This window comes from Cajanus cajan, chromosome 3 (genome assembly GCF_000230855.2).
Source record: "Cajanus cajan strain Asha chromosome 3, NIPB_CcT2T_4, whole genome shotgun sequence".
In the NCBI taxonomy this organism is placed as follows: Eukaryota; Viridiplantae; Streptophyta; class Magnoliopsida; order Fabales; family Fabaceae; genus Cajanus; species Cajanus cajan.
This window is the reverse complement of record NC_138519.1, coordinates 64,187,931-64,331,248: the sequence shown is the minus strand read 5'-3', so window position 1 is coordinate 64,331,248 and position 143,318 is coordinate 64,187,931. Positions and strand designations below refer to the sequence as shown.

Sequence of the window (143,318 nt, the reverse complement as noted above, 5' to 3'; positions counted from 1 at the left end):
CGTATATTGGGTGACCCAATGGGAGCTTCAAAACGTGGTTTCGACACCAAAAGTCAGGGTCAAGCTTAACAAGCAACGTGAGATTGTGTGAATCAAACCACTCTCAACAATCCAAACTCTTCACTTTCCATTGTCATAAAATAAGATATGATTGAAGTAACATCCTGCTTCTGCACCACGTGAACCTGTTTCTCAAAGTCAATTTTCTAATCAAAACTCCAATAAAATTACTAATTTCATTGTCAAACATCCAATATTTTAAATTAACACACTTTAATGTATATATATTATTTTACAAAATAATTGTACTAACTATTACTTTTAAAATAACCATTAAAAACTGATTTTTTTTGTTTGTTTAGTCTTATAGATAAATAGAGAGAGTTATTTTAACTGCTCCGTAAGAATTAAAAAGTAATAATTAATTTAACTACATATCTTTTTTAAAAATTTAACCTAATAGCTCTATAAGTACCTCCTTAAAAAAAAGCTACAAGTACATCATTCTTTTAATCTCTTTTATCCAATTAATTAATGCATATCTACTTAAATAAAAACTTTAATGTTCTATGCAAAGTGTGGTTCAAATATATTTAGTCCCTTACAATTTTTGAAATTTAATTTTAGCCTTCAAAAAAAAATTGTACTACTTTGTTTCTTTAATTTGAAAATACATTACTCTTGATTCTCAAAGCAATTTAAATAACACTTAAAAGTAGTAAAATAAAAATAAATAAAGCACTATCTGTGACATTTTAAAGTCCAAAATGCACACATTTCTAAATCAGTGATCAAAATAGAACAAAATTTTTCAAATGACTAAAATCAAACTTGAAAAAAAAAATTAAGAGACTAAAAATATGTTTTAACATAGACCACCAAATTACCAACACATTTCACCAATTACCTTTTGTGGTGTTTATAGGACTTACCAGAGCATCAGAGAGGAGATGCAGTGAGCAGCATGGTGTATGAAGCAAATGCAAGAGTGAGAGACCCTGTTTATGGCTGTGTTGGGGCCATTTCTTCTCTTCAGCAACAGATTGATCTCTTACAGACCCAATTGGCTGTGGCCCAGGCTGAGGCTGTGCACCTTAGGGTTCGACAAACTGCATCCTTCTGGAACCCAGGGCCCACTAGCCCAACCAATAGTGGCTCTCCATCATCCAAGATCATTGAATCACAGCCCAAGCCCATTTTTGATATGGACATGGTGGTGGACCAGACCACCTATGGTGATTCAATCTGGTGATCCATGCTAGTACTTCATTTAATAGTAATATAAGTATACCTACTTAGATCATCAAAAGATACAAACAATTTAAGGAGGCATTATTTTATCAAGTGATGTCTTCTATATACTTTTACTTTATTAGGTTTATTAGGTTGAAGAGTGTTAGCCACATATTTTCTGATACATTTCTTTTATTTAATTTTTTATTGTTGATCAAAATTTATTGAAAAATACAAAATCACAAGTAATTTTCAATAAATCTCAATCAATAATAAAGAATATGTTTAAAAGAGTGTATTAAAGAGTATGTTGCTAACTTTGCTGGTAGGGTAGAAGTAGAACTATAGAAGCAGTGGTGGCTGCGGCTGCGGCTGGGGCGGTGAGACCGAAGAGAGCTGTGGCGGAGGCCGTTCGCCCGCTTAATTAATTTGTTTGGAAAATAGATTTCTCATTGATGACATGTTGTGTATATATTATTATATATCTCTTTCACTTGACATTGTGTGAAGGGTAAGCCTATATGGTTGGATTGTGGACAATTTGCGAAAGGTTGCGTGCAATTTTTCTGTTGTTTTTCTATTGAGGTTTTGACTTGATCTTTGCAATTTACAAGGGAGAGGCCCCCATAGATAGGCATTGATTTTCATATGAAATGTTGGGGTATTACTTTACTCATTTTGAAGTTTTAAGAATTAATGTGACGATCCAAAAATTCAAATTCATATATTGATTAACTAATTACCAAACTAGACTTATCAATTAAATTAAATTAAAATAATTAGTAATGCAAAGATTTTTTTATGCAATTTAATAATACATTGTTCTATGCAACATAATTATTGATTTTTGAAATGATTATTTTAAGAGTAGTGTTACAACGGACCATATCCTCATGGTCTATCCCTAATCTTTCTTGATCTTGTTCAAGGACTCAGTATATCATTTTTACACTTCTATCCATAGTTTGATAGTAAATACAAAAAAAAAAAAAAAAAAAAAAAAAAAAAAAAAAAATCCAGCGTCGATGGAGTCGTTATCAGCTGAGGGGTGTCGAGAAGAGCAAGGATTCCATTGAGGGGCTTTATTGTTGGCAGCAATGGTAGGAGGAACTTTGTAGACTGTAGAGGAGGATAGAGATACAATTAGATTAGTAGGCATATCTGAAGTGGAAGATGAATTATAGAAATGTGAAAATAAGATTAATCCAAAGGTTCAAAATTATTGGTTACCATAAATCAAATAAAAATGTGACTCGTAACCTGTGTCTTATTAAACATTCTTAACCTTGCTTTACCCGTAAAGTCTTGAGTACTTAAGTGAAGCTCATACTTCTAGTGATAGTTATGAACTTACAAAAAATGTTGACATTTTATTCTTGTGGAGAAAAAAAAAACACTACCAGAACTTTGGAAATCCCGTTCTAAGTTTTAAGAAAACAACATACTCTGCCATTACTTGGCAAAATACATGTATCTTAATGGGGGAAAATCATTAAAAAGACTTGCATTATTTAGCAAGTACCACTCATATTTCGCTCAACAGTAAAAAATAAGCTGATCTGTTTTAAAAAGTCAAGTCTGATCTGACATTTTCATTCCCGTACATCGTTGAAGTATATTACATCTTGATCACCCAATTCAGACGCAATATATTGAGTCCGAAATGGGTGTTTCAGGATACATTGCATCTGATTTGAGTGTTTCGGACACAATAATTGTGTTTAAATCATCCAATATGAACGTACACCATTCATCCAAAAATGTGACCATCCAGACTATCCAGACTTTACAATCCGGATTGATCCATCTTGAACGAAGATAAAAACGGAAAAAATAAAATAAGGCTCGAACGCTGACCTAAAAGGTGACGGAGAATGCAGTGGAGGAGAGTCCGGAGTTGCTGGAAAGAATGGTTGTATGTAGAATATAATGAAGTTTCCGGAGTACAAGATGAGGAAGATGAATGGGAAGGGTATCATTGGAAGTTTAATACAATAAAGGGTTTATGGGGGTACTTGGCTGGGTGCAGGGCGAAACATACAAGTTGCTTAAGATTCATATTTTGGTGATTGCAGGCTGCAGCTCTCAATGATATCAAATCACTGGGCATGCACTAAATATATTCATATGTATTAAATTAAATAAATAGCATAAGATTCTCATACAATCACCCTTCCCCCTGCGGAAAAAATAATAGTTATAAGCCTTTAATGGCACTACCAAAACTGAGGCATCCCGTTCCTTAAATAAGAAATGTATAAGGCAAACAAGAGCATCCAGAATTGTCAATTCTTTAGCAACCGATTAGCCAAATCACAATATGCAAATAAAGGACAGCAGAATATTCACCTCAACAATGATTTTTGCTCCTCGTTCCTTGTGCTTTCCCTGTCTACATAACCAACTCTCCCATTTCCCGGTCTCTTTATTCAGCAAGATCATTGTGATAACTGGAATCAAGCCGCTTTTTCATCTCTGGTTGCCTACCTGGAGGGCTCCCCATCCTTCTCTTGCGGTTGTTCGTCAAGGATGAAGCATCATCTATCATCTCCCCTTCCTCTGCATTGTCTTCATCCATTTCTTTCTGGAATTGCCCCTTCATGCTCATGTGCCTCCCATCTCTCGCTTCCTCGTGGTTCTTGCCATGATGATCTTCACCATCAGACATAGACCAGTTTTGCCTTCTTTCACGCTTATTTTTCTCATCCTCAACAGCTAATTCAACTCCATCTTCTAGCTCCCTCTCAATGAGATCATCCTCATCCATTACATCTTTCTTTAATGTCATTTCCCCTCTTTCCTTTCTCCTTTTCTCCAGTGCAGCCTTTAACTTGTCTTTGTCAATCATCTTGATTGCTTCTTTGGGTGACTGACCTAGTGGACCTTCCCGGCGCTCCAGATTTCGACCAGCATTGCTGCCAGAATTGTATGCTGATTCATCTCTCCTTCCTACTTCTCCAGCCTCCTTAGTTCCAACCATTCTATCTTGGTCTCCTGCAACTATTCGTTCAGTGCCAGATTTAGATCTATTTGACACTTCTCTCTTGTTATCTTTCTGAGTCAACTGTTCTGAATTCTGAGACTCCCTCATGTCTAAGTCCATCTTGTGATCAGTAATGTCACTGCCCATTTCTGCACTCCCGTCATTGCTTTGGTTCTCAGTTCCCCTTTGAGGTACCACATTTCTTTCTGATGAGTGCTGGGGGGCTGGATGAGATGATGTTTGTTTTGAGGCCTGCTCATCATTAACAGCAGAAGCCTTTGTAGCAGCTCGTGTTCCTCCAGCACTCCCTTCTACTTCATTTCCCTGTGCTGGTGGAATTCTATTCTGCTCATAGAGTTCCAACATTTGATTGCTAACTTCTGCAAGAAATAAATACCCACAAGGACTGAGAAGATATACAGAAGAATACAGAGATAAAAAGGATATATCTCATTCTTAAACTACCCATAGCATTAAGCTGGGTTGTCTAATGAAAATGCCTAACTACATCACGAAACAGGGATAAAACCATGCCAGGGATTATCATAATGCATTAAACCAAGGGATCACAAAAGGCTATCCAATAATATCAATTTTGTTAGCATGCAAATGAATTGAGGGGATGACACCAACCCTCCAATTGACGTGGGGTGACATCAAACTCTTGCCACCAAACCTTCTCACCATCTGATGGAAGCTTCACTTTCAAGAACTTGGCAGCAAGGAAAATGGCACCTGCCGCAATATGATGTGGCTTAAATTGCAGGCAGAGCGATGTCCTCAGCCTGAAAGCCACTTTCCAGTGTGTGAACAAATATATTCTGAAAATAAATTCAAGGTAAATTCAAACAAATACCAACTTAATCATACCCATCATTAACAAAGTTCCACGCAACTTGTGCAAGGGCATTCTTTGCAACATTGAATTTCTTTATGGCCTCCACAAGAGGTTTATATGGATGTTGAACATTCAGGTCAAAACCTAAAGTGGCAAGCACAACTCTCTCTCCAAGTAAAATTTGTTCTTTTTGCTGCTCATATACTTCCTGCATCATTTACAAATTCTATTGAACAAATATAAATATATCATGGGTAAAGGAAAGAGACCGACAATAATGAGGAGTGTAAATAAAAAAGGAAGTCAAGAAGGGGCCACGTAGATACTTTACCAATATACAGCAGTTGGAGATGGAATCAGATCAACTATCCAATAGAATAGGGGTATAAGAAAGAACATTTGCTTAATGATAAACATTAAAACTTTAAAATACCAGGTAACAAATTCAAATTATATAGTAATTCTGCACATAAATAGAAAACTTTGATACTTTTTAATAATTTACAAGCCAGATAAACAGTTTATAGGATTTCAATATTTAGGACATGTCTACTATGTTTGACATTATAACCTAGATAGAAGATGGGCTGGCTAGAAACTGACAAATTGGAGGTAGGCACAATCTTGAAGCAAATAGGAAACAAAAACCAAGTCCATTTTAGACAATTGGAGAAAGACAGAAAGCAAGAAAAAGTCACTCGTGTTAAAAGCAGCAGCAATAAGATTTTAAATCCTAAGTCAAAATGTTGATGTATAGGAGTGAACTGGTCAAAAGCACCATCAGTAATAAAACACCTTCTGTTTTATCCTCTGTGCAGCTGCAGGATCCTTCTTGTGAATTATCTCGTACGAAACAAGAATAACATCCTTTAGTGGACGAGGAGTCTCTTCAACCTTCCCAGCAAGGAACATACAGACAGTTGCAATGGTCTGCAAAAAAGTTTATCAAATGAATAATGACATTTTAATAAAGCAATCTTTAAGATTATACTGCTCTCACATCTACCATTCCCTTGATATAAATATGGAACATAACTACACTGTCCTTACATCAAATAGTTTAACAGGACTAAAATGTATAGAAGATTTTGACACTTTACTAAACATAAAAGTTTGAGCAGAAGTTAGAATTTGAAATAAAATGTATGATACAAGAGTTAAATGGAATAAAAAGTTGTTATAAATGATAGTTTTCACAGAACCTTCAAAAGTTGCAAATTTAGATGAGAAGATCTATTATTCACCTTCAAGTACAAAACTTTAAACTTAAAATGGATAGATTGACCTGTTAAAATTTCATACAAAGTAGAAGAACCACCTAAAACAATAATATTGTGTAGAGCAGACAATAGAAATCCTTGATTACAAATTTCTATTGAAAAACAACACATCCTGCACTCAGTACATAGTCTATCTTCTGAAATGTATAGAAGCCCTTACTCCATAGACAATTTCTGTTAGGTCATGGCCAGAGACAGAGAAATTGGAGGGTTTATTCTAGTAAGAAAAAGGGTTCCACTAGTTAGGAAAGGCCCAGTAGGTTGACAGTTATTCTGTCATGATACGTTGTTAAATAGTCAAGGATGTAACAGAATGAGAGGAGGTAATGATTGAGAACAAATAACTATGCTCAGTTGTGTGGGGGCATCCTTTGGAGGACTTCTCTCCTTATGCCCAATTCTATCCAATATCCATCTTTCTGTTATTTTGCTTACCACTCTCCCCACGTAACCTTTCAACTTCACAGAATTTTTGGAAAATTTTCCAGACTGAATGCACCCAAAACATTTTCAATATTGAGAATGGTATAATAGTGTTTGTTAGGATATAGAATAAATGGAATTAGAATAGTTATTAGTTAGAAAGATATCATGGGCTAGGCCCATCACATCTATAAATAGGAGGTTACTTGGTAGAGGGGAGCATTCAGATTTGTTCACATTTGTAAATTGAGCATTAGCTCTTTGTGAAAGGAGAAATCCTTTGTGAAGGGGAAACCCTTGGAGGACAGGACGAGATATTTCTCTCCTATTTTTTGTTCTTTTCAACATATTCAATAAAATCTTTCTTTTCTTTCTCTTTCCTAATTCTTGGTTCCTAACAGTGTTAGACAAATGTAAGGCATACAAACTCGACCATTCCGAGAATAGTTATCATCAAAAACCTGTTGAAATAACCAAAAATGCAGTCCGCATATAAAAACACTCAAATTTCTTAAAGCTTAGGTTTCTATTTTAGTTTTGTTTATCATTAGAACAAAAATATGGCAACACCAGAAAACTTATAGGTGTTCATAATCATATCACAAGCCAATAGAAAGAATAATTTAGTTAGTTTTCATATATTTTAAAAAATAAAATAAAAAAATCCAGCATATGCTTTAGAGTTTAGACAGGAAACTACCAATGTTACAGACAAAAACCATCCACAAAGTATCTGCCGACCAAATGTTGAAAATTAAATTAAGGAAAATAAGTCTGCACAAAACAAACCATCTTCTAGATAGTATTATATTTCTATTACACTTATGATATAATGGTTATCCACAATGAAAGAACACAAACATACAACACTAAATAAAATCGAAACTTAATATGTAAAATGCCTACATAATATCTATTTAAAAGTGCAACAACCCACCCTTCGGTCATTCTTTGCATGAGATTGTCGAAGAAAGAACCGATGACAAAAGATTATGGCTGTTGCTATAGTTACCTGAGGCCTGCAGGAACCAACATTACAATTAATATGTAATCCTCCAATTGAATTTCAAAAACAGGATATAAATATTTACAATAGGGTGAAAAAAGCAACTGAATTCAAAAGGTAAATAGACATATCTATCTTGCAAATACTTCAAATATATAATTGTATGATTATCTCAGAACCAAGTAAAACAGAAAAAGGCAACCGAATTGTAGAAAGAATTAACTATTAAGCAAGCATATGCTCATAATTCATGCAATGTCTGGTTGCATCAGTGGGGTGTATCAGTCAGATAAATAGTTGTATAATTTAGCAAAGGTTTCACATAAAACATTACTGTTAAGAAATTGAAAAGAAAATAAAGGGCTGTAGAAGTGAAAAACTGACAGAAAAGGTAAAACAGCAGGATGAAGCATACAATCCCTCAGAGCAATCCCAAACACAAAGCAAGTATGTGAATCCAGAAAGTAATAATTAAATATTTTTAATAATCAGAAGAGATAAACTCACACTTTAAGTCGCATGCCTAAATCCTGCAAGAATGTGCAGTATGACTTGCGCAGGTATGTCTCTTTCTTCAAGTCAATTCCATCTTTTCTTGATGGGGAATGTTCCTCTATTTCTTTTCTGGACATATACCAGCAACCTAATGATTCCTCTAGCTTGTCCTTGGAACTTTTACCAGAGTTGCCATCAGATGCTCCATGATGTGGCAACTCTCCAGGCATAAGTCCTGCCATATGTACCAGTATTTCTGTGCACGGAATAAATTCTGTATCATTTGTTCAACATCATGTAGCAGAAAGATTCTGGAAGACATAAAAATAAATGAATACCATGTACCTGGAATCATGAACATTATAACAAAAATACGAAAAGAAATTGTAATCCATGATAAAAATTGCAAGGAAAGAAAATGAAGGAAAATGTAGGAACAATGAAAAAAATAGACGGAGAGTTTAGGAGCAGAATCTAAACTGGGTATTCTGATGTTCTCAAATCATCATATGATTTATAGTGGAATCATAGCTGTGGACCAATTATAAGAATTCAGTTCTGTTAACTGACACAGACAGCTCAACCGGATTCTTTTCTGTAACAGAATCCTAACTTTTAACTGATACATAAGCACATTAAGCATGTGCAAGTGCAATAACTGTAACTAATTATAACAATACAATATACTACATCAGATAAATGTTTTTATTTTTTATGCTTAAATATGCTTTTAGTCCCTATTTAATTTTTTGTTATATTCTTAGTCCCTACATTTAACAAAAACAATGTGTTTTAGTCTCTCTCTAGGGGCTAAAAGTGTATTGTTTTCATAATCTCTGAGGATTAAAAACAAATAAAATTTAAATAGGAACTAACTTCAAAAAATTGTCATGTTTAGGGACTAAAAATATACATATGGTAAAAGATTCAGTACCTCTAATCTAAGTAATTAAGGGGGGGCAACAAATGCAGAATATCAAGGTAGTTAAAATAAAGATTCTAGTTAGACTCGAAAAAAGTCAAATTGTAAATTGTGGAACCGTAACATGAAATGTAAGATTCTACTAGATTTATAAAAAATTTAAAAAAAAATCCAAATCCAAATATATAACATCTAAAATAGCATAAATTAGTGGGGAAAAAACCATTATAACACATGGAATACTTAATTAAGATTAAACTCAACCTGGAATGATCAACAAAAACATCTTAAAATACTGCATAGTAGCAAAACAACTTAAAACACCTAGTTTAGACCCAACTAAGACATCTTCTCAATAAAAATAAATAAATTAAAAAAAAAAACAGAACAGAAAGGGAACCAAGTTGGACTTTGGAAAAGAGAAACGGCAGTTGGAACAGTAGGAAAGAGAAACTGCAGTGGGTACAGTAGGAAAGAGAAACTGCAATAGGTGATACTGCGGGTGCAAAACAGATACATTGAGGCAGAGGAGATTCAGGAGAAAAACCAGAATAAGAGAGTGGAACTGTGGCTATATTACCTCCAACTCTTCAAGGCTCCAACAGGGCAGAAAAGAGCTCCACAACGTGCAGCTAAGAACGGAAATGAGAGAGCTTTGCAAAAACAGAAATGCAAAAAAAAAGAAAGAAAAAAAAGGACTCTGGAGAGACTGGAGAGTATCTTCAGACTGAGCAGAGGACAGAAATGAAGAAGGCTAGGACAGTTTTGGGGGAGACTGGGATGGTGTTGGGTTTAGCCGTTTAGGTCAGGATTTTAAAGTCCTGCATTGAAAACGATTCTGATCACAGACAAACTTGCCCACCCATGACAGAAGCATAGAATTGTGTGATTCTACAATGCAACTCACGATACTGTCTACCAAGTAGAATATAAATACAATAACATTCACATCTTAAGAGTTCATTAAGAGTAGTGTAGCTTGACACACATTTCATACTTAATAGTAACTTCCTAATAGTGGAACAAAGACATAAGTAATTCAAAATAAATTTTATATTTCACATACAGACTTTCTTCTTTTGCAGGATTCCTTATCCTCCTCCCAGTTGTATCCTCAAATCCCTTATCTTTCCTCTCTAATATAACTTTCTTTAAAAAAATTAAGCTCTACACAAGTTAAGATCCATTCCATGACAAGCCTTTGAGAAAACCAATAGATCAACACAGTAAAGATGCAAATACAATATCCTATCCAACCCACAGTTATCAATCTCAGATAATGGAACAAAGCCACTAACTCTAAAAAAAACACTATGGCGGGAGGTGTGTGACCACTATTTTAAATATTATAACACAAAAATTAAAGAAAATAATTATAAATAATGTCATAGTTTACACACACAATCACCATCAATTTAGGAGCAATAAGAACACAGCAATGAGGTCAAAAACTGAAAGATAATGGTGAAATGAATAGAAAAAGAACTAAAGAACATGCTAATAGCATCATGTGAACAAGGAGGTCTAAAGGAAGAAGAAAGAAACTACACATAAAATTAAAAAAAAAATAGTCCTATAAACTTTGAATGAATAGAGGTAACCTTTTGTGAAATATTTTACCCAGAAAAAACAAACAAACAAACATTAATGTTCCAGATATTAAAATAGATTTTTCAAGCCCATTGTTAGATAAAATCAAGAGAGGTAAAATGTAAGAAGTTTTATTATCATTGATGCTTACAAAGGAATACAAGGAGAGCTGAATATATAGAGAACCTTTTCTAAATACAGCAGTAAGAGAAAAGAGAGAAAACGGTTGTAAAAGCAACCAGCAGAGAGAGAAAAATTTGAGAGGTGGCAGGACAGCTGTCCACTAAAAAGATTCTGAAGATATCCTAAAGATATCACAGAATGCAAAAAGCAAAAAGGACTAACAAACAAATATTCCCTTTTTGTTGTAACCCATATACACTAACAGCCCCCCTCAAACTCAAGGTGAAGTTTTGACACAAAAACTTTGCACTTTGAGTTTGTTCCTAAGAACTTCAAACCGAGCAGCAGACAAAGGCTTAGTAAGAAGATCAGCCCATTGATCAAGAGCTGGTATGTGATAAACCAGAAGTTGCTTGGATAGGACTTTGTCTCGAACAAAGAACACATCAATCTCCATGTGCTTTGTTTTGCTGTGGAAAACAGGATTGTGAGCAATGGCCACCGCGCTTTGATTGTCACAGAGTAAAGTAGGTGTAGAAAAGGGAACCTTAAGTTCCTGCAGAAGGGCTTGAATCCAAGTTAATTCAGCAGAGGCTTGGGCTATACTGCGATATTCAGCTTCTGTGCTGGACCGAGCAATAACACGTTGTTTCCTGGACCACCAAGATATCAAATTGGGTCCAAAAAAGATAGCAGAACCAGAAGTGGACCTCCTGTCATCAATATCAGAGGCCCAATCAGCATCACAAAAGGCAGTGAGAGATGGGGCCGTTTACAGCAGCAGGTTGCATATGAAGACCATAAGAGAGTGTGCCTTTTAAATACTTGAGGATACGTTTGACAGCCACCCAGTGAGAGTCAAGAGGAGTAGCCATAAATTGACAAACTTTGTTAACAGCAAAACTGATTTCAGGTCTTGTAAGTGTAGCATATTGTAAGGCACCAACAACAGATCGAAAAAGAGTGGGATCATGAAAGAAGTCATTCCCAGACCTGGACAATTTGCAGTTAGAGAACATAGGAGAAGGAGCACCATGAGCTTCAGCCAAATTAGTTTTAAAAAGAGTCTCGAATGTACTTGCTTTGAGTCAGAACCAGAGACTTGTCAGGCAAGTGTTTAACCTCAATACCTAGAAAGTAATCCAAGCTTCCCAATTGCTTTAAAGAGAAAATTGAGTCAAGTTGGTTGGTGATTTGTTGAATGAGCAAAGAAGAGCTGCCAGTGATAATGATGTCGTCCACATAAACTAGAATAAAAATGGTATGAGTTTGATGTTGGTACTGAAACAGAGATGGATCACATTTGCTAGCTTGAAAGCCAAACCGAGTTAGAGTCAATTTTAATTTGTTAAACCATTGACGAGGAGCTTGTTTCAAGCCATAGAGGGCCTTGTTTAGCTTGCAAACCAGACTCTTATCCCCAGCTTCAAATCCAGGAGGCTGCACCATGTAAATAGTTTCTTCCAAAGTGCCATTCAGAAAAGCATTATTTACATCAAGTTGAAATAGATTCCAATTATTGGTGAGAGCAAGAGTAAGAATAATGCGAATAGTTATAGGTTTAATAACAGGGGAGAAAGTCTCATGAAAATCAAAACCATGCACTTGATGAAAACCCTTTGCAACCAGCCGAGCTTTGAGCTTATCTATAGAGCCATCAGCATTTTCCTTGACTCTGAAAACCCATTTACATCCAACTGCTTTGCGATCAGATGGCAGAGAAACTAAATCCCAAGTATGATTGAGCATTAAGGCATTGTACTCTTGTTGCATAGCAGAGAACCAGTTAGGATCAGCAAGAGCTTGCTTAACAGTTTTAGGTTCACTATGAGCTAAGAACAGGGATGGATGTATCCGAGAATTATGAAAGCCAGATTTAGACCTAGTTTGCATAGGATGGTTATTAATGGTTCTTGGTATATTGGCAGTGGCAGTGGAAGAGGTAGGAGAAGAGACATTTTGTGAGGAAGACTCAGGAGATGAAGGAGATACATTTTGGGAAGAAGACACGGAAGGAATGATTGATACACTTGAATCACCAATTTGAGAAGGCAAAGGAGGCTGCTGGGAGAGAACAGTTGAAGTGGTGCAAGGAGGAGACAAATCTGGATTGAGATTGAAATATTGACATGGAGAGACATTTTGTGTGAGGCTTGGCTGAAACAAATCTGTGTAAGGAAACCTATGTTCATTAAAGATGACATCCTTTGAAATGTAAATTCAGCCAGAAGAAGAGAGACATTTATACCCTTTGTGAGAGTTTGAGTATCCCAGAAAAACACACTCCTGGGATCTGAAATTAAGTTTATGACTGGCATATGATCTTAAGAAAGGAAAACAAGCACAACCAAAGGTTCTTAAGAATTTGTAATCTGGTGATTTGTTGAATAAAGTAGTGAAAGGAACATTAAAGTTTAATGCAGCAGAAGGCAATCTATTGATAAGATAAACAGCAGTGGTAAAAGCAAAATCCCAAAATTTTAGAGGTAAGGAGGCATGATGAAAGACCAATTTCAACAATATGTCTATGTTTCCTTTCAACCACGCCATTTTGATGATGTGTGTGGGGACAAATCACTCTATGTTGGATTCCATTTGTGGCAAGAAACGAAGTAAAGGCTCGGTATTCCCCTCCCCAATCAGATTGAACACTTTTAATTTTGGTGTTGAATTGTAATTCAGCCATAGCCTTAAATTGTTGAAAAACAGATAGAGTTTCAGCCTTTGATTTTAAGGGATATATCCAGGTGTATTTAGAGAATGCATCAATAAAGGCAACATAGTAAAGATAACCAGAAAAAGATGTAATGTGAGATGGTCCCCATAAATCAGTGAAAATTACATCCAAGGGGGCAGAATATATAGTTTGAGATGCAGAAGATGGAAGTCTATGAGATTTTCCAACACAACAAGATTATTGGAGTATATCTTTACTCGTATTAGATATGTTATTGTATAGGGCTACTTTTTCAGTTAGTTATGTTCTGTATTTCTGTTTTTACTTTATACCTGTACAACAGGTCATTGTTTCAATAGTCTTCCTTGAAGCTATTGAAACATATAAATAGGACAATTGTATTCTGATTTGTTACCTAAGAAATACAATTCAAATCTTTCTATCAATTCTGCTCTCTCTCTCTGTGTTCTCTTTCTTTTCTGTTTTCTGTTTTCAAGATTGACATAATTCTAATATGGTATCATAGAGCTCATCGATCCTCCTTCGTCTTCTCCTTTTCATCCCTCCTCCCCTCTTTCTCTGTCCCCTTCCTCTCGCTGCCGCTCTCTCCTCATGGCCGACGAAACAGAACCACCGCACTTTCAAGCTGCCCCAGTAAAACCATCTCCGATTATCTTCTCTGCATTCAGACCCTAGTTGACTCTCTCTCAGCCATTGGTGACTCTGTCTCCTCCAAAGAACATTTGGACATTGTTCTTGAAGGCCTACCAGAAGAATATGAGTCCACGGTCTCCCTAATCAGCAGCCGCTTTGATGCTTTGTCCATCGAAGAGGTTGAAACCCTCCTTCTTGCCCATGAATCCCGCCTTGAGAAATTCAAGAAGAAGAATCTTATCTCCGTCAATCTTCTTGAATCCTCTTCTAGCTCTAACACCCCTGCCTCGCAACCCCAAGCCAATCTTGCCCATCAAGATTCTCAATTTCTCTCCTTCCGTGGTCGTCGACCTGGTGCACGCGGTGGGCGCGATGGCCGATCCAACCACCGCTATGGCCGTGGCCGTGGCAGGTTTTCTGGTACTCAATGTCAGGTTTGCCATCGCTATGGTCACATTGCCTCTACTTGTTATTATCGATTTGATAGTAACTTTGTTCCCACCTTACCCCTTGACAACTTCTTCCCCGCCAACACCTCCATCACTCACCCTGTTTTTGGCTACACTACCTCCCCGTCTCAACCTCAATCTGCACCTCACCCTGCTAGCTTCTCCCATGGAATTTTGGGGCCTCGACCACCCAACCCTAACACATCCCAAGCCTATCTTGTCTCTCCTGGGAATCTTCACGCCCCACCTTCAGCTTTGGCAATGCCTTCTCCATCATCTGGTGCAAATATATGGTATCCTGACTCTGGCGCTTCCAATCATGTTACGAACGTATCTCACAATATACAACAATACACCCCTTTTGAAGGGCCGGATCAGATTGTAATTGGCAATGGCCAAGGTATCCCCATAAACTCCTCAGGTGTTACTCATTTCTCTTCTCCTCTCAACCCTCACATTTCTCTCACTCTTCATAATCTCCTTTATGTTCCCACTATTACCAAAAATCTGATTAGTGTGAGTCAATTCTGTAAGGATAACTCTGTTTTCTTTGAATTTCACTCCACCTTTTGCTTGGTTAAATCACAGGCCAATAGCGAAACTCTCCTCCATGGAGTTCTTGGTCCTGATGGCTTATATCAGTTTCCATCTCTGCTTCCGCCAAGTCAACCTTCTGCTCACACAGTCTCCTCTCAATCTGTTTCCTATGCCACTTGGCACTCTAGACTGGGACATCCCCATAATGATGTATTCAAATCTGTATTCAAACTGTGTAACTTTCCCAACATTAATAAAAGCGTTTCTGATTTTTGCACTTCATGTTGTCTTGGCAAATCTCACAAATTACCCTCTCAATTATCTAAAACTGTTTATCATACTCCTTTTGAATTAATCTACAATGATTTATGGGGTCCTGCGCCTGTTTTGTCTGATAATGGTTACCAATATTACGTTACATTTGTTGATGCTCACACTCGGTTTACTTGGATTTTTCTGCTCAAAAGCAAAGCTCATACACTTGATGTTTTCAAACAATTTCACGCCATGGTTCGAAATCAATTTCAGTTGCCTATTAAAGCAATCCAAACTGACTGGGGTGGCGAATTCCGCTCTTTCACCTCTTACCTGGCCCAACATGGTATTCATCATCGCATCATTTGTCCCCACACTCACCATCAAAATGGTGTTGTGGAACGCAAACATCGTCACATTGTTGAGTTAGGCCTCACCTTGCTTGCTCAAGCTCACCTTCCTATGCTTTTTTGGGACTATGCTTTCCTAACAAGTGTCTATCTTATCAATAGACTACCTTCTTCTTCAATCCAACAGGATGTTCCTTTCCGAAAACTATTTCATCATCTCCCTGACTACAACTTTCTCCGTGTCTTTGGCTGCTCGTGCTTTCCTCACCTTAGGCCCTACAATAAAACCAAACTTCAATTTCGCTCTCAAGAATGTGTGTTCTTAGGCTACTCCACTTCGCATAAGGGTTACAAATGTCTTGCTCCATCTGGTAGGGTTTTCATTTCCAAAGATGTCATATTTTGTGAAAATCGTTTTCCCTACCCAACCTTGTTCTCACCATCCACTCCTAGTCCATCCTCCTCATCCATCACTGTTCCTCTTGTTGTCACCAATCCACAGGCTCCTATTACCTCTACCTCTCACACTTCACCCTCGTCACCAATTTTCACTGATTCTTCACCTTCTCAGCCTAGTCACACCTCTCCCACACCCAATCCCTCTGCCTCCACCTCCTTACCCACTCATGTTGAGGCTCCCCCTATCAATCTTCATCCCATGACTACTCGTGCTAAAGCAGGTATTGTCAAACCCCGACTGCAACCCACTCTTTTACTCACACACTTTGAACCCAAGAATACCAAACAAGCTTTGGCTAGCGACACCTGGCTTGCTGCCATGAAGCAGGAATATAATGCATTAATGGCCAATGGCACCTGGACTCTTGTACCGCTTCCCTCCCACAGAACCGCCATTGGTTGCAAGTGGGTATTTCGCATCAAAGAGAACCCTGATGGAACTGTTCACAAACACAAAGCTCGGCTGGTTGCCAAGGGTTTCCATCAGCAGTTTGGGTTTGATTATACCGAGACCTTCTCTCCGGTTGTGAAACCAGTTACCATTCGTCTAATTCTCACTCTTGCTCTCACCCATCACTGGTCCATTCAGCAGTTGGATGTCAACAATGCCTTTCTCAATGGCAATCTTGAAGAAGAAGTTTACATGTCCCAGCCTCCCGGTTTTGAGTCCTCGGACAAGTCCCTGGTCTGCAAACTTCACAAAGCCATCTATGGTCTTAAACAAGCCCCACGTGCCTGGTTTGACAAACTAAAAGCCACCCTGTTTCATCTCAACTTTCAGATCAGCAAGTGTGACCCCTCTCTCTTTGTTTATTCTCATGCCAATAATGTCATCTACATCCTTGTTTATGTGGATGACATTATCATCACTGGCAATAATACTACCTTCTTAAGAAATATTGTTTCCCAACTCAATTCCGCCTTCTCCCTTAAGGACCTTGGTAAATTGGATTACTTCCTTGGCATTGAAGTCAATTCCAATTCTGATGGCTCGCTCATTCTGACTCAAAGCAAATATATTCGTGATCTCCTAAATCGCACCAACATGGAAAACTCTAATTCCATCACTTCACCTATGGTCTCTGGGTGTAAATTCTCTAAGTCTGGTTCTGACAAATTTCTGGATGTGTCCCTATACAGGTCTGTGGTTGGCGCCCTACAGTATGCCACAATCACTCGACCTGAAATTAGTTTTTCGGTTAACAAAGTGTGCCAATTCATGTCCAATCCCTTGGAGCACCATTGGTCTGCTGTCAAGCGTATCCTTCGCTACTTAAGAGGAACCATGTCCCTGGGACTTCATCTTCAACCTGCCCCTCCCAACTCTCCCTTATCTATTCATGCCTACTGTGATGCTGATTGGGCCTCTGATCCTGATGACCGCCGCTCTACCTCTGGTGCTGCCATCTTTGTTGGACCCAATCTCATCTCTTGGTGGTCAAAGAAACAAACTGTAGTTGCCCGCTCCACCACTGAAGCTGAATATCGCAGTCTTGCCCTTGCCACTGCTGAAGTTCTATGGATTCAAACCTTACTCTCCGAATTACATGTCTCTCATCATCCTCCAGTGATTTACTGCAACAATATGAGCACAGTTGCTCTTGCACATAATCCTGTCCTTCATGCTCGAACCAAACATATGGAGCTGGATCTCTTCTTCGTCCGGGAGAAGGTAGCCACCAATCTTCTTCGCGTGGTTCATGTTCCGGCCGCTGATCAATATGCTAATATTCTAACTAAGTCCTTATCTCCTTCACGGTTTTGTGAGCTTCGGTCCAAGCTCAAGTTGGCTGATTCTTCGCCTCACCCTACTTGATCTTGCGGGGGGCTATTGGAGTATATCTTTACTCGTATTAGATATGTTATTGTATAGGGCTACTTTTTCAATTAGTTATGTTCTGTATTTCTATTTTTACTTTATACCTGTACAACAGGTCATTGTTTCAATAGTCTTCCTTGAAGCTATTGAAACATATAAATAGGACAATTGTATTCTGATTTGTTACCTAAGAAATACAATTCAAATCTTTCTATCAATTCTGCTCTCTCTCTCTGTGTTCTCTTTCTTTTCTGTTTTCTGTTTTCAAGATTGACATAATTCTAATAAAGATGAACAAAATTCAGTAACATGTGTAGTTGATGAGAGAAGGTTACATTGTGTAAGAACAAGCTTAAGAACATGAGAATTAGGATGACCAAGTCTAGTATGCCACATAGTGGAAGAACTAGATACATCAGAATTTTTATTGAAATTGAAACTATCTAAGACTGCAGAAGTTGAGACAGCAGACTGAGAGGGTATTTGAGCTGAAGAAGAGACCAATGCCGAGGGACCTTGGCGCTTTAGATTAGGAAAAGAATAAAGCCCATCAGCACCAACAACACCTTGAAGAAGAACCTCATTGGTTTCCTGAGATTTGACAAGACAATGATTAGCATGAAACTCAAAGAAAACACAATTGTCTTTAGCAAACTTACTGACACTCAACAGATTTTTGGTGATAAGAGGAACATGGAGAAGATTATTCAGGTGAAACTTAAATTGAGAGTTGATAGGAGAAACAAAAATGGAAGTACCAGAACCATTGATTTGCAAACCTTGACCATTTCCTATGAAAATTTGGTCTGGACCATCAAAATGCTCAAGCTGATGAATGTTCTGAGGCTCACCAGTAACATGAAATGAAGCACCAGAATCAGGAATCCATGAAGAGTTAGCACCTGGTTGAGAAGTATTAGCAACCATAGCACTTGGTGTGACATTAACACGAGCCTCCTGGCTGGGCTGTTTCGGATTAGGATTCACCCAAGTGTTGGAGCCTTTAAGATTTGAAGAAGAAGTGACCTGCACCGGCTGCAGTGTGGTAGGATCATACAGAACAAGGGATTCTGCAGGTTGATAATTAACATCAGCTCTATAGAAACAAACATTGGCAGTATGGCCATACTTGAAGCAAATCTGGCACTGGAAATTAGCAAAACGACCACCACGGCCTCTGCCCGAACCTCGACCACCACGACGCCCACTGTGACCACCACTAACACTACCACGAGAATAACCCTGAGTGTAATTAATTGAAGGAGAAAAGGATTGCTTACGAAACCGGTTAGCTCTTGACTCATGAGCAAGAAGAAGAGCTTCCACTTCAGCAATAGGAGGAGTGACAAACTTGCTTTCAATAACAGAGACCACAGGTGCATACTCCTGAGGCAGACCTTCAAGAACAGCATCAACATATTCTTCAAGAGACACAGGACTCCCAACTCCAGCAAGTTCATCAGCAATAGTTTTAATTTGAGTCAGAAAATCACGCATAGACTGACCATCAAGAGTGGTGGAACGCAGGTCAGTGCGGAGCTGTCGAGCACGAGCTTTAGTTTGAGTATGAAAATACTCATGAACCTTGTCCCACACTTGATAAGAGTGAACGGAGCCAATGACACGTGAAAGGATAGACTTCGAGAGCGTCGATTGCAGCCATGTGAGAAGCATTTGATCCTGGACCTCCCAGGTTTCATATGCTGGATTAACAATATCAGAATCACGATGAGCATCGGTCAGATACCGGGGTGGAATTTGCGGATTAACCACAAACCGTTGAAGTTTGTGGGATTTGATGACTGGTTCGATCTGCTGCCTCCAGTGAAGATAATTCGAATCATCAAGTTTTTCAGCTATGGAGTTGGAGAAAAATTGTGAAAAGGGAGAGGGATTATTTGAAGTTGCCATAGAAGAGATGAGGAAGAAAAATTAAGATCCGGGTACAGGATCAGAAGGCTCTTGATACCATGTTAGATAAAATCAAGAGAGGTAAAATGTAATAGTGAAGTTTTATTATCATTGATGCTTACGAAGGAATACAAGGAGAGCTGAATATATAGGGAACCTTTTCTAAATACAGCAGTAAGAGAAAAGAGAGAAAACGGTTGTAAAAGCAACCAGCAGAGAGAGAAAAATTTGAGAGGTGGCAGGACAATTGTCCACTAAAAAGATTCTGAAGATATCCTAAAGATATCACAGAATGCAAAAAGCAAAAAGGACTAACAAACAAATATTCCCTTTTTGTTGTAACCCATATACACTAACACCCATACGTGCCTCTATAGCAAGTAAAAAAGACACTATTTTAGCCACTAGCCATTATTGAAAACTACTCAACTTTGTTAAACTCAAGTTTTAACTCGTAAACTCATACAATTTTACGAGCAGGTACACAAAACGAGACCACTTGGATGCAAACTTGCTATCGAGTAAAATCAGATAAACCTGGTGAACTCATAAGCAAACTCACTAGACTCGTGAGTTCATTGTAGTTTTGCGATTTTAGAAAAATCTCAAAATTTGCTGACCCCACCACATCGTATTGAATTGATTTAAACCCTCCCCTATAATCTCTGATTCAATTCACACTGTTGGACATAGAATTGTTCTCCTCCCCATTCTTGAAGGAGGGACACATACACATGAGGCTCTGCTATTCAAGAAATCCACAACTGCCCCTGCTCATTGTTGTTCGATAGATTCACACTATTAGGATCAAACCCTTCTCGTCAGTTAAGGATGATAAAGATGGTTAGTACTGAGGAAGAAGACAATACAGATAAAGACAGTGAAGGTTTGAAAAGTAGAAATTTCTCAGATTACGGAGCTTTTACTTTTTAGATTTTACTTGTGGAATTTTACTTTGATCATCTATGGATAACTTTAATTTGTAATTTTATTACATATGGCTTTATTACTTATGTCTTATGTAGTTATGGCATTTTCACTATTTTGTTAATTTGAATATCTCCGGATAATTTTTAATTATTACTAGTATGATATTTATTGTTTATGCCTTAGGACCAGTATGATATTTTGTTATTCCTGCCTTCGGGTATGTATGAAGTTAGATTTTTAATATTATTTTAATGAGGTAAACTCTCACAAGTTTTTGAGTCGAATTTACAAGTCCTCCTCATGTTTACCTAAACTCTTGAGTTTAACAACCTTGACTATGATCCAACCAAACAGGCAAAACGGATGCTTTGTTACACCCACAATCAAATCAACTTGATCACTCAAAGTTCAAAGTTCCAACATTTTTAGTCCTGCCTCCATCCATGCTAGTCAAAAACACTTGTCAAAAGTAAGATTATATGAGTTTATGATCTTTTACCAAATTCCCAAACCCCTTATTCCTTCGTGAAATTAATCATTGGCTCCATCCCTTTCACTCAAACTACATCTCTCACACGTAGTCCCTCTCATTCTCTCTCACTCCCATCTCCCTCATTCTCTGTTTGCTGCAATTGGAAACCTTGTGGTTTCTCTGGTTCTGTTTGCTGTTTGCTGCTTGCTGCAACTGCAAGACTCTCATGGGTTCTCTGTCTGGTATCTCATCTCTGTGATTCTCTTCTTTTATTTTCTTTACGCAAAGTGTTTTGTTACTTTGTTATTATCAGCTGTGCTTCTGCTGCTATCCTACTTGTCAAATTACTGCACTTGGACTTTTTGTACTTGGGATTGGATGACTTGAGTTGTTTTACTTTCTTATGATTTTGAATGAGTTCAATTAAGTGTTTGAAGTGTGATTTAAAGGTCTTATTTTATTATTTATGATAATTTATATGCACATATACATGAATGTATAGAATATGTTTTTGACTACCATGTCTCCATCCAAATAATGAACATGATGGTGTGTGAAGCGTGAACTAGACTTGATGGAGGGACTAGTATTTGGAGATTTGAAAAATCAAGGATCAAAATTAATTTGCATGGGGCTAAAATAACTAGCATATCTTTCAGTGACTAACACAGAACATGAGCACACAAGATCACTAGATGTATACCCAGTGAATAATTTGCATGGACTAAAATAACTAGCATATTTGATTTTTATGAGTCCTCCAACCAAGTACAAAAGATCCCTTGATGTATATAACATCCCCATAAAAATATAACGAGGAAATTTTTACTCTAGTCAGTTGAAAAAAGAAAACGGCTTTTTTACTTCCTTGTCTTGAAGGACATATCAGAACTTTATACAGCCTAATAATTAGTACTGGGTATACTGGTCTGCATCTCCATGGAAAATAGTAATATAGTACAACCCTATTCTAAGAGGGGCCAGGGTTTCTACATCTATCTATTACCCATTAAAAGAAGGGAACGAAACACAGTCCATTTAACCATGGCCAACCCACAACCTGGTGTAATATGGGGGGGGGGGGGGGGGGGGGGGGGGGGGGGGGAAACAAGTTCCATAGCCATTCATAGTCATGCCCAGCCATGCAACTCATTCACATAGCAGGAGGCTTGAATGTGGAGAATGCAGTCTCACAATGTCATAATGAGATGGATTGCATAGCTAACCTCCTGCTATGGAGAATGCAGACTTTTGGGGACCTCAGCCAACGAGCATCCCACAAACACAGTGCTGTGCTTTGGCATCGCATTGATGCTAATCTGCATCTCACAGAAGACTAGAAGGCTAAAAGCATTCTATAGTAGCTTCTGCGTCATTTAGGTGGTTTAACAGTGTAATACATGGTCTCTAAACATCATTTGACATGCTAATGATCCTCTACCCCACTCACCAAGGCCATGTCCAACACTACAACACGCATCCTCCCTAAGTCTACTCTAACATTAGCTTTCTTGGGTGGTGTATTTGCAAGTAAACCCCCGCCATTCCCTCTTCTGCCATCACGACAGCAAAGGAGGAGCTCTCGGTCACCATGAATCCCACCAGACAAACCCAAAGACTAAACCAGGCATAGATTGTGAAAGTGCTAGGATGGTAGCTACAAACAACCAAACATACATATCACAATTACTAAATACAATGGGTTTCTCTAAATTTAACAAAAGAGAGAATAAGAACGCCACCTTCAATCATTCACACATAGAAAACAGTGAGATCATTAGAGAAAAGAAAAAAGTGAAACCAAATCTTTAATTGCCCTAATGTACCAAACAGCTCGTTTTTTACAAGCAAACCCTAATCCGCTACTCAAATCCAACGAAAATACACAAACAAAAACAAAGATAAAAAAAAAAAAAAAGGACCAATGAAACATCCACAACACCAATTCAATTACCCACATATGAAAAGAAAATTAAAACCTTCGGTTCAATGGGTCCCAAACGTGGGAACACAGTGAGAAACGAGCAAAAGCAGGAACACGACGGCAACGAAATTTGCAATCGTTCGAAAAGGGTTTCAATAAATCGACGTAGGAAAGTGAAATTAGGAAGGAAATGATGCAGAGAAAATCGGGAAAACGATAGATCGATGAAACGCAACATAAAAGAGAAAAGGGTAACGGAAAAGAAAGAAAGAAAGAAAATCGCAGCGACTTACGGATTCGAAAGCGAGGAGATGGAGAAGCGTGGTGTTGTCGGAATGGAATGAAAGCTTAGTCGCAATCGATTCTCTCTCTCTCTCGCAGTCGCAGGTTGCAAGAACCCTTAACTCCACAATCTCCTCACAATTTTCTTTCCTTCTCTGTTCGTCTTTTCGCTTTTTTCTGTTTTTTTTTTCATTCACTCACGTTTTCGCACATATTTTATACACTCTGTCCACTTCAATGTATCTAAACTCTATTATTTTTACATCTTTTAACCATCACTTATCATATAATTAGATTCATTTTTAATAATTATTCTCTTCATCACTCTATAAAATGATATTTATAATTGTAATCAAAATTAAATTTTAGTTTTAAATTAAAAAATACAAGTGTGAATGATTTTTTTCATCTCATTTATTTTACACTTATTATTTGAACAGAATAATTAAAAAAGATTAATATTTTAGATATTATAAAATTAAATCTTATATATTAAATATAAATAAATAAAATATATGAATATTATAAGTCAAAAATCAAAATAAAATGAAAAAATCATTAAAATCAAAATCTATACTAATATATAAAGGGATACCTATTTTAGTAACCACCTTGATTTTTACTTTTTTATCATTACACTCTTTTATTTTTAAAAAATTAAAAAAAATATTTTTTACTCAAATTTAAGAACTTGAAATAATAGATTAATTATAATACTAATTAGATCAATATATCTTTATTATTTAATTTTTAATAGAAGCACGAAGTACCTCAACCTCACTAATATCAAATAAAACGATACGAAAGATGAATTTTAAAAGTCATATTTAAAATAAGTTTTAATTAATTGAGAATATAAAAAAAATCTAATATTACAACTAAATTCATGAATGAAACTCTAAATTGTTAAGTTTTAAAAAATTAATATTTTTCATTTTGAAAAAAATTAATGTTTGTATATTTTTTTCCTTCCTTATTTATCCCTCTTCCTTGATTCATTTACCATTTATGTAATTAAACTAATTGTCCTTTTTCTTATCTCTTTTAACTTTCATACTAGGTGTCAAAAAAAAATTCGATACTAAATTAAATTATTTTTATTTCTTACCTAATTTAAATTATTTTTCGCCTTTCATCTTCAATTATTGGGATAAATAAATAAATTATCTCCAATTTATTAGGAAGAATGATTTATTATTACTGTTCTCCTGTCATAAGAATAATAAATTATACTTCTTCTATTTAAAGTTATCACACTTTGCTATTATCATTAATTGTAATCACAACAACTGAACTATTATTAAATTTTAATTGTTTCGATTTATTATGCTAACAATTATTATACTTAATAGTTTTTATAAATAAATTTATTATACTTTATCGACCTCATTTGATATATGTTTATTTTAGTTATATGTATGAATACTTTTTATATTAAATAATTATAATCATAAAATTTACTTATTATATTTGATTTCTGCAAGGTATATAATAAAATACTAATTATTTTTTAATTAATAAAAAATACTAGTTATTTTAAGAGTCATATTTAAAATAACTTACAATATGTTAATAATATAAACTTTTTATAGTAACTGAATATAAAAAAAATAAAAATAAACTCACCCCTTATGTAAAATGTTTATGAATTTTACACCCTTTTACTTTGATTGTCGTAGAGTAGTTAAATCTTAATTTTGTTTATACTATATTATAATTGTGAATTATTATTTATTTTATCAATAATTAATTTTTACCATGAATATGATCAATTTTCAATGAATTTTTTCTTGTCAATCATGTTTTTTCTCATTCACATTCAAAAGAGAAACTTTGTTTAAAAAATTTAAACTTCATTTTATTCGATTTATTATAATGTGATAAATAATTAGATTTGTACATAAAATATGATATTTTAGATATTATATAATATTATTCAAATCTATACTAATAACTTAAAATAAAATCCTTATACTAATTTTTTCTTTAATATTTGAAAATATTGTTTCTTTGTACACAATACTTGCTATCATACATTTAATATTTCTTCCTAGAGACAAAGTTTACCATATTTTGTTAAAAATCTATAAAAACCATTTAATTGCAAGTTTAAAAATGTCACATTCTAGTCAAGGAAGAACTTTCCCTATTCACTTACAATATTTGAAAAGTTTTTACTCTTTTTTTTATCATGATAAAAATATCTATCAATTTTGTTAAAAATAATTTTCTTTCAAAATTTACACTACATTAATATTATCCAATCTATAATACATTTTTATTTATACAACTTTTTATATAAACTTTCTTACTATTCTACTCTATTAATTATACAAATGTATGTCTATGAAAAAAAATTAGGGGCTAGATATTACATATTGTATAAGACCATTTTTAGGACTATTTTTCGATGGGAGTGTTTTGAGGATTTCTTTTATCTTTTAATATAATTCAATTTTTATTTATTATAATTTTTTAAAATTAAAATTAATTATCAATAATAAGAACAATATTTTGCAGCAATATAAATTATTTATTTTAATATAATTTATATATTTAAAATTATTTATTTATAAAAAATTTAAATATAATTTATATATTCAAATATAATATTTATTCGTAGATATAATTTACCGTAAAATTTAGTTACATTTAATAAATATTTATTATATAAAATATACATACTAAAATTATATTGAATTGACAGTTACTTAAAGTGAGGTATATTTTATTAGATACAATTTCTAACTTCTCTTATATCTTAGATAAGTTCTAATAAAATATAAATAGTGCATTAGATATTAAAATACTATTTTTTTCAAGTAATATTTGATTTTAATAGTTTGCATTTGATTTCATTAATTTTTATTTACTCAAAATATTGATCATGAACTTTAAAGATTATTAAAATTAATAAAAGATATTCTTATTGATAATATAGTTGTGAAATAAGTTAATTATTCCAGCTTTTCACAATTATAAATTACAACATCATCTAAATTTGACATTTTTTTTTTAAATTTTAAACATTATATCTTCCTATAAAGAACACATCAAGTTTATAATCACATCAAGTTTATAATTGTTCTTACTGGAATTTGTCGTAGGGACGATCTTTCAAGTAAGATTGGTGAGCCTCCTTCACGGGTACGCTGGTGCTCCAAGATGGGGGTGGTACCTGCAAAAGAGACTTCGATGCTAAAGTTAGGGTTTGTATGAGTGATAGTCTCGTATAAGTAATGCACGTACCTTGGAGTGAATTAGGTTTGCTCTAGGCTCTGGGCCTGAGATAAGATATGACAGCGGATCTCGTCTGGGGCGAGATCTTCGGTAATCAGTGATTAGATAATGGATCTCGTATGGGCGAGATACTCGGGAATCAGTTGTGATTCACCTGAATGTCGAGCTGACGTCGTATGACGCGTGCCCGAGATCATCTTGCACTGTGGTGCCGAGCTTGGAGCTCGGCCTCGCGGTACGGTCAGTACACTATCCCCCCGAGCTCCGAAGACCGTAGGTCGAGGAGTTAAGGTCGAGCTCGCCAGGGGGAAGTGACCCTTCGCGTATGTCCGCCTGTCAAGATGCCACGCGTGCAAAGGTCGTTTCGTATTTTGAAACGCGAGGTTGGCGCGTTAGTGGTCATGACGGTTATGCAATGATGGCTTCCTCTGTCATAATGGGTCTCATTTAATGCGTGGACAGGCGTGTCCCTTGGGTGACACGTGTCGTGACCGTTTTGAAATTTTGGGGGAGAGTTTTTTCTTTTCTTTCACTCGCGCCTCTTGGCCTTTTTCACTTTGCTCTTTTTCCATTCTTGTGGCTTCTTGTGCACGTCGTTGCTCTCGCTTTCGTCCGTTCTCCGTCTCCGTTTCAGTCACTGTTTCCGGTAACCCCTTCATTGTTAGGGTTATTTTCTGAAGAGGAGTACCAGGTACTTCCTTTTTACTGTCTTCTTTTCTCTTCTTCCCGGTTTTTCTTCGAGTCTTTCTTTTCTTTTTCATGGCTGGGGGGAGTGGTGCCGGTTCTTCTGCGCCTTCTCGGGGTAAGGCGCGTGGTAAGGCGGTGGCTGTCGGGAAGGCTACCGCCGAAAAGAGGGATCCGCCCCGGGGCCCGGAGCCAGGCATTCCTGGTTATGACTGGGTCAAGTGTGAGATGGCGGGGGTCCAAAGCGTCTTTCAGACCTTTCTTGATGTTAATAGGATCTCTAGGTCGTGTAGGGTTTGTGACTCTTCTATCTCCCATATGATTCGGCTTGAGCCTTGTCGGGCCGATGAGGGCGTGTACATGGGGAAGTCTACTGACCCTCCCCATTTCTATATGTACCTAAGCTTTTTTAGGGATTTAGGTGTCTGCCTTCCCTTCACCCGATTTGAGTGCGATTTTTTGAACTTCATCAACTCGGCTCCTTGCCAGTTGCACCCCAATAGTTGGGGTTTTTTGAGGGCTTTTCAAGTCCTGTGTACAGTGCTGGGGATAGAGGTGTCTCTCCGCGTCTTTCTTCATTTTTATCAACTGAAGCTAGGCGCTCTGCCTTATGGTATTTTGTCTTTGAATGGGAGTAGGGATGGGGGTTTGTTTACTCTCTACTCCCAATCATATAAAAACTTCAAACAGGAGTTCTTCCGGGTTGCCCTTGTGGGTATTGACCCCTTGGAGGATGAGGTGTTCCACTTCGGCGGCTTGCCGAAGTTTCCTTTTTACTGGTGTTCCAAACCGTTTAGGTTTCATGGTTTAGGTAACCTGGAGGTGACGGCTTCAGAGGCAGCCGCCATCGAAAACCTTGCCGCGCTCCCTCGCCCGCTGGATTGCAAGCTCGTTCTGTCGCTTGCGAATTCGCCCTACAGGGAGAGGGGCTTAGAGAGTGAGTATCTCATGTTTTGGTGGTTTGCTAGGGTTCGTGTAATTTCCTTTTGTTGATGTGTTTCCGTTTTTGTTTGCAGGCATTATGAAGAAAAACTTGTGGCGCGAGCTTAAGCACCGCTACAACGTTGCTGAGCTCGAGGTTCCCGAGCCTCCGGAGGAGGATGTTACCCCCCTAAAGGCTAGTCGGAAGAGAAAGAGGGGGGGGAAAGAGGTCGGGGAACCTCGGTCCCTCCAGGTGCCGAGGAGGTGACCTCCAAGGCCGCTGATGCTGATGCGGTGGATCTCACTGAGAGTCCACCGCCCCAGGTGGCCTCTGACGAGGTGGCTCAGACTGCTGAGCCTACTGTGCAGGCCGCCGAGGTGAGTGTCCTTTCTCTTTATGCGCGTTTTTTGCGCTGACTTTGTTTGGTTTATTGAGGCGAAGTGTATCTTTTCGCAGGTCGGGGTGACCGCTGCCGAGGTGGGAGACCAGGCTGCTGAGCGAGTTGCTCGAGTTGCCGAGGTGGTGAATATCTTGTTTCTTGGGTTTTTCGTTAATACTTTTATTATGCTTTCTGATCGCTTGACCTGGGGTCATTTTTTGTAGGCAGGAAATGCCCTTGAGGCGGCGACGCAGGCTGTCGAGCGGGTCGCCCAAGCTGCTGAGGTAGGTGGTGTTTGTTTGCTTGATTTTGTGGTTCCCCGTATGTCACCTTGTTTATTTTTGACATGGGGTTGATTTTCGCAGGCAAGGTCGGGGGTCCCCATTGTGGACTTTCTGGATGCCGAGCAGGGGACGCTGGCTTCCGTCGCTGCTGAGGCCCGTGGAGGAGGCCCTAGTCATGAGGTTCCTTCGTCTGCGGCTGCCGCTTCGGCGCCGCCTCTTGGCCCGTCGTAGGAGGCTTCCCGGAGCCGATATCTGACTCACCATTTCGGGAAGGGTCTTTCCAAAGTGCCGCTGGATCACGTGAGCGCCTCCGCCGACATGGATTCGCTGTGGAGCGCGGGGGTGACTGGGGAGAAGTTCTACCCTCAGGGTTCATTGAGCTCCGAGGACCAGGGGTTGATAGACGGGGCCGGTCCCGAAGAGAGTTTTGATGCGGCCCAGGTCTTTCTGCAGAGGGTTATGGGCATATTGGGCCATTGGAAGCCCAAGTGGGGCCAACAGCGGGAGGATTTGGTCAAGCAGCAAGAGGACCTGGCCAAGTTGAGGGGCCGACTTCAACCCTGGAAGGAGGCAAACAAGATTCTGAGGGAGGAGAATAAAGCTCTTAGCGCAGCCCTTGATGAGGCGAAGCAGCGCGAGGCTGAGCTCTGCTCTGCGCGTGGCGACCTTGCACGGGTGCAGAAGTCTCTTGAGATTGCGTTGCGATCCAATGAGGCTTATGCCTCTCAGGTGGGGGAGCTGCAGGAGCTCGTCGCCTTCTCTCGAGGCCGCGCTCGCTCCTTGGAGGATGAGGTGACCTCTTCTCGTGGCCAAGTGCGGGCTCTGGAGGACGTTGTGACCTCCCTTAAGGGAGAGTTGGCGGCGGCGGCTGAGGAGCGCCTCTGTAGCGAGGTCATTCTTGGTGGCCGTGAGGACGAAATTGGCACCTTGAAGGCGGCCACGGACAAGAGGCTCGCGGAGGTCGAACGCTCCGTTGTGGTTGAGCACAAGAGGGGCTTCCAAAAGGCTGCTCGTCAGGCTCGGCTTCTTGCTCCCGGATTCGACTTTTCTTCCATGCATGTGGAGAAAGTCGTCCACTTTAGGAGGCTAGTCAAGGAGGACGATGCCGACGACAGTTCTAGCGGGGGTGCTTCAGCCTAAGCCGCCTTTGTAATAGCTAGGTTTGTTTTTCTTTGGCTTGAATTGATGTACTGAATTTTGAGAACTTTGTTTGTATATATATATATTTTGCTCTATCTTGTCCGTATTTGCGTTCAATTTTGGCTGTTCGCGCTGTTTGAGGCACATGTTTGGTGTCTGTTATATGCTTTTGTATATGGTGATGCTTCGACCTTGAGTTGGTGAAGTCGAGGTTCGAGGTCGGCCTTAGTTTTTTGTTTAGTAGGACTTTTCGTGGGAGTTCGAACCCGGCCGTTAATGAATGTGTTAAGATTCGTATTCGACCTCGAATTTTGACTAAGTAATTGTTGTGAAAGTTCATAAATGACCCTAGACTGGGGTCAAGGTCAGAGTTCGACCTTAAGTCGGTCGTGCCGGGGTTTGAATTCGACCCCGGTATTGGGAGTGGGGTGTACTTTGCCAGGGTTCAAAGTCGTCCTCAGGTTAGTGGTTTGGACTCGACCTTAAGTAAATGTGTTGAGGCTCGTATTCGACCTCGGATTTGAGTTAGACGATTTGGTTAGGTTCGGACTCGACCTTTATCGGGAGTGTCGAGGCTCACATTCGCCTTTACACTTCAATTTTGAGCAAGTGATTTTATTGTGGCTCGGATTTGACCGATTTTATTAAGGTTCGGGTTTGACCTTGAAAGTGTCGAGGTTCGTATCTGACCTTGGGCTTTGGTGGGGTTCGGGTTTGGTCTTAGGTTTGAGCAAAATGATTTAGCTAAGGTTCGAACTCGACTTTTAAGCGGGGACATCGAGGTTCATACTCGACCTCGGTTTCGAATAAAACGAATTTTTTGGCGAGGTTCGTATTCGACTTCGCATCCGGATGTTGTGGTTCGTATTCGACGTCATATGCTAAGGGAGGTTCGGGCTCGACCTCAGACTTCTATTTGGGTGAGCGTTTCTGTGAAGGTTCGATGACCTTGATTTATTGGCGCCGAGGTTCTGAGCCGACCTCAAACCGGAGTGTAGTGAATTGGATAGGTTGTCCGTATCCGTCCTTAAGTTTAGGGTCATGTATGTTTCGTCGTGGTTCGAACTCGACCTTAGGTATACAGCTCGTACTCGGCTTTTAACGATAGTGTCGAGGTTCGTACTCGACCTTAGATTTAGGGTGGTGCGTGTTTCATCGAGGTTCGAACTCGACCTCGGAAATGTCGAGGTTCGGACTCGACCTCAAATTTGAGATATGCTATTTAATTAAAATTCGAACTCGACCTTTAACGAGAGCGTCAAGGTTCGTACTCGACCTTAGGTTTGAGATAGATTATTTAATTAAGGTTCGAACTCGACCTTTAACGGAAGCATCGAGGTTCGTACTCGACCTCGGATTTGCTATTTGATTAAGGTTCTGAATCGACCTTTAAAGAAAGCGCCGGGGTTCGAACTCGACCTCGGAAATGTCGAGGTTCGGACTCGACCTCAAATTTGAGATATGCTATTTAATTAAGGTTCGTACTCGACCTCAAGTTTGAGATAGGTTATTTAATTAAAGTTCGAACTCGACCTTTAACGAAAGCATCGAGGTTCGTAGTCGACCTCGAATTTCAGCGTTTGCACAGTTAGAGTTCGTTTTCGTCCTTTAGATAATCAGGAAAATAAGAATATGAGATGAGCGAAAGGAGTAGTTTTATTTATGGTGCTTGTGTGCCTCGTTAAAAACCCTCTCAGCCAAGGGCTGAGGCGGGAAAAGAGTGCACAGCTTTGTTCACACTGGAAGAAGAAGAGAGACTTAAAAACTTAAGAGCTATGGTAGGGGGATTCCCCTTGCTTTGCTTGCTCGACGAGGAAGTCTTTAGGCTCTCGCGTAGCATTGCCGAGCTATTTTCTGATTAGCTTTGACGGAGATGACTTTACCGTCCTTGCCCGGGAACTTCATGGTGAGGTGTGGGGTTGACACTACCGCTCCGAGTTGGTTCAAGGTTGGCCTCCCGATGATAATGTTGTAGGAAGTGTTGGCTTCCACGAGGAGGTACCGGACCATGACCCGCCTTGTATCCGGTGGCGTTCCGAAAGTTGTCAGCAAGTCTACGTATCCCCGGGTGTGAACTCGCTCTCCTGCGAAGCCGACTAGGGGCTCCGTGTGAGGTTGGATGAGAGAGTGAGGGACGTCTAGTTTGAGGAACGTTGGCCAGTACAGGACGTCAGCCGAGCTTCCCTGGTCGATGAGTGTTTTCTGCACTTTCTAGTTGGCTATCTCCACAACGATGACCATAGGGTCGTCCTGGTTAGGGTTGACGTCGGCGTAGTCTTCGTTGGAGAAGGAGATCGGCGGTGAGCTTTGGAGCGGGGCCGAGGTGGTAGAGTGGACGCAGTTGATGCTCTGCAGGTGTCTTCTTCGGGTCGAGCTGCTGGCGCCTCCTCCCGCAAAACCACCTGCAATCGTGTTGATTACTTCCCGTAAGGGAGCCGACTCTGTCTCTTGGCTTATCTCGGCTTGTACTACGCTGCTAGCATTTTGTTGGGAACCCGGGTGTGAGTCAGTGCGGGCTCCTGAACCTCGACCTCTACCGCGTCCTCGGCCTCCATAGCCACCTCTGTTATTCTGTTGGCGCTGGACATACTGGCCGAGGTGACCTACTTGGATGAGCTCTTCAATGCGGTCCCGGAGTGTACGACATTCCTCCGTGGTGTGACCATGGTTCCTGTGGTACCGGCAGTGCTTGGACTTGTCGGCGCTGCTGGGAGTGTGACCCAGTGGTGGAAGGGCGAGCAGGTTATTATTGCTGGCTTCCTCCAGGATGTGTACCCTAGGTGCGTTCAGGGGAGTGTAAAAGTCGTATCTCCCCCCTTTGTTTGCCCTAGTCGACTTCTTGAATTGGCTGTCATTGTGGACTTTGATTTTATCCTTATGCCCCTGTTCCGGCTTTGCTGGGGCTTTCCCGCGGACCTGGTCGCGGAAGACGGAGTGCTCCTCCATCTGGATGTATCCGGCCGCGCGAGCGCGAAGTTCATCCATGTCGTGGGGGGGGGGGGGTCCCGGCAGAGGCTATCGACAAAGGGGCCAGCTTTGAGGGCCATGAGCATGGAGTGAAGGGCGACCTCGGGGTTTAAGTTTCGGATCCTCACCGAGATGCTGGAGAAGCACTCCATGAAGGCCCGCAGAGGTTCATCATCACTCTGCCTGAGGTTGGCTAATGCAGTGGAGGTTGTGTGGTGAGGTCGGCTGGTGGCGTACTGTGCCGTGAACCGACAGATTAAGGTACCGAAGCTGTCGATGGACTCGGCAGGTAGCTGGGTGTACCAGTGGAGTGCGGCCCCTTTGAGCGAGGTCGGAAAAACCCTACACAAGATAGCATCACTGTTAGTGTAGAGGTTTACCTGGGTTGTGTATAGGTCAATGTGCTCATCGGGGTTCATCGTGCCGTCATAGCGGTCGAGATGGAAAGGCTTCCATCCTCGGGGGAGTGGAGTCTCCATGATGTCGTCCACAAAGGGATGTTGCTCCCGTGAGGAGGGCGATCAGAGGGGCGTCGAGGGAGTTGGGCGCGAATGCGCTCGTTTTCTTCATGCAGCGCTGCGAGGTCTGCTTCATTGGATGTCCGCATTGCTGCTAGGTTGGCTTCGTGTTTGGCACGCATGTTGCGCAGGTCAGTGTCATGCTGCTGGCGCATCTGTTCGACTTGGTCGATCAGCCTTCTCAAGGTTGCAGCGTCGCTGTCCATGGTAACTGAGTGTTCAGCGTCCTCTGTTGCACGTCTGTTGTGGCTTCTGGTGAGTACCATACGGGTGACCGATAAGAGCTGTCTCGATCGGCCCCACGGTGGGCGCCAAATGTTCTTACCAGAATTTGTCGTAGGGACGATCTTCCATGTAAGATTGGTGAGCCTCCTTCACGGGTACGCTGGTGCTCCAAGATGGGGATGGTACCTGCAAAAGAGACTCCGATGCTAAAGTTAGGGTTTGTATGAGTGATAGTCTCGTATAAGTAATGCACGTACCTTGGAGTGAATTAGGTTTGTTCTGGGCTCTGGGCCTGAGATAAGATATGATAGCAAATCTCGTCTGAGGCGAGATCTTCGGTAATCAGTGATTAGATAATGGATCTCGTATGGGCGAGATCCTCGGGAATCAGTTGTGATTCACCTGAATGTCGAGCTGACGTCGTATGACGCGTGCCCGAGATCATCTTGCACTGTGGTGCCGAGCTTGGAGCTCGGCCTCGCGGTACGGTCAGTACAATAATCAAATACGTACTATACATAGTACAGACTAAACACTAGTAAAATATAAATATAATATTATTTTTATTTAAAATATAATTATAAAGTTATAAATATACATAATTTAAAAAAAAAAAAGAAAATTGTATAGATTAATATCTTAATCGGTCAGTTAATTGTATAGATTAAATATTTTAAATACCACAAATTTAATAAAATATTTTTCATTATTTTGATCACATGATACTTAAAACATATGTTAAGGTCATTAAGGATATGATGATCTTTACTTTGGGAGTGTGCTTAATTTAGGATTTTCATATGAAGCATGTTGATTTCTCTAAGGCCATAGTATCCTTTTAATACTTTGTGTTTTGACAAGTCATCGGTAGATTTTATTATAGTTAAAAGCGTTTGTATAGTTAGAATGAGTTCTATTAGTCAATCCTTTCATTTGTTTCATGACTTTAATATATAGATATTTTATTATTTATATAAAAAAACACATTTTCAGTTATTATGTTTTGTATTGAATAACATAATAATATTTTTAGAATAGTTTGTTCACTCAAAAATATATTTAGCGTGACTTGATTATGAGATTCTATCGATTAAAAAGTTATTCTTAAAAGTGTATGTAATTAAGTATTGTTATTTAGTAGAATGACAATAGTATTAAGACTATTGTGTAAGTTAACTAAAGACCACATTTCACGTGTAATAGATATAATATATCAAGTCGAGACACAAATATAAATAGTAAGAGTAATATTTTTATGGGATAGACCCACTATGAGAAGACTTTGTAATACTTATGCAATTGGCATGAGTGTTTCTTCTAGGAACCATATTAAAGTAGTTCTTTGACTTGAAGTCATTATGATTTTTACATATAGAAGTTGTAGGCTTTAACACTATCAAAAATTTGAAATTCAAATGGAATTTGAATTTCAAATTCTTTGGCCACCACATGCTAGCTCATGTGCAAATCCAATTTCATTTAGGTTACATTTAGACTTAATTTTGAGGTCATTTGGGGCGAATCAAGTACAACCCACCTTAAGCTAGCACATGTGCACAAAATGCATCTCAAATTAAACATAAATATGACCTAATTTAACTATCTTTACCTAATTAAGTTTTTTTTCTATCAAAATCTACTCTAATGACTTAAATACAACGACCCAAATATCCTAAACATTAGGAAATAATAAAAAAAATAAAATAAGCCTATTGGATACCAAAATACCTAAGGCTCATTAAACCCAAATACAAACCTATAAGCCCAAGGTTCAAAAACTCTAATCCTAAAGCTCAAAATACAAGACTAAGAAAAATACTATCTAAACTAATTAGCCTCTACTCTAACATAAACAATATATCAACAAATGACCCATGTAAAGAGTAACTTGGACCCACCAAATCCACTAAATTCTGAACTAGTCAAGTCCTCATATATCCTCCTGGTCATGGCTCTGATGGTTGAACCTTTGATCCATGCTCCTCCATCAGCTTCTATATACCAATTTTTGGATTACTCGAGTGCTTTTTCACTATAGTATTGTTGAAAAATCATCTCTAGCACTGGAGCACAACTTTGTTGGCGTTGAGCACAACTCTATTGGTCTTGAGCACAATCGTGTCAGTTGAGCACTTATTGCATGCCAAACACGAACATGTTGATCGAGCACAACTTTGCTTCCTATTGAGCATAATCTTCTTGTGGTGAATATGGTTGAGCGAGATTATTTTTGAACATGGTCATGTTGTTTTAATTCCTTTTTAAACTCATACATGTTATATTTTGTTGCATCATTTTTAATGAACATAAATAATAAAGAAATATCATTATTATTTGTTATAAATGAATAGTTTTGTGGTTATGACATTAGTTTGTTGTTTTTCTTTTAAATATAGTTTTTTCATGGTATCATTTTTAATTTAAATAGCCCCGTGTGTCGTGATTTATTTTAGGTGTCTTGTGTGTAAGTGTTAGTGATTTTATTTACTAAAAGTACAATCGCACTTTATCGATGTTCTACAGGTCTTAGCACAAGATGTGTGGAATTAAAATTTTGGTGTTGGTAGAGCTACGGAATATAATGAGTTCAATCGATTTTAGAAGAACAATCCACTTGCCTTTAAAGGAAGCTTGAATTCTAATAGAGCACAAAACTAATTAAGGGAAATTGAAAAGATTTTTTCAGTGATGGCGTGTCCTAATAGATAAAAGGTAGCTCTCTGTATAATTTATCACCAAGATAAATTATTTTAGTTATGAAAATTAATTTAAAACCGAAAAATTACAATTTTGCACTTCTTTTTTTTAATTTCCACTAAAATATTTATAATTAACTTGTACAAATTTAAAAAAATTGTTAAACATTTAAATGTAACATAGGACATTATAATACTTTGAAATTAAATCATTTTAATCATGATATTAATTTTATAATTGAAACTACCATTTTGGCCTTTATAAATATAATTGTCCATTAATTAACCATAACTAGTCTAGATTAAGTTCTTTTTAGTACAATTCTTTGTTCTTACTCTAATAACACTTAATTAATCACCTTTAACTCTTAAGCCTAAGTTAACCCTACTGTATTAAGATATGAAAATTCATTTTGGTCAGTGTTTTGGGCAAAGGTACATTTTTTTCCTCAAGTTTTGAGACCTAAACTTTTACTTGATCCTTTTAATATTTGATTGGGGTTTATAAGGTAAAAAAATTTAGTTCTGTCCAGCAGCCCACACAACTCATCTAGAACGTCCAGGGGATTCTAAATATGGCCATGGTCCATGACTAAACTTTTGAAGTCTCTGTCTTGTCAAAAATTAAAGCTTTGCATTTTTTTGAGATCAAATCTTTTCCAAACAACACCAACGAATAAAAATCACCAATATATATATATATATATATATATATATATATATATATATATATATATCAATCTTTATGAGAACAACATAAATACAGCAAGAGCACAGTGGCAGTAATTTTTAGCTCAGGCCGAAAAGATCAAAAGATGAAAGCTGACTAAACTAAATGCAAGAAAAAAAAGTGAATGCCAGAAAGATGACACAACAACGAAAACCGAGAGAAAAACAACTGTAAAAAACATCTCACCAATGGGTTAATGATACCGTGTTGTGGGGGAAAGGGTCATGTTAATGAAATCCGAGTGATTGAATTATAAAATAAAAAATACCAATATAGCATTCATTCTGAAAACAACAAATATAAGTATAATCAGTATATTTACATTTTTTTCAAGTAGTTCCTTTAATATTGGTCTTTTCCTCTAGGGGTTACTTCAGCCATTGCTGACCGTTAAGCCCTGTCATTTTTCATAAATGAAAGTAAAATTTCAGAGAAAATTTAACTTGCGAAGACATTGCTCTTTTCTTAATTTATTCGTAACATTTCTATAAGAATTTACATTATCCAATACAACAAATGATGAACCGAACTACAATCGATTCATATACAAATTTACTATTAAGGAGGTACAAATGAACAGAGAAGACATCTTCAGGAGAAAGGAATATCAAAGAACAGCTTCTACCACATGAACAAATTGAAGTATTACTTGATTGTCAAGCCAGAGTTGCCCTCTTGCCTTTTGAATCCCTCGACTGCAGCAATTATTTGTTAACTAATCAGTATTAAAGGAATAGCTAAAACAGTGATGGAGTTAGAATTTTTTTGCAGTGGGGGCAAAGATAAAGAAAATCACTAATCAACATTTGCATATACATATTTTAAACAAAAATAACAAAGCTGAAATCTGAATTACGCTTGGTCATCTAAAGTCTAAGGAAGTTTGCTTTGAGAAATGAAATAGTAAGAACTCCATTAATAGATAATTCAGGTAAATATCACAAGTCAGCCTCTATCATCTCCTTCAAAGTTAAGAGTGCACGTACTTTATCATATTCAATCCCTCGAGAGTCAGGATAATTTGTGACAGATTTAGAGAGTTTAAATATATAAGTCTAAATATTACGGCATTTAATATATTTTTAACTTATATTAAGATTTCTTTTTTGTCTTGACTAATGAGAAAGCTACAATTGCTATGTCGGCTCTTTGAAATAATAATTGAAGATGCTAGAGTTTTCAATTAACGGAGCTAACTTTTTTCACTTAACGTGACTTGAAGCTCAAGTGTGAATTCCTACTCATCCATAAACACAGTATGAACACAATTCTGTCAAACTGAAGATATTATAAAACGAAACTCATATTAGTTCACAGGAGTAGCATAACATCCTATGAATTATATGAATGCAAGCTAAAGTTGACTGGGGGCATTTGCCCTCAGATCTTTTAGCAGCAGGCCCACCTCTTGCAACATATGTTACTAAACATAACCCCCCCAACAGACTCAACAGAAACAGATTGAGGGAGAGGAGGGAGAGACAAGAAAAAACCTGAGCAGCAACAGATCTCTTTGAATCCAAGAACTGGTGATATATACTGTAAAGTCTTATCTTCTCTTGTTCTGAGACAGATGGTCTAGCCTTGGACGTTGTGAACTTCAGAAGAGCATCAGTAATAACTGGTGTTTTTTCTGGCCTAGAGGCATCCACATTGTCTAGAACATCATGAACTGCTGCAAGCTGCGCATCTGAGAGGAGAGCTTGGAGATCAGCTCCACTGAATCCCTCTGTCATATTAGCTATTGTAGCCAAATCAATATCATCAGCCATTGGTAACTGCATTAATTAGAAAGACTTGATTTAATTAAATTGAGAAAGGAGTATGTTTGATAAACCATCAACGTCAGCAGAATCATTACATAATTGAGGTAAAAACATAAACTCGCGCTACTAATAAAGGGAGTGAGACAAGCTGTAAGGCTACCCGGTCAAACTTGGAAATATTAAAATTCAAAATTAGGGTGGGGTAACCACCAACTTGACATTCTGCAGTCTGTACATATCTCTGGTGGAATTTAATATTTTCATCAACAGTAACACCCAACAAAATTCCTACCACTTGAACTGCAATAGGGCTAGACCCTCCAAGGCCACCATACTAGATTGCAGTTTCTCTTCGTCCAATTACCCCTTTATCTCAAAATACCACTCGCCCTATTGACTCATCCATACACATCATGTCCTAAATAAAGGAATATCGAGCTTCCTCCAGTGCTCCTATCCTGTTTCCAGACTTGATCCCATTCTTGGCCAATTACCCAACCATGACCCTCATTTTCCATCACACCCAGCACCTGCAGTGTTGGTCCCTCTAGGAAGGTTCATTAGGCTCCCATCTCCTTGAAAATTGCAAGGAAACCCTTCAACAATGTCTTCAAGCTTCTTCTGATTGCACTTGTTGAAGATCCATAACATTCCTTGCTTGTTGTCAATCTCTCTTCATCTTATTCATCTAATCTTAAGGACGTTTCTATGAGAATTCCAACCTGGTCTCCATTTTCATTTGCATCATGAATAGAGAACTTTGATACCATTTGATAGAAATCGAATGTTTATAGACAGAAACCTTTGTCCTTGGCTATGTATCAGTATTAGTGAGATATAATATCAGAAATGAGGAAATGAAGATACACAATAGTACATAGCTCTTCCAGAGACCTGGGCGCTCTCAATTTCCACTCTAAAACCAAAAGACTCGCTATTTTTTCCATCCAATTATTTATAATGTTCTAACTGACATTTGGGGTAGGGTGGGGTGGAGGTGGGGGTCTGCCTTTCCCTCTCTAACTAACAGTTACTCCTATTGATACTAGGGGATCTAACAAACTGATAGCCTGAGTTCTTAACTTGAATGTAAAAATCAGAACAAAACATAATATGCAGTTTGCAAGCAAGAAACAAAACATGGACCATTATCATATAGTTATGCTTGTGCATACCTTCCTAGAAAGTACTGTAAGAATTTCCAATCTCTCATGCCAAGATGGAAAGTCACAGAATAGAAGACGATCTAACCTACCAGGTCTCAACAGCGCTGCATCAAGTAAATCTGGTCTACTGCTTGACATGAAAACCGGATATTAGAATAGCCCATAATAAATATCCATTTCCCATTTGTTCTTAATATCTAAAAATTAGAACATGTTTAGATACAAACTAGAAGTGCTTTTGAGAGCTTCTCTGTTAGAAATAAAGAGTATTTTCCAATAAAGAAGCTCTCAAAAGCACTTTTAAGATTGTATTCAACAGAATCTTAGTCAGAACAAACAAGGATCAACTATAAGCATACCATAGCCAAAGCATTTTTCCAACTTAGAACAAATGTCCAAATATATTAAAATATCTCATATATCAATATTTGTTAGTGTTGAATCCTGCCTTAATGGATGTTTTAAAAATGACAAAATCTTAGTTTCAAGTTTTAATTATGAAGAGTTCTCATGTGAACTACTAACAAGATTTGTTCAAGTGTTTCAGATTTATCTTGTTAGTACTCAGAAACTCTAGTGTTTCAGCTCAAAAGCATCCTTAGAAAGTAGCCAAGAAACTTGAGCTGATAAGTAACACCATAGTCCTAGTGATTGTATGTGCAAAAGACTGTTGAATCAAGGGAGTTCTTCAAGAATGAACATCTTCTGTTAGGGAAGATGCCCTGAAGACCTTGTACAGAAAGTCCTCTTCTTTGAACTTTGCATCAAGAAGCTTCAGTTCAAGTTCAATTTCTCAGAAGACTGGTACTGAAGATCCTACTCAAAAGGTTGTTTAGAAGGAAGCTTAGAAAATTGCTCAAAAGAAAGCTTAGAAGGAAGCTCAAAAGGAAGGTTCATAAGCAAACGGCTTTTGAAGGATTTGATGACAATACTAAAGTGAAAGTACAAGATTATGTCAATACTGCTTAAAAACTAAGCTAGCTACAACGAACCTATTTTGGAGTCTATAAAAGGAGGATCAAGGCAATTGTTCCAAAGGAAGCAAGATCAAAGAGAGTAATCAAAATACAAGCTTCCATAGCTATAATCCTTACTTCATGCTCTATTTTCAAAGATCTCCACTTCTGCATATTGTAAACACTCTTGTAATAAAAAAATGAGATGTAAATCTTCCTTAGTGGAAGCTCTTGGTTAGGAGAATCTACTGTAACCATAGTTGTGTGCTAGAATACACAAATCCTGTGTAGGAAGGAGTAAAAAGCTTCGACCGGTTCGTTGTATAAACTCATAGCATGTGGTTGTGAGTGTTGGAATCTCAATAGGTAGTTGAGGGAAAAATCTTAGTTGGTAGCTAAGTGTGGAACACTAACAGTAGGTGGTTGTGTAGTGTGGAACTTGTCCCAACACATGGCTGGTGGTGTAAACTAAATAGCAGTTGCTGAAATAGTGGAAAATCTCATAAAGTGTGTGAAGACTGGATGTAGCCCAAGATTGGGATGAACCAATATAAATTACAGTTTGCAATCTCCCTTACTCTATCTATTTTACTTGTTGCAGTTGTTTCTTTACATTATATATCTGAACTGCATAATCTATAAGTGTTTTCTTTAAAACTATATTGAAGAAGTTTTTATAAGAAAAACTATGTTTTAAATACTCAAAAGACTCATTTTCTAAAGAACAAATTTACTCTAAAACTACTCAAAAAGAGGTTTTGAAATAAACTAAGCTTTGGAACACTCAAAAGAATCATCTTCTAAGGAACATATTTTCTTAAAGAATAGATTTTTAAGAAACAACAATTCAACCCCCCCCCCTCTTGTCACCTAACATTTACTTCAATTAGGAGTTAGCATAAGGTGCAATGGTTATAATAACTAGATTGGTAACATGTGTGATACACAGACTTTTTTTTTAATCAGCTTAAAAATATTATTAATATATCATTAACGTATATTGTGTTGTTTTTTAATTACAAAAAGGAAAGAAAAAAAATTGTTTTCCCCCACTAACTGTAAAGCCTAACATATTACTATATGATAATCATATTCAAAAATGTGTAAATCATAACATACAATCACAACCTAAAAGACATATTGATTTAATTTTACACTTCAAATTAAGGGCATAATTAATGCATCAATTGTTCCAAAATAAACATAAAACAAAATTAGAAGATTGAAATTTAATTAGGAGCCCTTTAAATCCCTCAAGTAGACATAAGTTTAGCTTCAATCTTTAATAGAAAATTTGATTTCACAACATGAATTTCAATTTTTTTAAGTTGTTTGCCACACTATTTCTTTCACTTAGTTTTTAGATGAGTTTCTACTTTTTTCTTGTCTCTTCTTAATTCACATGCAAACTTTTTACCTTCATTATCAATTATGATCAAATATTGTTGATATATTTATTGATATAATTTATTCTTAAATATATAAATTAATTTTTGAAACTAACAATAAATTATGATGTATTATCTTAAAATTAGTAGTTTAAAACAAAAATCCAATATACAACTAATTCAAACAAATAACTAAATTTAGAAGTTATTTTCAAAGCTACCCCTTATAGAAAAAATGCCCCATTACTTTTTCCCATTGCAAGATGTGATCAAAGTATAGAACATAATAAACAAAAACATCCTTCCTCCAACTTTTTAAAATTTAGATAACTTGCTAATAAATTATACATAACAGAAAGGAAAAAAAAAAAAAGAATAATTAAACATACAAATAAAAAAATATTATTTTTGTTATTTATTTACATTACTACTTGTGCTGTACATGAAAATTGTCCACAAAGTTTATTTATTGGGAACATACAAATCATTTAAAGCTAGCTAAATGGAGTAGTTGAAGAAGCTCAAATCTTTTAATTATTTAGCACTATAAACAAAGATTTTGACATGGTTGCGTGCATAATTAACTGTCATTATATAAATAAATTGAATTATTTAGTTAATAGTTGTAAACAAAAAAACATTTGATAAAGAGTAGTTGTAGTGGGTATATAGAGTATTAAATGGAAAATGGGCCAAAAATCACAATTGGAGAACTACTTCAATTTATATATATTAAGATAAGATATGGCATATGTCAATTCCTCCAACTTATTTAAATTGACATAACTTGCTAATAAATTATACATAACAAAGAAAAAAGACCAATTAAGCATACAATAAAAAAAAATATTATTTTTGTTATTTATTTACATTATTATTTGTGTTGTACATGAAAATTGTCTACAAAATTTATTTATTGGGAATATACAAATCATTTAAAGTTAGCTAAATGGAGGAGGAGTTAAGGAGGCTCAAGATTATTTTTGTTATTTAGCACTGGAAATGAAGAATTTGACATAGTTGCAAGCATAATTAACTTCTATTAAATAAATGAATTAAATTGATTAGTTACGAGTTGTAAACAAAAAGCATTTAATAAAGAGTAGTTGTAGTGGGTATATAGAGTATTAAATGAAAAATGGAAAGGAAATCACAATTGGAGAACTACTTTGCTTTATATATATGAAGACTAAGATGTTATAATTATTAGTTAGTTAAATAAAAGGTTTCATTTTATCTTGTAACGTGAGGATTAAACTTTTCCCTTTATGAAATGAGAAATCCTGTGTGAAGGAGAAATCCTTAGAGGAGGAGTATTCTTTCTCCTCTTCTTTGTTCTATCAATAAAATGTCTTCGGTTTCTAACAAATTGCATTATTATATTGTAGTTGCAGGCCTATATTCATTTTGCCTCTTATTTCATAAGTGTTTGTTGAGAAATTTGTCCAAAGTGGCCATAAAGCTTGTACCAGAAATTTCCACCTGTAACTAACTAATATAAATTATAAATTAAGTATCAGCCAGAAGCAAATCAAGGTTGAACCTACAGTCTTCTTTTAACTTTACATCCTTTCAGCTTATCTAAAATTTAAATTATACTTTTTGACAAATGAATACATGTTTGAGAAACTAACCTGGTTGCAGCAAACACAAATACACCAGTTAAAATCTCAACACCATCTAACTCAGTCAGAAACTGCAAAAATTGAACATATTGAAGTCAGATTTTATTCAACAAAGTATAAGTTCCGAAAAGTGACAAATATATACTGACTTGATTAACAACACGATCAGTTACTCCAGTATTGTCATGCCCTCTCTTGGGGGCAATAGAATCAAATTCATCAAAAAAAAGTAGACATGGCGCTGCAGCAGCTGCTTTAGAGAATATATCCCTAACCTGAAACCATCATTCAACACTCAGACCTTCTAAAAAAATCAATAACTTCAATTTGATTAAAAAATATTATAGACCACACCAAAAGAAACAGCTTATGTCACCTAATAATAGACATTCATGATCAAATGGCTCACATGGTGACATTGTAAAAAGCTAGTTTTGAGTCAACTAAGATGTAATAACCTTCAGAAAAACCTTTTATACAGAGAAATTGAGAAAATACACAGATTAAGAAACATACTAAATTCAAAAACAGCATACACCAATAATAGCCTAAAGAAGGTGTTATTGGTCTCTTACAGCCTGTTCAGAAGCACCAATATACTTGTTTAACAGTTCTGGCCCTTTCACTGATATAAATCGAAGTGAAGAAGCAGCAGCAGCAGCACCAACTATGTGAGTTTTGCCACAACCAGGAGGACCATATAAAAGGACATTTGACCGCAACCTCAAAGGTGCTTGAGCAAAAGTTTTCGGGAACTTTGATGGTAACTCTATCATCTGGAAAAAATTTAACCAACATAAATCATACAAAAGTACAAGCATAAAGTAAAAACAATGAGCTTGAGTGTTCTATGTCTCTTTCACTCACTCAGCTTCATATACATACATACATACATATATATATATATATACATATATATATATATATACATATATATATATATATATATATCAGAAAAGGTATAATGAGTACAACCAGACAAAAAAGAAAGGGATGACATACTGATCCCTATGACAGCCAGCTACAGCAGTGAAAATATAACAAAAAACAACTTTTACAAGACAAATATTAATAATACAAAATATATTAATCTAACAGTAAACATCCTACAAAAAGCAAAAATAATTAAATTATTGTTCAACTAACTACAAGTATCATTGTGCATCAGAGAATCCCTCTATTCTTGACCACCATGATTTTGAGAGAGACCCACTTACTGAGCCTCCTTTCTGATATTTTAGAATGTGAATATTAGCATCCCAATGAGCAGTTCTAGGTGATCACATGAACTGAGTCAACTGACTGAGATAATTCAGCTTTCCTACTATTCTACTACATCTTTCTAGATTATCCAGTACATTTCCATCTTCACTTACCAACTTTTTATTTTTGGTTGATCAATAAGAAATTAATTAAAACAAAGAAAGCATATTACAACTGCTTTAGAGGATAAGAAATTACACAAAGAAACCACAAGTTTATAAGAACTGTTGCAAAGCAAAAAGAAACCACAGTAAAGCACTGTAAGAAGTGTGGAGCTGATTATTAGCATGCACTATAATAATGCCTTTTTAGATATCATGTATAAGAGTTGGTTCTTACAAATGTAATAATATTAATTAAAATCTGAAAGAACAAAACAGGACACATAAAATAAGGAGAGAAAACAACATCCTAATATTTCATGAAGTCAGACCTCCTTAATAGCATTTCGAATATCAACAAGGCCACCCACATCATCCCATCCAGAACGGCCATCATCAGATGCTGATTTTGTGACATCACGCATTGCAACTGGAAGAAAATCAAGCATTGCCTGAGAGAAATCCTCCCTTAGTAAAGAAGGACTCTCATGCTCATAAATGGAAGCATTAGATGGCAGAAAACGGCGAACAGCAGCATGGACAGTTCTGTCAACTAATATTTCCTGTAAAGAATGAAATTATTAAATATTTGCATACATGCAGCTCAGAGATAGTTATTGACAGTTAATGATTTATGCATTATTAATATTCACAAAGACAATCAAACTTCTACAGAAGCAAGTGTTCATAAAATGCAAATCCACTGAAATAATAATTAAGTTGGGCAGGCACAGGATTGTCTGAGTTTTACAAGCTAAGATGAAGTAATTTTAAATTCCTTATCTCTAATCTTGACCATTTACTAACCAAATTTATGCAGGAATATTTCGCTGAATGGTTCACGAACAAATGCACCAACTACCTCACCCCCTCCCCCTTCTTCCCCTACCACCAAAAAAGGGCTTACACTGTGACAATGTGATGTTAGAAGAAAATAGAACAACTCAAACTCAGACACCAAGAAATCTCATAAACTGTCCTACTTTTCTTCTTTCTCTCTCTCTCTCTTCAGAGTCTATCCACAAACTGTCCTGTTTTTCTAGTCTTGTTCTGTGTCTGAAAACTCTTAATTGATGATGTAAAGCAAGAAATCTGCAGCAGAATGTCCATACCATAAACTGCCCTGTTTTTCTTCTCTCTCTCAATATTAATATATGTACACACACACATTTTTCCCTACACATGGATCATATAACAAACAGAACATGGTAACACAACAAAACTTACGATTAGTAATTTACAACAGTAAAGCCTAGTAAATAACAAATGTCTACACTAAAAGAAGTGGAATACCAGATCATAACCATCATAACCATCACATTTTACAGCCACATCAAGCACGATGTCATCATCGCATCGCAAGTGACGCCTCTGTATTTCATGCTTCAACATAGCCTTGCGCTCAGAAGCTGCAGGAGCAGGCAGCTTTATGTGAAAGTCAAACCGTCCTAATAAAAAGTGAATCAAGAAATTAGCAGCCAGAAGGTGAGAATAAAATGCATATAAAATAATGAAAGAAAATCATGGTCAATATTCTTTTTGGATTTTACTGCAACATAATAAATATTTTATGCACAAAAACAGCAAACCTGAAGAGCTCAAAGGTTGTGGGATCTTCTCTAGGGATTGTATGGAAGCTATGAAGGCTATTGGTCCAAATCCACATGATTTTCGCCTCTTCTCCTGTTCAGTGTGCCACAAAGGCTATAAATTCGTAATGGTATTTGGAAAAGAAAAATGGATACTAAGTTGATTGAGCAACAAAGTGATGATCTCATATACATTTAATCTTTTGCAAATTTTATAGTATGTGCTTCAGTTACACGTTAACCCTCAGAAAGACAGCATTTATTTCTAGATAAGAGTAAAATAACTCTGTTTTTCGCTAGAATGTCTTAATAAGGAAAATATTTGTATTTAGTACACTTACAAAAATATCTTTGGTTGAAAATTAGTTTTGTTGGAGAGTCACCTTAATTGCAGTCACTCTTAGGCTGAGTTAAGCTCATAGAGTGCAGCCGACAGGATACAGATGTTGGGTGGTTTAGTCTCACATTGACTAGAGATATGGCTTAAATAGAGCTTATGCAACTTGGACAGTCCTCACTCCTCACCTTACAACTTGATTTTGTATGGTTGAAATAGGCTCTAAACTCACATTCTAAGAAATTTTGTAGGAAATATTCTGAGAAAATAAGAGAAGGGAAGTACAAAACAAGATGGCAAGATATACCCTCAAAGGTAACAAGAAATGGGAGAAAAAAAAAGGAAGGAAGAACCAGTCCATAAAGCAAAGGCAGGAAATCTACTTGCACATTGACAAAAATAGCCCCATGAAAGAAAGCAATTAGCTTAACATCATAGTGATACCAAGAAGACTTGGATATCTTCATGTCTTGTTGATAGGCCCATAGTACATGAGTACAGCAGAAGAGGAAATTATGGTCCAAATAACAAAGGGCTGTTGGTTTATGAGTGGAAAAAGAAGAATGACATAAAAGGGCAGGTGTAAAATTCAGTTAGCATAGAGAGAGAATGTCATAACAAAATTGTTATAGGTGGCATGGGGGAAGAGGATGAGGAAATTTGATAATCAAGGGGAGAAGAGAGAGAGAACATTACATAAAATAGAGGGGGAGAGAGAAAGGGTGGAGGTAAATTTTGATGTTGGTATAGGCTATGACTTTGGAGACAGTCATGGTTTTCATTTTTTTATTTTTGCTCTATATTTTCAGTGCAATTTCTGCAGCTGTAAGGAGCTCAGCTCCAATTTTTCTCTGATACTAAATAATACCCATTTCCTGTTAGCTCTATCACTTTTTTAAGGTAAAGCAGTAGCTCATTCTGTTTTAAATAATACCCATTTCCAATGAAGGTCAACTCACCTCCTGTATACAAGTAATACGTGATACAGTGATACAGGAGGTGATTTTTACACGATATGTGATACAGTTGCTCACTCTGTTTTAATTTTTAGGCCCTTTCAGTACTACTATGGACAGGAGGTGAGTTCACCTTGATGGTGAAACAACAGGCCAAATCTCAGGCAAGCTGAATAAGCTTCCTTTTTCCTCATTCATTTTGGTATTGCATAGTTCAGCATCCTCTCAAATGAGTTCTGCCTTTCTTGTCTGTGTTGTGGCAGCATGGCTCAACATCAGAACTGAAATTCCATCACTTTTGTTGGAAATATGAGCATTCAATATTTATTACCCTTCACAAGTAGCTTAGTTAATGTTTAGCTAAGTTCAATGTATCTTAGGAAGTAGTGATATTTTAATTGTTCTCTTGAAAATAGTTGTAGTCATTTATTGTCTTAGTAACCATTCTGATTCTTATTATAAATAGATCAATCCGCTGAGAGAAAAAATCACTCAAGCACATTCATAAAATCTCCTCTCATTTTTTCACACCTTTTTACTGAGTTTCTATTTCTCTTCTTAGTAATTATTCCACATCTATCTTGGGACATCATCTGTTTTACCCAATTTTTTAAAACTAAACCGATCATTGAATAGGTCAAGCCACTAGGACAAGGTTTAATGCTTCAACCTGGTTGAACTATGGTTACACTAATATTAATAAAATAATATTAAAGAAAGATAATATCATAACTTTATAATACTAAAAAAAAAATTGTGGATTCTTAAAATTTAAAGTATATACAAATTTTCAAATGAAATAGATTATAATAGTTTAGTCTAAGTTTTAACAATATGCATCAACATTTATTAATAAAACATTTTTACATTTAGAATACTAAAAACAATGACAAATACTTTAGGTTGATTTTATTTTTTTAAGAAAAAAGTTAAAACAAGAGTGTTAAAAAAATTCATTGACCCACTGTAAACCCATTTTTGACCAGTTTCCGGATTCTTTGACTGGTTTTTTGCTAGGACAGTTTGTGGTTCATTTGAACCACTCAGCTGGCCAAATTACCAGTTTTTTGGTCCAACCGGTTGGTTTGATCCAGTTTTCAAAACACAGGTTTTACCCATTTGGTTGCTACTGGGCCCTTTTTTGTAAAAATTGAGGAAACTAAAAGAAACCTAGAGAGATTTTCAGTAATCTTTGTACTTGTTATTCATATTCTGATCCCTATAAAAGAAGAGATCAGTTTATGTAGTTACAGAAAGAATAAAAGAGAAGCTAACAGACTCTACTGATGTGGCACCAGCCAATCAGCTACCAGAACACCTAACAGAATAACAAACTTTGCTGATGTGGCAACAGCCACTCAGCGTATAACAAGTTGCAAGACTATGCTGATACAAACAAAAGAGAAACTCTATTACTCAAATATGTTTGGTGTGTCTGAGTACATGTTAAGTTGATTTTTTGTTTTTTCTTTCATGTTCTCCTCATTCTTCCAAATCAAGATATCTATTTATCTCTCCTCTCCTCAATTGTCCTCCTTTTCTGTCTGTATTTAATTATATATGCATTATCATACTAAAATATTATAGACATGAGATAAGTAGAAAAAGTCTTCCTCTCCCCCATTAATGAATTCATTTATCAAAAACTGATAGCTAATTGAACTAACCTATTGATGACTTAAGGATGGATAATGGCTATCAACCACAGGCCCACACTTCCGAAAGCCAAAATTCTCATCAATATTTTGACACACAGTTGTTACAAGTATCAATGATATTACATAACATTCAGAGAGCCAGCAATAAATAACAATAACGGCATAGTTCTTACACCATATTCATCCATGATGTCAACAAGAAAATCTGTGAGTCCAGCAACAGATATTGAAGGCTGAGATCCTTCAGAGTCGGGGGCAGAAATTATGCTATCAAGATCATCAAAGATGACAACAGAAGGAGCATGGTATAACGCTTCTGTCACATGGTTTGCAAGTTCTTGGCGAATAATTGGGACCTTCTCCAAGGCAAGTTTTGAACAGGAAACAAAAATTCTACATAACATCGAATACTGACATTTTCAAATCTAAACAGGAGCAATTGAACATAGAAAAATGGGGAAAATCATAAAGGAACAACTAAAGTAGAATTAATATTAATACATGTGTGCTAAGATGTCCTCACGATTTTCAAGGGATTTTGCCACAGTTCTTGCTAATATAGTTTTCCCAGAGCCCTGAAAAATAAATAAATAAATAAATATATATATATATATATATATATATATAAACGTCAAATGCATTGATAATTAACTCATTAGATTGGCAACATTTTTTTGTGGCCAGATAACAATACAAAGGTAGATAAGAAAGAATCACTAAGCATAATGTGAAATCTTAATATGAGGAGCTAGATTCCAAACTCAAAAACTAGCAGAGCAGACAATTTGAGAGAGATAGGTAGGCCTCACTTTCCTTAATATTTATCGAAGATAAAATTGCAAAAGAAAAAAGATCTCCTGGTATACGTTTTCCATTTTGGCTTTTAATTCTTATAAAGTAGTTACTCCTTTGGCATCTTTAATCAGTCAAGTGATCAATATATCCTAAATTGGAAATACATTTATCCAAAATTCAGTCAATAACTAGTTACACATGATTCAAGGTCATAAACATGTTTTAATTCTTTGAGGTGGTACTTTCATTTACTTGTTTCTGTTGGAATGTGTAAACAACATAAATACTTAAATAGACTAACCATATTTTGTAATTATGTAATAAGGATATTTTGTTATTCATGATTTCGTGTATTTATTACATGAAGTCTTCATAACAGCCCCAGATGTGCAATTTAAACACTAATTCCATCATTGATTTCTTGTTATCTCTTCCTATGAAACACTGAAACCTCTCTAATTCAAAGCGTCAAACATGTTTCCAACACCCACACTTCCCAACACCCCAAATCAGGTTCCCAATTAAAAGAGTATTTGTTGTTGGCTTGGACACTTGAGTCGATAGTAGACACTTGAGAGACCTCCATATGGATGGACACACAAGTGTATTTATTACACGAAGTCTTCATAACAGCCCCAGATGTGCAATTTAAACACTGTTGAGAGTGATGGTGAATGAAGAGAACATATTTCTTGTGTATTGCAAAGCAAAAGATGTGTTTAAATACAAAGTAGTGGGCCTAGGCCCATAAGATAAAAACTATAAGATAAAAGACTATAAGATAAAATTATATCTAACACTCCCCCTCAAGCTGGTGTATATAGATCATATGCACCAAGCTTGTTACAAATATAATCAATCCTAGGACCCCGTAATGATTTGGTGAAGACATCTGCCAACTGATCAGTAGAGTTAACAAACTGAGTAGTAATGTCCCCAGATAAAATCTTCTCACGAATGAAGTGACAATCTATTTCAATGTGTTTGGTCCTCTCGTGAAATACTGGATTTGAGGCAATATGCAGGGCAGCTTGGTTATCACATATGAGAGTCATCTGTGTAACTTCGCCAAATCTGAGTTCTTTAAGCAACTGTTTGAGCCAAATAAGCTCACACGTAGCAGAGGCCATGGCACGGTATTCTGCTTCTGCACTAGATCTTGCCACTACATTCTGCTTCTTACTTTTCCACGAAATCAAGTTATCGCCAATAAAGACACAATAACCTGAGGTGGATCTCCTGTCAGAGGGAGAGCCTGCCCAATCTGCATCTGAGTATCCCACAACTTGGGTATGATTGTTGTAGCCATATAATAAACCTTTTCCTGGAGCACCTTTGATATACTTCAGAATGCGGATGACTGCATTCCAATGTCCTGCACATGGAGAATTGAGAAATTGACTCACCACACTAACCGCAAAAGAGATGTCAGGACGTGTTACCGTGAGATAATTCAATTTCCCAACCAGTCTTCTATATCTCTCAGGATCTGAGAAAGGCTCCCCCTGACTTGGTAGAAGTTTAGCATTAGGATCCATAGGTGTATCAACGGGCTTGGAATTCATTAGCCCAGTTTCCTCTAAAATATCCAATGCATATTTTCTTTGAGATATTACAATTCCATTTGTAGACTGCGCTACCTCAATCCCCAAGAAATACCTAAGTTTACCAAGGTCTTTTGTCTGAAAGTGATGGCAAAGATGTTGTTTTATCTGAGAAATGCCATGATGATCACTACCAGTGAGAACAATATCATCAACATACACTATCAAGTAGATGCACCCAGCAGTGGAATGTCGATAAAAGACCGAATGATCAGCTTCGCTTCGAGTCATACCAAACTGTTGGACTACAGTACTGAATCTACCAAACCATGCCCTTGGAGACTGCTTAAGACCATAAAGTGATTTGCGGAGACGACATACCAAACCGGAAGACTCCCCCTGAGCAACAAACCCAGGAGGTTGCTCCATATAAATTTCCTCAAGCAAATCCCCATGAAGAAAGGCATTTTTAACATCCAGTTGATAGAGAGGCCAACGGCGAAGAGCAGCCATGGCTAAGAATAATCTGACAGAGGCCATCTTGGCAACAGGAGAGAAAGTGTCACTATAGTCTAATCCAAAAATTTGAGTATAACCTTTGGCGACCAAACGAGCTTTGAGTCGATCAATGGTGCCATCAGGACCAACCTTGATTGTGAAGATCCATCGACATCCAACCACAGACTTCCCAGGAGGCAGAGAAACAAGATCCCAAGTACCATTGTTCTGAAGAGCACACAGTTCATCAAGCATGGCTTGTTTCCAACCAGGGTGGACCAAGGTATCACCTACATTTTTAGGAATAGACACAGAAGAAAGAGAAGAGAGACAAGTATATTGGGAGGGGGATAACCGGTGATAACTCAGAGTAATATAATGAGGGGAAGGATTACGAGTAGAACGATTACCTTTCCGAAGGGCAATAGGGAGGTCAGACTCAAGTGGTTGGGCCGGAGGAGACAGAGGAGGTGGCACCGAAGTAGAGTCGGGTGAGGGTCCAATGGGAATGTTGGAGCGTTGCCGACGATGATAAACTTGAAGTGGAGGCGGAGGTGGTGGGTCGAGTGACACAGCAGACACAGGAGGAGTATCAAAGACAAGAGGTAAGAGTGAAGGGGCAAGGACAGGTGTAGGAGAAGAGGAAGTAGATGAAAAGTAGAGAGAAGACTCAAGAAAGGTGACATCGGCCGAGATTAAGTAGCGACGAAGGGAGGGTGAGAAACATTTATACCCTTTTTGAGACCTAGGATACCCTAAAAAGACACATTTATGAGACCGAGCGGAGAGTTTGTCAAGACCAGGACTGTGATTATGGACAAAACACGTAGATCCAAAGACGCGAGGAGGTAGGGGGTGGAGAGGTTGAGAGGGAAATAAAATAGAGTGAGGTATTTGGTTGTTGAGGACAGAAGATGGCATTCGATTGATGAGATAACAAGCAGTGAGAAGAGCATCACCCCAAAAAGTTTGAGGAACGTTACCATGAAGTAAGAGGGTGCGAGTGGTCTCAATTAGGTGTCTATTTTTGCGCTCAGCCACCCCATTTTGTTGAGGGGTATATGCACAAGAAGTCTGATGAAGAATGCCATGGGAAGCCATGAAGGCTTTAAAGGAGTGGGAGAGGTATTCACGAGCATTATCACTACGAAAAGTACGAATAGAAACACCAAATTGAGTTTGAATTTCATTATAAAAAGATTGAAATATGGAAAATAATTCAGAACGAGATTTCATTAAAAATAACCAAGTACATCGAGAGTAATCATCAATAAAAGTGACAAAATACTGAAATCCTAAAGTGGACGGGACCCGACTCGGCCCCCAAATATCAGAATGAACTAAAGCAAAAGGAGACGATGCTCGTTTGTGAACACTCAGAGAGAAAGAACTACGACTATGTTTGCCTAACTGACACGACTCACACGACAACTGAGACAACTTAGACAGACGTGGTACAAGATGTTGAAGCTTGGCAAGGCTAGGATGACCTAATTGAGCATGGATGAGGGTAGGGGAATCCGCCACCAAACCAACAGGAGCAGAGGTGCGTAGGTGATAAAGGCCATGAGACTCACATCCGGTGCCAATCATCCGTCCCGAACTCCGGTCCTGTAAGAAAACAGAATCTTTAGTAAAAGAAATAAGGCAATCAAGAGAACGAGTAAGACGACTAAGGGATAATAAATTAAAGGGAGACTCTGGGACATAAAGGACATTGTCAATGGAGAGAGAAGGAGAAAGATGGATAGTACCAACACCATGAGATGTGGCGCGAGAACCATTAGCCATAGTGATAGAGGGTAAATAAGCAGAGGTAGAAAGAGATGAGAAAAGAGACCGATTACCAGAAATATGATCGGTAGCACCAGAATCTAGGACCCAAGGGCCAAGAGAGGTGGAGTGAGTGAGACCAACAAACGAAGGACCTGTGTGCGCAACAGAAGCAGTGGAATTGGAAGCTTGACGTTCTTCATACCATTTAAGGAAGTCATTGAAGAGAGCTGGGGGCCCAGAGCCAGAACTGTCAGAGGGGTTAGCACTAGATGCAGTCGAGACAGGAGAGGCAATGTGGGCAACAGCACTAGCAGGGCGAGGGGGACGACCATGTAAGACATAGCAATGGTCAATTGTGTGACCCAGTTTGTGACAGTGATCACACTTGGGACGACCTTTGCCCGGTTTGCGAGAACGCTGACGATCATCACGTTGAGAAACCAAAGCAGAGGAGTCGCCAGTGGTAGCTGAAGAAGGTATGTCAGGGGAAGACTTGCAGGGCACACGCAACAGAGTGGACCAAGCCGAGTTCAAGGTAGGCACGGTCGGAGATCCCAAAATCTGATCACGAATGGAAGAGTACTCATCAGGAAGCCCATACAGTGCCATCAACATAAAGAATGTTTGGCGTTGCTCTAGTTCCTTGGCAGGAGTGTCAGCAGGAGGCAAAAGTTCATTGAAGTCATGTAGGAGGCCATGAACTTTGCCCAAATACTCAGCCATGGAACCATCAAGGCGTCGGGGGGAGATGATATTCTGGAGATTTTGACATACACCATAGAGACGTTGAGTATCATTGGTGTATAACACTCGGGCTTGTTCCCATAAATCAACACATGTCTCATGGGCACGAAAAATTTGCTTTAAGGAGGGATGAATGGTCGACTTAAGGACACTACAAATTTGAGCGTCAATTTTCAACCAACTAGGACGATCTTTCTCATCAACAGAAGTAGCTGTCTGGGTAAGGTGAGCAACATAATCCTGTCCCTTAAGCCAAAGCTTGATATGCGAAGCCCAAGTATCATAATTGGTGCCATCTAACTTGTCAATGGAAAGAGGGACATTGACATAATTAGTGAAAATAGCAGAGTCAGGCCGAGCAGCGGAAGAGGAAGACATAGATGCTGTAACAGGAGAGAGAAACAGCAACAGGAGAGAGAAAAAAACGGCCCGAAAAGGAAGAGACCCGTGACAAACGATGGCCGATCACAAAACAAATCACAGATCGGGGTAGAGGGGGTCTGGGCGAGTCCGGCGCCGGTGGTCGCTGCCGAAAAGGTGGCCGGACGCGCCGCCACGCGCGGCGGCCGGCGTGGAGGAGAGAGAAAAACGCGCGAGGAGGAGATCGGCGCGTGAGGGATCTTCGTTCGCCGCGCGACCGGTGGCGGGTGAGTCGCCGGAGCAGGGCAACCTGGGTGGGTTGGTCGCCGGCCGGAAAGTCGACGGCGGCGGCGGTGGATAGCGGCGGCAGTGACGAAGAAAACCCTAAAAAAAAAGGAAAAAAATTGTCGGAATGAGACACGACAGGTTGGGTAGCCGGAAAACAGAATGAGACACGTTTTCCGGGCACCGATGAACAGTGGGTCCACCGGGAGGTCAAGGATTAGGCTCTAGATACCATCTTGAGAGTGATGGTGAATGAAGAGAACATATTCCTTGTGTATTGCAAAGCAAAAGATGTGTTTAAATACAAAGTAGTGGGCCTAGGCCCATAAGATAAAAACTATAAGATAAAAGACTATAAGATAAAATTATATCTAACAAACACTAATTCCATCATTGATTTCTTGTTATCTCTTCCTATGAAACACTGAAACCTCTCTAATTCAAAGCGTCAAACATGTTTCCAACACCCACACTTCCCAACACCCCAAATCAGGTTCCCAATTAAAAGAGTATTTGTTGTTGGCTTGGACACTTGAGTCGATAGTAGACACTTGAGAGACCTCCATATGGATGGACACACAAGTGTATTTATTACATGAAGTCTTCATAACAGCCCCAGATGTGCAATTTAAACACTAATTCCATCATTGATTTCTTGTTATCTCTTCCTATGAAACACTGAAACCTCTCTAATTCAAAGCGTCAAACATGTTTCCAACACCCACACTTCCCAACACCCCAAATCAGGTTCCCAATTAAAAGAGTATTTGTTGTTGGCTTGGACACTTGAGTCGATAGTAGACACTTGAGAGACCTCCATATGGATGGACACACACAAATATTACTAAATATATATATATATATATTTAACTTTTAGATAAGTCAACTTAAAATATAATATAAAGTTTTAAAAAATCATGTTTCTTGCTTTTTTTGAGGTCTGTTATCATAGAAAAAATATAGAAGGTTGTTTTAAAAGAGTGAATATACCAGCAATTTAGATCTTGTGTTATGTTACTTGTTTCATTTCATCAGAGTCTTTTTGTGTGTATGCACTGTCCCAACGTCCTATATTTTAGGCATTAACCGTGACAGGGTGTTCATATCCGTGTTGTGTCCAATGTTTATCAGAGTCCACACTTCATAAATCTCTTCTCTTAACATAATCTATATAGCCTAACACAAGGCAACCCTCTTCCATGTGTACCACCAGTAAATTTTTCTAGTGAGGATTAAATATGTTTAGTCTCTAAACTTTTGTCCATTTTTGTTTTTACTTTAGTCCCTAAACAATTTTTTTACTAATTTTAGTCTCTGAAATTTTTCCAAATTTCACTTTTAGTCCTTGAACTTTTTCTCATGTTAACATTTTGGTCCTCAATGTTTAAATTTGTTATTCATGGAGAAAAGTTTTAGGAACTAAAACCAAATAAAATTTGTTCAAGGGCTAAAAACAAATATTGACAAAAGTTCAGGGGCTAAAAAACATATTTAATCCTTATAGTAAACCAAGTCTTCACTTTTGTTTCTTTTCTTTCTATGCCATGACATGACATCCTTCTGTCAACATCTCCAGCAAACATCTTTTTTTGACCATTGACTCCCAAATCTGAATTGTCCACTTTGCTTGAGCCAATCCCAGGCAGTTTCAAGCCAAACAGCCTACACTCCACATGCATCCATCCACACAGACACATACTCTTTGGTTGGATCTCTCCACTTTTATTGCCACACTCTCACTGTCACATAGGGCCCTTTTAGTCAACCTAAATATCATTACTATCCCTACCACCTTATCTGAGATTGTCCAATGAAAAAGGAGAGCGAGCTATGAATGTTGAAATGGAGACATAGGAAAATGACAGAACTTGGGTGCATACAATGAAGTACTAAGCAGACAGGTCAACCTAACAATACAAGGCATGGTTGATAGCAAAACAGTATGCACAAACCCATGGAATTGAATCAATTGATTACCTAGAGACCTTTGCTCCATTTAAACCATCCAGCAATGAGAATCTCTAGTTTACTAATAGCCACATTCATTGTGAATTAAACTTGATAAAGTCTAAGTTGTACTCACAGGAGGTCCATATATCAGAACGTGTCCAGGGAGTGGTAAGTTGTGTGAGCCAAACCACAAACCAGATGCAGAACATAACAATATCAACATCCCTGCAGTTAGCAAAAACAGCAAGTTCAATATCACCAAAGAGCATCCCAATGCAAAAGAATACAACTTTTATTTAGGTGGCTAGAATTCAAATTAATGAGCAGCAGCATCAAGGAGGAAAACAGATGAATCCTGCATACGTCAAACTAAATTCTAGCAAAATTTTTGAATGGGTCATCCATACCAACAGCACAAAATAACTGGACAAAAATAGGGAATCTTAAGTAACAAAAATAAGTTCACTAGATAAAACAGAGAGAACAGAATCAACTTCTTTGTAAGAATAATATGCATTTCTCATTCTCTAACAGTTAAGGAGAAGACAATATTTGCAGTCTCATGACGAAGGAAGATCCCACATCATTATCAAGCACCTACTAGAAAGTGGTTGTAAGAAATTATGAAATTCAGAAATCAAGAAGTGTTATTTGCAAGTTGCAACACACCCTACATATAATTATTATACAATCCTAGCATTAAAATAAAAGAAGGTGTGCCACCCACACCTTATCTATCTTTCTAACCCACCCACCCTTCATTTGCAACATGATTGCAGCTAATTAAACATACTCCAGTTTGAGGGAAAATGTGCAGGAATTAGAAAAGATTAACAGTAAGAACAGATGTTTCAGGATGCATTAAAAAAAATGCCTCAATGAATAACAATATCAATATAATACAGATTTAGGTGTCATTGTTATCCCTTTAGTGAATATGCCTCTTCTTTTCCTCTCTCCTTTCACGACTTAGATAACACATTAATATCTCTGACTAGAAAAGTCCTAACTTCAACTCCCAACAACGAAGTTCTTTCCCACTAGCTAGAGGTTGGCTACCTGGATGGTACGGAAACATTGGGCTCAGTTAAAAATCAAATTCTCTAGGATATTATTCACCAAGAGATCTCTCTCAACAACTTCCTCCAATGTCCTTCCTAACTTCTAACTCCCAAATAATATGAAATTATGCCCAAAAAACCACACAGGTTATGGTCATATTTAATCTTTGTGTACAAACAATTTTCAAATCCTTATTGCCATGAGTTATATTTACATACATATTATTTAGACATTTTTCCTACTTGGCTTGTACATCTATTAACAAGACAGAACAAATAAAAATAAAGGATCAAAGTTTTTATTTGGCAAAAAAAATGACCATGGGAACAACAAACAAATTAAAAAAGAAATGAACACTTCAGCCCCCAAGAAATGAACACTTACTATTGATAACATCATCAGCTGTTTTCTCCATCCAGCCAAGGGAAGATACATTTGAACTAATGTGGTCTTGAGAGGCTCTCTCTTCTATACAATGAATAGACAAAGGATCACATAATTTTATCCTTTCAAAAAGCTTCAGGTCCAAAATATTGATGTTATTGACTCTTCCACCTAGAGCAACTTCATATGCATTAAGTTTCCCATGATGCAGATATTCTTCACCAAAGGTCAATAGAAACAACATTTCAGGCGCCTTGCCACTGTTCACTGAAGAATTATAGGCTAGCTGAACCTTCCCATTACTCCTAAGCTTGTAACAGCTTAATTCAAAGTGAAGCAAGGTATTGTTTCCCATAACCAATGAACTAACCTCCATACCCGTAATGGAAGTAATTGCTTTAAGTTGTGTGATATACCATAATCGTACAAGACTCTGTAATCCCTTTCGATTCTGAGACAGATTTGTAGCCTCTTCCTCACCTTTGTAATTGGATTCATCAGAGAGAGCTGCTACTACTTCATTTTGGATTGACCAATCTATAGCATCCCCAGAGACACCTGAAGTAGCTTTTGCATGCAATTTTTCATCAATGTGATTCTTGTGACCATGAAAAACTTCTAGACCATCTTTCTCAACATCATTCTCCTGCCTTGACAGTTTGAATTGGCAAGGAAAAAGAAAGGTAGAAGGAATACTTTTATCCATAATGATATCACATGACTTCAAATAAACCCCTATGCAATCACAAAGCAATATTATTGTTAAAAGCAGATACAAAATTGAAAGACAGATAAATTCTCAACTGAAATATACTTTAAACATCTAAAGAAAATAGCAAAAGTCCGCCTATATGAAGGCAACAAAGAAGCTATAGAAGCAATAGAAAACTTTTCAATCTAACTTAGTAAAAAGAACATGGCAAACCCAAAAGGAAAAAGAAAATGCACGAACGAAAAGAAATTATGTTTGTGCCCTGTGTGAAGCTTGTTTGAATCAGTTTCTAACATTTTCTTGCATTGTTCATCTGCCTTCTCATTCTGGAATAGATTGTTAACCCCTTTGGTAATAAGTGTGCCTTAGGTCCTAAATTTCCATGGCAATGTGTAATAAGTGGTACCATTAGACGCATTTGTCTGAAGTATAACACTTGCATTTTTTACAATGCTTACCTGGCTAAGCAGATGATTTGATATAAGATTAGGCAATTGGACCATCATTTGTTATGTTTACAAAGATGAAAGAAACTATATATATATATATATATATATATATGCTGAAGAGTACAAGAGAAGCTAACTGACCAGCTAGTGTACAGAGCAAGCTAACAAATTACAAGAGTACACCATTAGCTAACTAACTGAAAGTGACAGATGTTACTTCAGTTATAACCAAAATCAGAAAAGAAAAACAATACAAAAACTGATACAGTAAAATCCTATACCCTAATAGACAGTAAGGTTAATATCTTTCATTGAAAAACCTAGAATTATACTCTTGTCAAAACTAACAAATCCTCCAACAAAAAGTAGCAAAGTTTCATAAACAATTCACTCTAACTTTCTCCAAATGCCATATTTTAAGTTTACATACCAGGGCAAACCCACTGATTTTTCAAAATAACAAACAGCTTATTCCCTAATTGTCATGCATGACAGACAGCTCGACACAATGCAATTAGAGACTGCTTGTCTCCTAACTACAGATACACATAACATAAACACATCATCAAATACATTTAATAACAACTTGTTGGGTGCATTATTCTACACCATTAAATTTATGAGAATATACATACAATTGATTCCAAAATAGAATGCATCAGTTAAAATGGATATTAGGACAACTTGACATACATGAATGTAGGCTAGCTCCCAAATAAAGGCGAAGAGACTTGGCTACCATAACATGTCCTTTAGCCACAGATTCTGAAATCAACAGCTGAACAATTGTTTGTCGATATTCTGTCTTGTCGATATATCCATTCTCAACTTCATTCGTAGCTGAACCACTTTTGGCTTTTGTATTGGTTCTGGAAACATTAACGTTCTCTTTGGATACTCTGGGTACTATCAAAACAGATTGAAGCATGTTGAATGAATATTGTTTGGCTGTTTCTGGGTGAACAAAAGCAATAGAAGTAAGCCCTACACGAAACTCATCTCCTTTGAGATGAGTACTGATACTGCATAATCCATCTGGATCTTGTAAGCGAAGCAGCATCTTAACAGTATTCTCTTTATTAGAAGAGTCTAGATGTGAATCTCCTGCTGGATCCAAAATTCTTTTGCGTCTTTTTGGAGCAACAGCAACTTCAGTTCCTGGCATGAGTTGTACTGATAAAGTCTCACATGTTAGACAGATAATCAAAACAGACTTGCTTATACTAGAACTGTAAGAATCCACTGAGGAAGAGAATAATAAATAATTATGCACGGTACCATCCTTCCCTCCTACCCCCAACATGATATATCCTCCTACTTAATAATATTTTTAATGTTAACAATCATGTTGTATACTAATGCTGAAAAGAAATACCGGTTGGAGAAACATAAGTCACAAATAAGCACATATTTCCCTAAGAATTAATATAAAGTGCAAATGCAACTAACTAAATTAAGTCATTAAATATAAGTTTTTAAAATTATTCATGACAAAGTTTCATAGCAAGGAACTCACCTGCAAAATGATACAATGATAACAAATTATTAAATGTTTGTTTCGGGCAGTAAAATCACTCAACCTAGAAAAGCCTAAGGGACTTTAATTCATAAAAACATAAATCATATGACCAGCACCAAATATGAATGCCAAAATGCTGCCCATTTCCTATACATGTCTGAGATAAACTTATCAGAGCAGCATGAGAAGCACACCAAACAGAAGCAAAAACCAATTATATTTAAACTTGAAAAAACATCCCTAACAGTGAAGAACATAGTTTGCATTTTTGTTTTGGCATCTATGTTGATAACTACATCTCTACCATGTCTCACAACCTCTCGAGAGGAATTATATTACATACATATAAAAGAAAAAATAAATAAAATGTCATTAATAATCTTTGCAGCAAGTGATGATAATATTAGAGTGTAATATGAAAAATATTACACTCTAATAGATAATGATATACTAATGAACTATGCAGACAGAAATAGGCATCATCTTACCCACCGCATTCTTCGGAATAACAGAAGCCACTTGGAATGTAATGACAGTATGACCATGCAACCACAAAGGAAACCTCATCCCTTCATGAACAATCCTGACCTGCATCAAGTCACCCACGGCATTATATGCATGCAAATATGCAATACACAGATCAAATAGATTAATTTCTTTTCACATTGATTGAGTGCCATTTCAGATAGCTGGTAGAAAAGGGAAGGCAAAAGAGAAAAGTAGTTTAAACAATAAAGAATATAATTATTAGATCCTAGGTAAAGAATTGAAAATAAAAAATATTATAAGAAAGAGCATAAGGAAAAAAGGGAGTATCTATTGCCACTCATGTCTCTACTGTCACTCCTCCTATTTATATTATTTTTATTTGTATTATTATGTAAAATATATTTTTCTTCTCTATTAATCAAACTTATAGCTTAGAGTATCAACAAGGTCTCCTACAGATAGTAGGTAATCAGACTCTTTAAGCATGTTGTCAGGGTTTGATACTTTGTCATGTGTATGGAAAATACTTCGTTGGAAGAGACAAGACAAGGCATACTTCAAAGGTCTACAATTAGTCTTCAACTATAAGTTAAAGATAGGTTAGAATACTTTTTTACTCTCTATAGTTTCACTTACTTTATTCTTTAGTCTCTATAATTTAAAATAGACTTTTATAGTCCTTATACTTGTCTTTTTCAATCTTTTTAGTCTTTATAATTTAAGATAGATCTTTTTAGTCTCCATAATTATAGTTTTTTTTAATTCTTTTAATTTGTATTGTTAATTTTTTTTATAACACTGTCTCTTTTGTGTTGACATGATACATGTATTAATTCAACTTTGTGTATCTAATGTCGAATTTATTTTGATAGAGTTACTCTAAATTAAATTTCTCGAAACTGTGTCTCTTTTGTATCTTTACCTGCAATGCTCATTGTTAAAACACTTATTTTTACCCTCATAAAATTGAAAACTTGTACCACCTCAACACAAAACAGACAACTTTACAAAAAAATTTATCGATAGGGACTAAAAAGGATAAAAAAAAATAAGCGTATAAGGACTAAAAAAATATATTTGAAACTATAGAAACTAAAAGTTAAAGTAAGTAAAACAGACTAAAAAAGTATTGTAACGGATAAAGATATACTTGGTACATACCAAAAATCAAACATATTAATTGTGTTTCTTGAGTCTCGTGCCAAAACCTTAAAAGTCAATCAAAATGGAACTGGGGGAGTAATAGTTTAGAGATATCACATAAAACTTAATCAAACAGAGTGACAATGGACACAGTGGAGCAAACAGAAAACATCAACCAACCACGCAGCATGATTATTACAACGAAGACAAACCTAAAACTCTCAATAGACACACTCCAATCCCTAATTACTCGTCTAACAACAGTATAAAGCCTGAATTTCGATATCTACTCCAAGCTATTTTCGATCAAATGGCACTGTTCCGTGGCTGAGTGAACGAACAACTCCATACCTGGCTGAGGATTTTAGCCTCGGCTTGGTCGGCGTTGAGCTCCAAGATTTCCCAGTCATCTTCCGTGTGCGGCTCTATCGTGACCAGAGAAGCGTGCGGCACATTGGGAGCAGCTCTGACTTGAACGCTAGCGTGATTCGGCAATGAAACGCACTCCGCAAACAGAGGAGAAACCTGAATAATTTTTGGAGATTGTATAAAGAATTGGAATTGAAAGGGAAAGAGCGAGAAGGTGAGGGGGAAAAGGCGCGTACCTCTATGGCGGAAGAAGCGGAAGTGGCGCCGGACCAAGCGACGAACCAGGTGTGCGGAGGGTGAGTGGGAGAGCGAAGCTCGAGAGCGAGAAGTTCAGGGAGCGGTGTCGAGCGTTTGGAGTGAAGCGTTTGGATTAGAGAGAGGGGAAGGGATACGAAACAGGAGTCTATGCCTCCCACCACCTTCACCTCTAACTCCATGGGATGGCTGGGGGTTACGCGATTATGCTGCAACTAGCAAACAATTGCAGTGTCGCAACACGAAAACAGATGAACTCACTTTCACTTTCTTATTACCATGGGCAAAAATATTAGAATGAACAAATCTGTTAACCCTTGCCTTGTCTTATACAGGATTTTTTTTTCCTAGGTTGAAAATAAATTTATTATTAGATATTTTATTAATATTTTTTACACTATTTTAAAGAATGATTAAAATATCAGCTTTTTAATATAATTTTATTGATGTATTATTTTTTTAATATATATCAATTTTCAACATAATAATTAATATTTTTATATGAATTATATAATTACCTTTACTTTAAAATTGTAATTGTAATATTGTAAGTATTAATTATTTGATTTTTTTATATAATCATTATCTTTATGGTGTTCGAGGTGTGTTGTGAAATTTTAAGAGTAGACGATTTTTCAAAAGTCTAGTTAATTTTAAGGTAGTCTTTGACTGAGGGTTCAATTGACCTTAAAAAGAAGAAGTAAATAAGATTTTTGTTGAAAATTGAGCTTCACAAATTCATGTTCTAGAGAGATAATTTAGAGAGAGGTTCTTTGGGTTTGTGGATTTTTTTCTTCTCTAAATTTTCTCTCAATTTGACAATTCTTTTTCCAGAATCATTAATGTGTTTATGTACTTTGATTTTGGTCCCTAGTTAGTTAAACTCAAAGTGTTGGGCTGGTGCGGAGCATGTGTGCTTGGAGCTTAGAAACACATCTTCTCCTTCCTTCTTCATTCTCAATAGCTTGGAGTTGAGGTAAGAGAAGTTAGGATATATTGGTTGGTTAATTTGATGAATTGTTATTGTTGTTTTCATCAAATGTGAGCTTGTATGTGGCCAAATTCAAATTGAATGGTGAAGGAAAATAGTTTTGGAGTTGAGTTATGAAAGTGATTATGAGCAATTGGGATTACATGTGCATTTTTTACTTGGAATTGGATTGTTTGAAGTAGTTATTTACTTGTATATATGTTGCATGTTGGAAATCTTTGTGTTTAAGTGGATTGAGGCAATTTTTAAAGTCTACAATTGTAAATTTCTAATATGACACTAAGTGTGCCTTCATGGCACTGAGCGTATTCCAACCAGAGGTCTCCATCTCAATCATGTTGAGCATAGGATTGGTAGCACTGTGTGTAGAATTGGTGGCATCGGATGTGAGGAGAGAGATTCATCTTAGGTTGTGATGGCGCCAAGTGTGAGATCATTGAAAAGTCTCTAAGTTGGTGTCATTGGGCCTAAAATTGAGCAGCGCTAAGCGTGATCAAGGCAAAGACCTTCTACCTAAACGACATCATGTGTTGATGAGGTGCCGCCGAGCATGAGTTAGGCAGAAGCTCTCTACCTGATATGAGACTAGGCGCGAATTTTGCCACATCGAGTGTGAGGTTTTAGAGGTTCCCTACCTCAGTCACGTTGGGTGTGGGTTGAGTGGTGTCGAGCATGGGTGAGGTAGAGAACTCCCTACCTCAATGGCACGAAGCACGAGATAAGTTACGTCAAGCCTGATTTGTTTTGATGATATATGATGTTTAATGGGTGAATTGATGAACATAAATAGAGTAATTGAAGTTATATATATTGATTTGTGATGATATATGTAGACGTTGTATGATGTATTAGGATGATGAGCATTGGTATGCTGTAATAATATGATTGAAATTGGTGATGAGTATTGATATCGTTGGAGAAAAAAGATACACGCTAGAAAGGGGGTTGAATAGTGTATATCAAAAACTCACGTTTTTAGTATGCAATGAAATAGCAGACGCCATGACAGATGAAGTACCGAAATTCAATCAAACGAAGGGACACAAATATTTCAAACCGGTTTGTCTCAAACACAGAAACTACTTCTAGTTCTCAATCTAACCAGATTGAGTTTCACTATCTTTTTCAAGATACAAGTATTCTTTCACAAGTCACTTCTAGCTTAAATCTAAGTAGTCTTTGACTTGCTTTTCCAAGCAATTACCCAAATATTCTTTCAACAAGCCTCTCCAAGCTTAGACCCAAGTATTATTTCCACAAGTCTCTCCAGGCTAAACACCAAGTATTCTTTCTACAAGCCTCTTTAGGCTAAACACCAAGTATTCTTTTCACAAGCCTCTCTAAGCTAAGCACCAAATATTCTTTCAACAAGCCTTTCTAGGCTCAAACTCAAGTATTCTTTTGAACAAGTCTCTTCAAGCTTAACCCTTACAAGTAAGTTTGACAAGAGTTATAAGGATAATTTCGTCTCTTCTAGACGTGATGCTATGAAAATACAGTACAACTAGACTACAAATAACTATGTACAAGATTTACAATAAAGAGTTTTTTGTAGTGCTTCAGCTTTGTTCTCAAAATGTTTGATCAGAGTAAATTGTTGAGTGAATGTTGATCTTGTTATTTACAATGCTTTTCTTCGTATTTATGTGTTATTCTCTATTCTCTTTCTCTTTTGGTGTTTAAAGGTTTGATCCTTATATAGTAGCTTCAAAGAAGACGATCGTTACAGCAACGTTGAGTTTGAACGTTTAAATTTCTTCATAAGTTACTTCATCTATCTTCTTTACTGATCCTAGAGATTTCAGTGAAGAGTGTATCTCTCAGCTACTTATCATCATTTCCTTTTGAATTAAGCATAACAGAAGTAGTGTCAGAGCAAAGCAGTTGAAGTTGGCGTAGAGCAGTCTTTTTTAGTGTTTTTTTATGATATCCAAGATTTTGCTTTTTGCTTTTCACAAACATTTTGCCTTTTTCCTCTTTGATGCACTTTGAAAGTTTTGAAGCTTCTTTTTGTTTGAATACATTAAATGAAATTTAATGTTAGTATCTCATAATAGTGTTCATTTAATGTCATCAAACGAATTGTGTGCTTCATCTGATTTTTTTCATTTTATAATGATATGTATATATTATTCAAACATTTTGTTTGATATGCTTTGTCTTTGAAGAATGTTGACTTTGCTTAAAGAAAATCTTTAGTTTGTCATCATTAAAACTTAATTAAGGAATTGTCTGTTGTCTTAAAGCAGGATTTTTGATTTAATAGATATGTTGTGTGAGATTTATATGTTATAATTGCATGGTTAGAGTGGTGGATAGACATTGGTATGTTAGGTATGTTTTGATCTCTATATACATTGACCTAGGATAATGTATATAGATAATGCATGTTGAGGCGTTAATATTGAAAATGTTATAAGCATTAAAGCATGTTGATTGGCTTAGGACTAGAGGAAAGGAGGTCGTTGAAAGTTGAATATCTCATATAGGGAATTTTGTTTTGGTACTCTAGGAGACCAATTGTTGAAAACTCTCCTTAAGTAGGCGTGAAACTCTTGGAGTGAATTTTATTGAGTCTCCTCTAAGTCTTTAGTCAATGTAGAGTAAAGTATGATGTTAAGGGTTATCACCCTTAACTGATTATTGAAAATGTTGTGTGGTTCCTTATAGATAGTTAACTCCATATGTAACTTAGTAATGCATGTCAAAGTCTTGGTACACCTATACCCAACTATACTAATCTTAACGATGGAATTGTACTTTCATAGTATAAGTGGAGATACTTATGAAATCAGAAGTGGGGATTGATATTCCATTTTAGTTGTTGATCTAGCGATGCATTAGGCATGGAAGTTGTCAGGTTGGTTTAGTAGGGTCAAACCACTTAGACAACTCTGGTGTATTAGGAGATATAAGTAAATGTGTGACGATGCATTAGATATAGTATGATGTAGTGTGAGTTGATTGTGTTCATATGCACAGTGTGAATGCCTTGTTGTGTGGTATAATTGTGGTGAATGTTAGACTTGCTTTAGTGTTTTAACTTTCAAACATGTCAATCATTGTGGATGTGAATCTTGTGGTGTACTTACTTGATTTGCATGATGATGTGGAGTACATATGTTTTATTCCTATACTTGTATGTTTTTTAAAATCTAGCTTACCCTTACATGATTTTCATGTGGTTTGGACTACTATAGTGATGACTTTCATAGGAGTAAGACAAGGTTAGTTAGAGAGAGAGCTTTTGAAGTTATAGTGAGGCCATATTATTAGTGATATAGTCGATGACTACTTTTGTTTATTTGTATAAATGTTATTTAACTACAACTTAGGATTTAATATAGTGCACTTATCAAATTGTTGTACATATACTTGTTTAGTTGCTTTAGTTATTTCTACATATATACTTGGTGTATTGTACATATTTAAATGTTGTGAGTATATAATTCTAAGTAGTACTTGTAGTTATGCTGCTTGTAGTTGTGATTCGTTAGTGTGTTACTCATGACAAGTCATTATAATAATAATTTAAGATTAATGTAATTAATATTTTATGATATCACTATAATTTTTTATATTAATGTGTTTATTATATTATATAATCAATAAAATTTTAATTTTAATTTATAAAATTTGTATAAGAAATTTTTTAGAAAGAATTTTCTATATATCCTTTATATTAATAGAAAAAATATAAATTAATTTGGAATTACAATCTCCGGTGTGTCAAGCCTATATTATAGGGTAATACATAAGTGACACTTTAAAGCCACAATAGTGACCTACCGCTTTGACTTTTCCTTTTAATTTATAGATTAAATCTATAAATTTTTTTAAAATTTTAAAATTTGCAGACTTTTTATGCATTAAAAACTTTAAATTCAATGATTAAATCGTTGAAATTTGATATAAAACATGAGTTATTGAGTTAAATAAGTCTAAGTAAACTTACTCCTAGAATAAGCAGAGCTTTTCTCTCTCTCTCTTTTTTCTCTCTCTATATATATATATAATTGACAAAAATATTCAAATCAAGTTGACAAAAATAAACAACAAAACCGATCAAAACTAATTGAGACTAACAAAATAAATTATACAGATTAACAAATGTCCTAGTTTCTAAATTATATTCAATTACTTTTGTCTTATTTAATGATGTTTTTTAAAAAAATATTTTACTTTTAATATATGACTTTTGAATTGTATTATTTTTTTTACATTTATAATAAAGATAATTTAGAGAAAAAAAATTATAGAAGTAGTATAATTTAATACAAACAATTAATTTTTTTTAATTCATGTAAAATCAGTTTTTTTTTCTTATAATTTATATCAGCTGGAGTATAATCCAACTAATTGAATATTGGCTAAAAACCTATTTTGGTCCTTTATAATAATTGTTTGTTTCAATTTAGTCTCACTTTTATTTTTTGTCTCAATTTGGTCCCTAATAAATTAATTCGTTGCAATGTCGGACTTCCGTCCAAATTATTTAAACAGAGTTAACTGTTGGTCACGTGGATGTCATGTGGATGCCACATGAATGCCACGTAGAAGCATGGTGGATGTCAAATTTTATTAATGCATCTGGAACCAGAACGGCTCATTCTGAAACCAGAACGACCCGTTCTGGTTGCACATGTTGTGTGTTAATTTTGAATTTGAAACGGGTCGTTCCATATGCAAAATTAACACACCACGAGTGTAGCAGAACGGGCCGTTCTGAAACCAAAACAGGTCGTTCTGGTTTTAGAATGGGCCGTTCTAAAATGCCAACCACATACGTGCGTTAAACAAAATGCCGCAATGTGATTCAAAAATTGAAAATAAAAATTCATAACATATCATAAATTCAAAGACAGAAATATGGTTCAAAGACTGAAAATAAAAATTCATAACATAACATAACATATACTAAAAAAGTTCAAAGAAATTACTGAGAAGGGAAATCATTTGGATAACGTTGAATGTGTCAATAATACATCTTATCCACCATATAACACTGAATGGCTGATAGGATATCAGCATTATCTACCTGTACATGTGGTTGTATGGTGAAATGTTGGTCTTGTGTATCCTCTTCCTTTACTTTCAGGTTGTACCTCCTCAAGAACAGGTTGTTGTTGTTAGGGTACATCGGTCAATGACTTCAAGGAAAAATACCATGTCGTTTCATCCTTAATTGTATAGTATCAATTTGGTAGTAAGTGGTTCACTCCAGTTTGACCAACAATGAAATAAAACTTGCTACCATTAGTTATACACTACATTGTCCTTAATGATACATTGTATAGCCCAAATGTTTAGCAATTGAAGTTATCAATCCCCATTAACAATCTTACCAAATCAAGTGTTTGAAATGTTTTGTACCTTGGGTCTCTTTCCTTGCACGATTCACAACCGTGAACTATAATCATCGACTGTTTGTGTTTGACATTCTGGAACCAGAACGGCCCACTCTGGTTGCACTATTGAGACCGTTCCAGGTACAAAATTAACACACCAATAGTGCAACCAGAACGAGTTGTTATGATTTCAGAATGGGCCGTTCTGGTTCCAAATGCATTAATGAAATTTGACATCCACCTATGCATCTACGTAGCATCCACGTGACCAACAATTAACTCCATTTAAATAATTTGGACGGAAGTCCGACATTGCAACCAATTAATTTATTAAGGACCAAATTGAGACAAAAAATAAAAGTGGAACTAAATTAAAACAAACAATTATTATAAGGTACCAAAATTAGGTTTTAGCCTTAAATATTTAATACAACAATAACATAAATGTTGGCATAATTTTGTGAGTTATGCATGTGATGCATGACTGCATCCATTTTGATATTAGCATGAATAAATCGCATCTCAGCCAATTATTATCTCTCACTGATCTGCATGACTGCATCCATTTTGATATTAGCATAAATAAATCACATCTCAGCCTATTATTATCTCTCACTGATCTTGTAGGTCACCATTTTCTCTTTCCATTGCCTCTGGTCCAGATATTTATCGTAGAAGGTGACTTCTTTGTTTGACTTCACAAACAAGGCAGAAGAGCTCCTAGTTCCATAATGCCCCTGAGCATAAAGAGAGTTTTCAGCTTCACACATGCAAATAATTAAAGGCCAAACAGATAAATAAGTGGAAATAACGTGTTAGTTACCGATGAAAGTTGTGCATCAACAAATATAGAACTCAAAGGGTATTCCCGTTCTGGAGGCTGAATCCCAGGTAGCATACACTCCTCATCTTTGACTGTGTTTGTCATTAGTTTCTCAACCATCTCTTTAAATGGAAGATCACTTTCACCATATTGATCAATAAATTCTTTGAAATTATAGCGCAGCCGTTCAGCCTGAAAATGTTGTGCCAAAATTCAGCAAGTATTATTACTAGCACTGTTGCACACGTGTAGAGACTTTATGAAGGAAAATTGAAATTTTATAATCAAACTAGAGCATTTCCTTTTTCATTTTATTTTATTCTCTTAAATTTATGATAAATTTATTTTTGTCTTTCAAATTTAAAATAATTATTTTTAGTTTGTATAATTTTTTAAAATTTTGTTTTAGTTCTCGAAATTATTAATAATATATCTAAAAATGACAGATTGAAACACTTATATGCATCATTATTTGAGTTTAATCTGATATTTTTATTAACAAAAACATCAATAAGTAAATTATATATGACAGTATTTAATAGATTCTCTAATAAAATTTGATTATAAGAACTAAAACAAAATTTTTTGACATTACAGAAATTTAAAAGATAAATTTTAAATTTTAGTGATTATAAATAAATTTATCTTTGAGAATCATAACATTTTTTTTTTTCATGTTCTGCATAAAAAGAGCAATTGCGTGTGATGAATAGAATATATATGTATGAGGAATGTTTGTTACCTTTGGCCAAGGGGCGTCGAGGGCTGCATTAGTCAAGACGTGAATTCCAGGGGTAACTTGTGCAACAGAAAGATGATGTTGTTTTGGTCTATTGAAGACGTAAACCATGGTGGAGCTACAAATATCAGCCAATATAAGGTTAAAGCCATTATACTGGTGCGCCTCTTTCACAACTTCCTCTGCAAACTCCAGGGTACTCTTCTTGCTCTGTTGCGTCGTATAAAACAATGCAGTTAAAAGTGTGTTGGCAACAATCCAATAAATGGCAAGAAACAAATCCACAAACAGGTGGAGTGCGTGATACCTGGAGGAACCTAAGGGGCAGGTCTCCTCTGGTCTTGGGATGCGGAAGGTTCTCGACTTCCCTAAAATTGGTGAGAAACGCGATCCTGCCATCTTTGGTGGAACCCAGCCACGTTCCTCCGCCGAGACCGTCCCTACCACCTAACACCGTTTCCCCTTCCCACCACGCCAACGCCTCCGTGGGCCTTTCAGGTTTCAGCGCTCAACCAATCAGTAAATTCATCCAAATTCATAATTCTGAAATCCTAATGAAAACTACTCACCGAGAGTAAAATTCGTCCCTGTTGTGCAGCAGAAGGAAGGGGTACTTTGGATGAGTTTGCCACATGAACACTGCGATGCACATGATGTTCGGTAATTTCGTTCCCTTTTGCAATTGCCACTCTTGCCAGTCTTTTTGTTGCTTTGACCGGATCATATTTTGAGACTTGTATATAATCCTCACACCAACAAAGTTATAATTTCTTACTCCAAACTCTATTATGCCGATTCCAATGGTTAATTTAAAGAAATAAGTAAAGTAGATAATTTAATTGATACTAATAAATTTATTTTATTTATATTTTTTTTAAAATTATTCTTATATTATTTACTTTATAATTAATATTTATATATTTTTAATTAATTATAATACATGTTTTATATTTTTTTAATTAATATTTTTTTTTTTGCTTCAAAAAAATATTAATATTTTTTTATTTAATTAGAATGTATGTTCTTTAAAGAACTTAAAATTAATTTATTTTATCAAATTAAGATAATATATTTTAATTAAAGGTATTTTAATTTAAAAATAATTAATATATGAAATAATATAAATTAGATCTTAAATAAAGGAACAAACAATTATTTTAAGTTGAGTCTTATAAATATAAAAGGAGATAGTAATATTTAATAATATTTAGGCTAAATTTCATTATTAGTTCTCATTTTTATCTCATAGAAGTATTGAAATAAAATGAAAATGTGATATAATATAAAATTAAAAGTATAAATTAAATTAAATTTTATTAAATATTAGTTATTGTGTCATTTACTCAATATTAGGTCACAAACGATGACTTTTTTCTTAATATACTATTTTTTTATAATTATTTAAATAACTTAAATGCATTTATATTTGCCTAAATAACTCATTTAGAAATTTAGGTGAGAAATCGGTTATTGGGTAACCGATTTTTCAAAGAGATTTTTGGAAAATTTTGAAAAATCCCTTTGAGAAATCGGTTATCCAGTAACCGATTTCTCACTTGGGTTTTTTTTTCTCGTTTTTTTGTTTTCAGATTTTGTAAAATAAAAAAAAAATTATTCACTTTTTGATTTTCAAATTTTTTTTAAAAGTATAATTAATTTTAATAAAATATATTTAATATTTAAATTAAATAATTTATAAAAAATAATAATTAATAATAAAAGTAATATTATATTTATTTATAAATTATAATATTTTTTATTTTAAATTTTTAAAAAATAAATATAGTTAATTATAATTTTCAGAATTATATATAAAATTATAAAATTTTGTATAGTATTTTAAAATTATGTTAAAAATAAATAAAATGTCAAAACTTATTTATTATACTAAATTTTAGAATTATAAAATGAATTTTATTATTTAAATTAAATTTATTAAATATAGAAAATTAAAAACTGTAATATAATAATAAATATATATTAAGTACACTAATTTTAACGGTTACATCATTAAAATGAAAATAAGTTAAAAAAAAGACACAATTTAAACAAACTTCAAACATAATAAATAAATAACATAAAACTTAAATCATATAACATTAGTTGTCTAACTTCATTGCTTGGTCAAGATATTTTTCAATCGCTTCCATCCCATGCAATAATCCAATATACGTCGTGGTAGTATACAATTATAGACTTGTTAGGTCGTGCAGTTCTGTGAACAATGAAAACATACACTCCACATCTTCATCATCCCTAAGACAACACGCCGTATATTTATATACACCACCGATACATGAATTTGGGTATCGGTAGTGAATATCTATGACAACTTTGTAATGAGGAAGATTAAGGTTATTATTAATAACCTGCTTAAGTTGCTCATAAGTCATCATGTTGCTTACCAGTAGGGTTTTAACCTCGTTGCTAACAAATGTATCTCCATGCTCAGTGGAGACAATTTGTCCATCATAGTAAACAGTAGCTGGAACAGTTAACGACTCCATTGATTAAATGTTTCAATCTGTTGCATTTTTTTAGCCTGTTTATGGTTTGATATCCTTGACTCGGGAGTGAGCGTCGTTTCTAGCTCATGGGCGAGTGTGATTAATAATGAGTCGTAATGCTTTACCAGGTATTTAAGAGGTAAATTTCATGTTTGGTGTAAGCTAAATAATGGTGGGCGAGATGTTATCGTGGTTATTGTTTAGCCTTAGGCGAGTGATAAAGCCTGAGAATGTTTTCTTACCTTATCTTGACCAGGTATTTAAGCTCGGAGAGGTTGTAGCATTCATCCTTAACTGAGTGAGGGTACTCGGGAGGGTTTATTTTATCAATCTTGACCAAGCGTTTGAGCTTGAGAGAGATTGTAGTATTCGTCCTTAGCCGAGTGAGGGTACTCGGGAGGGTTAATTTATCAACCTTGACCAAGCATTTGAGCTTGGGAGAGATTGTAGTATTCGTCCTTAGCCGAGTGAAGGTACTCGGGAGGGTTTACTTAATCAACCTTGTCCAAGTGCTTAACTTGGGAGGGATCGTAGTATTCGTCCTTGGCCGAGTGAGGGTACTCGGGAAGGTTTACTTAATCAACCTTGACCAAGTGCTTGAGCTTGGGAGGGATTCAACTTTACTCTAGACGACTTTATGGATTTTTAAAAATGCACGATAAGCGGTGAATAAAGATTAGTGAAAGATGATTTTCATTAATAGTGGTGCCTCGTTAAAAATCTCCCTGGTAAAACCTCTTTTACATTTTTCTTTTAAGAGGGTAAAACCTGATGTAGGAAAAGAGTGCACCGGTTGATACATTGAAGAGCTTAGCTGTAATAGTGTTTCAAATGGGAGGCGTTCCACGTGCGCTGGATGGTTCTGCCCGTAAGTTCTTTGAGTTTGTACGCTCCATTGTGAAAATTGTGCAATATCCGAAAAGGCCCATCCCAGTTTAATGCTAGTTAACCATGTGTTTGGTTTTTCCTGGCATTTCCCGTGACTCTCCAAACAAAGTCGCCTGGTTGAAACTCTCTTTGTTTAACTTTGGACCTGAACTTCCTAGCCAACCTTGCTTGACAAGCCTCCATGTTGACTAGTGCTCGGTCTCTTATCTCGTCAATTAGGTCCAACTTCACACTCAGCGCTTCTTCGTTTCTTTCTTTCCTGAATTGTTGTCGTCGAAGTGAGGGTTCCCCCACCTCTACGGCTATCATGGCATCGGTCCCATATGTCATTCTAAAAAGAGTCTCTTTGGTGGATGTTTGTGGTGTACATCAGTATGCCCATAGGAATTTTGGTAACTGTTCGGCCTAGATTCCTTTGGTCTGCCTGAGTCACCTCTTTAGTTCCGTTAAGATGACCTTGTTTGCAGATTCAGCTTGACCATATCTTTAGGGATGTTCAACAAATGTTACCTTTTATTTGACATGCAAACCTTCTAAAAATTTGTTGAAGCGGTGATCTGTGAATTGCAAGCCATTGTCAGTGATCAAGGTGTATGGTATACCAAACCGAGTGATTATATTTTTCCATACAATCTTTTGAGCATTATTAGCCGAGATGGTGGCTAAGGGTTGTGCCTCTATCCACTTAGTGAAATGATCTACTGCCACGAGGAGGAACTTGACCTGTCTCTTGGCAAGAGAAATGGTCCTAGGATATCCATCCCCCAAATTGTGAAAGGCCATGGTGTAGTGATGAAGTGCAGCTCGTTTGCCGACTGATGTATGAGAGGTCCGTGTTGTTGGCACGGTTAACATTTTTGAACGAACTTGGTGCAATCTTCAATTAGGGTGGGCCAATAGTATATGGCATGTAGGACCTTTGCTTCCATAGTGCGACCTCTTGAATGGGTTCCGCATATGCTCTCATGTATTTCCCTAAGGACATATTGGACTTGTTTTGGTGTGAGACATTTAAGGAGCGGGGTTGAAATGCCCATTTTATACATATCACCTTATATCAGGGTGTACCTTGCTGCTCAGGTTCGTACCTTTTTCTCCTCCACAAGATCTGCCAGCAAGCGACTTGTTGAAAGATAGGCAACAATGTCAGTCATCCAATTCCAGGGTGCTGGTTGTGCTTGTGAGCAATCATGTTCTGTGATGCTCGGGACTGGTACTTCTTGCTGGATTACACTACGCAACTGACTTACCCTTTTGCTATTGGCTAGCCTTGCTAATTGGTCAGCTCTTTTGTTGAGTTCTCTAGGAGTGTGATGTATTTGGACTTCTTCAAAATTCGATTTGGCCTTCTGAAAGGCATGATAGTATCGTAGTAGAGTGGGTTCTTTCACCTGAAATGTGCCATTTATCTGTTCCGTCACAATTTGGGAATCGCTCCAATAATTGATTCTCATCACTCCTAACTCTTTGGCCAGATGCAGACCGGCGAGTAGCACCTTGTACTCAGCTTGATTATTGGAAGTTTTGAACCCGAACCGAAGTGATTGTTCCAAAACTATGTTGCCTGGTCCTTCTAGGATGATTCCTGCTCCATTGCCTTACTGATTGGATGACCCATCCACATGTAGCGCCCAACTATCTACCAGCGATGTTCCTTTTGGGTGAAATTCATTAAGGAAATCGGCCAGGCTTTGAGCCTTTATGGGCCCTCTTGTTTCAAATCGGATGCAAAACTGAGATAGCTCTATCGACCAAGCTACCATTCTACCCGCCAGCTCAGGTTTGCGTAGGACTTTGGCTATTGGGCTATCAATTCTGACTACAATTTTATGGCTATGGAAATAGTGGCATAGATGACAGGCCTTTTGAATCAAAGCCAGAGTAGCTTTTTCAAGGAGTTGGTATCGGGTTTCGGCTTCTTGAAAGGCCCTATTGATGAAGGATTTGTTCCCCTTTCTCTTGCACCAAAACGGCACTAACAGCCTTGTCTGAAACAGAGATGTAGATGATTAGGTCTAAATGAGGGTCAGGCTTAGCTAGGAGTGGTGGTGTGGCAAGCATAGTTTTGAACTCTTGGAATGCTGACTCGCATTCCTCGCTCTAGTGGAATTTGTGGGCTTTTTTCAATAACTCTATAATAGGCCGCGATTTGTCAGCCATTCGAGGTAGAAAGCATGCCAACGATGTTATTCGCTGAACCTCTTTCACATTGCGTGGGCTTCTCATATCGATGACGACCTGACATTTATCAGGATTGGCTTGTATCCTTCTTTTCGAAAGCATAAAGCCAAGGAACTTGCCCCCAGCGACTCTAAAGGTGCATTTGGTTGGGTTCAAACGCATGCGGTGTTTTCTTATCTCATCGAATATTGCCTTTAGGTCACATGCATGCGTGGTAACAGAACTGGATTTTACTACCATATCATCAACGTACACCTCTAGACAAGTCCCTATTTGCTTTTTGAAGATCTTATCCATTAGTCGTTGATAGGTTGTCCATGCGTTCTTGAGACCGAATGACATGACTTTATAACAAAAGTTGGTTGAATTTGTGATGAAGGCATTCTTGTCTTCATCTAGGGGATACATAGGAATCTGATTGTATTCTGAGTAGGCATCCAAAAAACTAGAACTGTCAAAACGGGCCAGCCCGACCCATGTGGGCCGGCCCACTTTGGCCCACCTTAAAAACGGGCAAACCCAACCCGGCCCACTTTTTATTTTGTCAGAATTTTTATGGCCCGGCCCGGCCCACCACGGGTTGGTGGGTCAAACGGGTCAGCCCACCAACCCACCAAAAAATTAAAAAAAAAATACAAACAAAATTTAAAATTTAAAATAACATAATAATCATAAAAATAACATAACATCATATAAAATTAAATACAAACCATGCTAAAAGTCCAAAATAAAAAATATCAATGTTTCATCATACAAAATTAACTACAAACCATAATGTGATTAAGGTTTAACTTATGAGCTACCTAAAAAATCACCACTTTTTTCATGTGTGCTTGCTATTTGCTAGTCTTATATGCGATTCAAAATAAAATAACACGTGAATTGAACTTACTCCAGTATCTGCGTTTATGAATTTCTCCTTCTTTTTTCCCTGTCACTTCACCTCCCTTATATATTTATTATAAATTCAACTCCCTAATAATGAATCAAAATCATTGTATCCGTTCCCACATGTCTCTTTCCATCTTTTTTAATCTTGGTATGCTCACTAGACCTTGCAATTTTCAATTGAAGTTAGCGTAAGGTCCCATAATCTCTTCACAAAAGATAAATAAAGATGAGCATTATACTGTATGTAGAGGGGCACCTTCGTGTGAAGCGGAACCTTAGTGAAACTGAAGCAGTGAAAGTGTGAAACAGAGTCTTCGTGAAGCACTGCGCGTGGTCCCGTACTCCCTTAGTGTGTGAAACTGAAGCAGTGAAAGTGTGAAACAGAGCCTTCGTGAAGCATTGCGGCGTGGTCCCGTACTCCCGTTTCCTTGCTAGAATAGGGTTTTGATTTTTTGACTGTTTTTATTTTACAATTTGAACTTTAGTGATTGTCTGTTGACTTGTCTATTGGGCTGGGTTGGCTGCTCTGTTTCAATAAAAAAAATAAGTGGGCTGGTGGGCTGCCCGGCCCACCACGGGTTCAGCCCAAGTGGGCCGGGTAAAAGTAGGCCAAGTTTGAATTTACCCACTTAACATAAAATTGCTATTTATTTTGACCCGGCCCGGCCCATTTTCAAGGTGGGCAAGGTGGGCCGGGTTGGCCCACGGGCCACGACCCATTTTGACGGCTCTACAAAAAACTGAGGATGTGGTGCCATGCTGCTCCATCTACGAGGGCATCTATGTGTGGTAAAGGGTAGACATCCTTTGGGCAGGCTTTGTTTAGATTGATATAGTTTGTACACATTCACCACTTTCCATTTGGCTTTTTCACCATAACCACATTGTCGCAACTCGAAAATTTTCGATCTCGCGACCTATGGTTGAGACATCCTTTTAAAGATCTCATCAATTAAGGAATGCCTGGACACCGGACTAATCCTTAATTAATGGTTTTGAAAAATGAGTTCATGGAGTCGCCACCAATGTTTTACTCAAAACATTGGAAAAAGAAAAGGTTTTTAAAAATCCAATAATGGCCTTGATAACAAGAACTGGGTTCGGGGGTCGGTTACGTGTAAGGAAGGTATTAAGCACCCCTATAGCGTCCTCAATCGGTACCCTATGATGAATTTAACATTATAAATAATAATAATATAAATATTTAATCCCCTTTTATTGATAACTATTTACATGTTTGAAATTTAAATTATACAATTAATCCTAAATTTTCTACATGATTGCTTTTATTATAACAATGTTTACAAAAGATAAGAAATAAAAGGGAGAGAAGAAGATTGACTGAAATACCTCTTGAACGAGCTCTATTGAATCTTCAAATATGGAGATTTTTAGGTGCTTTGCGGCAATCTTTCACACTACAATAAGCCTCACAAAACTCAACAAATACAATAGGAGAGAAAGAGAGAGAAATTTTGAGCTTTAAGGAGTTTTGGACAAAATTTTGTGACCCTCAGAACTGTGCCCTAGCTATCTATTTATAGACATCAAAAAGTTTCCAGAACGGCCCGTTCCAAAATTGGAACGGCCTGTTCTAGATCCGACAGTTCTGTGTTAATTTTGTAACTAGAATGGCCCGTTCTGAAACTAGAACGGCCCATTCTAGAGATAAGATTAACACATAATTGGCTAGGCTGGAACGACCGTTCCGAACAAGAGTTTTTAGGCCTTTTTCATAACTTGGAACGGCCCATTCCAGTTTTGGAACAGCCCGTTCCGGGCTACTAAAACCAACTTATTTGGGCTTTAGGCCTTCTGATGTCATGTCCTATTATTTCCATGCTTGGGAGCTCCATTTCTTTGATGATAGACGTCCATTTCATTGCTTTTGTTGGTCTAGATGAAATTGGGTGTTTACACACATTGGCTAACCAAGTGGTGTATTGGACTTCTCGGATGAATCCTGCTTCTAGTAGCTTCGTCGTTTCTTCCTTGATGGCTTGAGCTCGCTCTCCTCCTGCTTTTCGTTTCTTCTGGGCTACGGGTCTAGCATCTTGACATATAGAGAGTCGATGACAATGGAAGTTAGGGTCTGCTACGGCCCATGCGAAAAGGTCAGCATTTTGGTCTAGAACCCTCTGTAAGACATCGCGCTCGATTATTGTTAGCTGAGATCCTAGATACGTGACTTGCTCTTCATTTGTTCCAAGCTAAAATGGTATCATCATCTCGACTGGTTTGACTCTGTGGTTGTCTTCTGATCGGGGGTCAAACTCTAGACCCTCACTATCCTTCGCATGATTGGGCATGCCAATGGTATTAATATCATTTGACAGTTTGGGCAGTGGTTGCAACCTTAGACTTATGAAGTAACATTCTCTTGCATTTTTTTGATCAACATGAAGTGTGATGACTTCACCAGACTCTGACGGGAACTTCATGGCCAGATGTGGGGTTGAAACGATTGGGCATAACTTGTTCAATGAAGGTCGCCCCAATAGGATGTTATAGGAGGTGTTGGCGTGTATGACAACATATCTTATTTTAACACGTCGTCCTTCTCGTCCTAACTCGAAGTAGGTGTGCAAGTCAATGGTTCCTTTGGTGTCTACCCTTTCTCCCGAGAATCCAACCAAGGGTTCGTGATAAGGTGTTAACTCCTGTTTGGGAATATTAAGTTTCCAGTATAAGATATCAGCTAAACTCCCCTGATCAATCAATGTTTTCCTTACCAAGCAATTGTTGATCTCGACACTTATTACCATGGGGTCGTCTTACACTGGATCAATTCCTTGAAAATCTAAGTCGGTAAAGGTAATGGGTGGCATGGACACCAGGTCCCTCCTAGACACCACGTTTATCAATCTAACCGCCCGTAAGTGTCTTTTTTGGGCTGAGGATGTTCCTCCTCCCCCCGCAAATCCTCCAACTGTGGTGTTGATTATTCTTCTTGGAGGATTGTTGAGGCGATGGTTGTCTTGGCGCTCGTGAGACTTACTTCGTTCTCTCTGCCTGTAATTTATGGGTCGCCTCTCTTGCCTATCCCACTTTTGAGCTCACGGCGTCGGTTGGCTGTCTCGCTTATGTTTGCTTGGGACTTGCACAAAACTTTGGAGATGACCTGTTTTCACAAGGTCTTTGATTCAATCCTGGAGAGTTGTGCACTCTTTGGTGGTGTGCCTTCTATTCCGGTGGAATTGACAAGTCTTTGTCCAATTTGCTCTAGAAGGAGTCATGGTGCATCGTGGCATCGTTAAGATTTCTATGGCTAGAGCCTGCTCCAGAACCTTGGTTCAGCTGGCGTTGAATGGGGTGTAGGGTGTATATCTCGGCCCCCGCGTTACCTTTTCTCGGTCTCCCGCATCATTCATGTAGACTTTACCAGGGCATTCTTTTTCTACCTCATTTCTGCCATGAACTTGCTCAAGTCGTGTATGATTTCAGAATTCGGTCAATTCCTCCATCTGCATGTACTTAGTGGCTTTTTGTCGTAGGTCATCCAGATCGAGTGGTGGCTTTTTACATATATTGTTCACAAAAGGTCCGGGTCGTAGTGTCGTGGTAAGATGGTGCATGGCTACTACTGGGTCCAAGTCTTAGATGGCTAGTGTTGTCTTCCCGAATCATTCCATGAAAGCCCTTAAAGGTTCTTTCTTTTCTTGGCGAATGTTGATCAAGGCTATGGAGGTGAGCCTGTGTGGTCGACTTGTGGTGAATTGGATGCTGAAGCGTGTCGATAGAGTTATGAAGGAGTCAATCGACCCTGGGGGAGTTTGGTGAACCAACTTAATGCAGGTCCTTTCAAAGACGTAGGGAATACTTTACACCATATAGTGTCTTCCTCGGTGTACAAGCCGACTTGGGTGATGAAGGTGTCGAGGTGTTCATCCGGGTTAGTTATTTCGTTGTACCGATCTAAAGCCAGACTTTTCTAGTTATTTGCTAGGCGGGTGTTTATTATTTTGGGGCAAAATGTGTTCTTCCTTGTCATCTTTGTTGATCTAATGTGATTGTTGCGGCTGCGGTGGGCTGGTTAGAGAGCCTAGGCTTTCTATACCACCCTGAGGATTCGCCTTGGTCTTGAGAGAACCTAGTGATGGGAGTACCTTGAGTGGGCTGCCACGATCGATTGTCACTTCTGAGCTTGGCATTTTCTTTTCTTAGTACGGATAGTTCATGAGCGTCATTTTCTCGGAGTCTCCTAAGCTCCATCACCTCAGCTCTCAATTGTTCTATTGTCGAGGATGGGTTGGTCGATTGAGGACGATCTTCGTAGGATTCTTCCATCCGTTCTCCCTCAGTCTGATTCCTTGGTTGCCCTGGCTCTCGGGGCATTCCTAAGTTGCTGATAGTCGTATTCTCTTGCTGGCTTCTAGTTGATACCATCTTGACTCAGGGGGTTGAAACCGTGTAGGTATCGGCCCCACGGTGGGTGCCAAAATGTTCTTACTAGGAAACACTCTTACGTTGGTGTTCTCTGGCACTTGATCTTCTTCCAAGCTGAGGTTATAGCTTCCCGAATCCTTATCCCGACGAGGGAGAGGGTACCTGTAGAGGTACTCCGACATTCAAGTCAGTACTCGGTACAAAGCAATAAATATTATAGTATCAAATAATCATACCTTTCTTTCTGTCCCATCAATATTATATTTATAGTGACTTATTTGGGCCTAATGGACCTTTTTGATTAAGAGATTAATAACTTGAATTTCATACCTTAATCTGGACTGATGTGGACCTATATTATCTAACTAAAATTAACGTAATGTGACTTCAATAATAAGGAGTATTCGGCTTATCTTATGGTCGAATACCCTTTCGGGTTGTGTACTGGCCAAAGGGGTATTCGATTCCCCAGTACACAAAGTAAATTGATATATAAATAAATAAAATGAAAGATAGGTTATTTACGTAAATAAAAATTAAAAATAATATATTATTTATAAAAAAAACCCAATTATTTTGGTTTGTTTTTATCGGATCTATTTGGGTCTCTTTGGAGAAGAAAGATCGAAAAGGTCTTTAAAATAATTATATAAAGGGTTCAAATGTAATTTACATTTTTAAAATAAAAATTTATTTAAAATATACTGAGCAGTAACTATTTTTTATTTGACCACGGATGAATCACATGGTTTATTGATTCACCGTTGCAAGCCCCATCATTTTAATAGTAATGTTTTTATTTTTTATTTTTATTTTTATGTATAAATAGTTATTGTATATTTTTTTTATTCAAAATAGATAGGGGTTGGTACCCAAAAGTTTCTCACGTCACTTTCAACTGGTTCAGGAGCCCGGTCTCGACCTGGTTTGCTTCTGCTTCATCTAATTTCATTTTGCTACAATGCTTCACATTTTCGCATGCACATTTTTTATTTCTTTCAGATTTTCAGGTCATAGTAGCTGTTCCTAAATGTCTTCTCGCAGATCAAGTCGAAGAGGTAATCTTTATAGTTTTTATTTTTTATTTTTTTTATCATAAATAATAATATTGAGCCTCCCTGTCATAGTGTCACCTACAGGGGTTTTTCATTCCTTAATCTTCTGCTTATAGCAATATTCATGTAATTAATGCACCTTTTTTTTTTCCCTGGGTGTGGGTGCTTCTTAGTGTTACCTGATATATCTAGTTAAAATGTGAGCTCAAGTGTAATTTAATCAAACAAAACTCACTTTAGAAATAAATGTTGCTCTCTGTTTATATACAACAGTCTTGTATTTTGTTTTATTCTCTTTATTTATTTGATAACTCAAACAAAACTAAGTGCATGTCAGCCAACAAAACCGTTTTGAGTAGTTCAACTATTAAGTTCTCCCAAAAAGAAAAAATATAGTTCCACTATTAAGTAGTATATTTTTGCATGAGTTGTCATTCATTAGTGTGTATGTGAAACCAAAAGATGAAACTTTGTCCTTATCTTTTTTTTAGACCAAGTTGTGCCTTTGAGCTTGTAAGGTCGACTCGAGTAATGCCAAACAACTTATTTAATATGATATTTTGGAAAAAAAATTGTTAATGACACACACACATACTCTCTATTATCAGTTGAAATTGATTAAAAATTATAAATTTTAGTAGATCATACTTTATATTTAAGAACTTTGTCTCCTAATTTTGTAATTTCTTATAAATTTTAGTTAATAATAAAGTGTTAGTATGTTGTTCACACCTTTTTTCGAACACACCTATTGTTGAAATGGATGGAAAATCAAGAACTTATATTATGATTTTATAGTTTTTAATAAATTTCAACTAAAAAGAGTGAATGATATTCACACTCTTTGAGAAAAAAATAGGAAAAAATATTGAAATAATATTTTCTAAAGTTAAAACTAGTTTATATACAAGTTAAAAATAAGATTTTGGAAAAATTAATAGAAGATTTTTTATAAATTAGTTTATATATAAGTTAATTTTAATATATGAAAAAATTTATTTTTTTTAATTTTTTATTTTTTTCTCTCAAAAATGTTTTTTTTTAGAAGTTTATCCAAACAGACTCTAGTAAACTTTATACCAGTGATTATGCTTTGCAGGTGCTTCAAATAACTGGTTAAGCAAAACATGTCAACACCAAATCGCTTGCTGTGTCTAATAACTTGTTTGCTTGACTTAGCTTATTATGATAGATTAATCTATTTCATATTGTTTTCCTTCTATGGTTGCTGATTTTGTCAAATGTTTCATATCAAATATGCAAACTGGAATTAATCGTAGTTTTTGCTTATAATCGGCAAACTTTTCGAAGAATAATCATGGTTGGAGAGGTAGTAGCCCCTGGAAACTATTCATGTTACATGCATCTTTCTTATCTGTCAAGATAATTTTTACCTAAAACATTTATCACTAACTTTATTTTTCCCTTTTGCAGTGGCTAGTGGTGGAGTTGCATTAGAAAATCGAGTCTCAGTACCACTGCTGCCAGATCCTACAACAAATTTAGAATGGGATGAGGTTAAACCACTTTCGGGAAAACCACACTATGAACATCTTCTTTCACGGTCAAATCTCAGTCCCCGTTATAATATGGTAATTTTGTACTTGGTTTTACAGACCCCATATGTTATTTCATTCACTTTTAGTATAAAGACATCAAAGATAAATTAGCCAAATGGCTATAATTTGGTCTAATAGCACTCTAGCTACTCTTAAAAGTTGGGCTGAACTTAAAATTATAGATTAGTGCCTAGCAGATTCATGTTTGTTCACAACAACTATAAAGGCAAACAGAATAAACAAATGAAAGGACAGACCTTATGTATTCAATATCTCCTTCACGGTATCAATGTGGTTGTAATGTTTTTGTTGATGCATCATTATGTCTAACTTATTACCTCTCTCTTATCATGGTCTTATATTTAGTTAAACATACTCATGGCCACTGATTTTAGCAGACTTGATTATATCCTTCGAAACATTGGAGTTTAATGATTTCATTTGCTGTTTCATAAAGGTCCATTTATATGTATCATAGAGAAAATCGATTTCTTTACCATGCCTTGAGAAATTCTGGACTAATTGAAGCACACAAACCAATTGAGTAACACCCACATTGGTCTCTAAAATTGGAAGACATTGTTATATAAGTCCTTGAAATTAAGAAATTATCATATAAGTTATTAAAAGTGTAAATTAACAATCATATTAGTTTAAAATTCAAAAAAATGTGCGAGTAAAGTGATAATATTGATATATATATTTAGGGATCAAAATGATAGTACGTAATTAAATTTAAGGACTTAATATTTTAGAAATTTATTTGACAATTTTTTAATTTAAAAGATCAATATAATAGCATCTTCCATATTAAAGAACTAAAACTAGTGTTTACTCCAAAAGAATTTCATATTTGTAGGCAATCAATATTTTATACTCTTTCATATATTACTTGGGTGTTTGAAAGGTTGGAGAAAACAATATTTTTTTCCCCTGTACATAGGAGAATCATTTTATATATTACATTGTTGGTATATAGGGGCCATCAAGTAACATCCTGTCAGAACTTCCTTCTCATGAAGTCCCTACCATTCTCATCTATGGGGACAAGAGCTGGGACTTGGTGTATAATGGACAAAGCAATAGGCAACAGAAGACTTTTGGTACCACAGGCTGGAAAAAGTTTGCTGTTGATACTTGTTTGAAGGTTGGAGACGCATGCATATTTGAGCTCATTCAAAGCAGTGACAAGAAAATCATCTTTCAAGTTCAAATTCTTAGAAGTGACATCCCATCCAAATTTCTTGAGAATGAAAAGCTCAGAGGTCAGATTAGGGAAATGCCAATTGTCCTTAGCTAGTATTCTAGCCATCTAATGCATTTCATTTTCCTTTTCATTCTGAGTTGGTGCCGCAACTTGTTAGGAGTAGTAAAGTTATGTGCTGCTATGTTCCACTTCTAAGTACCAGTTGAATTTTATTATTAAGAGAAACATGTTATCATTAGTACTTCATGGGCACTGAATGCAATTTTCTTGATTTACTCTTGGTTGTGTAATGTGTTAGATTATGATATATGACATTCTTGGAGAGTAGAATAAGTTAGGTTCACCTTCAACTTTTTAGTGCATGATTAGGCATGGCAGTGGGGCGGAGCGGGGCGGGTTTTACGTTTCCCGCCCCAATACTTGCTGGGAGTAAAATTTAGGTACATACCCCGTCCCCGGTGAGATTTGGGTTTCTCTGCCCCGCCCCCGCCCCCGCCCTTACCTTTTTTTTCTTCTTTTAAATAAATATGAATAAATTTTAAAAAAATAAAAGAAAAGTAAAATAATACAAATTTTGACATATAAATATTTCTAATTTTGGTTTATATATATATAGATAATTTTTTAATTATATTATTAAGCGAGACAGGTATTAACATCCCCGTCCTTGTCCATGCCCTCAATTTTATCAATCGGGAAAAATTCGAACCCGAACCCGATAAACACGGGTTTTTCTATCCAAATCGGGGCGGATTCGGGCGGGTACCCACGGGAACGGATTGGATTGTCGTGCCTATGCACCATGAATTTTGAATTTTTCAGGAACAAAATCTTTATCTCTAAAAAGATCCCCTCAATAATATTTTGATTATAAGCTCTTGTTAGCTCAAAATAAACTAACCCAATCACTATCAAATAACGGAAAAGAGCACCAAGCACATGTTTAAACTTTCAATTTTCAATCATGCGAATTGCAAGCATTCATACAAGTTATAAATCTAAATTTGATAATAAAAAAAAATTAATTTGAAAAGCAAAGTAAGAAGTATACCAAATAGTGGGGCGAGATAAGTGGTGTTAATAGATTGGGTTGGATCAAATTTGATCTAATTTAAGACTTAATCTAAAGAAAGATAATTATATTAAGTTGGGTTAGGTTCGAATTTTTTTTTTATAAGTAATCCAACTTAACTTTAATTGGAATGAGTTTAGTAATCAGGATGATTTATTAAAATATTAATATATTTTAAAATTTTGAAGAAAAAAATCATAAAAATATAATATAAATCTTATGATTAATATATGTCCTAAATAATACTAATATAAATTATGTGATCATTATCCTTTAATCAAATACATAATTAATTTTTTATTATTAATTTCAGATAGAGTTAATCATATTAGAAACTTATTAATTCATTATTTAATTTATTTACAATTGGAACAGTTAGGATATATCAATCCAATTTTATTTTTTTTTTGTCGATGGACTGTGTGGATTATATTTATGTAATGGTTTCAATAATAAGACTATTGTAATTGTATAAAGTGATAGTAATATGGAAACTAGGATAATTAGAATAAGTAATATGAATATGACCATGCTCTAGTAAGATAATCATTTTTCGAAATACTTAAAAAGATTTCTGAATGATGGCAGATTTCACAAAGAGTTTTGAGAGAACAAGTGTATTATTTGATTGCTTAAAACACTCGATGATTACAAACTGAGGAGAAGTCCTCCTTATATAGCTAAACTGAGACTGACTAATTTACAACTAGGGGTAGTTATGACATCCTTACTTGCATGAACTTGAGATGATCAATAAAGAATAGGACGCCTTCTCCAAGGATCAAGTTCTTCAAAGGTGGCACAAGGGTTTAGGGTGGATGATGATGGAATGGACGAAAATGGAGGTTGGGTAGAAGGTGTTTGAGGAAATGCTTGAGAAGGGCACTCTAGGGTTTGGTTCACTTCAAGGTAGATGAAGGCCACTTCTAGGGTTTAGCTCTCAAGGTGGAGATAGGATGGGAGGTGGCCGAAAATAGCCAAGGTGACTAAGGATGATATAAAGGCAAAATGCTCTCTTTATATTCAATTTCCAAAGTATTTACAAGGTGTGGTGCCTAGGGTATTTATAGGAGTGAGAGGCATCTAGGGTTGCATTTAGGGTGCCAAATGCACACCAAATGAAACCCAAATTAACCCTAGATGCAACTTGGTGGCCAAGGATGGAATCTTTGGGTTTAGACAGGCTACATCTAGGTGCATGATAAGACCATGCAACATTTGCCCTCCACTTGGGCCTAAGCCTTTCTATGTCCAAAAATAGGTCTAAACACCACCAAAAATGTGTCTAGCTCCCTAATTAAATACCTTAGCCCAAAATTAAAAACCTATGATCTAAAACACCCCATAATACAAGGGTAAAATGGAAAATACAAAAGAAAATAAATCCTATGACTAAGATACCCCAAAATACAAGGGTAAAATAGGAAATTAAAGACAAGGGCAAAAATAGGAATAAAAATAAATGCTATAAAAACTTAGGAGCTAAGGCCCAAAAGTAGGCTTACTCCTCCTATGGTTTTTCAACACTAACTCATTTCTCTTGCCTCCTTCAATATATCACCTCTTGGTCTTCTTAGCCTTAGTGTTATTCCATCAGGTAGTGACTCATTATTCTTTACAGGGGTAAGACAGGAAAAAGTGAAAGAAGTACAAAGAAAACTTCAGAAGATAAAAGATCTTCAAAAGTTTTTTAACTTCTTGTGGAGCTGACAAGTAACTTTGTTGAATGGCAGACCAGAGGTGACCCACTTTTGTCTTGGAGCGTTGGCAAGATAGACAACTGTCTAGATGCATCAGCAGGTAATTATTCTTGCTTTAATCAAACATATCTTCATTTCGAAGATATGGACTTGTGGATATTGAGTCTGAAGAACCTGTTTCTTCAGGTTGAGAATCATCTTGAAGTGCTCTAATTAATTGGAGTCTTGCTTCAAATTCTTCTTGAGAGGTGGCTGAGGCTAACTCGGCCATGATTTTGCTCTTCTCAGCTAGAAACTGAGAATCTTTTGTAATTTTTCTTTTTTGTTCTTGATGTAATAATGCTGGAGAATTGCTTTGAGCCCATTCTCTGATTCTTGATTTACTGATTAAATTCATGTCGAACTTCTTCCACCATTTGATTTTTATACATCTTGATAATATCTTTAAAGGAATGTTGTCATAAGGTTGTCTAAAAATGTAATCCCAAGTAACGATCCAAGTAATATTCTGAGATGCAACAAAGGTAATCATCTTGTAGTTTGGTAGAAATGATGTAACTTCTTTGAAATAATCAAAATTCTCTAAGACTTCTTGAGGGAATAACTCCCTAATTGGTCCCCAGGTATAAAACCATTGGAGAAACCATTTAGGAAATTTTAATGAGATTCCTCTGCGAAACCAGAAGAACCATGAATGAGTCTTGGGTTGGAGATATAGCATGTAGGTCCATGCCATGGTATAATCATAATAGGTGTAAGTTTGAGGTTGAAATTGTCTTGAAAAGGATTTGGGATGATAAATGGGTTGTCCCCATTCTTCAGGTGTCATGATTTTGAGAATCTTGGCTTTGGAATAAATAATATTATTGTCTTTGTCTTTTGAATGAAATAATTCTATTGAGTCAGAATCAACTAAAATGAATTCATAGAAGATTCTAGGTTTTAAGAAATTTTGATGATGGGTGTCTTTTGGAAAAATGGTATTGATTAATTGCTCTCTGGATAGGTCTTTCCATTCGGGTTCTATTGGCATAATATCAATAAAGGTGTCTTTGGTGATGTAGGAATCATCATAGGATCTTGAGTTGGATGGTGTGGTTACTGGATTAGTATTGTGAGTAATATTTTTGGATAAGTTTTGAGAGATCTGTTTTGAAGGAGAAGGTATTGAGCTTGGTTCAGGGGCATGTTCTAAGGCTGCTATTGGGTCAAATTTATTGTGGAATAGTAATGGAGATTGGGAATTGATGGCTTCTAAAAATGTTGTAGATTTTGAAGGTAATTTGGTATTGAAGGACTGTGGTAATTTTCTTGTTGAGTTCGGCGATGCCGATAACTGTCTTCATGCTTCGGACTGAGCCGATTTAACAGTATTGTTGATTGGAGCCTTGAAAGGCGTCCCGTATTGATCTTTAGAGCTTTTGCTCATTTTCCTGTAAAAACTCTCTTGTTAAATAATCGGGTAAAGTGTTTGACTCTCCTTTAATATGCTCAATCTCAAAATCAAAACAGGATAATAAAGCTTGCCATCTAGCAAAAATATGTTTTGAAACTAAGTTTTTAACATCTTTTTGTAAAACTGATGGTGCTGCTTTACAATCGGTTCTAATCAAAAATCTTTTTGAAAATAAATCATCTTGAAATTTTTGAAGACATAAAACTATTGATAAAATCTCTTTTTTGACTGTTGAATACTTTTGCTGAGCTGGATGCCAAATACCTGAATGATATCTGACAACTTGTTCTTTTGCTAAAACTTTTTGCTTTAAAATTCCCCCATATCCTAAGTCTGAGGCATCTGTCTCGACAATAAGATAGGCTTCTGGGTCAGGAATCCCTAAACAGGGTAATCTTTTGACTATTTGTTTAACATTAATAATGACTTGGGTCATTTCTGGGTCCCATAGTTTTGGATTCTTTCTAAGTCTTGTATATAGTGGGGCACAAATAACTCGAATATTGGGAATAAAGTCTGCTACATAATTGACACAACCTAAAAATCTCTGAAGTTGGGTCTTATCTCTTATTTCATTTGGAAACTTATCTGGAAATTCTATTGATCTTTGGATTGGAGTAATAGTTCCTTGATAAATTTCATATCCTAAAAATCTTATTTTTGTAGAAAATATTTTAATTTTCTTGGCAGAAACTACTAATCCATTTTCTTTGACTAAATTAATAAAAGTTTTTAAATGTTCTATGTGTTGATTAATAGAGTTTGAAAATATTAATACATCATCTAAATATACTAAGGCAAATTTCATATATGAATAAAAAATATCATTCATAATATTTTGATATTCTGAAGGGGCATTTTTTAAACCAAATGGTAGTACATTCCACTCGTAATGTCCAAAAGGAACGTTAAAAGCAGTTTTGTACTTATCTTCTTCCTTCACCCCTATTTGATAATAACCAGATTTCATATCAAATTTTGAAAATATTGTTGCATGAGTTATTCTTTTAATTAAATCTTGTTTATTAGGTAAAGGATACCTAATCCATTTTAAGACTTTATTTAGTGGTTTATAATTGATAACTAATCTTGGGGCTCCTCTTTCTAACTCAGCGGCATTTAAGACATAAAAAGCTGAGCAACTCCAAGGAGACTTAGAAGGTCTAATTAATCCTTTATCTAAATATTCTTGAATTTCTTTTTTACAATATTCTAAATATTGAGGATTCATTTGTATTGGTCTTGCTTTAGTATTAATGTTCTTTTCATCGAAATTTTCTATATATGGTAATGATACTTCATACTTTTTTCTATGCCAAAAAGTTGTTGGATTTAACTCACAAATTTCTTGTTCTATTTGATTATTAATCTTTTTAATAGTCTCTTGAATATTTTTATTTAATAATTGTTCTTCTATTCTTTTATATTGAATTTCTTTACATAAAAAATTAATTTGTTTTCTTTTATTTTCTATAATACTTTTTTCTCTTAATAAGTTTAATTCTCTTGATCTTGGTGGGTGTATAAATTCAAAACATATTGAATTACCTATAACTTGTGTTTCTAAACCTTTTGGAGTAACCTTAAAAGGATATAGTAATGATAAAAAAGGTGTTCCTAATATACAAGGAATGTTCATATTTTTAACTAATACAAAAGAGGCTTCATAGCAAATTTTATTTTTACAAATTTTTGCGGATGATAATTTATAATTAATTTTCATATAGGAATTATTGGCACTCAACTTTTTCAGAAGACTTTTCATAATATTTTGATGGAATAATACCTTCTTGTAAACAATTAAGATCTGCTCCTGAATCTATTAATGCAACTAAGTTAAATTCTTCATTTTTAACTAATAATTTAATATTACAATGCCATTTATGAGTTGTTATCATATGTAAATAATTAACATCTTCTACTGAAGTCGAAGGTTGTTCTAAATCTATTTTATTTTCTTGTTCTCTGACTTTTTCTTTTCCTTCTAATTCTAATATTCTATATTTAATAGATATATTATCTTGTTTTAGATTAGTAATTTCTATTTTTAAATTTTTAATTTCTTCTTGTAAATCTTTAATGGTAACTGGGGTTGGTTGACAAAATCTTGAATATATTTCTTTTATATCTACTTCTTTAACTTCTTCTTGTTCTTTTTCATCAACCCTTAATAGTTCTTCTAATTTATTAATGAATTCAGTTCTTATTGGACCATGTTCTAATTTTGAAATTAAATCTAATAAAGAATGAGTTTGATCTACAGTTAACATGTTAATAATTTTAGTCATTACAGGTACAAAGTCCTGGACCTAAACAACTATCTTCATCTTGAGACTGACTAGAGCTAGAGTCTTCTTCTTCTAATTGATAAATAATTTCAGTATTGCTTTCTTCATCAGAAGTAGAATTGCATCCTTCTGATTCTGAATTGATCATTATTGCTATTAAAGATTTTTTTAATGATTCATCTATTTCTAATTCATTAATTTTTTGTTGAACTCTACATTTGTTGGCAAAATGGCCTGGTCGCCCACATTTCCAACATGTTATATTCTTTTTTTGTAGGTTTAGGCTTAGTAACAGTATTGGGTTTTTCTAAGTTTTTTGAATAATTTTTATTTTTCTTAAAGGATTTTTTATAGGGCTTTTTGTAATTATTATAAGGCTTGTGGTAAGACTTTTGAGAAACAAACTGTTTTCTCTGGGCTTTTTTCTTGACTGCACTGGGTGCTCTAATAGGTTCTACTCCATATTGTTCACAGAAATTTCCTATTTCTCTTTTACTTGTTCCGGCTTCTTTTCTAAGTTTGTTTTGGAGTTTGAAATCATTACAAACTTGTATTCCAGTATCAATAATAATACTATGTATTTGGCCATATCTAAGAGCTTTATAATACCCTTACATATGGCCAATAGCAGCCTTAGAACATGCCCCTGAACCAAGCTCAATACCTTCTTCAAAACAGATCTCTTAAAACTTATCCAAAAATATTACTCACAATACTAATCCAGTAACCACACCATCCAACTCAAGATCCTATGATGATTCCTACATCACCAAAGACACCTTTATTGATATTATGCCAATAGAACCCGAATGGAAAGACCTATCCAGAGAGCAATTAATTAATACCATTTTTCCAAAAGACACCCATCATCAAAATTTCTTAAAACCCAGAATCTTCTATGAATTCATTTTAGTTGATTCTGACTCAATAGAATTATTTCATTCAAAAGACAAAGACAATAATATTATTTATTCCAAAGCCAAGATTCTCAAAATCATGACACCTGAAGAATGGGGACAACCCATTTATCAACCCAAATCCTTTTCAAGACAATTTCAACCTCAAACTTACACCTATTATGATTATACCATGGCATGGACCTGCATGCTATATCTCCAACCCAAGACTCATTCATGGTTCTTCTGGTTTCGTAGAGGAATCTCATTAAAATTTCCTAAATGGTTTCTCCAATGGTTTTATACCTGGGGACCAATTAGGGAGTTATTCCCTCAAGAAGTCTTAGAGAATTTTGATTATTTCAAAGAAGTTACATCATTTCTACCAAACTACAAGATGATTACCTTTGTTGCATCTCAGAATATTACTTGGATCGTTACTTGGGATTACATTTTTAGACAACCTTATGACAACATTCCTTTAAAGATATTATCAAGATGTATAAAAATCAAATGGTGGAAGAAGTTCGTCATGAATTTAATCAGTAAATCAAGAATCAGAGAATGGGCTCAAAGCAATTCTCCAGCATTATTACATCAAGAACAAAAAAGAAAAATTACAAAAGATTCTCAGTTTCTAGCTGAGAAGAGCAAAATCATGGCCGAGTTAGCCTCAGCCACCTCTCAAGAAGAATTTGAAGCAAGACTCCAATTAATTAGAGCACTTCAAGATGATTCTCAACCTGAAGAAACAGGTTCTTCAGACTCAATATCCACAAGTCCATATCTTCGAAATGAAGATATGTTTGATTAAAGCAAGAATAATTACCTGTTGACGCATCTAGACAGTTGTCTATCTTGCCAACGCTCCAAGACAAAAGTGGGCCACCTCTGGTCTGCCATTCAACAAAGTTACTTGCCAGCTCCACAAGAAGTTAAAAGACTTTTGAAGATCTCTTATCTTCTGAAGTTTTCTTTGTACTTCTTTCACTTTTTCCTGTCTTACCCCTGTAAAGAATAATGAGTCACTACCCCTACTTGTAAATTAGTCAGTCTCAGTTTAGCTATATAAGGAGGACTTCTCCTGAGTTTATAATCATCGAGTGTTTTAAGCAATCAAATAATACACTTGTTCTCTCAAAACTCTTTGTGAAATCTGCCATCATTCAGAAATCTTTGTAAGTATTTCGAAAAATGATTATCTGACTAGAGCATGGTCATATTCATATTACTTATTGTAATTATCCTAGTTTCCATATTACTATCACTTTATACAATTACAATAGTCTTATTATTGAAACCATTACGCATATATATATATATATATATATATATATATATATATATATATATATATAACCCAATTTAATGACCTAATTAAATATAATTAAGTTGGTGGCTGTTAATTTGAAGTTTAAGCGCTTCACTTGACCATTTTCTTCCACTAATTGTTATATTGGACACTCCGAGTACAACTACTCTTATTATTTTTGAGTTTAGTGAGAAATTAAGTGGAAAGGTAAAGAATAGAATGGAATATAACATACCGTTCGATTGCTTGGTTGAGGGTAGTGGAAATCCTGCAATTCTTTAGGACTTTAGCCTTTCGAGTGGCTAGGATTACCCTTTAAAATAACTTCATTTTATAGACACTATGATTTGAAGCTTTACCCAAAATCCTCATTTCATTTTCTTAAGAGTAGGGGTTCAAAGTTATTTGTCAGTGGTATAATGAGTTATCGGAAGAAAATATCCTTAAGAAATTTATTTATCTTACGATGGATTAAAGTAATATATATTAATTTTTCAAGGATGAGAAATGAAATATTTTTAAAGACTGAAAAGTGATCATGTAATTTAATCATCTATGAAGAGAAACAAGTACAACATGCCTAAAAATTTAAACTTAATTCATAATTTCTTTCTCACTAAGCATAACTGTTTTTAAAGTTGCTGCCGTTGAAACCTTAAATAAGAATCATATCTCACCAGAATAATTATTTGGATGCTCCATCAATTTAACTATTTTCCACGACTTTTGAATTTAGTGAATAGTAATATTAATGTCAAACCTGAATTAGCATAACTAATTTAGTTCTATTTTTAACTAGGTATGCATTGACTTAGCATTTGCACCATACCTCTAATAACTGTATTTTTTAGTGTTTTTATTACTTCCTACCAAGACGCATAGTGTATCGAACGACTATTTTAATTTAAATACCCTTAAGAATTATATATTATATATATGCATAATTAAGTGGTATGCTCATTGGATTTTACCTTAATCTCCCAACTGATCATAATATTAAGGAACTTCGAATGTACATTGACAACATTAGCGCTAGAAAGAAACGTTAAATGTTCTTGTGATCATAATAACTCCCTGATCAACAACCTTTTGTTGCTTTCACAAACAGAGACCAAAATTAAGCTTACGAGACATGTAATGAAGTATTAACCTATAATCTCAAGTCTTGTGGGGCATTCACTAAGGACAACTTACAAAAATAATGGACACTGTTCTTTCAGGTAAAGCCAGGAATTTCTCCAGGCATTGGAGCTAACTCATTCTTGCTAAACTTCTCCTCATCATAAAATGAGGCACGCACCACTCTACCCCCAAAGTATCGACCATCGAGGTCAATAAGCGCTTTAGTTGTTTCTTCGGATCTTTCAAACTGCACAAAGATTCTTACTGCTTCATCACTGGGGAAATTTGGTTCTGTTATCTCAAATATCAGAACTCGGGTTACAGTTCCATACTTGGCACATTCTGATCCTACCTCATCTTCCAGCTCGTCGTCTACCTCACCGGGACCCACCTTCAACAAGAAAACACATATAGTCAGTCATGTGTAACCAATCAAGCTACAACACCAATAAATCCATTTTAGGATGAACTAACGCAGTCACTGCTGTGCTTTTCATGTCAGAGATTCAGCTAGGCATCAAAGTATGCAGATATGCACACTTTAAAATGAATTGTTTGAAATTTGGATAAACTTTTTTTATAAACATTTATAGGAAAAGAAAACAAAAAAGATACATGAATTGAACTTTTCTCATAAGTTAAAGTCAACTTATGCGGATAACTTTTATAGAAGTTCTCATATATAATTTTTCCAAAAGCTGAAGTGAATACGTTGATTTCAACTTGTGGCACATTTTTAATTCATTTTATCCTCTTGTTTTCTTCTTCTATAACTGTTTTTGAAGAAGTTACGCCAACAAGGCCGAAATACAATTTCAGGATATAAACAAACCATCTACAGCCTCTTTTGAACACTTGGACTCTTGATGGAAATAGTAACTATTGCATTTGCACCAACTACCATTCAATGTAAAAAGCAGCAACCATTGACTAAACGAGAAAAGATTAATGTGCAGCATTCCAATTTTTGAGATTGGAAAGTACTTCAGAACAGATGTTTGCATCACAAGTTTTTAATTTTGGTTTTTGTGGGATTCAGGTTTTGGAGAACCATGTTATTTATTTCATTCTTTGGACAGACTGATTATTCTCTACCCTTCAAAGAGAATTTCTTCTGTTGAAGAATGTCAATAAAAACATGATCAAATATAAACACTTAAATCTGATTTGTTATTTCAGTGATCAAATCTTAGCACTTGTAATGTGCAAAAAAGGAAGCAAATAATGCACATCAACATATTTTATAACCCAGTTCCCAAAAAGTTTACAACAGAAAAACTATGAAGCATGGCCAGAAATATTTTATCAAACATTTCCGTACATGCACGAAGTCAAAAGTAGGTATTTATCAAGGTCATAAGCAAAAACTTCCCAGAAGAATGAAACAGAATTTCGAATGTATAGAACAGATACCGACAAATTTCAATTACTTCAAAATATTATGACAGGAACCCTCCTGGTTTCATATCAAAAACATAATTAAAAAAAAAAAAAAAATTGGTTTATATTCTACAATAGCATCATGAAACAACAAGAATAAGTTCAAAGAAGCAAACATTCCTACAATAATACAAGTATTCACTGTAGACAATTCAAACGAGTATTTACCCACACCTGAGACTAAACTAAAATAATCGTAACCAAAATAGGAAATAAAGGCATAATCTATCCAGCAATAACATATCCTAAGACCCAATCTACAAAACCCTAATTCTCAATTTACAATTACATCATAAAAATAAATAATTATACATATCCACTCGTACTGCATTAACATAATAATACTTTTGAGAGCAGGACAGTTGAGAAACAAGATACTCGTTTACAGTGGAAGTAAAAAGGAATTAACCAAGATGCATCAAGATTAATCAGAAAATTAACCGAGCTAAATATACCATAGACAGTGGCATTCCTGATGACTCAATTTAAAAGGCAGTAAGATACACATCAGTACAGCACTATCAACTTCAATGACAAAAGAAGGAATGAATGTGTCATAGAGGCATGCTTCTCTATCACAAAAAGGGATGATGCTTGCCAACATGTTACCAGTGAAAATTATATTTGAATAATGAACATTTAAAAGAAAGAATGATGCTGATGTAACAGGATTTTTCATTAGTTTCTACTCATTGCATGAGTTAAGATTCATGAGCATAATTTCTTGAGAACCAACTAACATGAGCTTCTTTTCATGCTTAGAGAAATGACCACTAGAGCCTAAAACTAAAACAATTTCTTGTTCAAGGAATGCAGTGTATATACTCTCGTCGATGAAATTGCTTTGGCTAAATTGGCCCTACAAAAGCAATAGACAATAAAGAAGCATAAAAGCACAATTCCTATTTCATTCTTTCTAAACTTCTTTTGGTAAACAAACTTCAAAATTCAAATAACTTATTATTCACTATCTCACCCAGTGGGATAAGACTATAGTTGTCTATTCATCCACCTTTACTTTTTCATCTCTTGTACACTTATTTAGTTATTAACTTATTATTTACTCTTGTTCACACTTCACTTCTCAACATTCACCACCATAGAGCGTTTTTGACCCTACAACAATCAATATAATTTTCCCCGTGTTTTGAAAGTGACTCTGATCCCAAATTACACAACATATATTTCATCCACCCAACTAGAACCTATATGTGATAATGTGCACTACCATCAATCTTCAATCACTGAGAATGATGGATCCAAGATACATAAACCATGCAACTTGTGTATAAATATCATTCCCTGTTTACACCTTTAAAATATTACTCACTTGCATCTTAATGAACTTCTGTTTGATACACATTGTCTTTAACATACTAAATTAAAAACCCTACACTGCTATGTTTTACTCCACCACTCAAGTTTAGAATCTGCTCTTTCTCTCGTCTCATTGACTAAAAATATATGATGCACAAGAAGCATGCATCGAGGCACTAGATATGACAAGTTTTTACACAATAATGCACTTTTATTTCAAGCCCGTTCTCTGTTCAAATTCCTAAAACCTCAAGTGAAGCATTATCTCATCCTAATTGGCACCAAGCAACGATAGATTAGATGTCTCTCAACTCAACATACAGCACATTGGATCCAACATCTAATGTAACCAGCAACAGCTAATTGTCAGTGGACGTTTATATTCAAAGTTGGTCCATCTTGGCTGTAATTATAAAGACCATTTGAAGGCTCATTTAGTTGCCCTGTATTACACACAGCTCTATGGTCATGGTTACAGATACAGAGATACATATTTCTCCAGTTTCTAAGATTGCCTCTGTTCCATTCTTCCTCACCATGGCCACTGATCAAGTCCAGCAAGCATTGACCTCTTTATCACCTTGACAAAAAGAATGCCTTCCTAGTAATTTATAGGAGGAAGTTTACATGGGACAACCTCCTAGTTTTGTTATTTGGGGAAAATCTAAATCAGTGTGCAAGCTTCATAAATCCTTGTACTGACAAAAGCAGTCCCCTTGAGTTTGGTTAGTCCACTTCAAACCATTATTCAAGTATTTGGCGTAACTCATGTTAATTTCCTGATCAACACATCAACCTTCTTTATATGGATGACATTATCATTACAAAAAGCATGTTTTTTTTACCTTTAAATGTACTTAATTGCATGTCAACTCTCAGAGACAACACCAGATAAACAAAGGTAGGACATTTAATATGAATCTTCAAAATCAAACCATAGGTGTATTCATTAACCACTACAAGTGAAACACAATTTTGTACTGATAAAGCAGACTGGTTAGCAGAAAGAAAACCTAGTATAAGTTTGACATGTCATTTTGGTAAGTCAAGTGATATAAGCATACCATAACTCATTGCGTTAAATCCAAACACATCCATTGTTCATCACGCCAAAACATCATGAGGCCTCACCATGTGCAAAATAACAAATTAACCCATGCTATTTTAAAATCAAAACACCAAAATCTACAACATCACTAGCAACAAAAAACATGAATTTTTCATCCAATCTAAGGTTAACACGACACGAGCTGTTCATCTAAGGCAGCAACCTCCAAAGCAATCAGAATTGTCAACTATCAAGCAGAGAAACAACCACAAAACATGCTCAAATCACCACATAAAACAAGACCCTGACTGACAATCACAGGATTCAGTAAATTCCAACATTGTCACTAAGGATCAATAGCAGCAGTTGAACCAAATCAGCACAAGCACAAGCACACACAAATAAGAGTCTGGTTAGATAAACTTCTCTGGAAACACTTGTAGAGAAAAAAAAAATTGAAATAAACTTTTTTGTAAGCTGAAACTAACTAATGCGTAAGTTAAAAATAAGATTTTAGATAAACTAATATGAGACAATTTCTACAAATTAGCATATACTTAAGTTAATTGCAACTTATAGAGAAGCTAATTTCACTTTTCCTTCCTATTTTTCTCTTCAGGGTTTCTGGAGAAGCTTACTCAAACACATCCTAAGGCACTTAACATCTCAAAACACACACACACACACACACACATGACATACCATGTTCCTAAGCAGCAAGACCCTGGTAGGCACCCCATTGAAGCTAACACTCTTAACTTTCTTGCTACTATTATCACTGGCATTGACAATAACCCCAGCTCGTCTATCCGTCTTCTTTGCCATCAAAGGAGTGGTAATCCCCTGCTCCTGCTTCCCCAACCCCTGCCCCTCCTTCCACCCCATCTTCGCCATCATCCTCTGCGCCGCCGTCATCTGCCCCCCCGCCCCCACGCCCAGGCCCCCCGTCTCCGACTTCCCAATGCTAAAACCGTCCGAATTCGCCGGCGGCGGCGACGGCGACCTCGGCACCGCCCCACTCATCGCGGCGCGCCTCCTCCACGCCTCCTCACCGGAAACATTCAACCTGGAATCCCCAAAATCTCTCTCCCTTTCCCTCTCCCTCTCCCTCTCCCTCTCTTCTTCCTCCTCCTCGTGGCGGCGGCGCTCGAGCTCCCGCAGGATCTCGGCCTCGCGGGCCCGGCGCTTGCGGTCGCGGCGGTAGTCGTCGTAGTCGTTGGGGCGGGCGGGGTCGTACTCCTCGAGGACGGTGGAGGGGACGCCGACGAGGGCGGGCTGGAGGGCGTCGTCGGGGGGAGGGGCGGAGAGGAGGGGGGGCTTGGGGAGAGGGGAGGGGGTGGGCTTGGGCTTGGGCTGGGAGCGGAGGAGGGTTTGGGGGGGCGCGAAGAGGGAGGCGGGCTTGCGGAGCGTGGCGGGGGCCATCTTGGTGCTGGAGGACCAGACATTGGGAGTTGGCTTGTTGTCTTCCTCCGCCGACGAGGGCGGAGGAAGGTCTCCGTATAGCCCACCCAACATTTCCAAACTCAGAAGAGATTAGGGATTGAGTCGCTGCTTCCAACAGAACAACACACACAGCCGCTCACTGAGGTTGATTCAAACCCACAATGGGTCGCTTCACCGTTGCACCCTACTCGATCGAAGTCGCCTCAGCATTCATTAACTTGTAATGTTTTTTTCTCTTTCTTTTCCTTTTTATTTTGATTTTTAAATTATACTTTTATCCTCCCTTATTTTTAATATTCACTTTTTTTTTAGGAGAATTATTTTATTATTATTATTATTTTTTTTTAAATGACACCGATAACGACATATTATAGTTACTAAGAGCATCTATAATGGGAGTTGTCCCCACCACTTCAAATTTATCTAGATAAAAAAATGTTAGATAAATTTTTATTTAATTTGATGCTACTATTTTTAAAATATTTTATTTATTTTTAGTATTTTTAAAATGTTCAATTTGATTTTCTAATTTTCAAAAAATATTCAATGTTGTCCTTTCATATAATTTAATCAACATTGTTAGTGTTAATTTAGACGTAAGGACTTTAAAAATTAAAAAACTAAATTAAATTATTTAAAAATAGTTAGACTAAATTAAATTTTAAAATTAAATAAGAGAACTAAAAATATAATTTAATTTTTTAATATTAAAAATTTATATTAGGATAAGATATTATCTCATATAAAGTGAGAGTCAGCCATCAATCTTTTTGAGAGTTTTTAGTAGATTACACATTCGTCTTCCTTATCTCATCGCAAGTCTACATTGGAAAAATATAAAATATGAGAAAAATCAAAGTAGATCTTAAATCCTTAAAAGCAAAATCGTCTTAATATAAGTTTGTATGAAAGAATCTAAATTATAAAAAAAATCATATTAGACCCTAAATCCTAACTAAAAAAAAGTCAAGAAACTTAACTTGATGCGTCATTTTCAACATTAACTTTATCAATGTGTTTTCATTTTTCTATTTTTAATTAGACATATAATTTTATCAATTTGATCTTCTTATAACTAAAAATATTTATATTAGTTTTTTTTACGTATTGTTTTTATTTTTTTAGGTCTTATAAATTCTTAAAATTTATTTTTCAGTTCTTATAAGAATAGACAAGAATTAAAATAAATAAAAATAATATATATAATAACTAAAATGAAACATTTTTAATTATAAAAATTAAAAGGTAAAGTTGATGAAAATATAAAAACTAAATACATAATTAAATCCTTCTTTTTAATTAAACTTTTGATTTATATAATTTTATAAATTTTATGTTTTAGAACTCATAATTATAAATATTTTATATTAATTTCTATATATGTATAATTATTATTTTCTTTTATTGCTTATCGATTTATAAACTTTATTTTTTCTACAATAATAAATAATATGGACTAAAATGGAGTATAAGTTATATGTACAGAAATTAAAATGAAATAATTTTAATTACATAAACCGAAACATAAAATTTTATGAATTTATAAAGATTAAATGCTAATTTATTTATTTTTTTTACCAAAACTGTATTGTGCTGTCACGTTGGACGTCACTACTCAACTACTGAAATTTCTTAATAATTATTAAAAATTAAAACTACAATTCGTTGGTTATCTTAATCTAAAAAAATTTCATAAAAGTTGTGAGTTAAAAGAGATAACATTAAGATATGTTTATAAAATAAACTAAAAATAAATATTTAAATTTAAAGACATAGATAAAACCAATAGAAGTTTCATATATTTATTTTTAATAATTAATTTTAGATACTAATATGATAATATGTTTATTGTTAGTAAAACTTATATTAACAATCAAAATGAAATTGATATACTTGAAATTAATAACTTCTTACAAAATCAAAACAAATAAAATTTTATATGTGAGATTATTGACTATTGTGAAGTTATTTTAAAAAATAATTATGTAAATGAGACAGTTTTAAAATTATTTACACCGTTCAAATTGTTTATTGTAGAGTTGTTATGGTTTTTTTTTTTTTTTTTGTGAATAACGATCAAAACAACAAAAAGAAAGAAAAGGGTAACTTACAGCCTCTTTTGAGGCACCCGCATAATATCAGCATCTAAAAGCATTGAAAGTTTCGCTAAAGGTGCTTCAAGAATGATCAGGTCTTCATCTACTGCTGCTTCTCGCTTAGCCAAAAAATTCGCACAACTATTGCCCTCCCGAAGAGTATGCTTAAACTCTAACCGCCAATCCTCCCTAGTAAAGTCCCGTATTCGAGCAATAATGGTAGCATACACATGCCACACTAGAGGTGGATGTTGGATAAGATTTAATGCATGTAAGGAATCCGAAATGCAAACTACATTCGATACATGCATGTCCCATGCAATCTGCAACCCCTTTAATATACCAAGTAACTCTGCCGGCAAGATATTGGTCTCACCAATATTACCAAAATAACCCTGAAGCCATCTCCCATTTGAATCACGGAGTAAACCCCCGAAGCCAGCTCTTCACTGTTGCACCCTACTCGATCGCAGTCGCGCCTCAGGATTCATTAACTTGTAATGTTTTTTTCTCTTTCTTTTCCTTTTTATTTTGATTTTTAAATTATACTTTTATCCTCCCTTATTTTTAATATTCACTTTTATTTTTTTTATATTTTTTTTTGGGAATTATTTTATTATTATTATTATTATTATTGTTATTATTTATTATAGTTACTAAGAAATGTGTGCTCTCTCTGTATATATATATAAAAACGTTAATTAAATTAAACAATTATATATAATATAATTTTATTAACCTAACCAAGAAAATAAATAAATCTTAAGTTATCAGTCAAACAATTACGACTCTCATAAAAATAATATCAAACTATATGTAAATAACATGACCCCGTAAGTATCAGCATCTAACCTATCTTTATTTTACTTCCATGTAAAACATAATTATCGTAGTTCAACTATCAAGAAAATACTTAATGATAAACTAGATTTATATAGAAAAATATTTGGAGTCGTTATAACTTATATCAATCCATTTAAAATATTTTTTTTTTTCTACAAAAATAATTTTTTTTAAAATTAATCATTTTGATAAGTTAGTGGAGCTGGTAGCGACACTATTTAAGTTGTTATTAACTGTGACAACTTAAGCATGAATAGACTAAAGCCATCATTTGAAAAAAATAATTAAATGTGATACTTGAATCACTATAAACCATAACTTTACAAGAAACAATTTGAACAGTGTAAATAATTTTAAAACTGTTTCATTTACATAATTATTTTTTAAAATAACTTCACAATAGTCAATAATCTCACATATAAAATTTTATTTGTTTTGATTTTGTAAGAAGTTATTAATTTCAAGTATATCAATTTCATTTTGATTGTTAATATAAGTTTTACTAACAATAAACATATTATCACATTAGTATCTAAAATTAATTATTAAAAATAAATATATGAAATTTCTATTGGTTTTATCTATGTCGTTAAATGTAAATATTTATTTTTATTTTAGTTTATAAACATATCTTAATGTTATCTCTTTTAAGTCACAACTTTTATGAAATTTTTTAGATTAAATTTTTTAGATTAAGATAACCAACGAATTGCAGTTTTAATTTTTAATAATTATTAAGAAATTTGAGTAGTTGAGTAGTGACGTCCAACGTGACAGCACAATACAGTTTTGGTAAAAGAAATAAATTATCATTTAATCTTTATAAATTCATAAAATTTTATGTTTCGGTTTATGTAATTAAAGTTATTTCATTTTAATTTCTGTACATATAACTTATACTCCATTTTAGTCCATATTATTTATTATTGTAGAAAAAATAAAGTTTATAAATCGATAAGCAATAAAAGAAAATAATAATTATACTTATAAATAGTTATAAGTTAGAATTGAAGTACTAACTCCTCATAACTATTGCCAAATGTTTCTTTGACGTAACTGAAAAAAGAAAAGAGTCGTGCTTCATCCTTCAAAAACAGATTCTGAATCATGTTCTGAAATGATAAAATATTAATATTTTATAATAAATTTATTATAAAATAATTATTTTATTTAATATTTTTTTAATTAAAAATAATATTTTATTTATTCGAAATAATTTTCAGAACACTTTTCGGACGATCTATCTTTAAAAAAAAAAAAAAAAAAAAAAACAACAACAACAACTGTTTTCAAGTTGGTCACGTTTTCCATGTGATTATTATCTGTCTGCTATTAAACAAAATTTCTCAAGATTTTGAAAATGGCTTAATATTTTCATCCAAGTTTCAATCTTCTTTATGATATTTTCGAACCAATATTCTTCCACTTATAAATTTTGTACTCAGTCAAAAACTTACTTTCTTTTTTATTGAGAATATTTCAAAAGATCTTATTCTATATTATAAATTTGATCGGTCTATTAATTCTTTTGTGAAAAATCTAGCAATTCTTATATATTTATAAATAATATAATGTTTGATTAAGTAGATGACAACATAATACAATAATGTATCATATAAAAATAAAATTAAAATAATCAAAATATAAAATATGAGAATTGAATTCTACATTCCTACCTATAATAATAGCCTCTAACCACTAAATCAGTGGATTTCCTTAATATATATTTTTTATTATCAAAAAAATATTCTTTGTTGAACATGAAAACAATCTCCCTAATTCAAATTTTGATTACTTAATTAAATAATATAAATTTATTGTCACTCGTATCAACTCAAGCCAATAATAAATTTTTTTAATATACAATTGAAAGTTATTATTATAAATTAATAGTTGAGTTTTGTTATCACTTGACCTAAATTAGGAAATAGAATATCTCATTAAAATTATGAATATAATAACCTCAATGTTTCTAAAGTTTTTTTTTTCTTTTAACTTAAACAAAATTTATTACAAAATCCCCGAGGCAACATACATTAAGATTACATAGACACGACAACAATATCTCAATGTCATAATAACTACCCGTGTCAAACAACAGGATTCCTATTTTAGACCTTTGCATATCATTCTATAAGCAAGTTATCGGATATTCCTGAAATGTACGTCAAGACAACATTTTCATTTCTCAACGATCCGAAGACAACGAATGGACAATGTACGTGGAGATCATCAACTAAACCAGGTTGTTTGATGCCTCAAGCTCCATTTCTCGGACAAATGTGCGGAGACAGCCGTTAATGATGCGAGGGGCTGCTCCATCACAAAACCGTTTGGCGAGATCTACAGCCTTCAACACAAATATATACATTATGTGTTATTTATTTTATTGGTGATAGATAGACCAGGTTAAGTCATGTTTGGTTAGCTAAATTTATACACTGTTCATTGCTCAGTTTGGGTTGTGACATCTGTTTCTCGTCACATAAACTTAAGGTGTACCTCATTAATAACGATTTGGTGTCTTGTTTCTAGCACTGCCATTTCGGACATGGCCAAGTGAAGAATAGAAAGCTCTAAAATCTTCCCAGCTGGTTCGTTCTGAAATGCATCAATAGAAAAGTAAGATGCAAACTACTATGATAATTACCAAACAAGGGATCTTTAAAAATTAGTATAATATGTGTGCAAAGATTAAAACCGAAATAAGAAGTTAAAAGCCAGAATTGAATTCACAAATCTGCTGCAGAAACCACACAAATGGATATAAATTAAAAGAAGCAATTTGGAATTATATATTTTTTTTTTTGGTTCGTCCCTGGAGTATCCACCGCCGACAGCAGTGACTAATCTCCTCGCTACGTTGGAGGCACCTCAAAGGGTGGGATAGCTGGCCCCAAGATTTAACGCGGCTGCATACACAAGGCAGGATTCGAACCCCTGACCTTACTTAAGCGTGGATCAACCCCTACCGCTAAACCACACGCTTGGAGTTTTTTGGAATTATATATAACTTGAACAGAAGTACATACAATACACATAATCAAAAGATTATCGAACCAATAAAAATACAAAGCTATCTATGCTAACAAACATGACAATGACAGACAAAGATAATTTGAGATACCTCAAATAATGGCTGTGCAATTCGTGATATGCAAGGCTGTCTAAATTCGATGTATATAGTGATGAACAAATTAACTAAGTGATCAAATATGATAATAATCTAGTATCCAAAAATATAGTAATCTTCCCAGGGTAACAGCTTACTTACCTTTCAATAGGAGTTTCATGTTCTGTGTATAAAATAAAGCAGGGGAGAGGATCGAGTATTAAAGGGAAAAGATGCCATTCCCATACATAAACCAAAGCCATTGAACTAGTAATTTTCCCAATAAAGATCGCACTCTCCCAAAAGCTTAAGCTATTAGGTGAAGTCTAAGAATGTTACTAAAACCAACATGTTTCCCCTCAAACTCGCAAGAGTTCTTCCCTTTTTTGGGTTTGAAGGGTGGACAAATATACTAGCCTACCCTAACTTGTGATGAAGAAATTCTCATATCAAGTAAAGAACCAGTTTTCTCAAAAGCTTAAGTGATTAAGCGAAGACTTGTGATGATAATAGAAATGGCCTAGAGAAGATTTGAGTTAATTTCGTGAGTGGTTTGCTCTCAGCAGGCTGAAATTATATACAAAGAATATATATATATATATATATATATATATATATATATATATATATATATCCTATTTACAAGAATAAGAAATAGGAATGAAACTATTTCCTGTGAATCTGTGATCTTAAATTTCCAACATTGGCTGCTTAGTGATTTTGATAATTCTCCCAATCCAAGATTAACTAGTATCACTATTTCCTGCATAATCAACAATAATAGTTTGACACCTCCATAATCAATACAAGATACCATAGGTGATATAAATTGTTTTAAGATTTTAATTTAATTTTAAAATTAGGGTTCATGATTTGTTTTTATTTGTTATTTAGGGATTTTATTCTGTTCTGGATTATCCTACTCCAGTGTACAATAGGGTTATTTTATTAGGAAATAATGTTATGCTGGATCTATGAACAGACTGTTGATGTGATCTTTGATGCATGTTTTTTTTGCATAATAATAAATTATTACAATTTCCTTTTCTTCAGAGAGCATCTGTGCCCTAGAAGAGTATTCTAGGTTTATCAAAAGACAACTCCAAAATTTTATGTTACACAGTGTTACACAACTTTTACTTGTTTATATATATTTTTTCATTTTAGATTAAATACAACAAATATCTCTTCAAATATGTGCCACACAGACAGATTATACGACCAGAAGATGGAGGGGTAAGGACAAATCAAAAATAGCACAGCATTAATCACAAATACATTGTGTAATAATTGGTGATGGGAGAGTTATATGAAAAAAAGAAGCATAACAGGAAGCCATGCCTCTCTGAACTTGTAAGCTAGATTAACTATTTTTGCATGATATATTTTCTTCTCATTGCTCCACTCATATACAAATTGAAATGATTAACTACTGCATTGTTTGTAAGAAAGACAAATATAGCAACTTAGCAAGGGATAAATAAGATTCAGCATTGACTTTATCTAGTTGCCCATTTTTAAGGGAGGTGCAACTTTGTATTACAAATAATTGATCAGGATTAATAACATAGAAGTCATTCAATTATAAAAAGAAATTATGAACATGGTTCATGAATTTGCAAGAGGGAGACAATAAAATGAGTACAAATGCTACTGTATTTATTAATTACCATACCTTCCAATTTTGTGGGACAATTTTGTTAATAACCAGGGCATGACTGTCCCATGTATCCCTGACTGCAACCAATAGTTTCCGAGTGAATCTGCACTTAAATCACAGGGCTAGTTATTACCTTTGCTCACAAACCTTCACACACACGAGCAAGTACAAGCACTCAGTCTTGCGTGTGTTTTGGGGGAAGGAGGAAAGGGGCACGAAATGACAAACTTTAGCTACCAGTATATGTTTTAGGTATGCATTTATGTAGAGGGTCTACACTTACCCCAAAATCAGTTTGTTATACACCAGCTTTGGAGGAGCTGTAAGAACTTCTGCTTCTGCCATGGAGAAATGGGGAACATAACATAACGTAACAGTCTAGAGATGAAAGCAACAATAGAAAACTGAAAAGATAATAAATGCTTTACAACCCATTAAGCATTTCTATGGGCGTATATGTGACAGTGTCTTGTCACTGACAACACACAGACTTCTGTCATATGAAGGAATGTAACATAATAAGGAAGGTTGTATCGAATTTACAATGCCTAAGATATAGTTCCATAACTGGAAAAGTTTTCACCAGTAATATATGGTGCCTGAATTAAAAGCTGCCAAAACAAATGTCATAAATATGAAAAATTGAACAACAAAAATATATCTTGGTGCTTAAGTATTCACAATGTGACTTGTAAAGGGGCTTTAGAATCCAATCACAACATACATTCTTGTCTAACATACTGCTAACATGAAGAAGTATCATTTCAAGGCTAACTTACAATACAAGAAGGAAAACCTTGTTGTGCAAACAACCTAGGTAAAACTTATTATACCTTTCCAGTTCTAACGACTACTAAGCTGAAATGTTTAATGTTGTATTCCTATGTTTAATTCATTCGCACATGCTACAACTTCTAAGCTTAAATTGTCGTGAAAAGCCAACAAAGTTTTCTACAGATGCTTACTTTCAATCCTGGTAGCAAGAGAAACACAAAAATAAATAAATGATAGATTTTCATCTCCAATGACTGATTAAACTACAATGTGACCAGAAAATCAAATTGATCAATCATATTTTTAAATCACAAAAGTGTGCAGAGGAAACATCAAATGGACAAGTTAAAATAACAAACTACTTGCCTTTCAAGTTTCAACACTCATAAGTTACAAATTATGACATACACACAAATAGGAAGCATGGACACTTCTGCAAAAATGGCATACCAGCATGTCCAACACGTTACAGACATGACAGTTGTCAAACACACTTTGAACAAACACACGTCCAACACCCCTTCACCATGTCACTATTAAAAATTATTTCTTTTTTGACTCATACACTTCTCCTACACAACCTAGACACAAACACCTACTCTTGACTAAACACTTATCCCACACTCTTATCATAAAAAAACTATTAAAAAATGTTATTTTATAAATATTGCAAGGCTTGTAAATCTTTTTAATGATACTCATTTTCATAAGAATTACAAGTTGTTTTAACTTTTAGCATATATGATTCATCATCTTATCTTGGGATTTTTTTTTCATCAAGAAATGACCTCTCTTAGTATTCCATGCACACACGTGTTCGTGTCTAGTGTGGAGTCTGAGTCGGTGCTTCATAACACAACACCATGAAAAACCCAGTTGATTTTCTATTTTTCATTTTCAAATGGCGCAAAGGTTCAAGCAAAAAAGTGACATTGTGAAGACCAATTTATTTCATAAAAAAATATATAAAAAAAAAGCGGTTCAGGATTTATTGTTATTTGTTACCAATAGCAGACTCTTGTTCAATGTGCCGCAAAAGCTCACTTGCTTCCTCATCCGATTCTACAGTAACAGGTGGCCCTCCAAAACTCATGTGATTATACTCCAACAACTTCTCCTTGTCGAACTCATACCCGGCCTCTGAAACAAAACGCGTCCAATTCAACGCAAAACGACAACACAACACAACACAAAACTCAAACTCAAACCGAAGATGAACCGTCACCTCGGCGCGCATTCAACCGCTTCTCGAAAAGCCGAACCGGGTCCAGCCCCTCCAAACACGAGGCATAGATTATTGACCTGCGCAAAAGAGTCTCATCGTGAAGAAGACGAAGCGTCGCAGTGAGTGACAATTGAAAGAAGAGGTTGTTACAGTGCGAGTTCTCTGGCGGCTCTAGGGCTGCAGAAGCGACCGGTTTTGTCGATTTTGGGCAGCGCCGGTGAGGGGTTGTCGGGTCTTCCGAGAACGGGAGGTTGGTGGTGGGCGAGTGCGAAGGTGGAGGCGCGGAGAGAGCTGCGAAGGGAGAAGAGTGGCGCGTTTTGGAGGTAGGAGCGGTGTGAAGAAGGGAACGAAGAGCGTTGCGGAATGGGTGAAGGTGAAGGACACGCTGGAAGCAACACTGCCTCCATTGCTACCCGAGATAATTGCAAATATCTGAAACACTCCCACTGATATAATAATACTCGTGATAAAATAAAGTTTTATTATAAATTTTAAAAAATAATTTGTCGTAAATTTAAATATTTTTTAATTTTAAAATGTGAAATGATTAATATATTTCATTATTTTACAACTATAATGCAAATCAAAATTTATTATGTTTATAAAAAAAATACTTTTAATATTTCCTATGAATTAATAAAAAATTATAGTGACCAAATGTCTCCTATTCTGTATTGTCCTCCCATCTGTTCCTAAAGTGAATTAAATCCTAAACTCTTAATGATTAATTTTTTTAATAATTATATAAAGTGTTTTGATTAATATGGTGAGTGAGGAAAGAGACATTTAAAAAACAAAAATTGGAATAAGAAAAAAGTTGAAAAAAATGTTTTTTAGCATGAAAAAAATTTGTGAAGTTGTTGACAAGTTTGTAGATTTTTTTTTTGGTAAAGAATGAAAACTAAAAAACAGCAGACAACTCAAGACATAGAATCTCTCCCTAACGGTAACAGGACAAACTCTGGAGGACTCCTCCAAAATATATTGGAACCTATGTTCCGTACACCCCAATTAGCCAGCGTATGGGCTACTGAATTTATCTCTCGAGGGATATGACTCACGTAAACAACCCAGTCCCTAGCTAGCATGCGCTTAATACGACGAATCACATCATAGTGGTTATGCAGATAATCCCTATCCGTTGATCGTTCTTGAAATAGCGTAACAACTCCCAGGCAATCACATTCGCACCTCACCTTCCGAAACCCACCTTCCCAACAAAGCGATAAACCATCCTCCAAGGCCAATAACTCGGCACGTAGCGCATCACCATATAAAGCTCCACGCGAGAAACCCCCCGCCACATACCTTCCCAATCTCGAATTGCTCCGTCCATCCCCATAGCATAAGATCCAGTCAACCAACTCCCGTCCGTGTTTAGTTTGACCCATGGATGCTCCGGAGGCCTCCAAAGGGCTGACTCCTCCCCTAAGCGTCTCTTCGCGTTATACACAATGTTCTCCACCATAGACAGTGTCACCTTCCGACGGACCGCCGAAATCGTCCAAAGCTCAGCGGTAAACAACATGTTATTTCTAAACCGCCAAACCCACCATAAAGTGATGGATAGCCGAATAGCATCCTTATGCAAAATAATCCCTTTCAGCCACTAGAAACAATCCATTACCGAGAAAGCCCACCCCACACTGATCCCACCAGACATCAGCACCTCTCGCGAAAACGGGCAATCACGAAGTGCATGTAAAATGGTTTCGTGAGGGCAAGAGCAACACGAGCATGCACCAGAGTCAACCAACCTCCTATCAGCCCGAACCTGATTCGTTGGAAGGGCTGAATGAAAGCATTGCCACAGAAAGAACTTAACCTTCTCAGGAATCTTTAACTTCCAGATCTTCTTCCACACTTCGTCCCCCTCCGTTGACAGTACCGTGGTTAGAAAACGATACCCAGATGCCGCTGTGTAACAGCCCGAGCTATCCCCCCTCCAAGCGAAGTGATCCAGCCCCAAAGAGGAATTGGCGACACTCAGCTGTTGGACCGAATGTAGCAGTTCCGCCGGGAGAGCAGTATACAAGGCAGTGAAGTTCCAAGCACCACTAACCCAGCAATCTGCGACTGTTTTGTTGGTGTCCGCAATATGAACAAATGGAACTTTCCCACACCAAAGCCCAGTATCTGACCAGTTCGTGTACCAAAGGGATGAGGTACCCGACCCTAGTTGAGGCACGAATCCCTCACGAAGATAAGGAAGGGCCTTTAGAAGACTTGACCAGGTCGGAGAAGCACCCCGCCTGTTTTGAGCACACAGGATAGAGTCTCCCTGTAGGTATAGATTGCTGAGGAGATGAACCCAAGGCTTCTATGGAGTCGTAAGCATATCCCAAACTAACTTCCCCAAGAGTGAAACATTCACCCTGCGCGCCTCCTTAACACCAAGACCGCCGAACTCTGTGGTTTGAGTCACAACATCCCAACTCACTGGAGACCAGAACCGTGTGTTGTCAGAATTTGCCCAGAGCATACGACGACAAGCCTGATCAAATCTAGTACACACTGCTTGAGGAAGCCACAATGTTTGCATGCTATAAACAGGAATAGAGGAGATGGTGGACTTGACCAGACACAACTTCCCTGCCTTATTAAGAAGCTTGGACTTCCAAGCCGCAAGTCTACCCTGAATCTTTTCCATCACATCATAAAAATCGGCGCACCTCGGCTGACCATGAGTCATGGGAACCCCCAAATACTTCCCTATTCGAGCCGTGTGGCCAATCCCAAGCCAACCCTCCAGTATGTCGATCCTCCTTTGTGAAACCCTTCTAGAGCTCACAAACTTAGACTTAGACAAATTGACCCTCAAGCCTGATGATCGCGAAAACTCCTCCAAGATTGACGCCACCAAGCGAGCTTGATCCTCTGAAGCTTGACAAAACAGTAAAATATCATCAGCAAAGAAAAGGTGTGAAAGCGGGAACCCCCCAGGGGAGAGCTTAATCGATTTCCAACGACCCTCCTGAAGCAACTCAGAGATCCTAAGGGCTAGTCGCTCCATGCAAAAAACAAACAGATACGGAGATAAAGGGTCTCCCTGCCGAAGGCCACGAGACGAAACAAAGGACGGTAACTTGCTTCCATTCCAAAGGAGAGATATTGACGAATTCTTCAACCCCCACATGATAAGTTGGGTTGTGATTGACGGAAACCCGAACTGCACCAGCGTAGACTCCAAAAAATCCCACCTGACCCTGTCATATGCCTTTTCGAGGTCAATTTTTAAAGCCAAGGAGCCCACACCTGAGCCCTCCTTCCGTACGAAATGGAAGACTTCTTGAGCAATAATACTATGGTCACGAGTCCCCCTCCCGGGAATAAAACTGCCCTGGAAAGGGCCAATGATGTCATGCAGGAAGGGTCTAAGACGAGCCACAAGCACTTTAGAAATAACCTTCCAAGCAACGTTGCATAAACTTATAGGACGAAATTCTTTGAGGCTAACCGGGTGGTCCACCTTCGGAATTAACACCATCTGTGTCTCCTAGAGTGAACTGTCCGAGAACCCCAATCGAAAGGCATCCTTCACTGTACGCCATAGTTCATCACCCACAATAGGCCAATACTGCTTGAAAAAGAACGGTTGAAATCCATCCGACCCTGGTGCCTTGAACGACTTCATGCTCATAACCGCCCGACGAACCTCCTCCTTCGTGACTGGGGCCGTTAAGGCAGATTGGGCCTCAACCCCCAGGCCAGGTGGAACCCCAGCTTGCATGTCTAGAGACCCTTGTTTGTTGTTAACCGAGAAAAGCTCCTTGTAGAACCTGACTGCCTCAGTTTTCATTACCACAGGGTCCGTGTGCCAAGACCCATCAGGCAAAAACAAACCCTGTATTTTGTTCCTCCATCTTCGCGCGAGAGTTTGAGCATGGAAGAAGGATGTATTACGGTCCCCAAACCTCACCCACTTCTCTCTAGATTTCTGAAACCATAAATACTCCTCCTGAAGACAAGTTTCGTCCAACTCTGCTTGTATGGCCTTTTCTAAGCGTGACAGGCTCTCTGAATCCCCTCTCTCGAGTTGTAGTTGTACCCCTTTGAGACGTCATTGGAGAGCCTTTTTTCTGGTAATGATGTTCCCAAACACATCCTTATTAAACTTGATGGCATCTACCCGAACAGCTTGTAGCCCATTAGCAAGGGTCGGCGTACTACGGCACCACACCTCCCTAACAACTCGCTCAAAATCTTTATGAGTGGCCCATGCAGCTTGGAACCGAAAGGGTCGATCCTGAGACTTGTCCCTTTAGCCTTCGTGCCGCAGTAAAAGAGGGCAGTGGTCAGAGTAGACCCTACACAGATTCTCCACATACGCTTCCAGAAACATTGCTTGCCACGTAACATTACACACCGCATGGTCTAAACGCTTTGCCAGCACAACCCCACGTTGATTACGATACCACGTAAAGCGAAGACCCTTAGCCCCCATGTCAAGAAGATTACAATCATTCAAAACCTCCAGGAACTGTGATGCCCTTTCCATCGAGAAGCGACCACCCCGACACTCCGTTGACAACATAATTTCATTGAAGTCCCCAAGCACTAGCCAAGGCAGCGTAATCCGTCCCCCCAACTCTCGTAGATGATCCCAAACCCGCTGTCTGAGTTCCACTCGAGGATTAGCATAAACGGCAGTACACACCCAGCTCTTACTTCCTTCAACAACCGTAAACGATATGGCCTGAGAGTGAGAGGCAAATTCGGATAGATTAGCAGAGCAAGACATCGCCATCAAAACCCAAATACCCCCAGAATGCCCCGTAGCCTCAATACTAAAACACAACTTATAGTCCATCTTATTCCAAAAGGATGCCACCGAAGAAAACTGACAATGGGTTTCCAAAACAATAAAAATAGTCGGGTGGTGGAGCCTTACTAACTCCGAAACCCTCCTTTTACCTTTGGCATTAACAACCCCTCGAATGTTCCAACTTAAAATATTAAAGTTTGTATTCATTAAGAACGGTAAGACACGGCAGATACTCAAGCCATCATGGCCTCCTCTTCCAATGGCTGGTCATATTGCATAATATCCTCTGTCCCTGGTATCTCTTGTCCACTATCCTCGGCATCATGACGTTCGTTGATCGTGTAACCAGATTGGGGCACACTGTTTGTCCTACGCCGGTGCAAGTTCCCCGTCACTCCCTCGTGCACGCGTGGGTCTCCGAGAGAAAGGTGGGTGTGTGAGCTTCGGGCCTTATGCTTATTCAATTCTGATTCCGTATTCGCGCTAGCTGGAATGGGCCGTGAATGGTCACGAAGCTCCTCCCCTCTGCTACGTTTCTTGCTATCAATATTGGATCCCATAATTGGTGTATTCCTATTCGGTGCGTGGCCCCCATCACCACGTATGGATCCAGCTGCATGGCCCTGTTCCCGTGGAGGTACCCTCACCTCACGTGGGTTTTTAAAACTCGCACGTGATGCAGCCTCAAGTTGCACACCCTTCGTGGGGTAATTTGGAATATCACGATCCAGCTCCTTAATATCTGTAGTCCCATTATGAGATGAAGATCGCCCATTGCTAAACGATTTTCCAAGATTATGTTTCCGATTTCGCCATTTCACGATCAGCCAATCCCCATGCGGATCTGGCGCGATTTCTCCCCTAACATGCGGAGCTGATTGCTCTCCTGCTGAAGCAACCGAAACTGCACTATGCGATGGCTCCCCTGACTGCTGCTCCGTAACCTCCTGTTCACCGACGCCGTGTGCTGTTGGCTCAGGCCTGGTTGCATGCGGACAATTCCGTAGGACATGCCCATAACAGCCGCACGACGAGCACAGCAAATGTAATCCCTCGTACTCCACATTATACCAAACACCATTGAGAAAAAACCTCCCTACGACTGGTTCATTTAAATTTATCTCGACACAGACCCGTGCAAACCGTCCCCGCGTCATGTTCAAGGTATTAAGATCCACCTTGATTGGTTTCCCTATGGCTGAAGCAATTGTTAGGAGAACACTCTCATCATAGAACATAACCCCGAGACCTGGAAACCTGATCCAGACGAGAGTACTGTCAACCTTCGTTGCTGAAGCTACGAACTCTGGGGACCATGGTCTAACAATCAGATAGTGATCAAAGAGCATCCAAGGGCCCCCGTGCATGACCCGTTCTCTGTCCGCCTCCAAATCAAACTTCACCATAAAGTAGCCATTTGACACGTCCAGCAGCTCGAGACCTCCTTGAACCTTCCACAACGCAGGTAGCCTGTCCCGCAAGGTTAAGAACCCCACATCTCTCCCTAGCAACTTGATCACGAGACATTGTTCCCATGGTTCACACAACTGTTTCAACGTGGGTGCCGCGATGCTGAATTTGGGTAGCAACCGATCCCCACCCTCAAATTCCAACGTCATAGCCCCCTCCTTAATAAGATCTCGAACAGTCGCCCGCTTAGCCGGGGCACCCAGTACCTTCTCCTTGAAGGTCACTGTCTGACTCATCCTGGAGCCCCCAGCGCCCCCATCCGGCGGTTCCGATGGTGGCTGGCTCCCCACAGGCATGCCCCAAATCCTCTCCATTCTCTCTCTAAAATATTTGTTACTACAAGTTTGTAGATTAGATACATATCTTGTTTTATTAGAGTAAAATGATAATATATAAATATTTTATAATTTTAAATATAGATATAATATTTTAGGTTTAATTTAATGTAGTTGTATTGAATAATTATCTTAATCTTTTTTATTTTGTTTTAATTAATTAGTATTAAATCATAAAATTTATAAATAAATAAAAAACATAACACATTAAAATGTTAAAAAATATAAATACTTATGCAATAAATCATTTTAAAACAAAAAAATTGTTAAAAAATAATTATTTAAAGTGTGAGTGACAAGACAATATCTCATGTCTTGTCCTGTCCAATCTTGTTCCATTTTTTGTTCCTTCTTATCAAATAGAGCTCAAGAATCTAACCTAACCACTCTATTTAATAATTAAAAAAGGTTTATCTATATAATATTTATAGAAAAATAAATAAAAAGCTTAATTTTTATTAGTAATAATTAATTTGAACACAATAAATAAAATTAAAATTCATTAAAAAAATTAAGAAAAATAAAATAGTTTAAATCTCATACAATTATGTAAAGTGTGTTGATTGATATGGTGAGAGAGGAAAGAAGAGACATTTAAAAAATAAAAAACTGGAGTAAGAAAAAATATTTAATTTTTAAAAAATATAAAGCGCGGCGATGGATCTATATGCTAAACAAAATATCAAACTTGATTCAAGGACGAATTACATTGAAATGAAAATGAATGATGATAATATATTAAGCTCCAATAATTTCAAATATTTTTTGAGATGAATGGAAGGCTCACTAACTAGAGTAAGATCTAAAGGAGTTAAAGAAAATTTGAAGAACTCCATGAACCCAATACCTAGTATTAGAGATGTACCTGGGAGCTAGACTATGAACTCAATACCTAGTATTAGAGATGTACCTGGGAGCTAGACTATTTGGATCAATTACTTATTTTTTAGGTTGAATAGTTAATTAAGCTCATTCTTTAATGTATTTTTCATATTTATTTTTATTTAAATAAATTCAAATGAATTTCAATATTTTATAGCCAAATTTTAGTGTTTTTGGGTTTCATAAATCATTATGATAGTATGATAGTGAAAAATTATTTCTAGTGAAAAATAAATGCTAAGTGAGAAGTGATTATTAGTGAGAATTTAATATTTTAGTTCCTACTGAAGTTCTTAGTGAAAAATTACTACTTGTACAGGATGAGTTATTTATCTATTGTAAGCATTAAAAACAAACAAATCAAATTGAGTTTTTATGTATTTTAAGAGTTTTTCCTTTGTTCTTGGCTTCTAGGAACATTATATCATTAATTTTACTGATAGGTTGTAGATAAAGTTAAATTCATCTTATATTCTCTAACTTATTTTAAAGACAATCTTAAGTAAAATCAAGACAAGAACATGCATATTTTTCTTAATATATTAAGAAATAAAGAGTAAATTTTGTCTTGATTAATTAGGAGATAGGGAATGTTTTTTTTTTTTTTTGTAAGAAAGGGGGCTTAAAAGCCCAAAACAAGAAAAAGAATCAAAAAACACCTAGAATATTTACGGCTAGCAAGGGATGTAAAAAATCAGGAGGAGAATTATAAATAATAGACTCCTTTCCTAGCCAGGTTCTGTTTCTTGTTAATTTATTCGCCACTACATTAGCTTCTCTAACAATGTGGGAATAAGAAAAGGCAGTAAAGCATATAGCTAGGTCTTTAATGTCATGGACGAGCTCGTGGCAAGGATGGTGTCTACCGCAACCTTCTTCAATCAATCTTACTGCCTCCATGGAGTCTGTTTCAACTAGCACTTGCCAGCCTAGGTTATGAGCTTGAATCATACGAATCCCTTGAAGTATGGCCCATCATTCAGACTGGATAATCGAGCATTGTCCTAGAGCTCTTGCAAAGGCAATAATGAAAGTACCCTCTGAATCCCGAACAACTCCTTCGCAGTAGCCATGGCCGTTATTGGATACCACTCCATCCCCATTTAGCTTAATGTACCCCACTGGGGGGCATCTCCAGACTCCATCAGAGTGGCTGGCTGCGTGATCGTTCCCTGTGACTAAACATAGTGTGCCCGAAGTAATCAATGAAACTCTAACTCTTATCTCCGAAGCCACCTAGTCAGCTGAGATAGAAGAATTCTGGAAGATGAATTTGTTTCGACGATGCCAAATAAAGTTGAGGGTTACTGCGAACGTAGTCAACCATGCTACAGCTCCTAGACGTCTCTTTGACAAGTTAACCATAACCCAGCTCTGAATGCTTTTGATTGTTGAATTGCCTGCTGTGCTTCCTCCAAGAATTTTGTTCCAAACTTCTCTTGCAAAAGGACAATCTCGCAACACATGGATACTATCTTCTATCCCCTGTAAACAAATAGGGCATGTAGGGTCTGGTCTTGATCAATTAGGAGATAGGGAATATAACAACCTGGTTTTCATAAATTATATTAAAGGTATTTTAGAAATTATTTTGATATTTAATGTATTTATTTTATATTATTTAATTAATTATATGAAATCTATTTTATTTATGAAACATGATTTGTTATTATCATTTTTTAATTAGTGAAGCATGAGACATTTTATAAAATGTATTTTTATTAATAAGTACACTTATGTTTATGTTGATTATTAAAGAAAAAGTATGTTTTAATCATTATTTATTTTATGAGAAGGGAAGGAAGGGCATTTTGGTGAATGATTTATTATTATTATTATTATTATTATTTATTATTATTATTTTAAGAAAGAAGTTATCAAGAGTTTGAAGTTATCCGAGGCTACCAAAATCATTTCACGCTTCTGACTTCATTTTTGCACTTCTGAAGAACAAAGAGAGCTCCAAGAAAAGGATCAATCTGATTCTGCTCGTGCTTTGTCTTCTACCCATCGAGGTAAGAGGGGATGTAAGAGACCTCACTTGGGGGTTTGAGAATATATGTTGGATAGTTAGATTGTTCCCCAATCCCTTGCTTTATGTATGCTTATAGGAATAGGCGAATTATGAAAGTTTTATGTTTGAATGTTTGATATTTTTGTTGTGTTCCTTGATTAATGCTAAACATAAATGTGTATTTAATTTTGAAATTGGATATGTTTGATAGTAAGATTGACCCCCAATCCCTTGCCTGATGTATGTTTATAGGAACAGACACTTTATGAAAGTTTTTTGTTTTGTTTTCAGATTGTTCTGTTGCATTCCTTGTGTGATTCTGAAGTGTGAATATGTATTCAATTTCAATAATGGATATGTTTAGTAGCGGGATTGACCTCAATCCCTCGCATAATGCATGCTCTTAGAAACAGACACTTTTCAAATATTTTCTGTTTTCATGTTTGAGTTTTCTGTTGCATTCCTTGATGGTTTTTGAATATGAATATGCGATTAATTTCAAAAATAAACAAGTTTTGATATGATTTAGAGTGTTTTGTGGGTTCCTGTGGAAAACCTTATGAAGTGAAATTAGGGATATGATCTTTGGATGAATTTTGAGGCATTATATGTAAAATTGATGATGGATTAGTGTTTTGGGTAATATTTGGAGTGTTTTGATTGTAGAAAATGTGTGAAATCATGAAGTTGAGTTTATGACCTTTATGCTTTGTTTGTTATGAATTGTGAATTGAATGTGTATGATGTTGGATAATTTCCTAGTATGGTTTGTGTTATTTTGATGTATATGACAATTATAAGTTCCTTATATGAGACTATGTGAATATGACGTGAACATGTGAACTATGACATGATATTATGAGATAATGTGACATGAGATATGAGACATGAGATATGATGAGACGTGATAAGTGAAATGTTGAGTCAATGAAATAGTGAATGTGTGACATGCATCATGTGCATATATGACTCCAGATATGTCGCTTAGGTCGCATGATGTGTTGAGCTATTCCAGATGTACCTTGGGTCACTAGTGATGTATTGAGCAATTCTAGGTGTGTCGCTTAGGCCGTATGCTAGTGATGTATTGAGCTATTCCAAGTGTACCTTGGGTCACTAGTGATGTATTTTCAGGTGTGTCGCTTAGGCCGCATGCCAAAGATGTATTGAGCTATTCCAGGTGTACCTTGGGTCACCGGTGATGTATTTATGAATGAACATGCCCAGGTATGTTGCTGTAGCAGCAACATGCCAGTGATGAGAAATATGTAACTTTCGTATGACACTACATGCATGCATTTATGAGTCGAGTCCATGACATCATTGCATGATAAGTGAATGTGCATGTGTTCTAATGTATCTATAACTTGAGAGTTGTGCTTGATTATGTGTAAGTTGTGTGGTATTTGTTATGATTGTGTGCTTGTTGTCTAACCTTTATTTTTACATCTGAACCAGAGTGAGATGTGATGGAAATGACTTGTAGAAGTGGTTGATGATCTCCTCCAAGCTTCATCTCCTTTGTCCAATCTTCTCTTGAGGTTGAGACTTGAATGCGGAAGCAAGGAACCAAGCTTCAAAGCTTGAGAAGCAACCAAGGAGGTTTGATTTCTTCTTGAAGAAGAATAAGAGTTAGGAAACCAAGGCATAAAGGAATGATTCCTTTGTGAAGGTTCCTAGAAGGGAGAGTGGTTTCTCCACGATTTTAGGACCTTTGAGAGAGATAGAAATTCTGAAAATTCAATCTCATATATGTCAAAAGTGATTACAAAGATTAGGGAAAGGTTTATATAGAGTAGGGAAGCTTGTGGAGCAAACTAGGCTAACTATGGTTCAAGAGAACCATAGTTAGCTTAACTTGAACGTCCACCATGGTTTGGGAGGCTTGTGGAGCAAGCTTCTAACTTAGAAGCTTGGGAAGCAAGCTAAGTTAGAAGCTTGTAGCACAAACTTCCCAAGTGTGCAAGGCAAGCTACTAGTTTGGCCAAAGGAGAAGCATGGGCGGCCTAGGCTTGTTTCCAACAAGTCCTCCAATCCAAAAGTCTTGGAATTGGTTTAGTTAGGTTCACCCAATGGTGGTGAGATTTAGCTAAATCAATTCCTTGGAAAATATGGAGAAAAACAAGTCCAATATGTAAAATTTGGCCTAAGCCTAATCCTGGCCCAATTACTAGTTGCATCTACACACATTATTATTTGTCATCCCACTTCTACTACTGAAAATACAAAAATGGATGACCCTTAATATAACGTCAAATGGAGCAAAAGTCTCCAAGTAACATGCCCTAAAATCTAAAAGGATTATCCTATATTGAAAGAAAGAAATTTCCCCACAAATACAAAGACAAAATGAACCTATACAACTACTATATACAATCACATGAAAGGTCTTCAAAATCAACCCATTCCTCTTGGGTCCTTCAAAGTATCACCTCTTGGTCTTTTTGGCCTTGACATGATTCCATCAAGATGTTTCTCACTCCCTTGTTGCTCTATGTGTATTTTTATTGTGTTGTAGGTGATCATCACTATGAGAATGTTGGTGATGATGTTTAAGTCTCTTTGTGGGGTGTGCTCTAATAAAACATGTGACATCGGGACTTAATTATGATTAATTTAGAATGTTACTCTTGTGAAATTGCTTAGAAGATCTTGATTTTATTTTATTTTTTGTGATTTTTGCATTATGATTTATGATTTATGAATGTGAACTCTTTACCTTTATATGGTTAAAGACTTAGATTTTATTTATGAATGACTTTATTTATCTTTATTTATTGTATAATTATGTATGTGGAGTAGAGGGTGTCATAGGAAAAAAGGTTGGTTGTAATTGATTATGCAAGAGATTTTATAAAAGAAAAATGCAATATAATTTATTATGCTAAAAATATTTTTTAAAAATAACTTAGTTACATTAATATATCATTTCCTCGCATTTCCCTTATTTTAGGATGAAATATTTGTCATGGGAGTTCACTATAATTTCACCTGACTTCCTTTTTTCTTTCCCATAAATCAGGGGTAACTTTTTAATCCCTTCTTTCTTGCCTCCATCAAGCAAAACGTTAAAGTGGAATTCATTTAAAATATATTTACTTAGTATAAATATACTTTTTTATTCAAATTTGCATAAGAAACTATTAAGAATTTTATTTAAAAGTGAATAATTATGCAATTAGGTTAGTTGCTGTTCTAAAACGAAAATAAGTTATTACACATATTGTCATCTATGATAAGGTTATTAATTTTTATACTAATTATTTCAAAAGTCATATTAAAAATAATTATTTATTTATTTTATTCATTAAAATTATAATAACAATGTTAAGTTTTGAATATAAGATTTTGTAGATATTATCTCAACTTTTTACTATTATGTCAACCTTAATGATTAAAATAATTTTTGATTAATCATTAAAAGCTGATTTTTATTCATTGTGAGTGTTTTTTTAATAGAATATAACAATTAATATCTAAATAAATGAATCGATCAAATTTAGTATTTATCAAATAATCCCTCAAAATTACAAATGTAACATTTTTATTTTATTCTTTAAAAAATGAATGTGTATAATATTTAATAAACTTTCGGTCACTCAAATTAATTCCCAAAAATATAATATTAATATTAATTAAAATAAATTAAAAATCTCACTTTTATAATTCTACATCGTATATTCAAATTAATAAATAAAAATATTAATATAAATAATCACTCACATATTATAAAGACATTAATTTTTAATTATTATTTTAGCGACATGTTCATAAATGAAGAAAGAAAAAAATATTTTTAGTCCCTTTTAAAATTTAATTTTAGTCCTTTCAAAATTTTATGTTCTACTTTGATCACTTTAATATAAAAATGCACTATTTTTAGCTTCTAAAATAATTTAAATAACATTTAAAAATAGTCATAAAACATCGTCCAACTCACTCCAAAAATTAAAAGCGATATATTTATAAATTAAAAAAATAAAAAAAAATATTTTTAAAAATAAACTAAAACTAAACTTCTAAAATATTTTTAGATGCATTAAAAACAAACATATTTTATATATAAAAAAATACATCATAATTTCGAAAACTAAATTAACTCAAGTTATTCTACAAACACATTAAAGTTTGCCAAGAAAAATTAGTTCCTGTTTGGCATTCCCCGTTTTGAAAACAGTTGTTCTGGAATCCTCCTCATTTTCACTTGTCACGCGTCAGTAGCGGCAGTCGCTAGTCGGAAACCGCAAGGTCCCTTTCTCCTCTGTTGCACTCATTCCGACTACACGCAGCGCAACTTTTACTAATCACACACCACCCACCATTTAACACTCAACAAACTCACCTTGATCTAACTTCTTACCATTGTTATTCCTAATTTTCATTTCTGAATTTCACCAGAACATGAACCTGGGGCCTCGAATCCTCCTCATTGCTCTCGTGCTCGTGTTCTGCGCCCCATTCTCCTCTTCTTCCAAACCCAAGAACCCGCTCCTCGGAATCGCCCCCGAAGGTTCCTCCCTCTTGCTTCACACAGCGTTTATCACTTCCATTTTTAATTTTATTTTCAATTAAAGAAATGCGTGTTGCTGTTTCTCGCAGATGAGAAGTATTACACGTCTTCCGATGTAATACGATGTAAAGACGGATCCGGGAAATTCAACAAGCCGCAGCTCAATGATGACTTTTGCGATTGCGCTGATGGCACCGATGAGCCTGGTTTTTTTTTTTTTTTTTGGATTATTGATTAATAATACCAGATTTATTTTATTTGTGTTGCACTGGATCATTTTCTGTTCCTAAAATTCGTTGTTTTATTTATTTTCTCTCTTTCTTTTGGGGCAGGTACATCGGCGTGTCCGGGTGGGAAATTTTATTGTCGGAATGCAGGACATGTTCCTGTTTACTTGTTTTCATCTAGAGTGAATGATGGAATTTGCGGTGAGCTTGATGCTTGTACCTTTTCAATTTTTATGATTGTAGTGTGTTTGATTCCTATGGTATGGTTAGACTTGGTGCTTAAGCTGAAAATTTGAAACAAGGGAAAAGGGGGGCGGGGGGGGGGGGGGGGGGGTGGGGTGGGGAATTGAAAGAAGAAAAATATCCCGGGTTGATATGCATGAAGGAGGTTCTATTAGTACAGATTTAGAATCATAGTGGTGCTACTCGACTTACCTTGAGCAAGATTGCTTCTCAATTCTCATGGACGATACCTGTGGTTTGTATCAAAGAAGTAGGAATTTAGAAGAGTTCTTGACAATGATTATGCATTTATTGGTTACTTTTAAGTTTTAAGTGTTCCTTTTGATTTGCAAGCTAAAGTTTTGGATCTGGTGCACATGTTTTGGACTTATGGGTGCTTTGATTTTATCTTGTTATTCTCACTGGTATTATTCTGTTTATGGTATAAATATATTGCATGGTGATTAGAGACCCTGGTGGAGTAAGGCTGGCACTTGATCTAAATGCAAACATTTTCATTGTCATTACATTACAGTTATCCCTTCTATTTTTTATAGGTGCAATATAATTTTTGCCACATTTAGAATTTCCATAGCTTTTGAGTTCTGTTACCATGTGACAAGCTTGATGAGTATGGTGATCGCACCTTATTTTTTGATCCTTCACTAATATTGCCCATTTGTGCATCAGTTTTAAAAGCAACATTTTTTCCTTTGTTTTAAATAATGACTCCAGAACTTTGTCTGTGTCATGAAAATAAAAATGCTGTTTTCCAATGGATTACTGGCCTGTAGTTTGGATTATTTGTAGACCCGTGTTTTTGGTTAGCTCTGAAGTAATTTGTTTACCTTTCCTGCATTACTATGTAGATTGCTGTGATGGAACGGATGAATATGATGGTCAAGTAAAGTGTCCCAATACCTGCTGGGAGGCTGGGAATGTTGCTCGAGATAGGCTGAAAAAAAAGATTGCCACTTATCAAGAGGGTGCCAAATTGCGAAAGCAAGAAATTGAACAAGCTAAAGTAGCTATGGAGAAGGACGAAGCAGAACTTTCAAAATTAAAAAGGGAAGAAAGTATACTTAAAGGGATTGTGAAACAGCTAAAGGGTAACCTTTTGGTTCTATCCTGTTATTGTGAATGTTTTACTTAATATATATAAACTCATGAAACTTTGGTTTAAGGATTTTGATCATAAAAATAATGATCTCCATACAAAGACAAAATGGAAAGGCAATGTGTCAGATGTACTTGTGGCTAGTTTAAAAATGCTACTAATAGGTTTATTTTCCATTGGTAGGAAGATCAAGTGAATGTATATATGGAGAAATCAAGTTAGGGATGTAGGAATGCATTTAGTGTTTTGCTCAGTTTGAAGTGTTAGATGCCTTTATTGGTTTTGCATAAACCTTTTGAATGTATAAATTGAGTACAAATTGGCAAGTGTTTGAGATATTCTGAACCAACTGTCTGTTTAATTACACATAAACCACTTGCAATTGATGAGTGGCACATAATGAAGCGAGATCATCATTATCAGTTTGTTTAACATGTGGGAAATTGAAGATTCTTCTTTTGGTATTTTTCAAATTGTATGATTGAGGAGGGGGCGGCATTTTACATGTTTTGCAAGTAAGCATGATAAAACATGTTTGACTGTTAAGTTTACAGATTTCATGCTATGTTGTAAAGGATATGGAATTTTGATCAAGGAGAAAAAGGAATATACATTTTCTTTCTGAAACATTTTCATTTGTATAGTAATTTTCTATCCTATCAATGGAATATTTTCTTTGACAATTTTCTTTTGCTTCCGTTGCAGATCATAAAGAACTAATAGAAAAGGCAGAGGAGAAGGAACGATTACAGAAAGAAAAAGAAGAGAAGCAGAAAAAGCAGTCTGAGGAGAAGGCTAATGAAGCAAAAGATACAGCTGATGAAGATATGGGTCATAGAGATGAAACTGGAAAGCATTCGGATATTGAAGACAATGTTGTGGAAAATAATCATGATAAAATAGAAAATCTAGAGGGTTCTCCTGCAGATCAGGTTTGATTGCATTAGCCATTAAGGTTGCAGAACTTGATTGTACAATCAGAATGTGCCTTACTGAAGAATTTTAATTTAACTTTTGAATGCATCAATCTGGTATTTAGTTGTTGATGTGATGTGATGCTATATGTGCATGTGATTTTCCTGATCTTTCCTTAACCTTGTATCATCCTTAATTCCTTATATGTCATGTTTCTTGATGCAATGAACCATCCTACCTCTAAATAACATGCAAATATTATGTTATTACAAGAAAAGAAATTTTGTTGCCCTTCATCTGTTTACCTGTACTCGTGAACACTAGTAGAAAAATAATTGTTAATGACTATTTTCCACCAATACCACTGTGAAGCAGATTTCTTTGTCATTCCTACACATTATTCCTTCACTTGTGTGTGCGCACGTCTGATCTTGCACTATCCCATTATGTGGTAGTGGTTTAATTCTTCTACTTTAACATTCCATGCTTTGTTACAGGATGAAGCAGCAGAGAAATTAGCAGATGTACTTGATAATGATGATGAAGCCAGTGGTAGTCTTGGAAGTGCAGGATCTTTGCTTAATAAAGTGGAAGAGGTGAATAAAATTTTTGCTTTTTTTCTTTTCTTTTGTTAGTCAAGATGGCATTTATTGCCTAACACATCAGATTTAAAAGACTTGATTAATGTTTTAGTTTGGTTTTTCCCCCAATGTAGAATGCAAATGAAGCTGAGGAAGAACCGACTGTTAAATCTGAAAATGATTTGAAGGTCGGAAACAAAGAGTCTTCAGATGAAATCATCAATACGGTATATCTCTAGTCCATTGTCTCAATCTCTTATAGTATGATTTGAGTTTACTCTTTCATTTCATAGTTGCATATTTCAATTGATGTATACTGCTTGATTCACTTGATATGATTAACTCAAAAACAATTACTGCTAGGTTCTTCCATTCTTCTCAATTATTGTGTTGTAAATTTGCCAAAAATATTCATTGTTCTGTGGCAAAATGTAGCGCCACCTTCATCTCATGAAAGAGTTGAAGTTAGACACAGTGAATATGAATTGTCTTTCTACAAAGTCTAATTATTGCCAAAACAGCTTCACTCAGTCAATTTTTTACCATTCATTACAATATCTAGGATACTACACCCAAGATTGCAGAAAATTTCTTGTGGGAAATAGTTTCACTGTCTTTGTTTTCACAGATTTGGATGCAAGGAACATTAATGGTGATGTCTCAGATCTAAACATATTGCAGATTGAAAACTTCATTCCTCTTGTGATTGATTCTAATCCTTATTTCAAGCATGGATGTTGTTGGAATTATTGTTGGAACCTAGGACAACAAAATAGAATAGGCAATATTTGGTGCTCAGACAAAATGTAATGGAATGATTCTATTCTATTTTGTTCTCCTTGGTTTCAGTCTTTTTAATGGAACCAAAGTATACCACTTTCCCGTTGTTTTGTTCTATTCTATTTCTAAAATGTGCCAAACATAGAACAAAAAGCAGGTTTTATGTTCCATCACACTTAACACGTAAACTCTATTGGGTTTTGTCTTGAGCTAGTAGTACTGTTACTTTTCCGCATCTATTCTGATTCTATGATTGCTATTGGTTTGTTGACAAAAGGATGTTGTCTAACTCATCCTTGTTACCATATGGTGAAGAGTATTCATGATATTCATAGTGATGGAGGAGTGATCGAATGCTTACATGTCTTGCAAGAAGTAAATCAAGTAGCCGATCTAATGGCAAAGCACGGATCAATAATTTCATATTCTGTTCATATTTATGATGTTGTTCCAAATTCTTTGAGACCAGACTCTGCTTGTATTGCTTTCCCTAGAGGTTTCTAATCCTTTGGTTTTTTCACCCAAAAAAAAAATGATATATCAAATCTATCAATTATATATTCAACATACTATTGTTAACAAGGTTGTCAAACTTCAGATCAGAAGGGGAGGGTAGACATGTAAAGCATGAAATTCTAACACAAATTGTAAGATCATACCTAAAATAAAAATATATTCAAACACACCACATCCACCTGCACATAATAACATAAATAGGCAAAATAACCTTAAGATCACATGATATTTAATTAAACTTCAATATCCAAGTTCACATTTGACAATGCATAAACAAAGGCCACACAGCCTCACAGCATACAGCAAACCAAGCCAAAACAACACAAATAAAAAAGTAAATGCAGAACCCAAACATAACAGTCATTTATTGACTTACCACATCCACACCTAGAAATTACAGATCGCACACAATTATTTGCAAGAAGGGTCACTTGCTGCACTTGAAGAATTCCAATAAAGAAGCTGCAGCTCTTATAGAAGCAAAAGAAGTTGCAGTTACCTTTCACTTGTAGCACTAAAAAGGAGTTCCAGAACTAAGGTTTAGGACAGCCAATGTTGCAAGACCACTCACAGGTCACAGATCTAACATCACACCAACAAAAGGGTATTGGTCAGTGGTGACAGTCATAGGTCTATCAGGTGATGGCCTGGGGCTGGGTTTTGAGCCCTGTACCCCATTATACCAGCTGGAAAACTGAGACCAAGCATGTATAGAAGGATCTCATGATTCCACAAATTTCATTAGCTAGTATTTGAGGCACCAATACTTTAATTTGCTTTATGCATCCATATTTGATACTGATACTCTTAGATACTTCATTGATATGGATAGGTAAAGTATCCAAGCCTTTAAAAAATTATGAAAATCCTATAACTAGCTACATGAGACATAAAAGCATGTATAATAATGTAGAAATGTAGAAGCATTTCTCTTGAACCAAAAATAGAAATTGTCCTCCTTATGGATGATTTCAAGAAAGAAATGAGATTCATGGTACTATTCCTATTTGTAAACAACAGGAAGTAATTTATGACAACAATGATTTGTAATTTTTTTGTTTTTAGTAATGTCAGAAGAAGTATGTTCTTAATTTGGATTTGTAGAATTGCAATTTTATTATGTTTTATGAATTTTTATACATATCTAGATATGTATCTTACACATTTCGTATCTTACATATCTTAGAATAACCATATTGTCATATCAAATACGTATCGTATCTGATGTGCGTATCCTATATTTGCATCATAGGCCATCTCACACAATCCTGCCAATTTGGGAACAGAATGCTTCACCCACCAAAACACATTGACATTGATTGTTACCCTTGTTCTCTTTCCTCCTTAACAATCACAAGTCAATTGGAGGTGGAAAACCTAAATGCCATGTTGAATCTACTACCTTCTTTGAGGTCCCTATCAAAGGCATGTGATGTCATTTGGCATAGAACATTAACCACTTAAGAAAGCAACAATGGGAATAAAGGGTCTGCCTGACTTCCCACTTCTCATGAAACTGATAGTTTAGCTTACCATATACAATCATAAAAAAGGTAAAAACTTAAGAGACAGTCAGCAACTCATCTCTGTGTAGCACTAAAGACTCTGGTTTCTAGAGAACTTTCTTTGATCCACCATTCACCCAATCATGAGCTGTCTCAAAACCCAACTTTATAACTGAACTACATTTTTGTCATCTTTGAACATTTTTCTCCATCCCATCCACCATTTAAGGTCATGAAACATTTCATAGTAGTGATTTTGCATCAAGACAATTGTGATGGCTAGAGTTCATGGGTTATCTGGTATTTAACAATCCTAGCTGTTAGTGTAATTGCATTTATTTGTTGTCATTGGCATTGATTACAATCACTATTAGTCTCAAAGGTGGTTATTTCCAATTCCAACAATCTACTCCATGTTATGTGTCCTTTTGAATTCTTCAGACTTCAGCTCTTGCTATAGTTCCTGCTCTCATGAGATTCTTTGTTTTCTCATGTTGATATATTGCATAATTATGGGTGAAATTTTAGTTCAGAAATATCTTAAATTAGCAAACTCATCCCACTTGTCTTTTCTGCTTGTTATTTTCTCTTTGTTGGCATATATGTAGGGGAATGATATATCTGAAAATACTGAGGGATTATCAAGAGAAGAGTTGGGCCGGCTTGTTGCTTCACGTTGGACAGGAGAAAATACTGATAAGCAAAGTGCTGAGCCTGATACGACATTAGACAATGAGGAGCATGAAGATCTTCCAAAGGGGACAAATACTGAGGAGTATGAAGGCTATGCTTCTGAAACTGATGATGAAAGCCATAAATATGATGATGAAGATGAAAATGAAAATGAAAATGAAAATGATGAAGAATATCGAGAGGATGAGCATGATGACTTGGGTTCCTCCTACAAATCAGATTCTGATACTGAACCAGACTTGTCAGGTTTGTTATAGATATTAATATTTTTATCCAAGTTTGGCATATAGATAGAGTTGTGATGAGATAATTTAAATGAGCTGATATGGTGCCACTACAGATAATCCTTCTTGGTTAGAGAAAATACAGAGAGCTGTACTGAATATTTATCAGGCTGTTAATTTATTCCAGGCACCGGTGAACCAGACAGGTGGCTATTTAAAAGTTTATTACCTGTTTTTTATCCATGTAGATATAACTTGAGAGTTAAACTTTTCTCTGTGTTCTTTAGATGCTGCTCGTGTACGCAAGGAATATGACGAATCAAGTGCCAAGTTGACTAAAATACAGTCTAGAATATCGAGTCTGACACAAAAGCTAAAACATGATTTTGGTTAGTATGCTGCTAGTAACATTTGTCACCATCATAGCATTTGAGTTGTAGAAATACAAGTTATGGAATTGGCTTGAATAAACTGAAGTAGAACTTAAATATTACAGGTCCAGCAAAGGAGTTTTATTCATTCTATGATCATTGCTTTGAGGGAAAGGAGAACAAGTTATATTATATCTCCCCTACCAGTTTACTTTCTGTCGTATTTGCCTTTTTTTTTTTTTTTTTTTTTTTTTTAATTTCTTTCTGAATCTGCAAGTTAGATTGTCATGTTCATCTCACTTTCTGGTGATGGAAATTTTGATTCAGGTACACTTACAAAGTCTGCCCTTATAAACAGGCTTCTCAGGAGGAGGGCTATTCCACCACCCGTTTGGGGTAAGGTTTTAGTAACTAGTTGATAGTTTTTTGTTAGGGTGCTTTTCTTCAGTTGAAAAAAAAAGTGCAAGCATCTATTGGTAAAAACACAATTTTATTTTTCCCTCCAAAAAAGATAAAATAATTCAGTTTTTCTTTTTTACAGGCGCTGGGACAAATTTGAGGATTCATACAAAGTAATGGTGTTTTCGAATGGTGATAAATGCTGGAATGGTCCTGATAGGAGTTTGAAGGTACATGTTTTCAAATTTTAAAAATGACGTGCAGTCATTTCTTACAGTTTTTACAAGATTATTTTGTCCCTATTCATTCTATAATGATAAATCCATCGACTTTGGTTAAATGTAGAAGTGTACTTTCATTAGATGTAAAAGTAAAATATTTAATTGATGAATAGTGCCTTCTGGGTTTGGGACAAGATGAAACCAGTGCTAGTCCAAATCCAGGGCTGCATGTTTTTCAAATTAACACTACTTTTTAAATAAAAACTATAGTAATTCAATGATGGAGATTTTCTGCAGTTGAAAGAGGATTGTGATCCCTTTTAGGGAGTTCTGGTTGGTGAACCCTTTTACAACAGCAAGTGGGCAAATCCATTTCAGTTTGCATATACCACTGTTGTCATCACCATAATAATGATAGTCAGTGTAGTAGCACATGGAAATAAGAATTTGAAAGGTGCCAATTTGTGGACCTCTGATTTATTAATGACTGTTTTTAACAGGTCAAGCTAAGATGTGGGTTGAAAAATGAGATTACTGACGTAGATGAACCGAGCCGTTGCGAGTAGGGTTTGCTTTTTTATTTTTTCCTTCTCTACTGCTACCTCTCCTCTTCTCCTTTTTGTCAAAATTTTCTGTTTCTTGCTCTCCCTTTTTCTTATTGTTGTCTCACTGGCCCCATGGCAGATATGTAGCTTTATTATCTACCCCAGCCCTGTGTCAAGAGGAAAAGCTGAAGGTACTTTGCTATTTACATGATAACCAATGTCATCCTTACCTCGATATGGTATTAATGGTAACTGTGGAATTTCACAGGAATTACAACACAAGCTAGACTTACTGAATTCTGAACAACCAGAAAAACATGACGAGTTGTAAACCACAGGAATGGATTTTAACAGGTGAGTTTACTAGGCTGTGTGATTCTTTTTCTTTTGAGACTAGAGTCCTGAGTTGATCAAATTTTATTTTGAAAACAGGTAATTTGATGATCATAGAGCAACTCCAAAAGTGGTGCCCTTAAATTTTGTATGCTAGAGCTTACCCAAATTTGATATCGGGTGGGGTTAGGGAGAGGCTAGGAAGGGGTTTGACTTGGGGTTGGTAATCCTTATGGCTGTCCGAGTTGGCAACATTCTAATATGAGTAATCCCATTGCACATTTTTCCTTTATTGAACTCAATTACGACACGGTCTCTGTGCCTCTCCTTGAAATTTTCCATTCCATTGCGAAAGGGTGGATATTTATACTATGCAAGATATTAGACGGTCAAAATTTCTTAAGCCAATTTTTTTGTTAGAATGAGTTCACGTTATTATTGACTTTCAGATGGATAAGTGGTTCCGTTCCTACAATCTTCATATATACTGATGTGATATGTGGAATTTGCATATTTTGTTTTCGTGGTCTCTTTTGGAGACTTAATAATAGAGACATTGTTTTGAGACAACAAATTCACTAGAGAAGAAAACGGGTCGAATGAAATCGTTTTAAGCTGTCAAGTTAATCTGAAAAAACGAAAATTGATCAGCCGATGCCTGAAAAAATTGAAATCTAAAATATTGCATTTTTTTAATTATTATTATCTCGATATAGTTTGATTTTCAGTTTCTATTGTTAAGACTGAACCGAGGCAGGCCTTTTACTACTGATTTTTTTCCCTTTTTCTGTAGTATACATTAAAATTGATTTTTTTTTCGTTCCTTTATTTTTCCTATAGTATAAATTGAAAATTTTAATTTGGAGAGTGAAATTTTCGTTTTTTTATTATCTCAAATTTTACTAAAAGATTAGTTTAATTTAATCTCGATTTAATATTTTATTCAAACTTAAATTAAACTGAATGAATATTAGGGAATATTCCTATAACAATAGGGAATGCATGGTAGGGTTATTAGGATATTACTGCATTACAATGAAATGAAGATCACTCACTCCAGTCCAGTATATTCTAAAGTAGAGATAATGTTAAATTGTTTACCGTTCTAGCATTCATCCCCAACTAGTGTTAAAGGTCATTGCAAACTTTACATCCCAAACTCACTACATCGGTGCTACTAAGATTTATGGACATGGTTCAAAACGACTTTTTATTTATACGTTGCATTATTTGTATTTCGGTGCAATTTTAATTTAAATATTTACTTACTGCAAGTTTCACGAAATTGTGTGACTTTCAAAACATTTATTTTTTCTAATGTTACTAAAACCGTGGGCAATAATAATGATTCATAAACATGTTAAATTTTAATTTGAAAGTTTATTTTGAGTTTATATTTATCTATCTATATATGTTGTTAATGAGTATGCATTAAAGAATCAATAAATATATATTTTTTGTTTGAAAATCTTAATGAGGGTGAATTGAAAATCATGATGAAATACAATGGTAACATTTTTTTTTTTATATATAAAATCTTTCTACTTTTTATTCCTAAATTAATATCTTAAAAAATACTTGACAGCATTTTTCACATATATTTAACGTATGCCTCTCATTTGTATAGAAATAATACTTTCCCTCAATATTCATGTCTCACATACATGGATAATTGCTTGTTTGTTTCGATTATGAATCCAGCACAGAAATGGAAAAAAAAAATTGCTTGGTAAAAAAATGTCTCAACATGCATAAAACACTCCTTTGTGCTTAAGATAATTGAGCCATACATCCTTAAATTTTCTGATTAAAAAGCCAGGTTCTTTATCAGTCTAATATTTAGTTTATTGTTGGATTAGCAATCTAGATAAATAACGATTTACATATCTAACATAATACTTTAATAATACTTTCCCTCAATTTACAGAGGATACTTAGAATTAAAAAAAGACTTGAGAATTAATGAAAAATAAAGAAAATGAAATGAAAACAAAAAAGCAACCAATTACTTAAGATGCCAATTTAATAAAATGTCTCAAATGGGTTCTTTATGATGCCAACCAAGTAAAGCGCCACTATGTTAGTTAGTTGTTAAATTTTTTTTTTTTTACTGCAAAAAAAAAAAATCCTCATTAGTTAATAGGGTAAGAAGTAAAGACTCTTTCGGTTGTTAGTACTGTACTATATACATAATAAGTGTTATATTAAAAAAATTATTTTAAAATAATTATCATATTAACTTTTTTTTTATATAATATTAATTATCTCTTTTTTATTTACATTCTATTAGTATTATATAAAAAGTAATTGTTGTGTTATATCTTCTCTAATAAAAAAATAATTATAAAGTTATATATGTGAAATTATAATAACTTCTTCAATTTTTAGTTTTAGTATGATGAATTACATTTGTCTTAAATTATTAATACATAATAAATTGAAGTGAATAAAAAAGATGGTGGGAACGCATGCTTATTTTGCCACCGTCGAGAAGAGTAAGGAGCAGCGCTGACCCTGCCACCGGAGTGTGATGCGCGAAAAAGGTAAAACCCAATGTTCACCAAAAATAGGTATCTTTCAATTCCACTGCTTACAATGTTTAGTTCTCACTCATTTACTCCTAATTCCCTTCATGCTTTTCAATTTCAATGCTTTTTTGGATTCTGATGGCTGTACTGAGCACAGGGAAAATTAGGATCAAGGTGCACTGATCAAACGGTCTAGATTTTGATAAAACACTAGCATAGGCATAATAAACTTACCACCTTCACTTTTTGGCTTTACAAGTTCTAAATTTGATGTTTTCTATACTTGATATAGTCTCTCTTTAGATACAAGCTTAGAAAAGTAAGTTTTTGAGAGCTTTTTTGTTGAAAATAATTTTTTTTTTCAAGCAGAGAAGCACCGAAAAGCGCTTCTAATTTGTCTCCAAACAGACTTTAAATTACTGACTAAATTGTTCATCAAGTGTTTTATCCACCCTAGAAATAGTCACAGTGGTAAGTTTTCATAGGAAGTTAGCAACTTAATAGCTACATTTTGGCTCTACAGTGTAGATTTTTAAATGAAATTGGTTGGGATTTTATGTTTTCAAAATACATTGCAATGGACGACGTTCCTGCTATTGTGTAGTCGGAGAGAGTTAGATGTATATAGCCTTACCCTTGTTTCCTTATTTTCCATCAAGCACCCAAACATCTGTGTAGTTAATGGATCCCCTTTATATTTAATAAGCAAAACCCTTCGTTTCTCCAGTATGTTTTGTTGATTGCCAAAACTTGCTTTATTGACATTGTCTAAATCCCTGTTATTGAATTATTTCCCTTCAAGGCAATATTATTGGCTTTTCATTCCAGCCTATAAAGCAGGCACGCCATTTTGGTGTGGTGAGGCATGTTGGACACAATAAATTGACAACATGTGCCCGCCATGCGAGTGACTAATCCATTTTAAAAGAAAATATTCAGCTCCTAGATGGCTAATACATAGTGGGACACAACAAATTAAAATCAGAAAAAAAAAATAGGGTCTGTTTTAAACTATTGAGCATTTTTTTAGTAATAGAAAAGAATAAGGCAGGAATGCATTTTTCTTTCCCCAACTTATTCGTTTCATTTTGGCACATATGACATAAATCAAGATATTGCAACCTTGAATCTAACATATATGGAATTATGAACTATAAAACTTTTTCCTTAAATTTTCAACGATGCACACACCACGCTCGTGTCCTACAACCTTTATGATTTGGAACGTCCACGTGTTTGTGCTTCATAGGTTCTGTCTTATTTCACTAGACTGCTTGATGAACTTTGACAAAACTAAATCATAATGTGTTACCTTATTTTCTCACAATCTTTATCATATAATTGAAATTTTAGTTGCCAAATATGTCATTGTTGTGGCATATAGCATGGTGTGAAAGCTCTGTATCTTCCTTCTGATCTTTTAGTTTTTTTTATTTTTTATTTTTTATTTTTTTAATTTGTTAAGAGTACTGTGTTGGACTATGTACTGAACCAAAACCAGCAGAAGAGGGCTTTCAGGCTTTTACCCGTTCCACTTTCGGAAACATGTCCATCTTGGCAATCTTTATGCACGATTTATGCGCATACTGGTGTGTGCTAACTTGATCTGTGTCTGTAAGTGATTAAATTGTAGATACCTTAAGTAATTGAATTGTAGATACCATGTATTTATACTTAGAATCAATATTTGAGTCAGCATGGTACTGGACACAATTTTATTTTGCATAAATTGGATTTATTATACACATTTTGTATCCTGTTAAATCTGTTGTAAAAAAGCCAAAAATAGCAAAAATTCATAAAATTGCATACATACATCAATGTTATCAAGTGTGGATGGCAATCAATGGCAGAAAGCCAAAAATCCACCATACAATATGGTGGATGGTGTTGTAACAAAAGAACAGAAGCATGGCAGCTGAATTAAAAAAATATAATACACATTCACTCACACAAATATCTTTTAAATAGTAAATACAAAGTTACATATATGAGGATAAAAATTTTAGAAATATATTCATCAAAAGCTCGTAATGTATTAGCATAAAATCTCATAACAAAACTAACAAGAAAAGATAAATGCTACACGACTAAATATGTCCTAGAAGTGAGAAGGAGATAATGAAGTGAAAAAAGAATAGATGAAGAAAATGAGAAAAACAGAAAAAGGGAGAAAAACAAGAGGGTGAAAAAATTGAAGGACAAAGATGGTGACAAAAACATGATAAAAAAGCAGGAATCAAAAAAAGAAACATAGAGAAGAGGTTGTGAAGAAAAAAGAGAAGATGAAGAATAGAGAAGACATAAGAACAGATGACAAGTAAAACAGAAAAAAGGAAGGAAAAAAAAGAGATTTCATTTAGACTTTGGTCACTGGAGTTTGGGTTGTTGGAGCTGGAATTGCCATTGCATGGTGGAGGGAGAGGATGAGTGGCAATTGTCCCAGGAAAGAGTGGGCGTAGATAACTAAACCCCATTCAAAACTCTTTAAAATATGATTAAAAAAGGGTTCACGTTCACCATGGCACCATGGCAATGACAGCCGGCAGCTGCAAAACATGAAGTGGAAAAAGGCACTTCAAAGTGGGTGATGAATGGTGGTGGACATCAAAACTATGGTGGGGTCATACCACCATTTGACAACTATGAATCATGTGCTCTAGCACACATGCAAATATATGCATGTATATGCCAATATTATTGATTAGGAAATGCAAGCAGTGTTCATATTTGAATCTATGTATACATGTGTAATAAGTCAATAACAAAATACTCACTCATTCTTTTTGACAAACCCATTGAAAAGTCCCAAGGCTCTCTCTATGATCAAGAATGTTATTTGGACAGTGGTTCTTATCAGGATCAATACAAATGACTCGTTAGATATTCATAGGTCTCACACTTCCCTTCCTAGTCTCTACAGACAAGTCTGTTGTGTGTGGGTCTAGTTCAGAAGCAGTAGGTCCCTTTATTCTTGCTTTGTTAGGTGCTTTTGCTCCTTTGGAGCAACCTTTTCAAGGTTTTGGGTGAGCATTGGTTGTGTGTGTGTGCATCCTACTGCAGAGTAGTTTCCGATGGCTCATTTAAAGGTTTTTGGTAAATGATATTAGGCTAAAATTTTCTGGAAGTATGTAGTTGATACAGTACTTTTTCTGCCTAAATGGTTTCATTTTTAAGGGTGTCTTTTTCCCTTTAACATGTTTGGGGATATGATTAATTTTTTTTTGCTTCTGGAGTTTTGCTCACAACTGTTTCAAAGGAGGTGTTATTTCTGATATGCAGACAGAGAGTGAGCAACTTTGTTTTAGTCAAGTTTCTTGTGTTCCTTTTTTTACTCTTTTTTTTTTTTTTTTTTTTTTTTTTTTCTTGTGAAGAGGATATCTTAATTGCCCCTATTTATACTTTCCCTCCTTCCTCTGTTGACAAATTTTCTTTACCGATACAAAATATTTGTTATGCATTTATTGCCAAAGGTTATATGGCATAGTAGTAAGCAGTAACCTTTATTGATGTGATGTTTTCTTTAATTCTGTTGATTTTTCTTTTAGATGGAAGAAGTCTGTCTGAATAGTGAGCCACTTTTCAATGAAAACGATGAGGTTGATGTTGAGGGGAACTCTTCTGTAGCAGAACATGATCTTGAATCTTTAAACTCACAACCCACGAACTCTCCACTTCCATCTGTGGGTCTGGAGTTTGAGTCCTTTGAAGAAGTTTACAACTTCTACAATATCTATGCAAGGGAACAAGGCTTTGGCATCAGAGTGAGCAATTCATGGTTTAGATCAAAGAAAAAAGAGCGCTATAGGGCAAAACTTAGCTGCAGTAGTGCTGGTTTTAAGAAAAAAAGTGAAGCCAATAATCCAAGGCCAGAAACAAGAACTGGTTGTCCTGCAATGATAGTGATTAGAATGGTTGAGTCCAAGAGATGGAGAATAGTGGAAGTTGAGCTTCAGCACAACCATCAAGTGAGTCCACAGAGCAAACGGTTTTACAAGTCACACAAGAAAATGATCCTTGAAGCCAGCAAATCACAACCACCTCCAGAGCCCGTAACAGAAGTGCACACCATCAAGTTGTATCGAACAACTTTCATGGATATTGATTACAATGGTTACTCAAATTTTGAAGAAAGCCATGACACAAATTTTGATAAATTAAAATATTTGGAACTTAGAGAAGGGGATGCCAGTGCTATATACAATTATTTTTGCCGAATGAAGTTGACCGATCCAAATTTCTTTTACTTGTTTGATATTGATGATGGTGGGCACCTAAAAAATGTTTTCTGGGCTGATTCCAGGTCAAGGGTTGCTTCTAATTACTTTAATGACACAGTTACAATAGACACAACTTGTTTTGCAAACAAATATGAGATCCCTTTGATATCATTTGTTGGTGTAAATCATCATGGACATTCTGTACTATTGGGTTGTGGCTTCCTTGGACATGAATCAGTGGATTATTTTGTCTGGATATTCAAGGCATGGCTTAAGTGTATGCTTGGTCGTCCTCCACATGTTGTTATTACTGATCAGTGCAAGCCATTGCAAATTGCAGTTGCTCAGGTTTTTCCTCATGCTCATCATTGTTATTCTTTGCAGTATATCATGCAGAGAGTTCCAGAAAAGTTGGGAGGGTTACAAGGATATGAAGCAATCAAGAGACAGCTGTATAATGCTGTCTACGAGTCATTAAAGATAGTCGAGTTTGAATCTTCTTGGGGTGATATGATTAAATGTCATGGACTGGGAGATAACAAGTGGCTTCAGACATTGTATAGAGATAGGCACCTATGGGTTCCTGTTTACCTGAAAGATGCTTTTTTTATAGGACTGATCCCAACTAAAGAAACTGAGGGCCTGACTGCATTTTTTGATGGATATGTGCATAAACACACATCCTTTAAGGAATTTCTTGACAAGTATGACTTAGCTCTGCACAGGAAGCACTTGAAAGAAGCCATGGCGGATTTGGAGTCTAGAAATGCAAACTTTGAATTGAAAACGAGATGTAATTTTGAGGTCCAGCTTGCAAAGGTGTATACAAAAGAAATCTTTGAAAAGTTTCAATCTGAGGTTGAGGGCATGTACTCTTGCTTCAACACAAGACAGGTAAATGTCAATGGATCTATAATAACATACATTGTGAAAGAAAGAGTTGAAGCTGAGGGGAATGAGAAGGGAATTAAAAGTTTTGAAGTTTTATACGAAACTACAGAATTGGATATTCGTTGCATTTGCAGTTTGTTCAATTACAAAGGATATCTGTGCAGACATGCATTAAATGTTCTCAATTATAATGGTGTTGAGGGAATCCCATCTCGGTACATCCTGCACCGTTGGAAGAGGGATTTTAAGCAAACGTTTAATCAATTCCATGTCTCTCGTAATATCGATACTTACAACCCTGTGCTCTTGTATACTCATCTGTTTAACAATGCTCTTCCAGTGTTAGAAGTTGGGGCACAGTCACAAGAGCATTATATGGTTGCTTTAAAAGAACTGGAGGAGTTGTTAGAAAAGTTTGAAATAGAGGACAATAACAATGTAAACAAATAATACAAGATCCTTATTCCCAGTTACAATAATTGACTGTTTATAACTCTCTCCCGCGGTTGGTTTATTCAAGCTTTTGTGCTACTGGTGATTGTATAAAATGAAAAGCCAGTGCCTTAGTGCCAATAACATACCATTTTCTTTTAAATGATTTGAACTATGTTGATGTTAAGACATATGCAAGCATTCTAGCTTTTCGCCTGCCTTTAAATTGTATCAGGCATTATTATAATCATCAACCCTTTTAAATTTCAGTGTTTGTTTAAATGTAACCTGCGTAAAGGTACCCTGAAACTTCGTTAGCATTTTTATGTTTTGGGATACAGTTTTTGCCCTCGGTCAGTCAGCTAGCTTTGTTTTGAAGATCTCCTCTAAACAATTCATGATCGATTGAATAGAGGTAAAGATGTCTCTTTCGTAATTCCAAAATACTAAAATAGTTCATATGTTTACTATTAAGTCATTCCATGTCAGATTACAGCTTGCAATGGCCTTTAAAGGATAAAAATGGTATTGATAATCAAAAGAAAATATTTTACCCAACTACTATACATGCATTGCGTAATCAGTGAGTAGGTAAGACTAACATATTGAGGCTATCAGACAATGTGTTGCAATCGCATGAGCCACGAATAGGTATTTGATTACTTAGTTAAGAGAGATGAGTTTCTCTTCACTTGTGCTAACTCAAG

General features: G+C 35.8%; 12 protein-coding genes across 22 annotated transcripts in view; 4 read left to right on the top strand and 8 right to left on the bottom strand.

The window, feature by feature from the left end:
* LOC109817493 (LOB domain-containing protein 4) overlaps positions 1-1,340 on the top strand; it is a 3,895-nt gene extending 2,555 nt beyond the window's left edge. The window contains exon 2 of the mRNA XM_020382751.3: positions 926-1,340. Within this exon, the coding sequence (XP_020238340.1) occupies positions 926-1,252 (327 nt within the window). The 3' untranslated portion in view covers positions 1,253-1,340. The remainder of the gene's footprint in view (positions 1-925) is intronic.
* Positions 1,341-2,205: 865 nt separating this feature from the next.
* On the bottom strand, positions 2,206-23,816 carry LOC109817492 (cyclin-T1-3). 3 transcript variants are annotated; one of them, XR_002241352.3, is made up of 8 exons: positions 23,624-23,816; positions 8,271-8,569; positions 7,695-7,776; positions 5,850-5,984; positions 5,087-5,262; positions 4,850-5,001; positions 3,583-4,596; positions 2,206-2,352 (listed from the first exon to the last, which is right to left on the bottom strand). XR_002241352.3 is itself a non-coding variant. In XM_020382749.3 (7 exons), exons 2-7 carry the CDS (start codon positions 8,498-8,500, stop codon positions 3,659-3,661), a joined length of 1,713 nt encoding a protein of 570 aa, XP_020238338.1. In that variant the 5' UTR covers positions 8,501-8,569; positions 23,624-23,816; the 3' UTR covers positions 3,343-3,658. The 3 variants fall into 3 exon arrangements, 2 of the variants coding, with proteins under 2 accessions (XP_020238338.1, XP_020238339.1); XM_020382749.3 differs by lacking the exon at positions 2,206-2,352 and having other exon boundaries at positions 3,343-4,596; XM_020382750.3 differs by lacking the exon at positions 2,206-2,352 and having other exon boundaries at positions 3,343-4,596; positions 8,271-8,514.
* Positions 23,817-37,642: 13,826 nt separating this feature from the next.
* PEX1 (peroxisome 1) lies at positions 37,643-64,841 on the bottom strand. Of its 7 annotated transcripts, none has more exons than XM_083071066.1 (17): positions 64,518-64,839; positions 64,264-64,437; positions 62,769-62,868; positions 61,455-61,934; positions 59,601-60,335; positions 58,288-58,379; positions 50,704-50,777; positions 50,376-50,595; positions 47,252-47,366; positions 46,956-47,110; positions 45,995-46,225; positions 44,874-45,074; positions 44,448-44,573; positions 44,308-44,369; positions 40,339-40,456; positions 38,891-39,175; positions 37,643-38,092 (listed from the first exon to the last, which is right to left on the bottom strand). In XM_083071066.1, the coding sequence occupies exons 1-17, from the start codon at positions 64,716-64,718 to the stop codon at positions 38,054-38,056; spliced, it is 3,408 nt and encodes a 1,135-aa protein (XP_082927192.1). In that variant the 5' UTR covers positions 64,719-64,839; the 3' UTR covers positions 37,643-38,053. The 7 variants fall into 7 exon arrangements, with proteins under 7 accessions (XP_082927192.1, XP_082927194.1, XP_082927193.1 ...); XM_083071068.1 differs by having other exon boundaries at positions 47,252-47,345; XM_083071067.1 differs by having other exon boundaries at positions 61,455-61,919.
* A 6,376-nt stretch (positions 64,842-71,217) lies between these two features.
* Positions 71,218-73,189, bottom strand: LOC109817497 (transport/golgi organization-like protein (DUF833)). Its single transcript, XM_020382757.3, has 5 exons — positions 73,007-73,189; positions 72,745-72,928; positions 72,441-72,647; positions 71,699-71,890; positions 71,218-71,612 (listed from the first exon to the last, which is right to left on the bottom strand). The coding sequence occupies exons 1-5, from the start codon at positions 73,159-73,161 to the stop codon at positions 71,481-71,483; spliced, it is 870 nt and encodes a 289-aa protein (XP_020238346.1). The 5' UTR covers positions 73,162-73,189; the 3' UTR covers positions 71,218-71,480.
* Positions 73,190-81,114: 7,925 nt separating this feature from the next.
* LOC145956400 (uncharacterized) lies at positions 81,115-81,669 on the bottom strand. Its single transcript, XM_083071992.1, has one exon. It carries the CDS (start codon positions 81,667-81,669, stop codon positions 81,115-81,117), a length of 555 nt encoding a protein of 184 aa, XP_082928118.1.
* Positions 81,670-84,082: 2,413 nt separating this feature from the next.
* Positions 84,083-87,386, top strand: LOC109817502 (B3 domain-containing protein Os04g0386900). Of its 2 annotated transcripts, none has more exons than XM_020382763.3 (4): positions 84,083-84,215; positions 84,301-84,348; positions 85,780-85,937; positions 86,884-87,386. In XM_020382763.3, the coding sequence occupies exons 2-4, from the start codon at positions 84,321-84,323 to the stop codon at positions 87,202-87,204; spliced, it is 507 nt and encodes a 168-aa protein (XP_020238352.1). In that variant the 5' UTR covers positions 84,083-84,215; positions 84,301-84,320; the 3' UTR covers positions 87,205-87,386. The 2 variants fall into 2 exon arrangements, with proteins under 2 accessions (XP_020238352.1, XP_020238353.1); XM_020382764.3 differs by having other exon boundaries at positions 84,140-84,215; positions 84,293-84,348.
* A 9,414-nt stretch (positions 87,387-96,800) lies between these two features.
* On the bottom strand, positions 96,801-102,437 carry DRT111 (D111/G-patch domain-containing protein). Its single transcript, XM_020382767.3, has 2 exons — positions 101,465-102,437; positions 96,801-97,348 (listed from the first exon to the last, which is right to left on the bottom strand). Exons 1-2 carry the CDS (start codon positions 102,275-102,277, stop codon positions 97,052-97,054), a joined length of 1,110 nt encoding a protein of 369 aa, XP_020238356.2. The 5' UTR covers positions 102,278-102,437; the 3' UTR covers positions 96,801-97,051.
* Positions 102,438-107,113: 4,676 nt separating this feature from the next.
* Positions 107,114-112,356, bottom strand: LOC109817490 (antitermination NusB domain-containing protein). The gene is made up of 7 exons (XM_020382747.3): positions 112,066-112,356; positions 111,916-111,992; positions 111,696-111,830; positions 110,200-110,254; positions 109,932-110,019; positions 107,647-107,745; positions 107,114-107,494 (listed from the first exon to the last, which is right to left on the bottom strand). The coding sequence occupies exons 1-7, from the start codon at positions 112,320-112,322 to the stop codon at positions 107,381-107,383; spliced, it is 825 nt and encodes a 274-aa protein (XP_020238336.1). The 5' UTR covers positions 112,323-112,356; the 3' UTR covers positions 107,114-107,380.
* A 479-nt stretch (positions 112,357-112,835) lies between these two features.
* On the bottom strand, positions 112,836-113,383 carry LOC145956399 (uncharacterized). The gene is made up of 2 exons (XM_083071991.1): positions 113,224-113,383; positions 112,836-113,125 (listed from the first exon to the last, which is right to left on the bottom strand). The coding sequence occupies exons 1-2, from the start codon at positions 113,381-113,383 to the stop codon at positions 112,836-112,838; spliced, it is 450 nt and encodes a 149-aa protein (XP_082928117.1).
* A 2,028-nt stretch (positions 113,384-115,411) lies between these two features.
* LOC145956398 (uncharacterized) lies at positions 115,412-116,725 on the bottom strand. The gene is made up of 2 exons (XM_083071990.1): positions 116,282-116,725; positions 115,412-115,873 (listed from the first exon to the last, which is right to left on the bottom strand). The coding sequence occupies exons 1-2, from the start codon at positions 116,723-116,725 to the stop codon at positions 115,412-115,414; spliced, it is 906 nt and encodes a 301-aa protein (XP_082928116.1).
* An 8,746-nt stretch (positions 116,726-125,471) lies between these two features.
* PSL4 (calmodulin-binding protein) lies at positions 125,472-134,988 on the top strand. The gene is made up of 18 exons (XM_020382752.3): positions 125,472-125,629; positions 125,780-125,891; positions 125,981-126,097; positions 126,224-126,319; positions 127,210-127,449; positions 128,163-128,389; positions 128,870-128,968; positions 129,088-129,180; positions 132,363-132,693; positions 132,788-132,877; positions 132,959-133,060; positions 133,168-133,225; positions 133,370-133,438; positions 133,584-133,671; positions 134,163-134,224; positions 134,347-134,398; positions 134,476-134,561; positions 134,640-134,988. The coding sequence occupies exons 2-17, from the start codon at positions 125,783-125,785 to the stop codon at positions 134,536-134,538; spliced, it is 1,896 nt and encodes a 631-aa protein (XP_020238341.1). The 5' UTR covers positions 125,472-125,629; positions 125,780-125,782; the 3' UTR covers positions 134,539-134,561; positions 134,640-134,988.
* A 1,976-nt stretch (positions 134,989-136,964) lies between these two features.
* LOC109817498 (protein FAR1-RELATED SEQUENCE 6) lies at positions 136,965-142,898 on the top strand. Of its 2 annotated transcripts, none has more exons than XM_020382758.3 (2): positions 136,965-137,083; positions 140,617-142,898. In XM_020382758.3, the coding sequence occupies exon 2, from the start codon at positions 140,617-140,619 to the stop codon at positions 142,627-142,629; it is 2,013 nt and encodes a 670-aa protein (XP_020238347.1). In that variant the 5' UTR covers positions 136,965-137,083; the 3' UTR covers positions 142,630-142,898. The 2 variants fall into 2 exon arrangements, with proteins under 2 accessions (XP_020238347.1, XP_020238348.1); XM_020382759.3 differs by having other exon boundaries at positions 136,999-137,110.
* The last annotated feature ends 420 nt before the right edge of the window (positions 142,899-143,318 follow it).

What these genes read in the sequence shown, in the direction of transcription:
- LOC109817502 (XM_020382763.3), top strand. Translation starts at nt 84,321, where the DNA reads ATGTCTTCTCGCAGATCAAGTCGAAGAG. An exon ending in TCGCAGATCAAGTCGAAGAG is followed by an intron (nt 84,349 to 85,779) that starts GTAATCTTTATA and finishes TCCCTTTTGCAG; the next exon opens with TGGCTAGTGGTGGAGTTGCA. An exon ending in TCAGTCCCCGTTATAATATG is followed by an intron (nt 85,938 to 86,883) that starts GTAATTTTGTAC and finishes GTTGGTATATAG; the next exon opens with GGGCCATCAAGTAACATCCT.
- PSL4 (XM_020382752.3), top strand. Translation starts at nt 125,783, where the DNA reads ATGAACCTGGGGCCTCGAATCCTCCTCATTGCTCTCGTGCTCGTGTTC. An exon ending in TGCTTAATAAAGTGGAAGAG is followed by an intron (nt 128,969 to 129,087) that starts GTGAATAAAATT and finishes CCCCCAATGTAG; the next exon opens with AATGCAAATGAAGCTGAGGA. An exon ending in GTCCTGATAGGAGTTTGAAG is followed by an intron (nt 133,672 to 134,162) that starts GTACATGTTTTC and finishes TGTTTTTAACAG; the next exon opens with GTCAAGCTAAGATGTGGGTT.
- LOC145956398 (XM_083071990.1), bottom strand. Translation starts at nt 116,725, where the DNA reads ATGGACTATAAGTTGTGTTTTAGTATTGAGGCTACGGGGCATTCTGGG. An exon ending in CAAAGCGTTTAGACCATGCG is followed by an intron (nt 115,874 to 116,281) that starts GTGTGTAATGTT and finishes ACTTGTCTTCAG; the next exon opens with GAGGAGTATTTATGGTTTCA.
- DRT111 (XM_020382767.3), bottom strand. Translation starts at nt 102,277, where the DNA reads ATGTTGGGTGGGCTATACGGAGACCTTCCTCCGCCCTCGTCGGCGGAG. An exon ending in TCTTGCTGCTTAGGAACATG is followed by an intron (nt 97,349 to 101,464) that starts GTATGTCATGTG and finishes TTCTTGTTGAAG; the next exon opens with GTGGGTCCCGGTGAGGTAGA.
- LOC145956399 (XM_083071991.1), bottom strand. Translation starts at nt 113,383, where the DNA reads ATGGTGGAGAACATTGTGTATAACGCGAAGAGACGCTTAGGGGAGGAG. An exon ending in AGCAATTCGAGATTGGGAAG is followed by an intron (nt 113,126 to 113,223) that starts GTATGTGGCGGG and finishes TTTGTTGGGAAG; the next exon opens with GTGGGTTTCGGAAGGTGAGG.
- LOC109817492 (XM_020382749.3), bottom strand. Translation starts at nt 8,500, where the DNA reads ATGGCAGGACTTATGCCTGGAGAGTTGCCACATCATGGAGCATCTGAT. An exon ending in TTAGGCATGCGACTTAAAGT is followed by an intron (nt 7,777 to 8,270) that starts GTGAGTTTATCT and finishes TGGTTCCTGCAG; the next exon opens with GCCTCAGGTAACTATAGCAA. An exon ending in ATGCAAAGAATGACCGAAGG is followed by an intron (nt 5,985 to 7,694) that starts GTGGGTTGTTGC and finishes ACTTTTTTGCAG; the next exon opens with ACCATTGCAACTGTCTGTAT.
- LOC109817490 (XM_020382747.3), bottom strand. Translation starts at nt 112,322, where the DNA reads ATGGAGGCAGTGTTGCTTCCAGCGTGTCCTTCACCTTCACCCATTCCG. An exon ending in TGAACAAGAGTCTGCTATTG is followed by an intron (nt 110,255 to 111,695) that starts GTAACAAATAAC and finishes TCTCCATGGCAG; the next exon opens with AAGCAGAAGTTCTTACAGCT. An exon ending in TTGTCCCACAAAATTGGAAG is followed by an intron (nt 107,746 to 109,931) that starts GTATGGTAATTA and finishes GATGCATTTCAG; the next exon opens with AACGAACCAGCTGGGAAGAT.
- LOC109817497 (XM_020382757.3), bottom strand. Translation starts at nt 73,161, where the DNA reads ATGATCCGGTCAAAGCAACAAAAAGACTGGCAAGAGTGGCAATTGCAA. An exon ending in AGGGACGAATTTTACTCTCG is followed by an intron (nt 72,929 to 73,006) that starts GTGAGTAGTTTT and finishes GAAACCTGAAAG; the next exon opens with GCCCACGGAGGCGTTGGCGT. An exon ending in TTGATGCACAACTTTCATCG is followed by an intron (nt 71,613 to 71,698) that starts GTAACTAACACG and finishes CTTTATGCTCAG; the next exon opens with GGGCATTATGGAACTAGGAG.
- PEX1 (XM_083071066.1), bottom strand. Translation starts at nt 64,718, where the DNA reads ATGGAGTTAGAGGTGAAGGTGGTGGGAGGCATAGACTCCTGTTTCGTA. An exon ending in CTGATCGTGTTGTTAATCAA is followed by an intron (nt 44,370 to 44,447) that starts GTCAGTATATAT and finishes CAATTTTTGCAG; the next exon opens with TTTCTGACTGAGTTAGATGG. An exon ending in TTACAGTACTTTCTAGGAAG is followed by an intron (nt 39,176 to 40,338) that starts GTATGCACAAGC and finishes TAATTAATGCAG; the next exon opens with TTACCAATGGCTGATGATAT.
- LOC145956400 (XM_083071992.1), bottom strand. Translation starts at nt 81,669, where the DNA reads ATGGTAATAAGTGTCGAGATCAACAATTGCTTGGTAAGGAAAACATTG.
- LOC109817498 (XM_020382758.3), top strand. Translation starts at nt 140,617, where the DNA reads ATGGAAGAAGTCTGTCTGAATAGTGAGCCACTTTTCAATGAAAACGAT.